This window comes from Eublepharis macularius, chromosome 2 (assembly GCF_028583425.1).
Source record: "Eublepharis macularius isolate TG4126 chromosome 2, MPM_Emac_v1.0, whole genome shotgun sequence".
In the NCBI taxonomy this organism is placed as follows: Eukaryota; Metazoa; Chordata; class Lepidosauria; order Squamata; family Eublepharidae; genus Eublepharis; species Eublepharis macularius.
In genome coordinates, this window is record NC_072791.1 from 52,668,862 (window position 1) to 52,813,040 (window position 144,179).

The 144,179-nt window shown below is 41.7% G+C and overlaps 2 protein-coding genes across 2 annotated transcripts; one reads left to right on the top strand and one right to left on the bottom strand.

Moving 5' to 3' along the window:
- Positions 1–8,520: 8,520 nt before the first annotated feature.
- NUBPL (NUBP iron-sulfur cluster assembly factor, mitochondrial) lies at positions 8,521–109,551 on the bottom strand. The gene is made up of 11 exons (XM_054971717.1): positions 109,389–109,551; positions 107,792–107,939; positions 104,583–104,617; positions 86,634–86,724; positions 69,963–70,002; positions 69,779–69,869; positions 42,767–42,860; positions 34,908–34,993; positions 19,974–20,094; positions 15,195–15,277; positions 8,521–8,699 (listed from the first exon to the last, which is right to left on the bottom strand). The coding sequence occupies exons 1-11, from the start codon at positions 109,524–109,526 to the stop codon at positions 8,637–8,639; spliced, it is 990 nt and encodes a 329-aa protein (XP_054827692.1). The 5' UTR covers positions 109,527–109,551; the 3' UTR covers positions 8,521–8,636.
- Positions 109,552–127,116: 17,565 nt separating this feature from the next.
- Positions 127,117–133,621, top strand: DTD2 (D-aminoacyl-tRNA deacylase 2). Its single transcript, XM_054971989.1, has 3 exons — positions 127,117–127,277; positions 130,340–130,409; positions 132,522–133,621. The coding sequence occupies exons 1-3, from the start codon at positions 127,191–127,193 to the stop codon at positions 132,845–132,847; spliced, it is 483 nt and encodes a 160-aa protein (XP_054827964.1). The 5' UTR covers positions 127,117–127,190; the 3' UTR covers positions 132,848–133,621.
- The last annotated feature ends 10,558 nt before the right edge of the window (positions 133,622–144,179 follow it).

Genomic DNA, 144,179 nt, shown 5'->3' on the forward strand with positions numbered 1-144,179 from the left:
CCCACCGCCCCCTCCAGCAAGAATGGGATGGGTTATTTCCAATTAATTCTCAAAAAGGCTATGCTCTAAAATGAAATTGTATTAGTATGCTTCGATACATCATGTTCCAAAAACGAAATATGGTCTCCAAATGAATTGCTGGAGGATGCTGTTTTCTAAACAGTTCTGCTAATAAAATATTGTCCATAAAGGAATACCTAAAGTCTTAAAAACAGTATTTGAAACAAAAGCAGGAAAAATAACTTCTAAATAAGCTATTATATACACCAAGCCACTCAGATTTCAGACCTACATTCTTATCTATGGTTCAGAGTAGGGTTCCCCAACTTTGTTGAGCTTATAGACCCTTTTGGAATTCAGAGAAAAAGCAGTGGTGGGTGCCCCCACAAGATGTTCTGCTGTAGGGGCAGGGCCAGTTACAAAATGGCTGGTGTAGGGGCAGGACTGGCTCTCAGCTTTGGGGAAGAAACATGTTTAGATTTTAGTTTCCAAAGAAAGGAGATGGTTTTATCCTTGCAGAGCAACAGGAAGAGATTACCAAGTCCAGAGACATAAGAAAGTCTGGGTCTATGGTCAAGCTAAGAGAGCACAGCTGTAATGCACCTGCCTGTGTTTTGCTATGCTGGTAGATAAGGTTGCCAATATGAGCATGGTACATTCATAAAGATTTAGGGGTGCCTGAGAAAGGCAGAGTTTAGGGATGGAGCTCAGCAGGGATATGATGTCATAGAGTCTGCCCTCAAAACCTGCCATTTCCTCCAATGGAATGGATATCTGTGGTCTGCATGTCAGTTGAAATCCTGAAAGAACTCCAAGCCCAACCTGAAGGTTGGCTCCTCAACTGGTAGGGTGCCACCTGAAGTTCCCTGTTCCCCCACACCCCCATTCCATTTATATTCTTTGGGTTTTATCCCCAAAGACCCAAGAAGCACATGGATAGCTGAAAACACAGAAGCAGGCGGCATGGCATCTGCAGGCACCATGTTGGGGACAGATGGCTTAGAGGGGCGGTGGTTTTCCCCTGAAATTCAGCAGTATATATTTGCAGTTTCATATGTCAAATGTTGCATACCATGACACAATTTAGGGGGAAAGTGGAACGAAAAGAAGTCTTTTTCTTATGAATTTTAATACAACTTACTAATAGTATTGTTTTCTTCCTATTCCAGTTCCTTGATTTTGACAAGCAACAGTGACTGATGCTACCAGCAGACTGCCTCCACCAGCAGATTGCCCGCTGGAAAAGAGGGGGCAAAGGGCTTTTTTGAAAGAAAAAAATGAACTGCACAGAAGCATGTTATTGTAATTAGTGAGCATAGAGTAAATGGCTACAATGCAATCGTCTATTTGCCACATGTGTATGCATATGCTTTGCAGCTCAGAGTCACGTTCCACGACATCTAGAAGCCAACATAATCTGAGAAAATCCTCGGAACTGGGAATCTGACAATCTTAATCCAGAAGGGTGCTATGTTAAAGTCCTGCACAGGAAATATAAGGAATGCCAACAAAATTTCATTTCGAGTGATTTTTTAAAAAAGCAAACGAGAGGACTAAGAAAAAGACACAAATATTTCACGTAGCTTTGCTCCATAAAATCCATTAACAATGGTATACTGGATATTTTCTGGCCTCACTTTTACCATACCATTTACAACTTACAATGACTTGTCACTAAAAGGATACCAATGTTCTAGGACAATCTTTGAAATATTGGTGAACATTCTGTGAGCATAGAGTACCAGCAGAGTCAGTGGGGATGGTCTTTGACAGGGTGAGGAAAAAATGGGTCAGCTTAATCAGGATCTGGGGTTCTAGAGCAGCCTAGAATAATCACCTTTCCTTTCAAATTATCATCAGCCACTTTTTATAGTAGTTAACACACTACTCTTACATAAACTGCAAAAAAAATTCCTTTTGAACACCCACCCTGGAACTAACTGTATGTTTTGTATCTGAGTGTATACAAAATAAAGCCCTGAGTGGGCAAAAAAGGGAAGGCCATGCCTTCTCAGGTCCTAGAGACTATAGCTTGGAGTATAAGATGCTCCTGGTGGTAGCAAAAATCAAACTTACAATGGATGGGCATGGCTTCCCATGCAGACTGAATGTTTAATATAGAGATATAGCATTTCCCCATTGTAATGGACATTTTTAACATTGAGTGTAATATAGGAGTCAGTGTGTCAAACCCAAGTTCAGATCCACACGCTGACATGAAGCTTACTGGATGGCTTTGGGTGATCAACCTAAGCTACTTAAAAGGAATACAGTGAGGATAAAATGAAAGGAAGGACCACCCTGAAGTCCTTGAGAGAACAATGAGATAAAAATGCCATTTTTAAGTTCAGCATGACCAAACAATGGAATCCTTTCCACTTTGATATGTCTGTCACACAACTTCTTTAGGTTGCAGAAGATCCCAAGAACATGTCTTGTGTTGTGCCCTCAGTTGCGATGGGACACCTTTTGGGTCTTCTCATTGCCTCATATTAACATAATATGAAACTTAGAACACACCCACCGGTTTCATCTGGCTGTATATTCTAATTAAAATTGGGTAGTCGGTGTACAAGCTGCTCTTTTGGGGAAACTTACTGGACAGTAATGATGTGATAAGAGGAACTGCAGGGATTTCCAGGATTTCCAGGACATTGCTTGAAAAATTGTGCTCTGTGCTATTCTTCAGCAGGCAAATCCTCTCCTATCATTGCAAGTCTGTAGGGCTGGATGGACTGCACAAGAGTGGCTTGGCAAGGCGCCTTAGTAAGATTTATGGCTTAAGCGGCAGTTTGAAGTTGGTCCTACCTTCTCCCCAACCCACAGATCTATACGGTCTCTTTTCTTGCTTGTTTGTGTGTTTGAGAGGTTTGGGTGTTGATTGTGGCATGTCATCATGACCAACCTCTGAAGCCATGTAATGCCAACAATCCAGCTCCCTTATGTGCTCTGCTAGAGTAGCAAAGCACTGTGGCCATTGTAAACCAAACACCTCCTGAGTCACATCAGGCCATTTACTCTCACCGCTTTCCATTTACCTCAGAACACTTGCTTGAGGTAGGCAAAGGCTTAATACCAAAGGCCAGCGTGAATTAGAAGTGAACACTTCCGGAGTACAAGTCAGTCTGTAGCTGGCCGTTAACACTGAGTTAGCACTAGCATGCTTTGGTCAGTTCTTGCAGTCATCTGCCACCTTCTACCACTGAGCCATTTATCCAGCATCTGATCACAGAGTTTCTGGAAAACTTGTCTATAAAGATGTGTTTCTTGGCTCCAGGCCAGAAAATATCTGAGACCATTATTGACTTACTACTTGAATTAATTTATACTAGCCTTTAGTATGTCTATGCTATAAAGCCAAAGCAATTGGAGCAGCTATAGCTAAGCAGGGCTCAACAAGTCCAACATGTTAACTGTCCAATATTTTCCATTTAAAAAACTGTTTAGCTTGCCTCAACCTGCTACTAACTAGGAAAGATTGACAGTAATCTGAGTTCACCTCTGCTTAAAATGTATGTTAATATCCAACACGTTTTGAGAGGATATATACTACACATGGAAAATATTTTTACCACATCAAGCAGCATGTCAACAATGTGTTTCTATTATTTCATTTATACCCCACTTTTCCCCCCAGTGGGCACCCAACATGATTTACAACATTCTCGCCTTTTCCATTTTATCCTCACAGCAGGTGCAGTATGCTAGAGTGTGCGACTTGCCCCAGTTTACCCAGCAAGCACGGAAGAGTAGGAATTCGAACCTGGTCTCCCACATCTAGTCAGAGCACATTTTAAATGCTTGTGCTAGGCTATCAACCGAAACTCTTCTGGAAACCTTAAACACTTCAATGATTTATAGGACAAAAATAGATTTTAGGCTTGGCAAGATGTTTACCAATTTTTTGTTACTTAATATAGTTTAGCAATACAAATTGGCACAGGCATCATTTTATCAAGCACTCATTACTATTCATTAAAATATAGTTTATGTTGCTAACTTTAAAAAAACATCACCATTGATCCATCAAGATATCAAGAAAAGTACTTTTTAAAAAGAGTGCAATAATTGTAATTCCTGTATCTTAAAAGTTATCTTGAGTGTTTAAAAAAAGAGATTCAACTTTAATTTACTCCCCAATCAGTAGCTTTATATAGAATTCCATCTAAAAATAAAATCTTTGCAGAAGCTACTCTAATACTCATCTAATTGCATTAATAGCACAATTATATGACATACAATTATACTCTGACTAACCATTTAAGAGAAGTCTCTTCCTGCTTTGTAGAAAAAGTTTAATTGAACCACGATTGGTACTTTCATAGAACCATCATTGCAACTTAAGACGTAGCCGTATTGACGCTATTGCCATCTTTCTGTCACTTAACAGGATCCAGTCCTTGGCTCCTCCATACTAGAAGATACCTTCAAGTCAAGAACAAAAGAGTAGCTACACAGGAAAAGGTTTGATGGCTTAATCCCACCCATCTCTTAATCACAGGAGATGGCAAAGTTCGAACCTAACGCTAGTGGGACAATGGCTGCTCAATGCTTTCCCCCTCCAGCTGTTTTCCTCCTCAAAATCAGGCACTTCCAATGCTCTTGTTCTCTTCTGGGAGTAGACTCCAAGAGGGAGCCTGAAGATGGACTGGCCTCAATGTTACAACAGTAAAAACAAAAACGCTAAGATTGGTTTGACTGGTGTGAAGCATTTGAGAATATTGTACAAATAATTCAGAAGCTCTTTTCTGCTATGATGATTAGTGTTTCAAAATATTACAATGAAAGTGGAGAGGCGAAATAAAAAGGCATATTATAATTCTGGCAGGGCAAAACTGTAAGCTATAAACAATATGTGCAAGAGCCTACCTAGCACACCAGTGCCATTTTTACGCTACTTCTCAAAATTATGCACCACTTCTAGAGCTGGAAGGAGATCTGATGTTCTGCTCTGGGAAATAAATTGCACTTTTAAGTGTAAATTCAGATTTTGTGCAATAAATGGTAATTTTCATCATTGCTTACAATGAAGCATAGAAGTCTGTATCAGTGATGAAATTGCTACAAGCAAATTTTAGAATGTACGAATACACCCTTTTGTGCTGCTAGGCGAGGGATAATGATGAAAGATATGTGAAATGGTGGCAGCTCTGCCACACTTTCTACAGCCCAGCAATGATTTATGGGAGGCCTATGAAGAGGATCAGGCAACAAATGACAGTGCCAAGAACTCAAGGTCGGAGAAATAATCAATCTGGATCTTGCAGTAGATTAGGGATGTAGATACTATGAGCATGACTTTCTCCCCCGACCTGTTGCAGCTCAAAATATCCCCCTGAAAAGAACAGGACTTCGGGGTACATGTTGAGGTGTAGTGAGCAGAGAAGGCAAGGAAGTCATGTTCCACAGGGGGAAATCCTTCTTGCCACAGAAACTCTGATAGATCCAAGCCATGGCATCTGCATCCCAGTCCACTGCTTTATAAAACAGTTTATCAGTGCTACAAAGCACAATGTAGGGCGGGGGGGGGGGGGTGTCAGCATTTGCTCACTAAGATTGATTTGAATGCTGAAAGTCTTTCCCTGTTTTGTGCTCATCTGAAAGAATTCATTCGTAAGGGAATTCCTTCTATTTCATGAGGGCATTTTAATAAAGGGATTAGAACTGTAGTAGAGTTGAACAGTCCAGGAGGGTGCCTTTATAACTGAATAGGATTGTAGTCCACTGCAATTATTACTCTATGTATCATTTTGCTTTTATTGCATTGTCTTCTTCCTTTTTAATTCCTCTGTACCTTGTCTAGGTAGTTGTGGTTTACATTGTGCACTAATTCAGTAATACTAATTCAATCGCATTGTTCATTGGATGATTTATGCTGTACAACTACACTGTGTTTTTGTTTTAAGTTCTGTAAACCTGGAGACACAGTAAGAGAGGTGGGGAATCAATCAATCAATCAATCAATCAATCAATCAATCAATCAATCAATCAATCAATCAATCAATCAATCAATCAATCAATCAATCAATCAATCAATCTGTTGAACTCCAGGAACTGAAACTGAACTCTGACCATTTTAGCAACACAACTTTGTTCAGTAAAAAGTGTTGTCTTGCTTACTTCGTATATTTGAATCATTATATCATGCCATTACATGTGTAACGTATTTTATATAAACACCACCACCAACTAAAAATACTTTGAACTTGATGGAGATATACTAATATATTCAGATTATAGAAGCTTAAATCCTGGATGCGTTCTTGTTCACCCCCTGAGACCAACTCTATCAGCACAAAAACAATGATGTAAAACTTGAAGCAGCGGAAACACCGACAAAATCTTCTTGGTACGTGCTGGATAAAAATGGGCAATTAAATCTTTTGTTTATAGATTCAGGGCTATTACAGCCTAGGGGGAATATATTCATATATGTAATCATCAGTAATTAATTTTATCACTTATTTTTTCCCTTGGCAACCTGATCTCAGATATGTCTAATTTTTAATGAAGAGCTTGTTGCTTCATTTTGGGTTTATTCAGGCTCAACAGGATACAAGCAAATGGAGTAATTTGCTTAGACAATTACAATAAGGAATTATCTCATGATCAAGCATCAGCTGATAAGAAAAGAATGCATCAAGCAAGAAAGCCAAGAATGTAGCTTGATGGCCGAGAAGCGTATTGTGTCTGGCAATTTGATAACAGCTCATCATGCTGGAACAAAATAGATTTTAGTGTTATTCTTAATACAGATTAATGCTAGTGGCAAACAACTGTCACCAGGCGGTAGGCATTTTGGTTTAAGGCAATCTACTTCCATAAAGATGGCAAGCCCTGTGACGAATCTAAGGCAGTGATGCTCTTTCAGTGGCTGAGGAGCTACATGAGGTTCTTCGACATGGTTAGTGGTGTGCATATTTACATTCCTGAGCCAAAGATATACACAAAGATCTCTGTTTGGGGTCATTACTGTGATTTTTGTGAATGGCAACACAAATTCAAGATGCTTGGGAACAAAAAAAAATCCTCCCCTGAACAATTTGTATTTTTTCCGAGTTCAGGTGCTTACTAGTTATGCAGCATGAACTCATGTTTTTTTTTTATTATTCTACTGGTTTCTTGGACAATGAGATTTCTTTCTTCCGATCAGATCCTTGCAAGGAAGGATTTTTATTGGCCAATCACCTTTGGCTGACAGCTGCCATTTCCCTTCAGTCCCTCTTTTGTGGGGGTGAACCCTTTTTTTCTCTGTGCAAGTAGCATCTGAGCGGGTAACTTGTTCAGTGGCTCACAATATTGGACTTATTTTTCCAAGTTGCTTGAAACTTGGTGGTTCCTTGGTGGATAGACAGTGCTGCAGTTTTGGTGTCATTTGGTTGAAAACAGCCAGTCCAGTTCAGTCCAGCCCACCCACCCCACTCCCTGCCAAGGGATCTCATAGGAAATAATGGTAGACTGATGGGACTGGAGGGGTCTGCATTTGGAACTCTTATTCACTTTGTGAAAGGAATCAAACAGCAGAGCACAACAAGGAAGGATGGCAAATGCAGAGTTTTCAGGAGAAAGGTAAAAAAGAATTGATTGTCGGTCACTGACTGTAGGAAAATAAAATGAATGCAGACAGATTTTTTAAAAATATGTGCCTAGCTGGAGCTCTCCTGCTAGGCTGCTGCTTGATCACCATTTTAGGAACCAGTAGAGAGATGTGCAACTATGCAGAGTGGGATCTACTTGGGGGGGGGGGGTCAGTAAAATTTACCCCTTTTTTCAATTTGCTTGAAATTTAGGAGGTCTTCAAATTAGACAGAGAACTGTGTTCTGTGGAAATTTGGTGCCATTATCTTTACAAACGGCTACCCCAGGTCCTTGTATACAATCCCCATTGAAAATAATGGTCCTGAACTCCAGAACCCAAAAAAACCACACAGATTTGAATCTTGATCTGGTAATGATCTACCCACAAATAAGCAATCATGGTCCCACCTGCCACCAATGCAGTCTGGATCCAAAATTATAATGACATTTTTCTTGGCACATACCCTACCTGTTGTTCTTCTGAGCACTGTTCCCCAGTGGGGCTCCTTCCCAATGTTTCAGGAAATTAAACAAGTGTCTTGTCCTGTGGGGCTTGTGGTTGTTAGGTAGTTCCCACAGGCACAACTAGAGCCTCCTTGAGGTACAGTCCTCATGCCAGGGATTGAAATAAATCTGGCCATTTGGGCAGATGGCAATTGCAAATGCAGTTTTTCTCAACCCATGGAGTGAATACCACTGCTCTAAGGATTCCACAGTTTAATATATCGTGGCTACTGTACTGAAGGTATCCAGGCACTGACCGGTTGGATACATTAGCTCATCTTACTGTTAAAGGATGCTGGAAGTCCACTGCAAATCCTGAACATAAGAACTGCAGCAATACTTGGGAATCTTACACTAGATGTAGCTAGGTATGGATATTAAAAGGTATGCATATTAAAATAATTCACTGCAATGCTTTCCATTATATGAAATGGGGGTTTTATTCATAAATACAAAATACAGTCACTTTTGCGATACAACATTGCTTTCTTCCATTTATTCTATGTCATGCTTCACTGGTAAGATTCCAACCACAGATCCACAAAATGACGACATCACGTTGGAGAAACTGGTAATCTTCTCACTATTTCAGCAGCAAGTTTCAAATAGGCTCGTGCCTGTGAAGATTTTTTAAAATCACAACACTTTTATTAAATAATAATACAAAATGACATAAGGCTAAATCTCTCTCTCTCTCTCTCTCTCTCTCTCTCTCTCTCAAACACACACACACACACACACAACAACAAATGGGGGGTCCAATATGGGCCCCCCCCCATTGGTATGAGCCCCATATGGCTTTGGTTTATCCCCTGATTACTGCATGCATTTTTTTTATTTTATTTTTTGCTTTTTTGTTTTCCTCATCCCTTTTTTCTGGTTGACACCACTTTTACCCCAATCTGTTTCTGGAAGCCAATTTTCAGTCTATTTTTAACTCATACATAATGTTTCTTTCAGTTTTGTTTGTCCCACCCGCCTCCAACTCACTTTTCAATGATTGGATGTTCATCATTGTCAAACCACTCCTCCCTCTGCCTCCTCCCCGGTTTTGTTTGCTATCGTTTTAAAAAAATGTTAATTTCATATTGATATATTATCTTATTGTTATAATAATAGGTGTAGCAGGTTCTTTAAATTCCTAGCTTTTTTTTTTTAAATAAGTCTCTAGCCCCTTCCCTTTAAGAGACATGCCTTTCCCCTTGTATCTCTGAAAGGGAAGAGGCTGGAGATTTACTTTTTTAAAAATATGAAAGCTGGTAATTCAGAGAACTTGCTGCATCTTTTAATATAATGGTAGGTCAATCTAGCAATATGAAATTGGTGTTTTTGCAAAAGCTCTGATGGGCGAGGGGAGGGAGTGGCCATTTCCAGAGCCACATAAAACAGTGCAGCTTGATAAATACATAGCCACCTCTGCTCTGGGCTCTGTTCCAAGAAAGCTTGGTTTGCCCTGCTGGTGCCAGCCTCCACCACTCTGGGTTAGCCTTGGCAGGGCTCTCTAGTTTGGATTGGGGGGGGTTAGTTATGGATGGTGGAGTTGCCTTTTAGGCTTCCCCATACAAAGATTGGCAGTGTGTTCATTTTCTCTTTCAAAAAAATTCAACCCTTCTATCTTGATATAAAGAGGTAAAGGTGGTCAAGCACCGAGTCATTAATGACGCATGGTGGGGACTTCACATCATGACGTTTTCTTGGCGGACTTTTTGTTACGAGGTAGTTTGCCATTGCCTTCCCAAGTCATCTACACTTTACCCCCAGGAAACTGGGTACTCATTTTACCAACCTTGGAGGGATGGAAGGCTGAATCAACCTTGAGCCGGCTACTTGAACCCGGCGTCTGCCAGGATTGAACTCAGGTTGTGAACAGAGCTTGGGCTGCAGTACTGCAGCTTACCACTCTGCACCACGGGGCTCTTTTTTATATTGATATAAGAACATGTAAAAATAAGAAAGGGGGGAGTGCTGTGATGTCATCAATGATGCCACAAATGATGCTTGAAAATTGTGATTATGTAAGGAAGAAAATAAACCATCTCCACAACTTCAAAAATGCAAGAGAGGGCAGATATTCGGAAGAACCATACCCAAACCGCTTTTGCTTGTGGATTACCTGCTAAGAAGGTCAGGAATAAGCTGAGTGTGCGGAAAAGCCCTGGGTATCTGCTGACAATAACAAAAAACTATCTTCCTCCTACCACTGGGACACTTTCAGGGTATGGAAAAATGCATAAGCAACAGACTGTGGGAATATACTGCAGTTTCTGTGAAGTGAAACATCAGTTCAGTGTGATGGGGGCACTGTGCGTAAGAGCTCTTGCATTAACAGGACAGGGAACCAAGGGTAGGAATGCTGGGTGACAACAGTCCCAAGTGAGAAAAAAATGCAAGTAACAGGGGAAACAAAGAGGGAGCCAACGAAAGATCACTCAAAAGAAACCGATTAATAATGGCTAGGGACAGCGGATAAAGGAGGGAGACCCCTAAGTAAAAAAACAGTAGCTAACAAAAAAGGGAGCTGAGGAAAAGCCTCACACAGAGCCTGTGATGAGGCTAGTTATTGTTTGCAAGGCAGGCAAGTTAGCCTTTGAGGCCAGGGGATCTGTGGGCCATGGAATCGAGAGGAAAGGGAACTCAAAAGAGATGCTGGGAGCGTCTAGCTTAGTTTTGTACGCAGGTTAGAACTAACAAACCCAAACAGTTGGCTGCAGCTCTGCAATGTAAACTCATTAATATGTTTAAGATATACATTTGAAAAATAAATACCCTGAAATATCAAATATCACCCTTATTTACATTATACAAACCTATTAAAAATACTGAAATATTACAGTGAAATATTAGGACAATATTTATTGTTTTAGTGCACATAAACTCAGCTATGCAGCCAGTTCTAGCCAAGATACAATACTGGTATCTTTCCAGGAAAAAGTTGGTGTGCTGTAGCTATCCTAACAGAAATATTTATTCAACACCCTTTCCTCACTAAGGGTGTCTGAAGTTCTGAACAAATAACTAAACAAGACCCAAGGAAGGTCTCATTAGACCCACATCATCTCAATACCTTGGGAGACCAACTGGGTTGATGCCACTGATTTAAACTGTTTACAAGGTTAGTTTTCAACATGATTAGATCAAGATCATGAAGCCATGCTTTCCAACGTAACATTGCAGTGAGTAAAGACCATCTGGCTTAATGATATCTATGCTTCTGTGGCTCTTCAAAACCTTACAGATTTTCTCAGTCCTGCTACCTGAGACCTTTTAATTAGAGGAGAATCATTCTGGACCCTTGTGGAAGGAAAGCATGTGTTCTCTCACTGGGTTATGGCAGTTAGCCAGAGACATGGGGTTCTATCATTTGCTATCATGGCTAATAGCTAGATCTATCCTCTTTTAATCAGCCCCCTTTTTTCAAAGAAGAACTATCGAGGCACAGAGACAGCTCCCTCACTGCAACCAGATGATTCCTGATAGTCTGGTTTAATGCTTGAAAGTGTGGTAGTTCCAGATACTAATTTGGACCTGCTGTAGCATAATGGTTAAGCGGTTGGGTTGTGCACCAGCATTCTCCCGGTTCAAATCCTACTACTCCCAAGAGCTTAGTAGGTGGCCTTGGGTAAGCCACTCCTCTCAGTCCCAGCTCCCTAGCTGTATTATGGAGAAAATAATAAAAATGGCTTTGTTCGCCACGGAGAGTGGGAAACTAATCTGTCTAGAAGAGCAGTATATAAGTGCAGTTATTATTAACCAAACTAACATATTGACAAAGCCCCACTGCATCTCTTTTTGCTATTGCTACCTCATCATTGGTCTATCAAGGGAGCTCGCAGTGATAGACAGAGGGTCAGAGCGCAGCTGCAGAAAGACTCAAAGCAAATGTGACCAAACATTAGAACAAATTATCTTGCCTAGTTTGTAGTGATGGTGGCAAATACCTAGAGAAGGTAAAGGGATGGCTGAGGGCCAGTAAACTGAAGCTCAGCCTAGACAAGATTCAGGGGTTGTACATTCATGACAAAGTCATGTGAGGACAAAGGAGTCAGCCTGCCCTGCAGGAGACTGCACTCCCTCTGAAGGAATGAGTTTGTAGCATGGGGATGCTACTGGATCTTGGCCTATGCTTAGAAGTTCAGGTCTGTCTTCTTTATCTGATACGGCTCTTCCTCAAGCTACGGCTCTTCCTCAAGAAGTGTAATCTGCCCACAGTAATCCATGTTCTGATCATATGCAGAATAGACTGTGATTTATAAGCTTTTGAAAACTGTCCGGAAAACTTCAAATGCTTCAAAAAGCAGCAACCGGGCTGGCATCAGTGGCAGGATACAGGGACCGTGTCATCCTTTTGTTGAAAGAGCTGCCTTCCTGTTTCTAGGTTTGATACCTGAAGCTGTCTAGCCCACCAGTTAAGATACTCTTATCCAAAGCCCTTCTTGTGTGCCCTGCCTGCAGAGATGAAGCTGGAGAGAAGCAGAGACAAGGCTTTCCCACCTTGCCTGGCATCTATTTTACTGACTCTTAAGGAACCCCAGCAAAAATATTTCTCTTTACTGGGTTTTAACTGAAGGGTCTCATCTTTTCAGAAGTTATTTTTATGCCCTGCTTCTAGACCAAGGTATTAATACTATTTTTCAGCTGCTGAATATTTTTATGTGCTGACACTCTTGCTTATTTAATGGCTGGTTTTAATATTGATAATTTGTATGGTCTTGTTTTAGGACTTTATTGTTGTAGTGTTTTTATTTCACAAGTTGCCTCAAGCAGGTCTCCAGAAGAGGCTGCAAAATAAATGCGTTAATCAACAATTTTTACAGGCACTGCTCTCATATAATCTGAAAGGAGAGAAGAAACACACCAGCTGTTGGCAGGCAGCCACCTTACAGGCTTTCTTCTCCCATCAGTTCTCCCCAATATAGGTCTGCCATCCAGATTAAGACTTCAGCCAATTCTCATTGTATTGTTAGGCATGGACAGATGAGTATGAAGAAAAAAGTTTCTGTTGGCTTCAAGGCTGCTAACTGGAGGCTACCACTATATATGGTTATTTATTCTGAAAAAATAAAATCCTTATGATATACAGAGCTGTAGAAATGACCTTTGATTCTTTCACAAAATATACTTTTTCCCTAGCTAGCACCCATCAATAGGCAAGACTAGATCAAAAAGCAACTAGTGTACAGATTCCCTTTTTATATAAAATCTACACATATGGCCTCGTATTCTCACTTGCTTTCCTTTTAATGGATCGTTTATCTGATAATACAGCTGGATTCAACTGTTGGTCCCCTCATTACCAAGAGACACAAGATGGAATGAATTGAAACAAAGAGAAAATTTAATGGTGGATATGGAAAAGAGAAATTTACTGTTCTCATTTATCTTCCAGAACTGTTTTCAAATTAATATGCTAGATTTAGAGATTTTCCTATTTTTTTGGTCTGGAGTTTCTGAAGGGAATAGCTATAGATCATCTTTCTGGAAAGCAAAAACGTATTTTCCCTCGCGTAGGGGAACAGTTGACAGTTTAACATTAATAACTTGCTGACCAATCACTTGGAAACCAAAGGCCTGCAACAAAACAGAGCCAATAAAAGGACAGAAATCCACCCAAAGGACAACATACACCCAACCACATCAAGCTCTTTTCGGTGCTTCAGTTTACTTAGATTCTTAAACATTTTCAGATTTATAAGGTCCCCAGGTTCTATCTTTTCAGTCACTTTTTATATATAGTTTCCATTCATGAGAACATTCAAGCGCTGGGAAATCGCATAGATAGAGTTTTCTTTGCATTTCCTACAGTTAATGAGGCAAGGCACTTTAAAACCAAAAAGCAGTTTTACTTTGCCAGCTGTGGGAGCGGAAGCAGTAAAAACGGAAAGGAAGGCCAATACACTTGTATGATTCCCATATGTATACATAAATAGCTCTTTCACAAGTAAAGTAACTTGGTCTACCATATGCCGTAAGTTAGCAAACACACAAGTTCAGGGTATATTCTACCTAATTGACTTTATATTTGTCCAAAAGCTCCAGATAGCATTTTTTCATGACTACCCAACACATGATCCCAGAATGCAGCTGAAAAGTACATGACACAGCAACTGTGCTGAAGATAAACTGGAGACTTTCTTGGAATAGCCCTCTTCTCCCACATAGGATGCCTTGGGTTCAATGACAAGACAAAATGCAGGATATAGGTACAATAATAACTAAATGTCTTCAGACAAGAATCTACACTACTCTTTGTAATCAAACACCCACAACAGCAACTGTGAGAACTGCTAGAAAATGCTTCTCCTCCCCTGCCTACCATATGCCAGGTGAAATACTATAAGCAAAGAAAAAAAACTGGTGCCAACATTTTTGGAATGAGTAGAAGTATATGGTGAGTCAGAACTGCTGTGACTACAAGGATTTGTAACACACTTTTCTGTCTTGCTCTAGTGGAATAATATTTTAGAAGAATGTTCTTTTGAAAATTTTTGCTTTTTTAACTGAAATTTTGGCCACTTGAAACATTTTTATTAGATTTTAGAATAGGATGATGGTGGACAATTTTGATTTCATCTTAGTTAGCTGATACATTCAACTATCTCTGAAGAAATACTCCACTTTTGCCTCACTTGGAATCCTTTTTGGCCATAATTTCTTACTTGGGTTACAAAGAGTTGATTACTCAAGGAGGCATTCCTCTATTTCCTAGTGAAAACAATGTCCAGGCTTATGTAAGCTATCCCACTTCATTGTTCCAGTCTACCATCTATTTTCAGCTACACATCTGCCATAGAATTATACTGACTCTTTTCTTAAGATTTCACTGTTGTATGGCCTGATCCAATTTTTCCTTTGCTTTGTAAGCATATTGATTAAATTGCTTCTTATTCAAATAATGGCTAACAGTGATAAACAGACATACAGAGAAAGGTTTTACAAGTGTTGCACTATTACAGAAATTATTATTATTATTATTATTATTATTATTATTCATTGAAAATGAATGAACTCTGTTGAAATTCTGATAATTGGCACAAAAATGAGGGTTTCAAATTGTCAAATATCACAGAGTAACTTCTTTTTAGTTTTAAAATACAAGATCACATTAAACTCACCATGTTGCTTTCAGGCTGTGACACTACAACTGGCTTCCCACTATCAGAGGTCTCTCTTATGTTCACATGTAGTGGAATGTCTCCTGAATTAAAAGCGTAAAGTTATATAAAGCGTCAGTATTAAATGCCCCTAATTTAACCAGTGCTGCAGATTCTTCCAGTGCAAAAATTAGTATATATTAATAAAAATCAGCTGGAATACAAAACAATTACAACTATTTTAGAATCTCAGGTTGGTAGCCATAATAGTCTGCAGTAGAAGAGTAAGATGCAAGTTCAGTAGCACCTTAAAGACCAACAAAATTTCCCAAGGGAATTTTGACTCTTGAAAGCTTATACCCTAAAAATCTTATTGGTCTTCAAGGGGCTATAGGACACAGATCTTGCTCAACTATTTTAAATTTACTGATATATTTTTGATGGATGGGATACTGCTTTGCAGTCATCCACAAACAACAGGCATTTCTTCACTTTCTTATTTGCTGAATTTATGAGATAAAAAAGGAAACATAGTAATATGTAATACATTTTTCAGTATTCAAAGTGCTTTTTGAGCTGTAATCCTTATAAAAGAGTTATAAGGAAGGCAAGTACTTTTATCCTCGTATTACAATTGAGGAAGAGACCTTAAAACAGCTTTTCTAAGTCCACCTAGTGAGTTTGCACAGGCAAGATCTTAACTCAGTATCTCTAAACCCAAAATCACTTCAACTACACCATTCCAGTTACCCACATAAACAAAAATTCATATATAGCCTATTTTAATATGACAGGAGAAAACACACCAAAACCACATGCACTATTGAGGATTGCCGGTTTGTTTGTTTTGTTGTTTTCAGTTCAGCAGCCTCCTCTCTCTATGCTGGAATCAGAAACTGGCTACAGAGCAGCTAGTGCACTGCTATGCCAAAAACAAAGCCAAAAGCCCAGCTGCACATATGCAAAGCCTTGCAGGGCAGATAAAGAGTGCCACGGAGTTATAGCCTGGCTATACAACAACAACAATCCCCCACCCCCACCCCCAAGGCTTCAAGATAAACTTTCCCATTTCAGAATGTGAATACCAAACCATAAGAGCAGCTGTGCTGGATCAGACCGATGGTCCAAATGCCTCTGGAACCCACAAAAAGAGCACGCAGGCCAAAGGCTCCCCTTGTTATTGTGTCTCCCTCCCCAGTAACGGTATTCAAAGAAGTGTGCTCTTCCCACCACATATTTCCTTCAGAACTGCATTCATTCCTTATGGATTTCCAGTGCTGGATCACTCTAATCAATTTTCAAAATGCATGCTTAAATATTTAATTGCCAAAATGAATGGAAGTGTTATTGTTATTAGATGACTACTGATTTAATTAAATGCTTGTTACATATTCAATTAATTTTCTCTCTAACGGTTAACAACTGTATATTGTGCTTTTATAATCAGCAGGGGACTGCCATAGAAATAAAGAAAAATTACACATTAACATACTGAATAGTCTCAATTTTTGAAAAAAAAATCTCTATGTAAAATATATCTTTGAGATTCAACCATTACAACATTATACACTTATTGAAATCATACATCAAATACAGACACACACACACACACACACACACATAATGAGCTACAGAAATAAGAACTGCTCTTCTCTTCATAATTCAATTCTACTGACAACAACTTTAATTACATACTGTAGCTGCATGAGTAACACATGCCCCGATTCACAATATTTTTGCACTGATGTACACATCTGAAAACTAGGGATATTTTAGTGCCAAAGTTAACATGCCAGGAAAGAAAGAGCACAAACAGGCTGTAAAAATAAAATGAAAAACATCTATGTAGCTTTTCAACTTGAATTTTAAGAGTGAAGTCTGTCTCCAGTCTATGCAAATGTCCTCCATAGCTATATTTAATTGCTGCACTAAACCAAACTATGCTCATCATTAGGGGAATTCATGAGTACTCATGGGGACAGGAAACCCCATACCCCCACTAGCTCCTTCTTCCTTCTCTCATAGTCATCCCCCAACCTCCTGTAACCGCTTTTCCTTTCCACTCCAACTTCTCCCAGTGCTAACCCAGAGCTCTCCACTGAAACCATCCTGTCTCATCTTTCTCTCCCCTATCCACTCACTACTTTAAAAAAATCTTATGAGATTGGTCAGTATTTTTAAAAGCTGCAATGCGAACGGCTGTACACATATTTTCATTTGATGAATGAGTTGAAACCCCAGGTTTATAGAAATATCTCTGCTTTTTTTGTATCTTGCTCCACTGTGCAGATTTACATTAATCAGAAATCCATCGTCCACATTTGTTGTGGTGGTGCAGAGTTGTTGGCACTGCCACAGCAAGAGCAGCAACTTAACCCACAGAGTCGGTATTGCTAGAAAGAAATCTTACATAGCCTATTGCTAGGGGGGAAACCACAGGGAAACATCAGTTCCATCCAGCAACCAAAAGATATCTATGGTTCTATGATACTTCAGCAACTGCACCTCCTCCATACATCTGCAGAAATCTATGGTTCAGGTATTAGTGGAACAAATGCAAGACAACTTTAGCCTCAAAAAATAGGGGGAAAGCCCATCTGTGAAATATTTACTGTGTGTAATTATTAACACTGACAATCAGTATATCATAATGGGTAGTTTGTTAGTTTAGAATGAGGAAGAGTCGGGTTCAAATCCCTGCTTTCCATAACATTTATTGAATGACCTTGGACCAGTTATCCTCTCTCAGCCTCACAGGGTTGTTTTGAGGAAAAAATGGAAGAGAGGCAAACCAAGTACTGCATCATGAGCTCCTTGGAGGAATGGTGGGATAAAATAAAAAAGAATAATCTAGAAGCTGGTCCAAACGCTCCACTGTAGAAAACAAATACCTGCTCACTTTTGCTTCCTTTATACTTTAGCTTAAAGTATACCAAATTTCCTGTACACCCAGTGCAGGTGTATTTTTTTTCTTATGCTGCTGACTAGCTGTTTGCTTCCATCAATACCGGTGCCCATCAGAAGAGAAATGAATCTAGTCTTACTTGTTGGACCCCTAGCCACTAGAGGCTTCTTAATGACTAGGATATCTCAAGGCTGAAGCAAAGTCCTAGGCTATAGTTGTCATTATGGCTTCCAGCAGACAGCTAAGTTAACTCAACTGTGTATTTTTAATTATGAATTTTCTTGGTCTGCTACGTCTGTGCCAGATTTTTGTGAAGTCAACTTCCTGGTTATTAATGAATAAGCTGTATGATCTGATGCCACTATCCCAGTGCATGAAAATTACAAGTATTATCATCTCATCTACCAGTTTAATTAAGGTGTGTTATATTTTATATTTCATTATCAAACATGAAAGTCTTCAACACTGTTCTCCATTCTATCTGTATCGATGACTGAAATGACTTCCACTGTAAGAAGTGAAGCATATTCTCCTGGCCAAGCTGACCAGGTGCTGTCCATCTCAGATATTAGGCATCTTTCCCCAAAGAAGTAACCTGTGTCTACCCTCAGGTGAATTAGTTCAGATGCTGCTTTGAACTCTGAAGAACAGGTCGTGCCCCTACAGGTTCTTTTTGCATGTCCAAATGAGAGTGGTGTGATTTCTGGCAACTCAATGAGAAGCAGGTTATCCACATGTAGTTGTTTCTCTGACAGAATGGGGGGTGGGGGTGGGGGTGGGGGAGAACGTTTCAGTGATTCCATTTTACCACTGCAGACTCCTATTTGGTCCTTATGCTATTTGCTATTCCTGAGAGTGCACTCTTCTTGTAGACAAAACTTCAGGGGGCTCAGGGGGCTACAGCCATGGGGGAACTGGAAAGTTCCTGCTTTGTGAAATCCATGGACAGTTGTATACACACCATTGTGTACTCAGTAATTAATACATAGAAAGAACATTTCCTAGAGCAGTACTTATATTCCACTATTATTCACCAGTTTTGTAACAGTCCACCTTTCTGAACACAATTCCATTAGAAAACATTACAGTAAAGCGGTACATGCAGCCCCACAAAAATCAGTTGAGAAAAGAGCCTGAAATTTCAGCTCCTATATCTGACCAGAAGTACCAATGGAATCTGTGTGCATTAAGGATTTTATTTATTTAATGTCATTGATAGTCTTTCTCACTGAGACTCAAGGTGGATTACACAGTATGAGATTAGTACAATCAGTATCAAGTACATTTCAATACCATATCAAGGACATGTCAGAAACAATACCATAGGGTAAATTGATACAAGTTTAAAAGACATAGTATTAGCAAGAATCCAATACAGAGCAGAAAAAAATACTGAAGCAGAACATAATCAATTCTAGGACTAACATTAAACAACATGTGTATGTTGTATTAGATGAATTTACCATACTAGACAACAATCCACACAGCAAATTTACTATAGTTAAGCATTTGAAGACTATCGGTTGGATCCAGTATAAAATTTCCAGTATAAAATTTCTATTTGTTTTAGAGCTCTTTTGCAAGCAGAAACAAAAGAAAAAGGATGCGGCAGTTACTTGCGTTAAATCAACTTATTGTATCCCCCACTAGTGTTTCTGCTTGAGCAAGATCTTGTGCAACCAATTTCTGTGCACTATAATGTACAGGGAGGGAAGCACAAAGTGTTGCATAAATTGTTGTGCAAGCACTGTGCTAAGTCTGTTTATGTTTCCACTTGTGCATTGCTGGACCCAAGCCCATATATTTCAATTTACAGCAAACAAATAACTCTGAATTGTATTTCACAACATTTCTTCTAACTTCTGTTCATGTGAAGAATTGTTTTAAATCATTACCTAAAACATCCAGACCAAGATCTTCTGCTAGGCTTTTCACACCATCAGTTCCAAAAATATGAGTTTCATGCTTACAATGTGGGCACTGGAAAACACTCATGTTCTGGATAAGACCCAAAACCTGTGGAATTAAAAAAATAGTTTGAAAGATAGTGGTATAAAATTTAAAGCAAAATGATGAAATTCCATCCCATCCTGCAGAACAGTTAAATGGAGTTCCTGTTTTACTTGTAATGAAATTCTTCCTATGTCTACTTTCCCTCTTTGGGATAAGAAACATCCTATGTAAAAATTTGTTTGTTTCATTTTCATCTTTTCTTAACCAGGAAGAAGATTTCAGGCAGGAACAAAGGGTTCCAGTGGTTTATCATGAAAAATAACCCGCTTGCTTTTTAAACAAAATATACCAGTAAGAAGCAAACTGTTTTTATACCAAATTATATACTATACTATTGCTCTGTTTTTCTAATTGTTCAAAAGAGTCTTTCATGAAGGTCATAGACAATGCCTGTGAAATTTTAGTTGGCTTCTATTGCTTGGTACATTGTATGTATCATATAGTTGCAGTGTTTCTCTAATTTCATAATCCAGTTTTGTTTCACCGTTGTTTACATGATACAGTTTTACAGTATGCATTACACTGTTCTTAGCAAGCTGCTCTCTAATTTTGTAGTCCTCTGTTATTGCACCGTTGATTGTTTATATTATACTGATCTCACTGCATTATACTGAGACCTTGAGTCTCAGTGAGAAAAGCAGAATATAAATGAAACAAATACAAAAAATAGGCAGGCAACCCTAATCCCAAATCTGCAGTCGTCTCCCAAAAAAACAGAAACCACCCAAAGCCTCAAGCTAGATCCACTTTGGCCTCCTGCGTCAGGTTCAAAGCTGACAGCTTTCTGAGTCTCTAGTCTCACACATCAAACTCATACCAGACAGATAACTTTCTCAGCCTCTTCCCATTCGTCAGTAAATGTGAGCTGACCATCTAAACAGATGTGGTGATCCGTGCCTTCTCTGCTTAGTCATTAGAATTCATTGTTAATGGCTAAGCCATGCCAAAGCTAAAAGGAAGACTCTGAACAACATGACCCATAATAATAATGTATTTATTATTATTTATTTTATTTATTTATTTTTATTTATTTCAAATTTCTATTCCGCCCTCCCTGCAAGCGGGCTCAGGGCAGACAACAACATATTAAAATACAAAAAAAAAATCATCTACATTAAAACATTGAAACAACAATGTATTAATACACATTTAAAACAGGATGGTGGACAGCCTTCACAGGGAGGGTTAAGATTTTATACACCCCTTTTTTCAGGCTGGCGGAGGCCCAGCCTCAGCCATATGCCTGGTGGAACATCTCTGTCTTGCAGGCCCAGCACAAGGATAGTAGGTCCTGCCAGGCCCTGACTTCAACAGACAGAGCATTCTAGCAGGTGGGAGCCAGGACCAAAAAGGCCCTGGCTCTAGTCAAAGCTAGGAGGGCCTCCTTGGGGCCAGGGACCACCAACAGCTGTTTGTCCTCTCATTGGAGTGTCCTCTGGGGAATATAAGGGGAGAGACGGTCCCGTAGATACGCTGGTCCCAGTCCGCACAGGGCCTTATAGGGCAATACCAAAACCTTGAACCTGATCCGATACTCCACTGGCAACCAATGCAGCTCGCGTAAGAATGGTGTTATATGCGCCTTATTTGGTGCTCTCATAATAACATGCACTGCTGCATTTTGTACTAGCTGTAATCTCCGGGTCAGGCTCAAGGGCAGCCCCGCATAGAGCGAGTTACAGTAATCTAGTCTAGAGATGACCGTTGCTTGGATCACTGTAGTTAAGTCATGGGTTGACATGTAAGGGACAAGTTGCCTGGTCTGCCACAGATGGAAAAAAGAGGACGTGACAAACGCTGTGACCTGTGCCTCCATTTTCAGGGAGGCATCCAAGATCACCCCCAGGCTCTTAACCCTTGGAACTGGCACTAATGGTGCCCCATCGAGGGCTGGGAGCCGGAGTCCTGAACCTAATCCCCTGTGGCTCAAGTACAGGACCTCCGTCTTCGTTGGGTTCAGTTTCAGCCAACTCTGCTTCAACCAACCAGTCACGGCTGCAAAAGCATGTTCCAGGACATCTGGGGCTCAGTCCATCATCCATCATCAGATACAATGGGGTATCATCTGCATATTGATGACATCCAAGTCCAAAACTTCACACCAACTGCGCAAGGGGGCGCATATAGATGTTAAACAATAATGGAGAGCGTATTGCTCCCTGTGGGACCCTGCACACCAAAGGGATGACAATTTCTCCCCAAGCGCCACCCTCTGTCCCCGACCGCGGAGAAAAGAGACAAACCACTGTAAGGCAGTTCACTGGCTTTTATAAAGAAAAGATCTTCAAAAGAACTATGATTTGCTATTCTCTCTGAAACAAGAAGACACATTTATAGATCAAATAACAGAAATAATTATATAAGGCACAGTGACAAAGTATTAAAAGAAATCCTAATGCACTTGTATTAGCTATATCCTTTTAAATGATAAATGGGCTGAATTAACTTACAGAACATGTCAGGAAAGTTGGCTTGACAATGCAGAACACTGATTCTTCCTTCCTTAATGAGGTCAAAGGGGAAAAAATCTAATTATATTTTAATAACCTCTCCAAAAAGTTCTGCAGACTAGGGCTTCACAACAGAAATAACACTTTCTACTTTCCTATTCAAACTATTTGTAATTAAAATGTTCAGTTTACAAAATTTGATGTATAATTATTTAGTTTCATTTATGGGATTGTGGAAGATGACATGGCTCAGTGGTAGAGCATTTGCTTTGCATGCAGATCCCTGGAATCCCCAGTAAAAGGGATCATGTAGTAGGTGATGTGAAAGACCTACTGAGATCCTGAGACTCTGGAGAGCTGCTGCCAGTTAGAGTAGACAATACTGACTTTGATAGACCAACGGTCTGCTTCAGTATGAGGATGCTTCATGTGTTTTTGCCATATATCAAAGGAATCACTGATCAGATGGGAAAGCTTATGAAAAAGCACAGCTTACAAATGGTATTCAGACCCACCCAAAAAATACAACAGATGCTACGATCAGCAAAAGACAGTAGAGACCCCCTCACCTCTGCAGGAGTATACCGTATACCCTGCAGCTGTGGATAAGTTTACATCGGGACCACAAAGCGTAGCATCCAGACAAGAATAAAAGAACATGAAAGACACTGCAGACTTGGCCATCCTGAAAAATCAGCAGTGGCTGAACATAGCCTAACTCAAACAGGACACAGAATCCTATTCCAGGACACTAAAATACTTGACAACACTTCCAACTACTTTGTCAGACTGCACAGGGAAGCCATTGAAATTCACAAGCATAAGCAAAACTTCAACAGGAAAGAAGAAACCTTAAGAATGAACAGAGCATGGTTTCCAGTTCTGAAAAACACCAGGCTAACAAAACACTCTATACCCGACAATAGCCCTGCAGAGAAGATTAGCACATCAAGCACCAATCCATATGCAAAAGAACCTCCTCAGGATACAGTGAAGCCTCCCACCATTAGCATTCCACACCCTGGGAAACTCTTACAGGATGACTCGGCTCAACCCCACCCCTCCTGAGTAGATACAAATGACCTGCCAACATCTTTTCCACACTGTGACACTGAGAGATTTCTGTCTTTTGGTGCTACACCTCTGAAGATGCCAGCCACAGCTGCTGGCGAAACGTCAGGAACTACAATGCCAAGACCACGGCAATACAGCCCGGAAAACCCACAACAACCATCGTTCTCCGGCCGTGAAAGCCTTCGACAATACATGAAGTAATAATGATAATAAGAATAAGAATGACATTTGATTGATATACCGCCCTTCAGGTCAACTTAATGCCCACTCAGAACGGTTTACAAAGTATGTTATCCCCACAACAAACACCCTGTGATGTGGGTGGGGCTGAGAGAGCTCCTAGAAGTTGTGACTAACCCAAGGTCACCCAGCTGGCTTCAAGTGAAGGAGTGAGGAATCAAACCCGGTTCTCCAGATTAAAGTCCCACGCTCTTAACCACTACACCAAACTGGTAGACAGAAATTCTTAACACAGAAACACTTTTTAAATATTAAATGCAATGATATAAACCACACTGGTCTACATTTAGGAGTAGTATTGTGGGTCTAAAATGGTCTGAAGGAAACTGATGTTGCTCACTAGCAGGATGGATGCTTTGTACATATGAGGTGCAAGGACCATATTCAGCACTGCCAGCACTGAAAGGAGCAGGACCTGGAAAGCCTTTCACTGACAACCATGAGAAGCTGCTGTGATGCCCTGTAATGATTTTAAGGGTGTGTGTGTCTTTAAATACTTGGTGTGGTACAGATGAAGAATGAGGGTGAAAGAGAGGGATGAGTGAGTGAGATGATTGGTTGATGACTGAGAGTGTGGGCAGAGTGAACTGCTGTTTTTAGTCACTGAGTAGAGAGAAAAGAGGCTTTTTGATTTAGATAGGCAAGCTGTGTGCAGCCTGAGGGTGTCACTGTCCATGCATTTTCTGAGAGAAATATTGATTCTGGTTTAGACAGGCAAACTGTGTGTGTGTGCCTGAGAGAAAGTCTATGTACATTTGAGTGAGTGAGTGATCTATCTGAAGCAGGCAAACTGTGTGCACCTGAGAAAGTTTATGAACATTTGAGTGACTCAGCCTATATAAAGAAACGTTAAGAATTAAGAATTATCTCTGAAACCATCAAGCTTAAGTAATAGTGTAAAACTGAATAAAATAAAAGTTTATTTTGTTTTTTCCCATCCCAGAGTATATGTTATTCCTATATCCCATTCCTTTCCTCAGGGCCACATAGTCCCATGAAGGAGCCTGACGCTTGGGCACATTATTAAAGGGGAAATTTAAATTAACTATTTTGGAATATAATTCCTGGTGGCAGCAATCTATCCAGAGGGTGTAAGAAGAGGGTTAAAGGCAAAATCTAACTGAAAATAAAGAGGGTTTAACATGCCCCGTAAAATTTATAGACACTCCTTTTTAAGGTGGCATATCTGACTCTCGCCGCCCTTTCACCCTCACAAGGTAGATTACACTAAACAGGAGTGACTGGCCCAAGATTACACAGGAGCTTCATGGAGGAGTGAACCTTGAGTTCTAGTCCAATACTCTATGACATCACACTCATTGTCCAGTGACAGCACCCAGTTAGAGGGGCATTTGGATACCAAAAAAGAGATAACAATTTCCCCAACCTCTGCAGAAAGTGTATTATGTTTTTTTATGAATTGCTGTACATTCCCTTGAGGTTTTTTTTTTAAACAAAACAAAACAGGTAAGCAAATTAAAAGATCCTTAATAAAACTGTGGAAAGTAGTGAAATTAACAAGAGGTTAGGCACTGCTTAGGCAGCCATTGAATACAAATCTGAGCTCCCAAGTTGGCTGCAAAGTACATCAGTAAAACTGATATATTCAAACCAGGAGAAACCCCTTACTAGAGGTGAGGATGATTACTGTTGTCAAATCCCTGGCCAGTTTCAGTCTTACAGTGAATGGATTTCAACTCAGTGTAGGGAGAAATCTTGGCAGTTTCACTTTTACCGCTGTTTTTTTTATAGTCTTTTTGCAGCTGAACCGTTGCAAGAACTCTTGCAAAGTGGCTTCTGGATGCAACAAGTAAGCAGAGTGGAGAATAAACTGCTTTTGTAAGTATGTGCCAAAGTTGTCAGGAAATCCACAGATACATAAGAAACACTGTAAAGTTTCTGTAATGCCAAGCTGTACAATATCATTAATCAAAGGCAACAAAAGGACAGATACTGCACATTTGTACAGGCATTATTTTGCAATTTCCCCCACCTTTTGAAGGCAGCAAAGTAGTACTCTATTATCCTACAATATACCTCATTTGTTAATATTATTAAAATGACATTATCAGCTTTATAATAATCAGCTGATCTTATAAAAAATCTTTTAACATTAATACTAGCTTCCAAATTCCTATATCATTACTTTCCTATCATCTGCTCCTGTTAACAGTTCTATTTATATTTTACAATTTATGAATTCCGTAGCTTTGGGTAGTGGGACATTCAGGTTTGGTGTGCGTGTATATACACATCATGGAATCCATTATGTCCATCTCCAAGTGATTTGTTCCCAATAGCACCGCATACTAAATGTACATTCATTAATAGCGGCAAAACCAGTTTTCATTTAGGATGCAATGCTGGGCCAGGACTTCTCAACAAATGATGCATGTTCTAAGTAGTCCTGGTCTAATTAAAACCTCCAAAAGCAAAAATCAGCAATCAAGTAATAGGAGGGAGGAATTTGGGGCCTTAGCTCACAAACTGATGTATGCACAACAAGATGTCACATACCAACAAGTTGTGATGTCTAGAAAGAGTAAGGATAAACAATGGAGACATTTCCCTAGAGTGTAACAACATGATCAAGGTTACCAACTGCCTGGAGAAAAAATTTATTACTCATCCTTTTATTAGATGCTTAACAGGATGCTATTTATCTCCATGGCACAAAAAGCTTCAGCTGCCCATTCCCACACATTAATCCTCTGTTCCTCAAGGCCTGTTGGCAACCCTAAACATGAGACTGCTTACACAGCCTGTGCTGCTCTGGTTCTGAATATCAGCAGTCAAGCTGTATAGCATATCACTGACAGCAGAGGTTTGGAGCAAGAAATATTTCTACCTCTGCCTCCCATTTTGTATGAAAGCAGAGCCATTGGGGGTGTGACTGAGGGTGAAAGGAGTTAAGAACCGGAGTGCTTTTCCCCAGTTTTAACCAATGCTCTACCACATCGATTTCCGTTTCAAAATAATCAGAGCATGTAAAATCTTGTAACTCTCTCCTGACTAGCTAAGGTCAGGAGGGAATCAGGTATAGACACATACTTCATAATGCACTTCATAATGCAGATCCTTCAAACCCCAATCTCTCCTCTAAAAGATATTGGTCAAGCCAGCCAGTTTTCCCATCCTCTTCCATTTTCCTTGTGGATTTCCTCCTCCCCCGCCCCTTAATGCCGAATAGCCAACTTTTTGTGCCTCTGAGAGCGACAAGCATATTGCATGCTCACTGGACATTTTTTAAAAGGGGGTGGGGGGTTATTATAAACTAATAAGCCTAAATGGAAAATCACTCATGTATACAGCAGCTTTCAATAAGAGGCCCATTTTGCAGTGCTGTTGACTGGCACTGAACTACTACGTTCCCAATTAGGAGAGTTTATCCTTAAAAGGGATATACAAGTGCCCTAGTTCCAGACATTTTATGCACATTACCTTCTTGTAGTCCTTACACTAGTCATGTAAGGTAGGCCAGCGATAACAGCAGCTCCTAACTTCTTGGAAGCACTCTACTGTAAGAGCATTTTACTTATCCTTATGTTGTTGAAATTAATTCACAAGCAATCTAGAAAGACTAAAACTCTAGTTCACTCAGTTGCTAAAGGTATTCATTTTAAAGGGTATGACCACAACAAAAAGCTTCAGGCGGTTTCAAAACTTATAGGACACATTTCAAACAGTTTTTTTTCATACCTGTATTTTGGAAGGGAAAAGCAAATATCAAGGTCAAGCACATATAGAAATTTCACCTTGAGAATGTTGATTTTGAGGACATGATTGAAACATTTTAAATAAATATGGGAATTAAGAAAATGTTTAAAGGACTAGTGAAAGTCGCCAGGGAAAGAGGTTCAAATGTCTAGGTTCCTACTGAATACTGCCTATCGTGTAGATACTGAATTTGGAGAATCCTGGCTGAAGGGAAACATCAAGGGGCATTTTAGGGGACCTACACAGAATTTCAGTAAGTATGTTTCTCCAAGAAGGAGAGATGAAACACTTGTAAGATAAGATGGCTTCTTATCTCAACACAGCCAACCTGGCCACCTGGATCCATGCTATGGTAACATCACGGCTTAACTGCTGTAATGCACTATACACAGGTCTCCCATCCAAGTTAACTAGGAGGCTCCAATTAGTGCAAAGTGCTGCAGCTCGACTGTTATTAGGAGCAAGCAGGAGCATGAACATCACACCCATCCTACAGTCACTCCACTGGCTACCCATCAGTTACCGTGCTCAGTTCAAGGTATTGGTTATTACATACAAAGTTCTTTACAGCTTTTGTCTGGCATACCTATGGGACCGCCTCCCTCCCTATGTTCCTCCATGGCAGCTTCACTCATCTGAACAGGGTCTCCTGCAGGTGCCAGGCTGCACATGGGTGAAATCAACAGCAGCCCGTACACGGGCTTTCTCTGTGGTGGCTCCTATCCTGTGGAATGATGTGCCTGAGGAGGTTGCCCCCACTCTCCTGGCTTTCCACAAACAATGCAAAACCGAACTATTCAAAAAAGCTTTTTACTCAAATGGGAGGGCTGTATTGTAAGGATGGGGTCTCAGATGCTTCGCTAATGAGTTAGGGACTGTACACTTCATTACTATATTGTCTTACATATTATCTGTTGCTTTAAATATGTACTCCTACGTACCACCTGCGCTCCATGTTGTCTAATGTCAGTCCTAGAATTTATTATGTTCTGTTTCAGTATTTTATCTACTCTGTATTGGATTCTTGCTAATGCTATGTCTTTTAAACTTGTATCTATTTACCCTATGGCATTGTTTATGAAAATGTCCTTGTTACTGTATTGAAATGTATTTGATACTGATTGTACTAATCTCGTACTGTGTAATCCGCCTTGAGTCTCAGTGAGAAAGGCGGACTATAAATGACATAAATAAATAAATAATAAAATTGTACCTTTAAGTAGAACTCTACAAATCACAACCCCCTGTGAGCTGTTTCCAAATCAATACCCATAGCAATGGAAAAACCTACAAACCACATATAAATTGGTAGTGCATCTTATAATGCATCTTATCATAACATCTTAAAGACATTCTGAAAGGCTAGAAGAGGGACAAGAGAAAGTATCAGAACTTACTTGAGAACATAAGAGGAGACTAAGTTTTCAGTTCTTGACAGCCACATACTTGGTCTGGGAAGAAGCGGGCAGAGTCAGAGGTGCTTTGACAGTTTTTATTGCAGTCATTCACCTGGCATCACATACATTCCATTTAAAACTGGCTTGTGCATTCAGTGTGAAGGATCATAGTAAAAGCTGCAAAAACACCTCTGGCTGCATGCACCACCTTCTTCCCCATCTGTACATTTTGTTGCCCATGACTAGAATAAAATTGCAATCTTGTGGGGCTGCTTAGATACCAATGATATCAGTAAAATATAATGTCATGAATTAGGCCTACATTTACTATGATTCTTAAGACAGCACCCATTTTTGTTAAAGGGCCATATTGTTAATTAGTACTTTGTATGTTTTCTGTTCCTCACTTTGGCAGCAAAACTTCTATCTTACCATCTCTTGGAATGCTAAAAGGAAGATGGGAAGAGGGCAGAGAAGCTCAACGAATTCTTTGCATCTGTGTTCACTGCAGAAAGCATGGGACATGTACCCACACCACAGCCAAGATTTTCTGGGAGGCTGAAAAACTGAGTCAAATCGAGGTGATAAGAGATGACGTTTTAGACTGATTGGGGAAACTAAAAACCAGTTAAGTCTCAGGGTCCTGATAGTATATACTTGAGAATTCTTATTTAATTCAAATGTGAAACTGCTGGTATATTAATCCATATATGTAACTTATCTCTAAATCAGCTACTGTACCAGAAGACTGGAGAGCAGCAAACATTACACTGATTTTTTAAAAAGGTCCAGAAGGGAACCAGGAAATTAAAGGCTAGTTTGCCTAATGTCTATCTCAGGCAATTTAGTAGAAACTGTAATCAAAGATAGAGTTTTAGGCACATAGAAGAACAAAGCCTGCTACAGGAAAATCAGCATGGCTTCTGCAAAGGCAAGTCCTGCCTCACTAATCTTCTGGAGTTCTCTGAGAAAGCGAACAAGCATGTAGATTACATTGACCTGGTAGACATTACATACTTGGAATTTCTAAAGGCTTTTGACAAGGTTCTTCACCAAAGACTCCTGGGTAAACTTAGCGGTCATGAGATAAGAGGTCAAGTCCTCTTGTAGATTAAAAATTGGTTAAATGACAGGAAGCAGAGAGAAGGAATAAATGGACAGTTCTTCCAATGAAGGGAAATAAGGACTGAAGTCCCACAAGGACTGATATTGGGGCCAGTGCTATTTAATTTATTCATAAATGATCTGGAACTGCGGATGAACAGTATAGTGGCCAAAACTGTAGATGACATGGAACTATTAAGGATGATGAAAACCAAGGCCAAGTGTAAGCGCTCCAGGAGGATCTTCACAAATTGGGTGAGAATGTACTAATGTGGCAAATGATGTTCAGTGTTGGCGTGCAAGGTCATGCACGTCGGAACAAAAAATTCCAACTTCAAATACCCACACTAATGGGGTCTGAACTTGCTGAGACTGAGAGGGAAAGAGACCTTGGGGCAACAGAGGATAGCTCAATGAAAGGGTCAGCTCAGTGAGCCACAGCTGTAAAAAAGGCAAACTCTGTGTTGGGAATGATTGGGAAAGGGATTGAAAATAAAACAGCCAATATTATAATGCCCTTATATAGATTTATGGTGCAGCCTCATTTGGAATACTGCATGAAGTTCTGGTTACCTTATCAAAAAAGAACATTTCAGAGCAGGAAAAAGTATACAAGAGAGCAACCAAGATGTTAGGGGATTATAAGGAAAGGCTGAAGAGTCTGGAACTTTTCAGTTCAGAAAAGAAACAACTAATGGGGGAAATGATAAATGTATAAACTTATGCAAGGGGTAAAGAAAGTAGACACAGATAACTTTTTCTCTCTGCATTTTTGCATTTATTTATATCCCACTTTTCTTCCAAGTTGGGAACTCAAGGTGGCTTAGAACACTGTTCCCGCCTCCTCCATTTTTTCACAACAATGATCCTGTGAGGTAGGCCAGGCTGAGAGTTTGTGACTGGCCCAAGATCACGCAGCGAGCTTCCACAGTAGAAGTGGGAAATTGGAACTGAGTGTCCCAGGATCCCAGTCTGCCACTCTATCCACTACACAATGCTGGATCTCAAAATACTACAACTCAAGGCCATACAATGAAGCTGATGGGCAGCATGAAATACTTCTTTACATGAGTGATTAAGATGTGAAATTCACTGCCAGAGGATGCAGTGATGGCTACATGCACAGACAGCCTTAAAAGGGGATTAGACAGATTCACGAAGGATTGGTCTATCAATGGCTACTAGGCACATGACTAAAGGGAACCTCCAAATTCAGAGGCAGTGAACCTCTGAATACCAGCGCCAGGAGGCAACTTCAGGGGGAAGCCTCAGCCTCTATGTCCTGTTGTTGGTCTTCCAGAGTAACTGGTTGGCCACTGTGTGAGACAGGTTGCTGGACTAGAATGGACCACTGGTCTGATCCAGCAGGGCTCTTCCTATGTTCTTAATGAGTACATTTCTTAGTTCCTGTCAAATTACCAAAAGAAGCTGTTGTATCTCTTTTGATTTATTTAATCACTCATCATTTAAGAGTCCTTAAGTGACTTCTAGAATCCTGTAAACAAAGTATGTGCCTTGCCCTTCCCAGACATAGTCTGAAATATCTGTTTTTCTTGTATGTTCACATTCAGTGTGATTATTTCCTAAAAGTAAACCTGCTTTATTACATTAATGCACCTACTGATATTCCATATACTGAAGCTCACTTGACTACTTTGTTATGCTTTCATTACAGGAAATAAGTTACCTTTACATTTTTATATAAAGAACTGAGGTACACTGAAATGCTGGAAGGACAGGAAATAACTTAATTGTGGCCTATTTGGAATAGTGTAGTTAATAACTAGCATTTTTGTGAGTTTTTGAATATTTAAGACAACTGGTTGCAGCAGATAAAAATCTTGCTTGTCTCTCTCTCACATGCTGTCCAGTAGCAAATCAAAATATTGAAGGTCAAGTATCAAATATTACTGCTTACTGTCAGATCTCAGGTATCAAATGTTATAGCTTGTTAGAGTTCCAACAATAGTAAATACCATTTTATATTTAGTATCAAATGCTGTCAAATCTTTGGTTGCAGCCCCTACGCATAATCCCATTATATCCCTTCGTGACTTGGCAACTACAGATCTGAGAGGTTGCTTCTTTCCATATGTTCTACGTGCCAATTAAAAATTACTTCAAGTGCCTCCTTTGGATCAAGCTGCATGTCATGATGATAATACATATTCATCAGTCTTCTAAAGGGAAGTTATAGAGGCATGGGGCCCCTATTCAAAATAGGGCCACATATGGAAGACGTAGCTTAACCTTTCTACCCCCCGCCTCCCCTCCCCCCACGGCTTTGCTAATCAATATCAGGCTCTCCGTCCGTGCTGCGTTTCATCTTTCAAAGGAAGGAAAAAAGATGGGCAAACAGATTCTGCTGGTTTTTAAGGCCAGAGAACTTGTGCAAGGCTGAAAAAGTTAAACCTGCTCTCCCAGTCCAGCACAATCCCAACCTGAATCAGGGCCCTGCTCAACGATAACTAATCTCAAAAAGATGCTGGGAAGATCCAATTAAAAAGTTGTATTTTCAGAAAGTTTTGATTGATTGACTAATACAATGGTCATTGCCACCATATTTTTATATCTGTTTTTTATGGGTTTACAAGTTTTTGTAAGTTTCCTTGAGCATAAAAGAAGCAGGATAGAAACATTTTAAAATAAATAAATAAGCAACCTTTGCAAAAACATTTCAAAGCACTGCAAAATTACTTGCTCAGGCAGGCTTTTCAACTGCTAGCAAGCTGCTGAGTTCTGAATATACACTATGCTTCAATGAATGTTTGAGTGTATGTGAGTGTTTTAACATCTGGATTTAAGATATGCTTTTGCCACCTGGAGCTTTCTTGCTTGCTTTTTTTTTTTTAAAGATTGGGCAGACCATATACATTTTCAATACTCAAAATACTAGAATGAAAATTTTAGTCATCTTATGCAAAATATTGACTATAAATATTAAATGCTTGCTATTACTTTGCAGATTTTGCAGATTTTGAAAAGAATTTTGGAGATGGTGCTTTAACTTAATCACCACTGCTGATTACATTGTCAAACTGGGCTCCTGCTGTCTGGAGGAGACAAGACAAAACAATAGAGTTCCTCAGGCAGGATTTCTTCCACACGACTGTCTAAAGAGATGATTGATATTATTCTTAATGAAGTTCAATGATACATATGATGAAGAGTAATTGCTCCTTACAGGTAAGCTGAGGCAAAGAATACTAGTTGGTTATACTTCATCATTAGGGCCACCATATTTTTCCATTTTCAGATCAAAAGGAGTCCTTTCTAACTGCCCCTTCAACTGAACTGAGTGCATACACCTGCCACCCCACCTTTATCCTGTTCGCCATCATAGTTTCCCTGACTTACTGCTGCTTTGGTCTTGTTTTTGCCTTATAATTAACTATCAGGCTTTGTTCTTCAAAACAGTCACATCAGCCAGCTGAGTCAATAGAGAATAACATGGTGAATGTGATGAACATTACAGTATTAATTAACGAATCAGGTTCAGCTATAATACATCACTGAGGTCCAACAAAGCTAATTCAGAGTGAGGAAATGCTTCCTGATTTGGCATTGGCAAAGACTTCTGACCATTCTCAAAGAAATCAAAGGGTGGACATTTTGGTTTTTGTGATTTCAGAAAAGGGGACCTTTTGCTCTTTAGAATCTGTCCCATTCAACATTTAGATAAGTACCACAAGACATACATAAATAGAACAGAGAAAGAAACTAAACAAGCAGAGTCAGTACAAATCTCTCTGACTTGTTACAGTTTGAACAATACAGAGGCTACATTGTTTGTATTTTCCATTTTATGATGAGAGATTTCTTTCTCAGGAACATTCTGCTCCAGATATCAATTTCTATGCGTAAATTCTGTACTTTGACTAAGCAGTTTCTGATTAAACAAGTATGATGCACGGCAAAATACAAATACTTACACATCTTCTTTATCTTTGATCTATTTAATTTCATTGCATTTGAAGAATCATATCAAGCTTAACCATTTAGTAGTTCTGCCAAAAGCAGTGATCATCCTGTAGCTTGTTTCTATCAAACCTCTTCAGAATTTTTTTTAAAGATGGATTGTATTCTGCTTCTCTGCTTAGCTAAGTATGGAACACTGTTCCAGTGGAAGAAACTCTTTCACCAAAGGAAGGCTCTTTGAGCTGGGAAAAGGCTCTGTGTTCAGCTCTACAGTGGTAGAGTACAAATCTATCCTATTTGTTAAAGCATGAGCTAAGTCTGAGTCAAGTCAACATTAATGCGTATTTAACTCTCCCCAGCCCTTCCTTGACTCTCCCTCCCTACCATCTATTTTATCTATTGCATATTTGTTACATACACAAGCCTTCTTACTTCCATGATGAGACAAGGCAGTGTATGTGCAGTTCCATAAGATACTGACCAGATCCAGATCTACTGAGCTTCAGCAAACAGTTGCAGCTTATGACTAGAGATGGGCACGGAACAACAACAACAACAAAAACTAACCAGGAGGTTCATAGTTCATGGGTTTCACGAACCACAGAACTGGACCAGTTACGAACCAGTTCGTGGTTCGTGAGGTTTAAATGGCCCTTTCCAGCCCTAACAGCGGCAAAGAAAGGGGCATTTAACAGTTTAAAGGGCCCTTTCCTGCCTTGCAAGCGGCAGGTCCCTTAAACTATCCGCTGGCAGGTGGCAGGGGGGAATTCCACCTCACTGCCTGGCAGCTGATAGTTTAAAGGGACCTGCTGGTGGCAGGGCCCATTACTTTAGGGGGCAGAACTGGTCAACTGGCCACTAGCTGGTCATTCCTGACTCAACATACACCCATGATTTAGGAGTTTCAAATGCTTACAGGCACATTCACTTTTCTGAACATCTCCGCTCCTTTACGGGCATCCAGTAAAGCTATATCCTGAGGAGTAGACACAATCACAGCCCCTAAAAATAGAAAATATGTACATTATCATTACAAACAATGATGTGGTTCTAGTGGAAGAGATAACTAGAATGGAGGAAGGCTTTAAATTGTATCAGTGGAGTGATAGAACCGGGGTAGGAGCCACCCCAGTATTACTATCATTTTAATTACTAGGATATTTTGTTCTCTAAAAGAAAGAGATCCATATATAATAACCTGCATTACAAAAAGCTAATTTCACATATAAACCTAATACATACCTTTTATTCTAGTGCTACATAGTAAAAAACATATCAGATGCAGAACATTAGGTTTTCTGAAACAGCATACTCGGCTTTCAGGAAGGACATAAGAAATTTGGCAGAATAATGTGAGGTGTGTATTTTTTTTTACCAACAACACAGTATGACTAAACTTCAGACAGGAGAAGCAGTCATATGTGGACAACGGGGATGTCTACCATTCCTACAAGACAATGGGTGTGGGAGGCACAGGTGACATTGTATCAGAGCCAGTTTGGTGTAGAGGTTAAGAGCAGCAGGACTCTTTTATTTAGTATAGCTTTTTATATTTTAAACTGTGTTTTTAACCTCTGTTTTTAGCTGTCTAGTTTGTTTATATTTTAATCGCTATTTGTTTTATATTGTAAAAACGGTTATTTTGTTTGTTTACATTTTATACCATAAGTTGCCTTGAGCTCCTTTTTGGTTGACAGGTGGCTAATAAACATCTCTTTATATAAAGACAAGTGTCCTGACTGACTCATTAATGCCCAGCCCAAACCTCTGGACCTAGAAACGTGAAATTAGGGGAGAAAGTTTTGTGATATAGAGGCTCACTAAGAAGGGATTTTAAGAAATTCGCCCCCTAAGGGGGTAAAAAGGGGTAAAATGTGTTTTCCCATAGGGATACAGCTTCCCTGTATGGCTGGCAGGGTGCTCCTCCCCTGCCAACTGCCAACTCAGCCACTCTTCCCTGATTGGGCTAGCTTTCAAGGTTATTTGCATATGTGGCCTGATTGGAGATCAGCCCAACATTCTAAACAGTTGCTAAGGGAGTCACTGAATGTTTCCTGAGGTAAAATGCACCTCCCAGTCTTCCCCTAAAAGTTAACTAGGGTTGCCAATCTTCCTATGGTGTAGGGTTGCCAGCCTCCAGGTGGTGGCTAGAGATCTCCTAGAATTACAACTGATCTCCAGGTGACAGATCAGTTCCCCTGGAGAAAATGGCTGCTTTGGAGAGTGGACTCTATGGTATTATACCATTCTGAGGCCCCTCATCTCCCGAAATCCCACTCTATCCAGGATCCACCCCCATAATCTCTAAAAAATTCCCAACCTGGACCTGTGAGGCCTGCCTGCTTGCATCCTCCTCTCTCTCTGATGGGTCAGCTGTGGAACTCTGTGTTCTGAGGTAAAAATCAGGTAGGGGGGGCTCCAGTAATGCTGCTCCAGAACCTCAGCCCACCCAAACTCTGCAATGGCACCAGACTACAAGTGAAAGACCTCCATAGGAACATCATCGAGTCCACATTGTTCACTACAAGTGTCCTGACTGATTCATCAACGCCCAGCCCAAATCCCTGGACCTAGAAATGTGAAATTTGAGGAAAATATTCCTTTCATGATGTAAGCACCCACTAAGAAGGGATTTTAAGAAATTCACCCCCTAAGGGGATAAAAAGGGGTCAAATGTGCTTTCCCCAAAGGGATACAGCTTCCCTGTGTGGCTGGCAGGCTGATGCCTGCTTGCACCCCCGCCCATTGCCAGCTCGGCCACTCTTCCCTGATTGGGCCTCACAACATCCCACACCTCATCTCCTGCCTTGTCCCCCGCCCCCCGTCCCGAGACAGGTGGAACACAAAGGTCATTTGCATATGCGGCCTGATTGGTCCTTACCCTCCACATTCTAAACAGTATGCAGTTGCTATAGGGAGTCATTGAATGTGTCCTGACGTCAAATGCATCTCCCAGTCTTCCCCTGAAAGTTCACCAGGGTTGCCAACTCAAAAACAACAACAACATACAACCTCCAAAATATTACATACCGATAAGTATTATAATTGGATTTAAAGTGGTTAAATACTGTAGCGAAGCACAGGTATCAAGCTAGTTTTAAATAAATAAATACAGTGGCCTGGAAGTATCCATATAGGAAGCTGGTGCACAAGAATGGCCTGCTTCATGAGGTAGTAGTTAGGGAGTGAATTGGAAAGGTATTTTTAAACTGATGACAATCTAGTCTATGTCAAATATAACCAGCATGATTCTCATTATATTTGATACAAACCACACTTTTGCATAATTCTTTAAACTGTAGGCCCAAGCTACTTACTAACTTTGAAATTATTCTTCCAGTACTATTCCATCATCCTCAGTGAAATTCTGAAACCAAAGCTTCCTTATTTTCTTCAATTATATTTCTTTAGAGCAATGCCTCCTCCAAAACCCACACAGAGAAACCCCATTATATACAGGATCAACATTCTCTCTGCTATGACTAAATTACCCTCTCCCATCTCTAACACACATTTATGCACTCCTAGTAAAAAGATTTCTTTTTCAAATTTTCAGCCATCTCACTGAGAAACAAAAATCAAACTGTTCTCCCCCAAGCACTGTTGCCTTTGCAGGATTAATAGGATTGATAAGTATGAAATTATTTTGATCTTTAAAATCAGCAAATGTGACTGAAATTCACTGGAGAAGCAGCGCTACTTAAGAAGAATGTATAATTTTTCCCCCTAATCACTTCTCAGAGATGAACTATATTAAGGATGATTGAATGAACAAGACACTGCATGGATCATGCCTCTTTTGACATGTACCAATGTTGGCTCGCACTTCTGTATGCAGCAATTCATGCCTCTGCCTTCAACAGATAAAAGCCACTGTTAGTTTTATTTATACAGAACTCTCCCCAAAAACCATTAGACTGAAAACAGTTATTACTGTACATCTGCATCACTTAAGGCACAGAATTCTCCACTGTCTTCACTGTAAGATTCTCAGTAATATTTAATCTGGATCTTTGCAAAAGGAGAGCAGGAGGCTTCTGGCATGAATGTAAATACTCTATTAGAGTTCAAACAGCCGTGAACTGAGCCTGTCAAATGATTTCTTATATATATATGTGTGTGTGTGTGTACGAGTGTAAAGAACCATAAATAGAAAATGTGCTACAAATTAGAAGTCATCGCCTTATCGCAATTACTAGTTGATAGCAATGACCAGGTAACTTCTTTATTTATTTACTGTATTTATACCCTGCCCTCCCCAGTGGAGATCCAAAGTGGCTCACATCATTCTCCTCTCCCCCACTTTATCCTCACAACAACCCTATGAGGTAGATTAGGGTGAGGGGGTGTGACTGGCCCAGGTCACCCAGCAAACTTCCATGGCAGAGCAGGGATTCGAACTTGAGCCTCCCAGATCCTAGTCCAACATGGATCCTAGTCCATGGTGTCCAACTGCTACACCATGTGGCATGTTAATAACAATACCTATTCCACAGCTTTTGTACCACTGTTGTGGTAACCTGGGGTCAAATATTTGCAATACTAGCACAGAGGCTCTTTAAACACAAGTGGTGCCCTTTGCAAGGGAAGTTCTCATGCAGCTAGGATAACGATGAAGGACTGAATCACATAGGCAGAGGCCAAGTTGTATTTATGACTATCTAACAACATTAATTTAAATTGAGGCATGTAGAAGAATGGATTGTACACACTGATTCTCTCTACGAAGAGCCAGTTTGTAGTGCTTAAGAGTGGCAGGATGCTAATATGAAGAACCGAGTTTGATTCCCCACTCCTCCGCTTGAAGCCAGCTGGGTGACCTTGAGGGAGTCACAGTTTCTTGGAGGTCTCTCAGCCCCGCCCACCTCACAGGATAATTGTCATGAAGATAATAATAACATACTTTGTAAACCGCTCTGAGTGGGTGTTAAGATGTCCCAAAGGGCAGTATATAAATCGAATGCTGTTGTTGTTATTCCTAGAAGGCCTATCCATAATACCTTACAGGAGGCATTACTGTGTATGCTGGCAACCTTCTTCTGAGCACCTAGTTATATGTAATTTAGGCTACAGGAAAAAAGCTGGATCCCACATGTACCCTTTCCCCATCATGTTTAATCGCATGTTCACTGGCCTATATAATTAGGTGCTTGGAAGGATACCAGTATTCACAGCATCACGTCTCTTATAAAGTATGGTATGTATAGTGAGTGGCCCATTCATGGGAAGTGTTAGCAAACTAATGATCTGTGGGTATGTAGCACTGGCATGCTAAGGTTACACACAGGTATATGGTGAGGAATACGCTTATCATTGTTTTCCCCCAACCCTCATGGCCTGTACAACATATAATTTAGGTTTGAGTAGTAGCCAACTCAACTTCTATTGAAACAGCAAGGGTGGCTGGTGTGTATTATAGGATTGACGTATTTCTTAATACCAAAGCAGATTCTAGCTAACAATAAAAGTTTCTGTTTCTACAAATAATCTACCTGGGTTCAGAAGTATTATCTAGATTAATTCCTCAGACTGACAAATCTAGTTCTACCAATATCAGGACGAGGAATAGTTTTGTGCAACACAATTAAAAACTTAACTGTTGTATCATAAACACCGCTCTTGGTAAGAAAATTATTATTTTAAACGACTGTGAATTTTCTTTTCATGATATTAGCATTATTGAACAGATGGGTAGCTCTTTCTAGCAGGAATGTGTGCGATACTAGACATCAATGAGAAATTCTCTTCTCCAGTCTTGTTCCACTATCCCAGGTACAGATATGCCAGGTTAATCATGTAATTAAACCATCTACTTGTATCTCTTTAAAGACTCTTCTTCAAATTATGACTCCTAGCTTTTCCAGGCCACATTCTTTGTCCCCTAAGTAATGTGGTTGAAATCCTAAGGACACTTTCAAGGGAGTAAGCTAGAAACACCGTTTTCATGAAAAGGAAAATTTACTTATAGCCAGGGCTTTTTTTTTTTGAGGGGGAATGCCCCGGAATGGTGTTCCGGCAGCTCTAGAATATGCCCACGTGATTCCTTCCTCCTTCAGCCCCATGGGCTCTGCAGAGGAGGCTAGGCTGCTTTGAGTTCATTCTGCTTTCTTTTCATTCCTCTCTCTCTCTCTCTGAGTGTGTGAGAGTGAATGAGTGAGAGAGAGAGAGAGCGCAAGCAGACGCTGCTCAGGCCTGGCGCGGGCTCTGCAGAGGAAACTAAGCTGCTTTGGGTTCATTCTGCTTTCTTTTCATTCCTCTGTGAGCGTGAGAGAGAGAGCTGGGGCCCGGCACGGGCTTTGCAGAGGAGACTAAGCTGCTTTGAGTTCATTGTGATTTCTTTTCATTCCTCTGAGTGAGTGAGTGAGTGAGTGAGTGAGTGAGTGAGTGAGTGAGTGAGTGAGTGAGTGAGTGAGTGAGTGAGTGAGTGAGAGCGAGAGCGAGAGAAGAAAGACAGCGCAAGGAGAGCTGCTAGGGCTGGCTCTCCAGATGAGGCTAAACTGCTTTGAGTTCATTCTGCTTTCATTTTATTCAGGGGGTTCTGTGTATATGTACGCTGCTTTGAGTTCATTCTGTCTTGTTTTCATTGGGGGAGTGGTGGGTGGGTGGGGCTGTGTATGTATGTGTTGCTTTGAGTTCATTCTGCTTTCTTTTCAGGGGGAGGGGGCTGTGTGTGTGCATGCGCGCGTGTGCTGCTTTGAGTTCATTCTGCTTTCTTTTCATGGGGGTGGGTGGGGCTGTGCGTATGTGTGTGTTGCTTTCATTCTTTTGTTGACTGAAGTTGACATTGTTATGGTTCCCACAGCTTTTGACTGCAGATTAGTTCTGTGTTAGTTAAATATATCAGTTATGGTTATTTGTATTAGTTAAAATATGAGTTATGGTTATTGCAGTTTTATGCTAGGAACAGATAGCTGTGTCCACGCCACAGAAGGCTTTCATCAATATATTCATCAGCATATAGGTGTTCTTATGTCTTAATAGTTGTAACTCAAATGGTTCTCCCCACCCTCAGCTGATTAACATCACTGAAATTGCAGTGGACATATGGATGTTAAGGAAGTTTTTATAAATATTGTTTGTCTGGGACACTGGAATATTTATGAGCATTTCACAATGTCACAACAGCTTAGCCATTGGTAAGGTAGAGTTGGCAGGCAACAAAAAAAGCCATTTTAAACTAAGTATAAACCTAATGCAGCTAACGAAAGTTGAGTATCTTCTTTCGAATTGCTCCAGTAAAGCAAAATCCTCCCTGAAATTTTGAAAATTCAATATTCATTAGATTAGGAATTTCAGACTCTGTGGAATTTTGAGAAGAATTTTGGAATTTTTTTTCTATGCTGGCAGAGGCAATCTGTTAGAATTTAGATATGTGAGATGGGTTTTGGATTTTTAGACGCCCTCTCCTTCTTGCATATTTTAAAATATGATTCCAAAGAAATGAAATGTTTTGGAAAGGGAACGGAAGATTTCACTTTTTGTAAAGGATACAGAAAGGGGAAAAAAAACCTTGCTCATATTAGTGTAATTTTCCAAGCTTACTAACATTTATCTCATCATAATGCATTTTGCTGTGTTCTGGGAGTTCTACCACCTCTTTTCCCAGAAAAAGCCCTGCTTATAGCTAAAGACACTGACTGCAAGAAGGAAAAACATATAGTTGAACAAGAATAGCTAACGATTCTCAAGCATGACATAAAATAAAAAGGAATATAAAGAGCTGATTTCACATGTTAAAGATTCCATGTGGCAAACACCGGGCTGCCACAGAGACTTTGAATCAGACATGCACCTGCAACTGGACATGCTAGGAATGGAAATCCCAGGCACAAGAGGGCCTAGCTCGGATCAGATCCCTAATGTACAAAAAGAATGGATTTCAGCCCTCCCCCCATTTCTGACTTGGAAGAGCCATGAGGAGACTATATTTGCCCCACTAGGGCAACTTAATCTAAGCCATCAGTACTTGTAATGCAATGGGCAAATAGCAGCTCTGTTGGGTCATCTCAGGTCAGGCGAACAATGGGGGGGAGTGGAAGTTCCTTCTCCTCACACACGTTGGTTCTAATTTAAATTGGGTCTATGTGTGCCTGGGACTTGAGATCATGCAAAACACATTTAAAGGAAGTCCACGCAGAGACATATGAACTTTGTAGCATGTGAATCAGCCCTAAGTCAAAAACAACAGTCTCTATTCAATGATATTTAAGAGATATACAAAATAACCTAAATGCTGTCAGTTTTTCTTACCTCTTTCTATGCTTGTTCAATCAAGGCCCCTTGTAGCCATGTTTCCCTCCTGACTAGCCCAGTGAAGAGCCAGAATATCCTTTTCCTCAGAATCTCCGAGGAAGCTCTCTGGAAATTACCCTCCTTCCGTTAATAAAAGATTTCCCCTGTCCTTTAAACACCACCAAATCCCTCCCATATTATTTGGTGGAAAATTCCAGCATGTTGGATTCAGAAGGTTCCAGAAAATTAAATGATTTGGGGCCAGTATTAAAAGAACCCTATTGTCTTGTTGATTAGGTATTACATATTAATTGCCATTCTCCAAGCCAGGCAGATGGGAAGGTCTCAAGAAGTCTCTTTGGCAAACTATGAAAAGCGCATTGGGGGAGTTGGAGGGTTGTGTAAGGAGGGGTGACATCCACAACACCACCCCACCTCCTTCCATTAGCAGAAATTTACTCCCATTAGGTTTCCATTTTGTCCAATATAATATTTTCATTTTCAGTTGCTTCAGATATCAGTAAGATCTAAACTTGCAGTTACCTGCAATTGGGATATTTTGTGAGACTGACAACTGCACATCTCCTGTCCCCGGAGGCATGTCAATTACCAGATAATCCAGTTGCTGCCAGTCAACCTAGAAAAATGTACAAATAAAATTATAAAGACATGCATCTTAATGAAGAGAGACATACAGTCCAAACCTACTGTGTTCTTCAACATCAATGCAAATGATTTTGATAAATCAAACAACTACAAAGTGAGTACTGTTATCAGTTTCCAGCCTCCAAAAAATGTTCCATTAGCTCAGGCAGAAAATACAGGGTTAGTGTTCCAGTAGTAATCCAGCCCTTTAGGGCCAGATTAGCACAGAAGACCGTACAGACAGATAAGGTAAAGTATATAATCAGTATATAACATAAAGTACATAATCAGAGAAGTGAGTCATGGAGATCCATAAGATAAGAACATAAGAACATAAGCAAAGCCATGTTGGATCAGGCCAGTGGCCCATCCAGTCCAACATTCTGTCACACACAGTGGCTAGAAATCCAGTGCCATCTAAAGGACTGTCAGTGAGGCCAGGACACCAGAAGCCCTCCCACTGCCTTCCTTCCAGCACCAAGACAACAGAGCACCACCTCCCCACAAAGAGAATACCATCTATCTCCTGTGGCTAATAGCCACTGATGGACCTCTGCTCCATATATTTGTCCAGTCCCCTCTTGAAGCTGGCAATGCTTGTAGCTGCCACCACCTCCTGTGGCAACGAATTCCATGTGTTTATCACCCTTTGTGATCAATCACAGGAACAATCACAGATCAATCACAGGAACAAAGTTAGTTATAGCTATAATTATTACCGGTGAAAGTAAACAACTCACACCTTTATTCACTACCTGGAGCTCTGGCTGGAATTTACCATCTTTACAAAGAGCAAGCTTTTGAAGTCAAAGACATTTTCTGACCATTGTTGTAAAACAATGGTTATCCAGTCCTTTGGGAAAGAAGTCATTACTTATATGAATTTTGCATTAGAACACCCATTAATTTTTGAGGATGTCAAGGTACTTTTAAATTATTTGCCTGTCTCTTGGAACCTAACTGATGGCCAACGCAAATGGACCCTCCGTGCCCTTACACGGAGGCTAAAAGACTTATACTGCAACACTGGAAAGAAAAAAACCCACTTCTCATAACTCATTGGATTGAGGACCTTATAAACTTATCATCATCTGAACATATCGCATATAGATAGCAATTGCATATTGACTTATTTTGAGATATTTGGAAACCTTTTATAGAAGCATATGCATAGATTTGCCAACACTGCTTTTGCTGCCAGCATTGTTTTTTGGGTTTTTTTTTGTTTTATGCTAATAAATAAAAAAAATTAAACTGAGCCCCCTTTTCCTGTTTCTTGGGTTTTCTACACCTTGCTTCAGGTATCCAGGCTTAGGTAAGCACAGAAGTGTCTGAAAAGTGTAGTAAGCATGACTTTCCAGTGTTCAGACACAGATGGAAACATGCAGGTGCAAAATGTTATCAGAGCTTCAAGGTCAGAGGCTAGAGACAGTTTTGCACCTACGCTGCATTATCAAGAGCAAGAAGCCTTGGGTGGGAGAACATGCAATGCTCTTGATTGGGTACTTGGGATCAGACCAATGGCAAGCAGCCTATAATAAAGCTAGGGTCTTCTTCTCTATTCTATTGATTTGTGGGTGAATACCTGTGCTACATGCTTTCCAGATCTGATTTTGGACTTTGGTACTTTATCTGTGCTTTTAACCTGACAAGGTAACATTTGTGTTAGGGGACTTAAATCTGTCTAGTGCCTGAGGACAGTTATTTAGCTTTGTTATTTCCCCTTCCTATTTGCAAACTTCTATGTTTGTAATCTTTGCACTCTCGTTAATAAACTCTATTGAGTATATTTCTATGGTGTTATTTGGGTTTGGGGGCTTCAATCTGAGTTCAGTACCTTGGCCTATTTGCCATAGCTACCTAAGTAACTGTTTTGTGGAACTTAGTCTGCAAAGTGGTCTTCCTTGCAGGGCTGACTTCTTTTTGCTTTAGACCTGGGTCAAATCCACATTACTCATTCTAAGTCGCATGTTCCCCGCATTCCCCACGCAATCCCGAGTGCCGGTCACATTACCTCATTAAACAGATGCATTTCATTTGCATTTCTCCCGAATATGTGGTCACAGGTTTTCAACGGGAGTTTCACGGTGGCCGTGAATGGGCCAATGCGCAATTTACGTGGTTTTTTTTAAAAACCACCCCCCTTCCTGTCTCTCCAGCCGTTCCGAGAGTTCCTATTGGCCGATTCAACTTGCAAGTGCTCCGTAGTCTGCAAAAGACTGTTTTTGACTTCATAGCATTGGATTTATTGATTATGCTGTTTCTGAATCAAATCTGGTAGTTTGAAAAATCATTTTGGGGTGATTCCATCCTCAGAACGGACTCGCGAAATTTTCTTTTTAACTGTTTTTAATTTTTTTTATTTTATATTACTGTAATATCGAAATTACGAAATATTGAAATAATGACACTCCAAGGAAGAGAGACTTCAGTAAAATTCAGGCACTGAACTGTCCTGCATAGGAAATGCCCACGAAAGCTTCCCATATGCTTCCAAATTTCCAAAAAAGAAACGGGAGAGAGCCATCAGTGCTGTCAGTGGGGTAAAGAGAGGCATAATTATCTTCAATGATGTTTCTTTATAAGGCAAGATCGAAATAACGGAAAAGTGCGCTCAAAATTTTTTTAAAAAAAATGGGCGGGGAAAAAAGGTCCCGCCCAAAAAAGCGGTTTTCGAGCGGCCGTGTGACTGGAGGGACGCGCGAGAAAGACAGATTGGAAGCAGGAATGTGAACGAAGAGGAAAAAATCACGGATTGGAGGCAAACGGAAGATATCCGATAAACATGCGGGTAATGGGTGAATGTGGATTTGACCCCGGTAGGACAAGATTTGTCTCTTGGTCTCAAGTTGAGGGTTAACCAGAGAGACTGGTGGCAGTTTGCTACGGTGTGAAGTAAAGTTCCACACTCTGGTTTTGAGGGTTTATTTTTGCCTTTCCATTCAGGGCAGCTTGAGGAAATAGGTACTGTTCACGAGCCACAATGAAGAAATATTACTTTTAGATCATAGTAGATCTTTGAGACTATGAGTACTCATCTTTAGTGTACCAATTACCTGTTTTCTATGCACTGCTCAGTTTTGGGTGCTCTGAAATTCTTTCCTCCAGAACCTCCCAGAAACAACACTGTTGAGTCACCAAGGACTCAATGCTGCATAAGAAGCCCCCACAGGAAACAGGATATACTGGAATTAAATATGATGTTGGCAGGTGAGTTTTTGCACAGGCTTGCTATCTTGTTTAAAATGTACTATAGCCCTACTTCACATGTTTAGACAACATGGCGAAAGTCCATAACCTTTGCAACTATTGGGCTAATGCGCTAACCAGTGAAGCTATTTGCAGGGGTGCAACAGCACATTTAAATGACACCCTGAACTTGTGCAAAGTTGCACAGTAAAGTTCTTTGTCTTGCTAACAACACATTTAAAACCATAGGCTTCCTCTTGGACAAACACTGCATAATCTCTCATTAAAGTGACACGTCACACAAAGTGACACATTAGACTCTTAAAAAGTGTAGTCAGAGAAGGTAAAGGAGGCTTGACACATACTGGAATTAAATATGATGTTGGCAGGTGAGTTTTTGCACAGGCTTGCTATCTTGTTTAAAATGTACTATAGCCCTACTTCACATGTTTAGACAACATGGCGAAAGTCCATAACCTTTGCAACTATTGGGCTAATGCGCTAACCAGTGAAGCTATTTGCAGGGGTGCAACAGCACATTTAAATGACACCCTGAACTTGTGCAAAGTTGCACAGTAAAGTTCTTTGTCTTGCTAACAACACATTTAAAACCATAGGCTTCCTCTTGGACAAACACTGCATAATCTCTCATTAAAGTGACACGTCACACAAAGTGACACATTAGACTCTTAAAAAGTGTAGTCAGAGAAGGTAAAGGAGGCTTGACACATTACATATAAACAGATCTTTCAACACTAGATTCATCTGTATTAATATACAGAGGGATACTTTGCAATGTCTTTGGGAGTAGTATACCAACTAAAGAACGTTTTATACCAATTCTCCTTTAACATTTGACATTAAGTAAATTTAATTTCTTTAGTCCATAGATTTTCCCACTGGCTCATGCATATATTTTCTCCATAGTTTTCCATCCATTTTATCATAATTTTTTTACTTGCTCTGACTCTGTATCATAATTGCAGTAATATTTTATATATTTTTCCTAATAGATGTCTTGAATCTCCAATGATTAATTGTTCAAAATATGTTTTCTCTCTTAACTGGCCCCCTTCTTTGACTATTTGTTTTTTGATTATAGACATCATTTGATAATACTACAACCATGGAATGTTTTTTTCCCTTCAGCTTGAATTTCTTGCCATGTTTTTATTTTCCCTAGTTTATCCATCATATATTCATCATGTATAACTTATATAATCAACTTTATTTCTTATACTGTCACAATAGGCATCAATTGGAGATATCAATGGCGAAGTTGGCAGACTTATTCTGTTTCTGCACGTGCTTTGTCATTCTGTTGTAAGAAAGGGTGTTAGACAATTTAGTTCTAGATTTTTCTTTGAATCAACACAACTATCTCAAACTTCTATAAGATCTGCCTGACATACAGCTGTCTACAGCTAGCTGTCTATAAGAAGGAAACACAAATGTAAAGTTACTTTAAAATGATCACAGTATGACCTTGATGTAAGCAAGAATCAAATTACTATAACCACCACTAATCTTCCCATATTCTTATTTTTCTTCTTGTTGTGGAGATATATTCAAGTCCATGGTACGCTATGAGCTAAAAAAAGTCTGCCACAACTCCACCCTTCCCAAAAATGGGGATGAGATTTGTCTGAAGATGAAAAGTGTCTCAGAGAGCTGATCCAGCAGGTAAATATCAAAAGCGTGTAATTCTTACATATTAAGAATGCTTGTAATGCGTGCGAAAAATTCTCCTGTTAACTCTCAAGAGATAAGCAATTAATTCTTTTTGCGAGAGCAGACACAGGAGCTTTGGAATTTCACAAAAGTATTCTAAGACTTTATATAATTAGATAGGGATAACAAAGATATATTAGGGCATAAAAAGACAGTATTAGTAAGAGAGCAAAGTTTATTTAGATAATTTTTTCACTAACTACTGTTTTATTGGATACTTGGGTATATGTTCACCGATCTTTATTAACATATAATAATGTCCATAAAGGCTGAGGGGGATAAAACCACAGAAAAGATGTTCAAAAATTCTGTTTTGCCTTATTTATTTTATGCAGACATTTATACCCTCCTTTGCTCCCCAGTGGGCCCAAAAGTAGTTTACATCTCTTCTCTTCAGCCCCTACTGTTCTTACGGAAATTTAACATGATGGCATTGTCTCCTTCAACAGCTGTGCTGCCTTCTCCTTTTTCCTTTTCCCTTCACAGGGCAGCAACTGGCCAACAGACTCTTTTAAGCAAAGTCAGTAATGGAAATAAAGTAATACAGCCATATTGAGATGGATCCAACCATCCTCCAAACAGCATTCTAAACTTCCTCCAATCTAATTTCAAATCTGAGTAAAAAAGGAATGGGGTATAAATATTTTAATTTTTTTGTTTAAAAAAAATGAAGTTTGCTCAGTAGGATAGGAGTAGGATCCAACCCACTGTGTATAATTTTAGTTATAGGCTTGGATTCAGGTAGCAACATAAACAGTCTTAGAGCAATTGTGTTTGCACAAGATCTTGAGCAATCTCCACAGTTTTCCTCTCTATGTATTATGAATATAGACCTTGCACAAGCGGAAATGCAACGGGGTATACAGTAAGTCTGACTTAGCACAAGTAGCTACCATGGTCTTTTTCTTGCAAATACGCTTGTAGCAAGAAGTCTAGCATAAGCAGAAATAGTGCACTGGATCCAACCCACCATTTGTGCAAAATCTTTTACTCAAGTGTATTTTGCTTCCTTTCCTCTAATGGTGCCTCTGTGAGCATACATTCCACACATCTGCAAAAAGGGAACAGGTCCCTCAAAAGACTCATTTTACAAATGAATATCAAAATTGAGTAAATATTCCTTGTAATAAAGGAAAAACTGTTACTTTAAAGATACTGTCCATGGTTTCTCAGAAAGAAAAAAACTGAAATGCATTAATATATAAATGAACATTCAAGAGACCCCTCTTATATTTATGTTTTTCAAAGTACAAGAAACAACACAATACTGCATGATATGAAAACCATGGAGAAAAAAAGGTGTCAGTTCCATAACTGAAGACACTGGTCATTAAACTCTACAAATCGGAGAAATATCTTTCCACTCGGCATCACTAACTATGGATCATTAATAGTGACAACCACTCAACCAACCAAGTGGCAAATTCTCACTCTGAGTTTTACCATACATGGAGAATGCACGGCAGAAATTTTTTTACGGCACATTCATAACAACACAGATGACCAAGCAAGAAAACTTAAACTGGTCATCTGTACTGGTTTTCTGTCTGTAGAAAATGTGGGTATATAATTTTACATCACAGATCACTTCAGAGGGGAAATTCAACTGACATGCAAGTCCTGTAAATAAGCAGCATTTTGCTAAATCATAAGGGGCCTATCAATCCTTAAATTCTGGATCAGTTCTAAGAAATGTGTCTATATGCAGATATTTAGCTCATATTAACAGAGCATTACACTTTCGCAAACAAACCAGTGAATTTTGGTTACAGGCTTATAGCTGCAACATCCACCATGCCTCAGCTACTATGCATGTGCAGAAATGCTAAAATGTTCACTTCTTTAGAATACACAGTGTTGTGAAATGCTTCACATGTTGAAAATGTAATTGTACTTTGTGCTTAAGCGCAGCATATATAGGGGACCTGTCACCTCAGCTCCTAGTTCCCGGTGCTGATCACAGCCTGCCAGCAACGAGGCAGGCAGGATACATTACCTTTGTTTGTGAGACTGAAAGCTCAAGAAGCGTCTCCAAAAGCATGAAGCACTCTTACTCAGGCAACAAGCAAAATAAGAAATCCTTACTGTTGCTACATAATAAAATTGCCTATCTAAAACTTGAGAGCTAGCTACCTAAGTATCTCTAAGTGGTTTCCGTTGTTGCATTTCTCACTCATTTGTTAGAAAGCAAGCCTAGTTGATTTGGCATAAGGACATCTTGAGGTGACAGAATAGCATGCAGCTTTCAGCTTCTCCCTGGCACACTTCAGGTCTCAGTGAATCACCCGGCAACTCAAGAACCAATCAGGGTTAAACTGTTAATTGGCGTTAGAGCTGTGTGAAAAACTAGGGAGTGAACACAGAGCTCTCTGAGAACAGTCTCTCCAAGGTCAAATCTCCGGGGAACTCAGACTGCTCCACAGGTGCTTCCAATCAGCTCTGCAAACACATTTCTGAGCCAGACTACAAACCTTGTAATACTTATAGTCCTCAACCTAAGTTCAGCCATTTTCTCTTAAAGTCCTATTCTCAGGTTATCAACTTCCATGCACCATACATCTTTTAAAAAAAATCTTGCCGTTTATTATTACAGCAATGTAATTAACTGCCATGTGGTTCTATGAACTTGCCCCACCAATTCAGAAGCATCATTAGAATTCCTTTATGAAGTGCTTTAATCAATCACTATGCGTATGTGACAAATTAAAAATCAGAATTTTAAGTATTCATAATACGCATTCCAAGTATTGTGCAGGAAGCTGTATTTAAGAATGCTCTGTGAAAACACAGTCTGCAATACATATGACTTGAAGAGTAAGAACTAGTTGTATTTTTGAAGCACAGTTTTATGAACAGAATGTAATATTTATGAACAGAATACAGTTTTTGGAGCACTTGCAGTGCTCCGAAAGAGCATCACAGCAGACTTGGCAATGGCCAAAGAACTAACAATCTCAGAGCAATATTAAATCACCAAAGCCAGGGCAGATAACAACACTTTAAAACTGATAGAACTCTTCAACCCTGTGAGTCAAATTTCCCCTTCCCCTGTGGGCCATGCATCTCTAGGACTACCTCCATTTGGCTTTAGCTTGCTTTTTTCTTACCCTAGGTTCCTCTCCAACAATCACATAAACAGGTGGATTCTAGAGCCTTGCAGAGGCAATTTTTTCATGAAATTGTTACATATTTATGATCTTTGGTTTGAAGGTGATACAAATAATTTCTCTCCAAGCCTGGCAAATCTTCAGTCAGGAATGTTGGAGCAATCAAGTGGACAGAAATTGGCCTTTAGTTCCTTCTCCACTTTATGACCAAAGAGATAAGCAAATAGCTTTCACAAAGTAATTCCCCCAATCCTATGGACAAGATAGCAGTAAGAAGTGAAAACAAAGAATCTAATATTTCTTATTCTCAAAAGCCATAGCAAACCACACCAAAGTGTTCCATTTGGCTGAGAACACCTCAACTTTTAAGGACCTATCAAAAATTGAGACTGCAATCATTAAACAATGGACTGGAATGTTAACTAATCTTCGGAATGCTAATAAAACTAACCAAGCACGTATAAATGAAAATGAACACCAATAACGTACCATCAAAAGTACCATCAATTGCACTCAATGTTAAAAAATGTTATATTTGTTATTAAGAAAATGGTAAAATAATTTTTTTTAAAACACACAAAAACTAAACCTTTGATTTAATTGTGCTGGGAAACTACATAGTATGGACAAACCCAAACAGTCTGTATATATGAAGTTACTGGATTTTCCAGTGTGGATTACATCCTGCCATGCCAGTCTTCTAAGTGAGACATTCCAGTCTTCCATTGGAAGAAGACTCCATACTGAGACAAACAGTATTATAGAATGTGCTTTAATTATTGTAGTCCAGCTGTTTCTTAAGGAACCGCTCTACTTCATGTCCAAATACGCTCTGCATAGTAATGCATTAGATGGGGCCTAATTGTTACTCTGGGGCCACATTACTCATGTCAAAGGGACTGCTCTCTACTTAGCTCTGTACTGTCAGGTGCCCTGCCACACAGCCATTCTATTTCCTGCAAGAGAATATACTTAGTGGTAGATTTAGAAGTGTGAACAAGGAGAAATGAGCAGGAAAGGGCAGAAGTGGTTGGCTGGGCATGCTCTTAAATGAGATAATTTGTACCTCTCCACAGTTTGCCAGGAAGCTGGAGAGCAAAGCAAGTGGGATCAACTGAAAGCAGTTCAGAGAGACCAGATACCTAAGTTGGTGAACACTCCAACTGCAGGGTAGCCCCAGGAGAAGTGAATGGAGACAGATTAATTCTGAAAGGCAAAAAAGTGCAGAAGAAGCAAGCTTCCTGGATCCAGAGTGATTGGGTTAGAACAGGGAAGCAAACTCCTATCCAAAGTACCAAGATTAAATATTCCCCTTCCCAGATTCCTATTTGTAATTTCGCTGCTTGATTCTGAGCTGGGATCATAAGTTAATGAAATCAGGCGCCCAAACTATTTCTGTGTGCCTGCAAACACTTACTGAGCTATATCATTTTATTTATCTAATTCACTTACAGCCCATCTTTCTTGCAGAAACTTAATCACCCATCTTTGAAGACACAGAAGGGTCTGCAACGTAACTACCAGCGCAATTCTGAGCAGAGTTAACCCCTTCTACGCCCACTAAATTCAGTGGGTTTAGAAGGGTATAAATTTGCTCAGGATTGCAGTGTAAGTGGCTGGTTTGGGCTAAAAACAGCATTTTCCCAGGAGAATCACATTTATGTATGTATGTGCCCTTTTTTGATGCAAAAGTGGCAGTGCTCCACACGTAAAACAATGATGATCTATTAATCTTAATTTCACAGAAATATAAATGACTTTGGTATTACCAGACTAACGGACCATGCATAATTTCTAGGTTATAGTCAGGGCTCATTTCGAGGGGGAATGCACTGGAATGCCATTCCGGTAGTTCCCCCAAGTCAGGTGGCCCCACCCAACTGACTTTCAAACATTTTGAGCCGTTTAGGCCTCAATTGGGGCCAAAACAACCACAATTGGGGTGAAAACAGCCCGGATTGGGTCGGTGCTGGGTGGAAGAAGCATCCCCCACCCAGCACCAACCTGATGCCAGCTGTTTTGGCCCCAATCCGGGCCAAAACGGGTGAAAAATTGCTATTTGGGGCCCGTTTTGGGGCCAAAATGGCCAGGATCGGGGCTGAAATGGCTGGGATCGGATCGGTGCTGGGCAGGGGGAGCCTCCCCTGCCCGGCACTGACCTGGTTCCGGTCGTTACGGCCCCAATCCTGGCTGAAACGGGTGGAAAATGGCCATTTTCTGCCATTTGGGGCCCATTTCGGGGTCGAAACAGACTGTATCGGGGCCGAAACAGCCAGGATCAGGTCAGTGCCAGGCAGGGAGAGCCTCCCCCACCCGGCACCCACCCGGTCCCTGAAACGGGCCAAAATGAGTCAAAATGGCCATTTCCAGCCATTTTGGGCCCGTTTCGCGACCAAAATGGCACCGACACAGTACTGGCTGTTTCGGCCCCGATCTGGGGTGAAATGGGCCCAAAATGGCCCTTGTTGGCTATTTTGGGTCGTTTTGGCCTGGATTGGGCCTGTTTTGGCCCAGATTGGGGCCGAAGCAGCCCGGATTGGGTCGGTGCCAGGCAGGGGAACCCTCCCCCTCCCAGCACAGACATGGTCACGGATGTTTCGGCCCCCATCCTGGCCAAAATAGGGCCAAAATGTCCATTTTAGGCCATTTTGGGCCCATTTTGGCCTGGATGGGGCCAAAAGGGCCTGGATCGGGTCAGTGCTGGGCAGGGGAAGTGTCTCCCGCCCAGCACCATCCCAGTCTCGGCCTTTTAGGCCCTGATTTGGGCTCAAATGGGCTAAAAATTGCCATTTTCAGCACTATCTCATGCAAGATAACCCTCCCACCTTATTGGGATGGATTCAGTTAACGTGTGAAGTAGAAAACCGCATGCAAGAAGTGCGTTTAGTTGAACAACAGCAATATGCTGGACAAAGGCGCTCCTCAGTACTCGTTAGAGGAGGCAGAGGTGCTGGATATGCTACCAGAGGAGCGAGAGATGCTAGATGGCAACAAGGATTGTGCCTGCCGTGTGGCCAAGGCAGTCACTTTGTGGCGCAATGTCCGTATCGGCCTGTGCAGAGAACTCCGCTCCAATTAAGGCGTCTAGCCCCCGCCGCTTTCTCGGCGCCACCTCGCCCAACACCAGCTCCTAGAACAACAAGAGGCAGAGGCACTTCTCGTAGAAATCCTCCCGAAAGAGGGTTAGAGCTAGAAGAAATTATGGACTATGATTCAACGGCTCTAACCAGAGAGGAGAATCCAGAGAGTCCTGCCTCGGGAAACGAAATGGATCTGTCATAAAAGGACCCAAACAGCAGATCAAACCTCAGTCAGTTCCTACTTTGAACAGACCTCATGGGTCCATTCTCTTCATACCAGTGACATTGGTGAATCCAGATAGAAAAATGCATATCCGCGTCCAAGCTCTTATAGACTCGGGCTGCTCTAGAGACATTATTGCCCCAGCCTTAGTGAATGGTTTAGCACTTCCCATTAAAGAATTGGAAACTCCCGTCATTTTCGAACAAATGGATGGCACTAACATGAATCCTGTCACTACTGAAACCGCGCCAGAGATCACAGACATGGGGCAACATTGGGAGGTAAGATCATTTGTAATTAGTGCCACTGCCAAATATCCATTGATTTTGGGAAGCAGATGGTTGTGGGATCACAATCCCTACATAGACTGGGCGACTGGGAGTATCACGTTTACCCATGATACCTGTAAAACTCACCGTTGGAATCAAAATTGGGGTAACAACCCTACCCTCAATGAGCAAGCCCTGCTAACTCAAGAAGAAATCAGCCAAATACCCTAACAGTACAGGGCTTACACCCAAGCTTTCACTGAAGAAGAAGCCAACTCTTTACCTCCCCACAGGAGGACGGACTGTGCTGTGGAGATATTACCGGGTGCATCTTTGCCCCAAGGCAGGCTGTATCCCATGAGCCCTAACGAAAGGGAAGAACTCCGTAAATTCATTGACACCGATCTTCAAAGAGGATTTATCTGACCCGCTAACAGCCCGCATGCTGCTCCAGTACTGTTCGTGAAGAAGAAGGATGGGGGACTTAGACTCTGCACAGATTTTAGAGGACTAAACACAGTATCCTCCAGCAATGCCTACCCCATCCCACTCATCCGAGATTTACTCAACGTCGTGGCACAAGGTAAGATCTTTACAAAATTAGATTTAAAAGATACTTACTTCCACGTTCGTATCAGAGCAGGCGATGAATGGAAAACCGCTTTTAATACACCCCTCGGACAGTATGAATATTTAGTTATGCCGTTCGGCCTGGCTGGAGCCCCTTCAGTTTTCATGTCCATGATTAATGAAGTGTTGCATGAATTCTTATACAAAGGAGTAGTGGTGTACCTAGATGATGTCTTAATTTATTCAGAATCAGAAGAAGAACATGTAGAGCTTGTGAAGAGAGTTCTGACTACTCTAATGTGTAACAAATTACCCATTAAACTGTCTAAATGTGAGTTTCACAAAACAGAACTCACTTATCTGGGATACTATATCTCTAAAGATGGTCAGAAAATGGACCTGGGCAAAGTACAGGCCGTACATAATTGGCAAACACCCACTACCCGCAAGGAATTGCTATCCTTCTTGGGCTTTGCCAACTTCTACAGAGAATTTATAGCGAACTTTGCTCAAATAACACTCCCCCTAACCGAACTGTTAAAAACCAAAGACAAGGGGGACCAAGCCAAAAAACCAAGCGCCAAATTGTCTTGGACGCCAGAGTGCCAAGCGGCGTTCAATCACCTTAAAATTCAATTCGTTTCAGGACCCGTCCTACAACACCCCGATGAAAATCGCCCCTTCGTAGTACAGGTTGATGCCAGCGACACTGCGATTGGAGGCGTCCTCTTACAGAAGGGGGAGGATGGCAAACTTAAGCCCTGTGCCTTTCTATCTCGGAAATTTTCTGAAGCTGAAAGAAATTGGAATGTTTGGGAGGAGGCTTTCGCTGTAAAAGCAGCACTTGCCACCTGGAGGCACTGGCTAGAAGGAGCCCGTCATCCTTTTGAAGTGTGGACAGACCACAAAAATTTAGAAGCCTTACGCAGTCCCAGAAGACTAAATGCTAAACAACTGCGTTGGGCGGAATATTTCTCTAAATTCAATTTCACTTTGAATTTCTTGCCGGGCAAAACTAACTTTCTTGCCGATGCCCTATCACGCATGCCCCAACACAAAAGCAAAAGGGAGGAGACGATAGACACCGTCTTTTCGCCTACACAATTAGGGGGAGTGGTGACAATGCGCAGCCGCACCACCCAACCTTGCCAACCCGATCAAGGGTGGAGACTAAAACTGAAAGCTGAAGTGGAAAAGGAGGGGGAAAATGTACCCAAAGAAAAATTGCAACAATCTGAACAAGGAGAATGGCTTTGGGGAGACCGTTTCTATGTACCCAGTAGTTTACGGAAAGAAGTATTACAATGCTGTCACGACGCCCCTACGGCTGGACACTATGGGTACTTAAAGACACTTCATTTAGTACAACGGCAATTTTGGTGGCCGGGCATGCGCAAAGACATTTCTCAGTATGTAGCGTCATGCCCCATTTGTCTTAGTGCCAAATCCCGCAAGGGCAAGCCGCCGGGACTGTTGCAACCTTTAGAAACGCCAAGCAGACCATGGGAAACAATATCCATGGATTTTATTACCGACCTACCCCCCTCCAAGGGTCACAATTGTATTTTGGTTGTGGTGGACTTATTCTCTAAGCAAGCTCATTTTATACCTTGCACATCTATACCTTCAGCTCGAAAGCTGGCAGATATCTTTCTAAAACACATTGTAAAACTACATTCTTTTCCATCAAAGGTGATTTCGGATCGTGGCGGGCAATTCGTTGCCAACTTCTGGCGGGAGCTTCTACAATTTATGGGGATTGAGCAAGGTTTAAGTTCAAGCCATCATCCGCAAACCGACGGACAGTCTGAAAAAACTAATCAAATATTGGAACAATTCCTCCGCTGTTACATTAATTTCCAACAGGACAACTGGGTTGATTTGCTTCCCCTAGCAGAATTCTCGTATAACAACAGTGTACATGCCTCCACTGGAGAAACTCCCTTTAAGGTCGTTTATGGCTTCCACTTCAAACCCTTCCCGTTTGAAGCGCTCCCCCCTCCTACTTCAGTAACCAAGGACGTTTCAGACTGGTGGGGGGAAGCTGCTCAACAATGGACTCTAATTAAAAAACACCTCAACAAAGCCAAACAGGATTACAAAAAATACGCAGATCGCCACCGTGTGGCGGGATGGGAATTACAACCAGGAGACCTTGTTTATCTCTCAACAAAAAACTTGAAAGTGACTCAAACCAGCTGCAAATTAGCTTTAAAATTTCTGGGACCCTTTCCTGTTTGTAAGGTAATCAACAAAGTGACTGTTGCCTTACATTTGCCAAAGAACTTGCACCATGTTCATGATACCTTCCATGTCAGCCTGTTAAAGAGGGCTCCACCAGCAGACCAATGGCACACCCGAGCCCCTCCTATTCCCACCTTGATCGATGATCAAACCCATTATGAAGTACAACAAATTTTGGACTCTAAGCTTAAAAGGAATCAACTGTTTTATCTTATCAGATGGAAAGACTTTGACTCTGGGTTTGATGAATGGGTGCACTCTGTACATGCTTTTCATAATCGGTATCTGCATAAACCTGGGGGAGGGGCATCTTAAAGGAGGCAGAATGTCAGGGTTACAGTGTATGTATGTAACCGAAGAGACTCCATATTAATTCTTTCAGTATTCTAAGTGCTTTGTTCACAGGTGCCAAGACGTTCCCAACAGCTATCTCACAGAAGAGGATTGTTTTGGCTATCGCTTTTCCAGCCTTGGGAAACTTTCGCTTTCTCAGCTTCAAAGGGATTGTTTTGAGAACTATGGGGGGAGGTTGGGTCTGCTTGGGTCTGATACTTTGTACTCCATGCTTTGCCTGTCATTCGTAACAATACACGTGTACCAGCCTGGATATTGTATCTGGGCCAGTGGACTCTTTCTTCAGTAAACTTTTTAAAACAACGGACTTTTGTCTGATTGCAGAAGGTAGTCTGGTGTAAGGACATTATCTAGCCACAGTTCTGACACAAGCTGTGTGCAGCCTTAGCATGTTTAAACAGTTCTGAGAAAAATATTTAATCCGGTATTAGCAGGCAAGCTGTGTGCAGTCTGAGTATTTTTAAGCAGTTCTGAGAGAAATATAACCTGTGTGGTAGCCTGAACTGTGTGTTTGTGAAAAAACATTCAGTCAGGGAAAAGCAGGCAAACTGTGTGTGCGTCTGAGAAAAGGTCTTACTTGTAACTGAGAGAGAAATTAATATCAAAAGCAGGCAAACTGTGTGTAAAGCCTGAGAGAAGATCTGTGACTGGGTTTAAGTAAAGTAACTTTAAGAATTGAACCACTCTTTTGAACCACTAAGTTTTAGAAATAATATGAAACCGATATGCTTCTTATAAAAATAAAGGCTTACTTTGTTGTTGTTTTTTAAATCCCAGAGTATCTGTCATTCCTATATCCCATTCCTTTCCTCAGGACCACACAGTACCATGAAAAATCCTGACCCTTGGGCACGTTACTAAAAGGAGAAATTTAAGTTATTCTGGAATTTAATTCCTGGTGGCAGCAATCTGCCAAGAGGGGCAAGAATAAAAGGCTTAAAGACCAAATCTACCCAAGAGAAAGAAAGGGTCGTAACACCTTGACTCAACAAAATATGTGAAGTAGAAGTATAAATGGCTGAAGCAGTGGTAAAACATTTTCAAACCACTCAAATTTCATAGAAGGATATATGCCAGCAACTTCTTTCAACATTATTTTATATGAAACTAGCTTGATACCCGTGCACTATTTAACTACTTTAAATCCAGTTATAATGCGTATAGGTATGTAACATTTTTTGGTTTATGAGTTTTGTTTTGTTTTTTGAGTTGGTTGCATATTTCTTTGCCGCATCTCTAAGTTGCTTCCTCCTTTTAGTGTCAGTGTATCTTGCATGATGTCTGCCAGGAGGCTTCTTGGGGGCAGTAAGAGGTGATGGTTGCGAGAGGTGTGAGGTGGAGTTGGGCTGAGGGAGGCATGGTGCGATGGACACTTCGGCCAGTTCATGTGAGAGGTTCGCATTGACATGGCCCCTAGAAAGGTTGTATATCATCTCCCCATAAACATTTAAAAACTTAGTTACCATACTGACTTTTATATAAAATCCCTATTCAGGAATCTTGTACCATCTTTCTTCAACTGTCTGCAGTTTCCTTGTCCTGATTTTTACCTCAGAACTCAAGAGTTCCACAGCTGATCAATCAGAGGGAGTGGGGTGTAAGCAGGCAGGAGCCTGCCAGCCACACAGGAAAGCCAGGCCCCCATAGGGAGATTGGCAGCCCTAGTGAACTTTGACGGGAAGACTGGGAGGTGTATTTTACCTCAGGACACATTCAATGACTCCCCATAGCAACTGTAGATGGTTTAGAATGTAGGGGGTGAGGACCAATCAGGCCACATACACAAATGACTTCTGTGAGGGGAGGAGAATGAGGTGTGGAATGTTGTGAGCCCCAATCAGCCTGCATATGCAAATAACTCTGAAACCCTTGTCAAATCAGGGAAGAGGGGCTGAGCTGGCAGTGGGTGGCGGCGCAAGCAGGCAGTAGCCTGCCAGCCACACAGGGAAGCTGTATCCCTTTGGGAAAACACATTTGACCCCTTTTGACCCCCTTAGGGGGTGAATGTCTTAAAATCCCTTCTTAGTGGGTATTTACATCATGAAAGGAATGTTCTCCCCAAATTTCATGTTTCTAGGTCCAGGAGTTTGGGGTGGGTGATGATGAGTCAGTCAGGATACTTGTCTTTATATATAGATGATATACTGGAAAGTGCAACACATCCTGAACAAAAGCAAAGAAGTTCAGAAATCACTCGCACCCCAATATGGAAGATTAAATTTCCTCATGCATCTCAAAAAGCCTTTGAGCTTGAAAAGTAATGAGAAGATAAATCTACTCTATAAATGTTGTCTGACACATTAATGCCTTTTGCTTTCTTGCTTATTGCAACAATTCTCACTGGTTAAGCACATTTAAGAGGGATAATGCTTAATTTTTTGCCTGAAAGATCCTGGTAACAAGCTAAACACTGTGGAAAATCCAAACAGAAATTTGTCATTGAATTGTAATTCCATGCACTTTACCTATTATCAAATTTCCATGTAATCAAACTTGGAGTGAAAACTTGGCACTTCTGGTTTTGATGAGTCAAAGTTCTCATTAAAACCTGTGTTGCTGTCAGTCACAAAATATTGTTAACCAGTAGATGCTTAATGTCTTGGCACCATACATCAGATGGGAACGAAGAAGGCTTGAGCGCGTGTGGCAGCAATCTTGGGACAAGGAGGCAAGAACATGCTATAGGTTGTTTATGAAATCCTATGAGGTGGCAGTGAAAGCTGTGAAAAAGGAATTTTACACAGTTTCCATTACGTCAGCTAGCTCATGCCCAGCAAAATTGTTTAATGTGGTCTCTCTGTCGGGGGGAGACTATCAAAATTTGAATTCGGACATTAGCTGTGAGGCTTTTGCTAGCTTTTTTGCTGACAAAATCTTGTCTGTCTGCCACAACTTGCCTGCACAGGTGATACAGTACATGAACTAGAGGCCCCTTGGCTGTCTTCTGGGCCAATATTCGATCATTTCAGCCCACTCTTGGGGGAGGAGGTGGACAGGATTCTGAAGGTAGTGAAGCCCACCACATGCCTCCTAGACCCGTGTCCGTCATGGCTTGTGAAAGCCAGTAGCGATGGACTACGGGATTCCTTGGAGGCTATTATCAACTTGTCCGTGGGCTCTGGGGTTTTTCCTGGGGCATTAAAGGAGGCAGTGGTGAGGCATCTCCTAAAGAAACCATCATTGGATCCCGCCAATCCGGTCAGTTACTGCCCCGTTTCAAATCTCCCGTTTCTGGGTAAGGTGATTGAGCAGGTGGTGGAGAGCCAGCTGCAGAGTTTCCTGAAGGATACCTCGGCCCTGGATCCCTTCCAGTCCGGGTTTCACCCAGGACACGGGACGGAGTCACTGATGGTCGCCCTCACAGATGATCTTCACAGGCACCTGGATCGAGGTGGATCAGCACTGCTGATACTATTAGATCTTTCAGCAGCATTCGATATAGTCAACTATGAGCTTTTGACCCACTGCCTCACTGATGTGGGGATACAAGGGACGGCACTACAGTGGCTTGTCTCTTTTCTCCACGGTCGGGAACAGAGGGTGGCACTGGGGGAGAAATTGTCCTCTCACCACCCACTGGTATGTGGTGTGCTGCAGGGGAAAATATTCTCTCCATTGTTATTTAACATCTATATGTGCCCCCTCACCCAGCTGGTGTGAAGTTTCGGTCTTGGGTATCACCAGTACGATGATGACAGCCAGTTATATCTGTTGATCGGCGGCCAGCCTGGCTCGGCCCCAGATACCCTGGAGCATGTTTTTGAAGCCGTAGCTGGATGGCTGAGACAGAGTCGACTGAAATTAAATCCCACGAAGACGGAGATCCTGTACTTGAGTCACGGGTGCGTGGATTTGGGACCCTGGCTTCCTGCTGTCGATGGGGCGGTACTTGTACCAGCCCCAAGAGTCAGGAGCCTGGGAGTTATCCTGGATGCCTCCTTGAATATGGAAGCTCAGGTAACTGCAGTTGTCCAGTCTTCTTTTTTCCATCTTTGCAGACCAGGCAGCTTGCTCCTTATCTCTCAACCCGCGACTTAAGTACAGTGATTCAGGCAACAATCACCTCTAGGTTAGACTATTGTAACGCACTCTACACAGGGCTTCCCTTTAATCTGATCCAGGGGTTGCAGCTGATCCAAAATGCAGCAGAGAGTGTCATCACCGGAGTGCCAAGAAGTGCACACATTACACCGGTATTGCGCCAGCTGCATTGGTTACCAGTAGAGTACCGAATCAGATTCAAGGCTCCGGTAATAAATCTATTAAGTCCTATGCAGACTGGGATCTACATATCTTCAGGACCGCCTCTCCCCATATGTGCCCCAGAGGACACTTTGATCTAGTGATAAACAGCTATTAATGGTCTCTGGCCTCAGGGAGGCCTGCCTAGTGTCAACCAGAGCCAGGGCCTTTTCAGTCCTGGCTCCAACCTGGTGGAAAGCTCTGTCTAAGGAGACCAGGGCCTGGCAGGATTAGTTATCGTACTGCCGGGTCTGTAAGACAGAGCTGTTCCGCCAGGCTTTCGGCTGATGCTAGGTAGGGCCCCCGCTGGCCAAACAGAGTAGAACGGGGCCCTGCCTATCAGAACATCCACCTCCAAAAAGAAGTTTTTTCTTCCTTTTTAAACTATTCTTCAGTGACAGTTGGAAATGGATCAAATGAACTGTTTTGTGCAGCTTGTATATGTTTTTAAATATTCATACTGTATTTATTGTGTTTTAAACTGTGGATCAGATCCAGAGGAGTTAGCTGTGTTAGTCTGCAGTAGCAAAATAGAAAAGAGTCCAGTAGCACCTTTAAGACTAACCAACTTTATTGTAGCATAAGCTTTTGAGAACCACAGTTCTCTTCGTCAGATGCATGTGGATTGTAATTTTAATGTATATTAATGTGATCCGCCCTGAGCCTGCCGGTGCGGGGAGGGTGGTATACACCTGTTGTTTCAAATATATTGGGGGTGGGGCAAGATTCTACTCCTGTGGTATACCCTAAGGCATAACATAATGACACATCTCTGTTCCATGTAGAATATATTACATGTATTTGTTTCACAGCATGACAGACACTGATACATCAAAGTATATACTGGAATTCTATGTGGAAAACAAAGTTTATACAAGTGTCAAGTTTAAGCATCCAAGGAAATATGGCATTCACACAGTACAGAAACTGAATCCTACTCAACGGTGGAGCCACATCTGGTCCTACCATTCAAGTATTGCAGTTATGGACAAAGTTGTAAATGTCATGCTTTATGAGTGAATGACACAAATGGGAATGATATGCATTACTGAATGATATGCATTACTTGAAAATCTCAACGCTAACAATGTCAGACTTTTTAGATTCTTCCCACTAGTATCTTTAAAATGTTGTCATAGGCAATAAATAGGCATTTATTGAATTTATAATATTTACTACATGTACCTTGAACTCAGTAAAATCATCACTATTGCCTACTGTACTAAACTGCTAGTTACAGTAAAATGTGTCAAATATAGAGGGGTGTATTTATTTATTAAAATGCACCACAAAAAAGAAGCTCAACAGAGCTATGGCCTATAATTGATAATCCTGGTTAGTGTTAACCACTGTTATGTTGATGTTAACATTTACATGCTGATCACTTCAGGAAAAGAAAGTACATATGGTGTCAATCTGCTCCCAGTCACGTACATGGAAGTAGCAAATCCCCAGTGTACTAGTCCTAAATGGAAAATGTCTTACTAATTTCAGTGGAGAATGAAATAGTTTAATGGGGATATCTCATTAATGCCTACTTTGTAGTGAAGTATTCCTTCTAAAACATAGTCTACATTTAGTTAAGACTTGATTTTCCAAGTAGAATCTTCAACTATGCTCTCAAAAAATCCAGAAAGAACAAATTGTTCATGAGCTTTTGAGAGTCAGGGCTCCTGAGCTCTGATTCTCAAAAGCTGATATCCTGGAAATTTGCAGCACCTAATCTTGTTAATTCTGTATCCCCCTCTTTGATACACACAATGAGAGGGGTTTGATTGTGTCAGTAAAGCTAACAGCAATACTGTCAAGAATTTAGACTCGATCAAGAGTCTAAATGCCTTGTAGTGTCACTCAAAGTGGAACGGCCAACACTGAGACACTAGACTAAGATACATCCACTCCCCTTCAGGAATCAAGGGCCACATCAGCAGAGAAGTGAGTCTTCCAATAATGATAGGAGTGGAGGAATCCTTGAAGGACAGCAACGGAGCATCAGTAGTAGTGGAAGGTGACACTGGCAGAGGATCGTTCACAGGCCACAACAGTGACACTGGTCAGTAAAGCAATGGTAAACCACTTCAGATCATCTCTTACCTCAAAAACCCTATGATGAGAAAACCCAAAATGAAAGAAGAGCTGGAAGGTAGGACACGCATGCCAAAAGGCACTCAACTGGCTACTAGGGAAGAATAGAGAACAAGTACTAATAATGGTGTTCTTAATGAAGGGGCTGAATTAAAGCCAAAAGGACATCCAGCTGCTGATGTGAAGAGATGCAAATGGAAAGTCCAAATCTGTGCAACACATATCATAGGAACACGAAATGTAAAACATATGAATCCAAGTAAGCCTGAAATCATAAACAAGAAATGGAATATTTAAAACAGTGTAATCCTGAGTGAGAGTAAACTAAAGTGGACTGAGTAGGACATTTTCAGTCATGAAATCACAAAGTGATTTACTCTGGAAATGACAACGTTGGAAGAAATGGTGTTGTTATTATGAGGCAAGATGTAGCACAAGCAATTAGGAGCTATAATATAAAGTCTGATCAAACATTAATTAGACTTCATGGAAGGCATATTAACATAACCATTATTCAAGTTTATGTCCCAACTATGGATGCTGAAGAGAAGGAAACAGAAAGTTTTTATGCAAGTGTCCAGGAAGAAACTGACCATACACCTCAATAAGATTCACTGATAATCAGCGGTGACTGCAATACAAAAGTAGGAGACAAAGCAGAATTAAACATTGTTGGAAAATTTGGACTAGGATAACTAAATGAAGCAGGAGAGTGACTCATAAAAAATTTTGTGAAGCCAACAACTTGTTCATTGGAAACACATGTGTCAGGCAATCGAAGAGAGGATTTTATGTGTGAAAATCACCAAAAGCCCAACAGAGAAATCAAACAGATTACATAATCGGAAGCAGAAGCTGGAGAAGCTCTATTCTCATTGCTAAAACAAGACCAGGAGATGACAATGGTAGACATTACAAATGGTTAAGAATAAAGCTGAAGAAAAATAGTGTCAAAATATAATCAAAATAACATTCTTGAAAAATATAACAGCTATGTAAAGAACAGATCTGCACTACTAATCTTAACAGATTGGGAACCAGAAGAGATTTGGGCTGAAACCAAGGACAGACTGTGTAAAGACTATTCCTGTAGCCAAAAGAAAGGAGAAGCCAAGATGGATAAATGATGAAACTCTTAAAATTGCTAGAGACAGGTAAGAAGCAAAAGGTGGCAGAAACAGGGTCAGAATTCTAAATGCAGTCTTTCAGTGACTTACATACCAAGACAAACAGAAACATTCTAAGAACCAGTGCAGTGAAACAGAAGAAAAATAGAGAGAAAATTGGTGGAAGGAACATTAACAATTTAAGATATGCAGATAACACTATATTACTGGCAAAACCCAGTGAGGACTACTTGAAATGAATACTGATGAAAGAAGAAAGCAGCAAAGCAGGATTACAACTGAACATCAAGAAGATAAAAGTAATGTCTACCATTACACAATTTTAAGGGTGGCAATGAAGAAACTGAAATTATTAAAGATTTCCCATACCTTGCTTCAATCATCAGCCAAAGGGTAAACTACAACCAAGGCATCAGAACAGGATTGAGACTTGGAAGGGTAGCCATGAAGGAATTAGAGAAGATCCCTATGGATAAGGATGTGACTCAGAGGACCAATATAATTCATACTATGAGATCTATTATTATGCATGTGAACATTGCAGAAAGCTAACAGGAAGAAAGTTAATTCATTTAAAATACAGAGAGTTTGATGGATACTATGGATGACCAACAAGACAAGTAAGTGGGTTCTAGATCAAATCAAACCTGAATTCTCCCCAAAGGCTAAAATGACTAAGGTTATTGTACTTTGGTCTCATCATTAGAAGACAATACTCACTGGAAAAGAAATAATGCTAGGAAAAGTGGAAGGCAGTAGAAGAAGAGAAGACTCAACATGAGATGGCTTGACAATAAAGGAAGCCACAGCCTCTAGTTTCCATAATCGGGGCAAGGCTATTAATTACAGCTTGTTTGGGAGGTTGTTCATTCATAGAGTTGTCATAAGTTGGAAGCAACTTCATGGCATGTAACATGCACAATTTTGTTGAATTTTATACAAAGAAAAAGGAAGATACAGCTAATGGTGAGCCACAGCAAACCATGATGGAGTAGATTTTATATCCTAAAACTGATGATAAAGGACGTTTTATAATATTGCCTATGTTTCTATGAACCAATCCTCCTGGATGCAATAAAATGCATTCTGAATATTAGATCTGACCAACTTAATTATCTTGAGATCTTTATTTAATATTTTATATCCTTGCTTCAATGTCTAGGAGCCCCTTCAATTCAATATATTATATTATAAACCAAAATTAAAATGACAAAACAGGCTTGTTATATGTAGCCATTTTATCAGTTATCTATAAACCAAAAACTGCAAAGAGGCTAAACTACAAATAATCTCTCTCTCTCTCTCTCTCTCTCTCTCTCTCTCTCTCTCTCTCTCACACACACACACACACACACACACACACACACACACACACACACACACACACACACACACACACACAGAATTATAGAGTTGGAAGGGGCCATACAGACCATCTAGTCCAACCCCCTGCCCAGTGCAGGATCAGCCTGCACAAGCACATACCGTATACAGTATAAATGTGCAGTGTAATGGTTACAGTGTCAGACTGGGATCTGGGAGACCCTAGTTTGAATCCCCACTTTGCCATGAAAACTTGCTAGATGACTTTCAGCCAGTCACGTACTCTCAGCCTAAGCCATTCTGGATCCTCTTTGGGGGGAAAGGTGGGGTATAAATGAAGTAAATCAATCAATAAAAATTCATTAAAAATTAAAAGTCTAACAGAACGATTCTTACCAGAGTTACCTTTTTAAATGAAGTTAATGGGCTTAGAAGTATGGAACTGTGCTTAAGGCTGAATTTGTAAACTTCTGAACAGTAGCTTAACCTATGTTTACCTATTCAAAGTCTGAGCATAGATTCAGAAACAAATCAATAAAATCTCCAACACTGGAGATGGGATACAATACCCCATACTGTAGGGATTCAGGCATGCCATTCAAGAAAACTGAAGCCTGCTCATAATATTAATAGCCCTACAGTTTGTCAGCGCTGGGTAACACTAGTAGTAAGATCTGTAATGTCTCAAACACACTTATATACATGAAGTCACACACTTTGTTAATCATAGATTTTCCCTTGTCTTTACTGGGATTTACCTATTTTTTTCCAAAAAGAAAATTCAATTTGTCTTCATGTAGGATTAAGGGGTACCTATTTCACACACAAAAGTAAGATGCCTGATTGGGGACAGGTCCTTGTTAAAGCTTTCTGCAGTCACAAGTGAAATTCCATTGTCAGGGAAAATCATTAACGGCCTGTGTCAAGGGACTACGTTTTTTTCTCAGCTGCTGGAGTACAACTGCATCTTTAGTTGCTAGGTAACAACCAACTCGGTATATACTATCAGCAACATGCACAATAGAGAAACTGCCATCTGTTTCCCATTTTGGAGTTCCATTGACTAAAGTAATATTGCAGCAGCAACTACTACTACAAAAAAAAGGAGTCATCCTTGGTCTCCCTGGGCCTGTTTGCTAGTCAAGCAGGTGCTAACATCAGCAACATGCCATTTTACATGTTAGAGGTCTAGTGATCTTATAAGAATACAGCACACAGAGGCCATCAGAGGCATAGCACACTAAAAGAAAAAGAAGAACACATTCTGCCCTAAATATGATCAGAAACCAAAGATTATGCTCAGTATTACGTTTACAAACAATTCTGGCATGCTTCACACATAATGGCAAACCGTGGACTTAGGTTCATCACTCAGAAGTTTCCACTGACAGACAGGAAGCACAACTTTCTTACCTCCTCCTCCTGCAGCAGCCCAAACTGCTACTTACGGGGGACTGGGGATTTCTAAGAACAGCATGAATGGCAGGTCTGCTGCGGGAGAGAGAACTGGCAAAAATTACTGTTCCCTTCCACCTCTAGAAAACCTCTGTTGGACCCAAACTAAGATTTGCCATTATGGTAACTAGCCTGGGAAATCACTGGCCAGCCATACTCCCACCTCAGCCTTCCTCCCCTTGTCTGTGGCTGGGAAATTAAGCATTTTTTTCAGAAAATGGAAGTTTGCTGTTCTTTCCAAATCATGAAACATGTTTTTCTATCTGCCCTCCAAACAAGATTTCAAACTAGAGATTTTTAAGCCATGGGGAGAGGGGGGACTTTTTTTCTTTCTGCTGAGGAAAGCTGAAGCATTTCAGTACTTTGTTATCAAACCTAAATTTATTTTACTGCTTTAACATAAAATACACAATGCATATTTTATAGCTTAGCATATACAATTCTGTTTGGCTTATGGAATTTTGGCTATCTTAGCTTTATACAAGCAAAATTGTGCATATACTAAATACTTGTGTGTGTGTGAGAGAGAGAGAGAGAGAGAGAGAGAGAGAGAACTGCAAACTGCTGCATCTGTATGTTAGTTTTTTTCATCTAAGAGGTAGGACATAAAATTCAAAAATGCAAAACAACTTTTGTAGTAAACAAGAGATTTCGACAGTTTTATGCAGACAAAATAATGACTAGCAGCGTATCTGGATCTCAAGTTTATAACACTGAACTCTTTCAAAGTGTATTATGATCATACATTACAGAATATTAACTGTGGCAAAATTAGTTACATTGAATCAGTGAACATATCTTTGAAAGTAAGATATTCATGTCTGCAGTATATACAAGAATGATCATTATCCAACGCTGCAGATTGTCTTCCATAAAAATCTTGATAGTACACTTTTTGATTAAATATTTCACTAATTCTAAAAAAGTATTTCATAGGAGCTTTTTCCTAGCACTTTCCTGAATTTCCAATTTTCTACTGGAAGAATTGAAAAAAGTCTTTACCATAACCTTGTCTTCCACCCCTCCCCCCACTCCCATTTTTTCCAAGATGCTTCCAAGCCGTAGTTTAATACTGGTTTGAAAGGGAGAGCAAGCCACACTTTGGGACTGAAATGATACAAATAACTACAGTTTGCAAGAGAAGTGTTTCAATTTTTTGCTGCATGTGATGGGAAGAACCACATAAATCACAGTATTTCCAAGGCTCATTCCAAAAATTATATATTGTGTGAATCTAAAAACTGATACTACACTAAAAAAAAAAGCAAAAACTTATCTTAAGGCATTTGGATGGAATTAAGGCTTACAGAAGACGTAAGTACAACAACTTCACATCACTTTTTTCGCAACATCTAGTAAAACAAAATGTGTGTCATCACAGTTTTCCTACTTTTCACTTCTTTGCTTACTATTCATAGTGGGGGAAACTTGCTATGTAATGAAGTTAAATCATGTGTTTTCAGAGGTGAGGAGACAGCGGAGGGTCTAACATAACATTCAGCTCTAGCAGCTTAAGGGTGAAATATTAATTTATGCAACAATTGTTTACAAATGAAAATGTAATTGTTGCTATCAATCATTCATGTTATGCTTTTAGTATTGCTGTCTTTCTTTTAAATGTTTTTATAAGCTGGTGTTGTGCAGTGGCTAGTGTGAGACTAGAACTGGTGAGACTCAGGTTCTATGTGTGAAACAGGGCAGAAATTCCAGTTCTGGCCCATCACACTCTCTCAACTAACTTGCCTCACTTGCCTAACTTGATGTGAGGATAAAATTCGGAAGGTAGTACTGTGTACAGTGCACCGAGGTCCTTGCAGGAAAAGTGAGATAAAAACCTGTGATAGATACTAACTACTTTTTTCTCTACAGCCTATTTTTTTGTAAAAGCCATATATTTCCAGAATCCCTTACCTGCCTCAGCAGTTTCTCTAAGGCTGACATCACCATGAGCCCTCTCCAGACAATTGGTGCAGTTTCTTCCACCAAGAATCCCATAGACATACTAGAGGAGTAACGCAAATATAAAAATTCCAAATTTCCAACATGACACAAGCAGTAAACAAAGTAAATGTGTAAAACAGATCAGTTTGCTTACCATGCAATTCCGTAGTTCACAAGAGGTCTCATCAGGTTTTCTAGGATAGAAATATTAAAAATAAGCCGTTACGTTCAGTCACCTGCACTGTTTGGGTCTATGTTTAGAAACTCAAGTCAACTATAAGAAGAGCATGCATTTTTTTTCAAAATGCTCCCAAGATTCCACTGCAAAGCCTAAGCCCAATCCATATATAAAGTTTAATTATGGTTAACTAACCAGAGTGAATAAGCCAAGCAGAGAACTCAAATGTATAGTGAAACCATTGTTTATCTTGTGGGAATGAACCCTAGGCACAAAGGGAGGCACCTGCAAGACCTATTTGTCATCTCCAAGCAGAGCAGCTAGATAGGAAACGGAAATTGCCTTGATCATAATTGGCTGGATGTCAATTCAACATGTCGATTCAGTAGGGTTGCCAACCCACCAGTGGCAGCAGGGGCTCTCCTGACCTCCGCTGGCACTTTCTGCTGCTGAAAATTGCCCTCAGGCCACAGCATGACATAACTTCCTGGAAGCCCTGAATGTGATGTCAGTCTTTTCTAGGACTCACCAGAAATGTTGTGGTTTTACCACTGAATTTTGACTAATTCCTAGAGAGGTGTGACATCATTTCCAGGTTTGCCCAGAAGTGGTGTTATGCTGTTAGCCAATAGCTACTCCAATGTCCCTGCTTCCCTCACCCTCTCTTTCAGGTTGCCAGTCTGGGCCTGGCAAACCCTACAATTCAATAATGTTAAGTTGCATAGTTTAAGTTAACTTCTTCATTGTGGATCCCCTTTGTAGATCTCTTGCTCTGAACTTCAGTATAGTTTGGACCTTTAATTTTATAAGGTCATTAACCCCTTAACAGATCCCCCTTGACAAGTCTTGTGCTTCTAGCAAACCATACCTTGCACTTGGGGGCTGAGACCACACAACATGTTTACAAGAAAAGCCAGAAGAAGAATCATGGTACAAAACAACCTTCTCCTGCCCCTGGGTCACACAATACTACCAGTTCTTGGTTTGGTGTTTTTGTTTCAAATGAGATATGAATGAAGAAAATAGAACCTTATCTCACACTATAGTACCCCTTTTCTCATGTGCTTCAATATTTTCAGCAATATCAGGTAATTATATCATTTCTCTGAGAGCTGCTGTAGCATAGTGGTTAAGTGGCTAGGCTCCGAATCAGCACTCTGCTAGTCGGACTCACAGTACTGCCATGAACTCTGCAGGGGGTCTTCGGTAAGCCACTCCTCTTAGCCCCAGCTGGGGATAATATTAACACTGACTTTATTCACCACTCTCAGTGGGGCACTAATCTGTCCAGAAGGGCGGTTATAAGCAAACTTCTTCTTGTTGTTGTTATTGGGTTGAACACAAGTTTCCCTTTATCAAGACAACATCTACAAGGTTCTACTAAAGGGATGCACGTAAAGTTAATGCTCATCTAACCCCTTGCATTCATCTAACCCCTTTAAATTTAGTTTTTAAGAGTATTTTGCATGTTCCCAGCCTATTCACACTGTAGGCAGAGTCAACGGCAAGATCACTGCTAACTGTGCTACACATAACAGGAGTCAGGCTTTTCATTCAAAGCAACCCGATACATTCAGGCAGAGGAGCAGTGACATGCTGCTTAAAGTATAGTTAGCTATTCTAAAGAGATGCCATGGCTGACATGAGGTTGACACTTGGAAGTTTGTGCTGTAGTAGTCCCCATGGCTGAAGAGACAAGCCACTGTATTTTTAAAAGTAGCTGGTCTTTTCTGGAGCAATTCTTTTTTAAAAGTTTTGGTACAGTCAGTACTTTCTTACAGATGCACATAACTTTTTGCATTGTTTACACCACTAAACAGACTGGTTTCATGCTACTGCTTAATTGGCACAGCTGCTGGTCCTTGGATGGAATGGTTTTCCATTTGTGAAAGAAGGGAGGAAGTGTCCCAAATTGCTTTCCATACTATTCTTTCAGGTCTACTGACCTACACCACAACGGAAAGGGTCACACAACTACAGTGAGAAGGAAGGGGCAACAAAGCTGTCTCTATCTGCCACGAATCCACTTGTACTGTTTAAGATCCAAGTCATTTTAACAAATGTAGGTTTAAAAAGTAGGCTGGAAAAGGCTGGTGCAGTTCTCAATAGTTCATGATTACAACTATTAATTTCTTGATTCCAAAATTATATTTCAGCACTCAGGTGCTGAGCAGCTACTCCCCCACACACACTTAAAAATAAGACTGCAGTAGATAGGTAGCTGTTCCAAGCTTACATAGAAGCTTTGGAATCCATGGCATCATGAACACAAGCTTTTTGTGGAGATGAAATGTTAGTTCAGATTTATCACCACTCAAATTGTTATTATACACCTCCTCACTTCTTCATGATGTCTCATCAGGCAAGGCACAAAAGACTCTTGCTGCCAAGGCAAATGGTATCATTTGCCACAATACCATCTCTGGGGGGGGGGAGTATTGTAGCATATACTCAGTACCCATATTACATGATGCAGAGACTGTAAGGGATGTGAATTGAGGAAACATAATGCAGAAGGAGAAATCTACACCATGCAATTTCTTGAAAAAATAAATGTGGTAATCAGGTATGATTGTCTACCACAAACAATTAGGGTTTATATAAGAGCATATAATTAAATTACAGCAGATTTTCTTACAGTAGTTCATGAAGCAATGTGAAATACATAATGCCTGCTGATTTCCTTAGTCATGAAGAATTGTTACTAATTTGCGAAGGCAAACAGAATCATACATATTTATTTATTTACTGTATTTATATCTATAAAATACTTGGCGTCATACAAATTTTAAAAGATTTTTTTAAAAACTCACATGGTATAGGTTTCTACATGATGATTTCAGCTCTGTGTAGCAACCTACGGTCTCTGGTGAATCCATTAGATTAGAGAAGTCAATCAATTCTAGGGAGCTGGTGGATTAACTCACAATAACTAGGAACTGAACCAACGTACTTTATTGTTCAAGCATAATTTCCCCTACTTTTATCCTCTGCCATTTTTAAAATGGCTGTATTGTAACAAAGAAATAAAAGCAGCCCTGAATTCCAGGGTATAGTCTTCTTTGTCCATATAACCACGAGAAATATCAATCTGCGTGTATAGCATCTTGTGCAGGAACACCTTTAGTTGATTGATACCTTGTTGCAACCCCATCTGAAGATCTCTTCAGGTACTCAGAACATGACCAAAATGCCCCAGGTTGCTTCAGTGTTTTTGACAAGCTGGCCTGCTCTTTGTAACGTATGAAAATCTGGAGCAAATAACGGATGGAACTTGTAATACGTAGATTTTAACTATCCAACAGCTCAAATATATTACATTACTAGAATTCTTAATTAAACTTGCAAATTAATAGTGATCCTGTGAAGCTTGTAGAAAAGCAGAGCTGTCTTCAATCTAGCAAGTTCAGCACTTAGAAAGATATCTTGATTGCAAATAGTAGCGAACACTAAAGCCACTGAATCAGCAATAAAGGCTGGGATTTATAAAAATATGCCTAAAGCAAAGCGCTGACAAATGTAGGGGATGCTAGTCTAGTATAAGCAGCTGAAAGGGATTCACTTGGATCCCACAGCAAATCTCTACTGAAGGAAGAGATTTCCATTCACAGAGTGGGACTGCCTCACCTCCACTGCAGCCTTAAATGCTGCCCCAAAACTCTGTTGCTGGGGTATATCCCCAGTCAGAGGTTTACAAGGGGGGAAATCAGTGAAGAACCCCTTTCTGTTTGTGGAAATGTTGTTATTTTTAAACAAATATTCAGCTTTAGCTATTGCTTTAAAGTAATCCTAAATATTATAGATCCAGAGGAGTTAGCCGTGTTAGTGTGTAATAGCAAAATAGAAAAGAGTCCAGTAGCACCTTTAAGACTAACCAACTTTACTGTAGCATAAGCTTTTGAGAACCACAGTTCTCTTCGTCAGATGCATCCTAAATATTATCATTTCTAATTTAACTATACAAAATGTTTCTCCTTCTCAATGGGATTAACTGAGTTTTGATGCTTATTCATATAAGCCTCTCACACAGCCTCATCATGTTCAAATGCCATTGCCGTGCATGTCAGTCCATACATAGCATTGGGAGTGCATCAGCATAGCTGTTTTTCCTAGGCCAGTTATTACAGGACTAAGCAGAAATACGTTTGACCCAATTTTCTGCACTAGAAACAGTTTGTTCAAAGATACAGATTATTGCATTACTTTGAATTTCATGGCCAATTATAATTCTCTTTCTAAAAATCACTCATGTGTGAACCTATATACTCTAGATACTTATTCCAGCCGTGCTTTATATTCCACATTAATATCTGCCCATCTCATAAAACTCTAAACTGCTGTGAGCCTGCTGTCTGCTTACTATAAATGAGACCAAAGATATAATTAGGCAAATAAAAATGCGTGTCAGGAAGTTGGACATTACTAGTACGTCTGTTAGAGCACCGAGGGTATGTTCGACTCTTTACTTAGGTACAGCCCTCCCAATGCAACTACTGAGGTGTTTTTATCATCTGACAGTACCAAAGCTCAGAAGAGCTTTTACACTGGCAAGAATGAATGCCCTTCTCTTGGCAGTTTTGGAGGAGAGATACAAGAATGTACCATACGCCAACAGAACATGCAGATGCCAAGATGATAAAACTAAAACCATTGAACATACGATTATGGAGTGTTCGATATTTGATGAGCTGAGAGCTAGCTTGATCTTCCCTCTGCTTGAAAATGTGGAGCTACCTAGTGTGAGAGCCCAGGTGACGTGGTTGTTATCAGATGCAGATGATTCTGTTACCCTTTCTGCGGCAAAATATATAGGGGCAATAATTAAACATCAGAGACATGATACCAAGTAAGGTTCTTCCCATTTTAAATTCTGCTTAAGGCAATAACCGTAGGAGCAGTACTAGACAGACAAACAGACAGAGTCTATCATTGTAGTTTGGTCTAACACAGTACCTGATAGGCCTCTGTCAAAAGAATATTAATCCCTTAATGGCTTCAGATACTTCCTCAACATCTGTTAGGAAATGGTGTCCTGATAACCTGGCTAACATACTCTAACAGAGCTGAGAGGTGATCACCCACTGGCATGCTCACCAGGTTTGAGACAAGTCCTGGCAACAACAGGTCCCACAGCAAGGGTTCTCGGGTTACAATCCAAAATCCAGGGCAGGTAACATAATCCAGAAGCACAGTCCAAGATCACTATCCAGGATCAAGTAACATATTCCAAAATCAAGATCTGGGGCAGTCCAAACCTCAGGCAATGAGGGTCCAAGAACTTAGCAATAGGCTGGTCAAGTAACAGGTGGGCCTATCAGTAGAGTTGCAAACAAGTTGATCCCAGACTGGCTCCAGCCTCAGCCTAGCCTTAGGTGAGGCTCGGTTAAGCTCCTTTCTACAAGCTGTCATCTTCCCAGCTGAGCCATCTCCTAGCTGAGCCATCTCCTCTATTCCTGAGGAGTATGGGGGACCAGATCTTATAATGACTTAGGTCTCTCCTGGTACTTCTTCAACAGATAGAAGGCCTCAGGCCCCCAAGCATACACTTCTGCACTTGGTCCAGGCCTCTGCCCTAGCCCTTTGCCTTTTCTACTCCTTGGGTCTGTGAAGGGCAGGTCCACATTGGGGCCTCTTGGCTTGAGGGCCCTGCTGGCTCAGGGGGCAGTTCTGGTGCTGGCTCAGGATCCCTTTGGGAGGAACTTGCCTCATGGAAGGCGTCTGCCAAGACAGAGCTTGGGGGCAGGTTGTTGTCCTCCTCTGATGAGGACTCATCTTCTGAGTCAATACTACAACAATCCGCCCACCCAGCTGAAGGTAACGGATATGGAAGTATGAATGTAAGTGGAGAAACAACAGTTGGAACTTGGCAACATTTCTTTGTTTACTTTACCTAGGAGACAGAATATGGGGCGCTGGCCAACAATTAAAGCATCTGGGGAGGGGGGGCTCTCTCACTTTAGGAATCTGATGTAGGGCAGCCCCATGGGATTGTCTGTAGGCCTTTACTTCTGCCTCCACCTATTTATAAATAAAGCAAATCCAATAACACCATAATGTTTACATAGGACGGCTCCTAGAATTTCTCACTTCTTAGGAAAGTGGGGAGTATATAACAAAATTGTTATATTATGGCCCCACTTCTCCAAGTGGTAAGTGTCACAGTCCTTTCAGGTCTTTCTCCTTTTCCTCCTACTCTGTCACTCCACTGTGATAGTTAATTATCAAAAGAAAGAGAGATGCCTGAAAGAAGTTGTCATGTTTTTTCCCCTTAGGATTCACTCTGCCTTGGTGCAATTCCTTTTGTTCTTCTCCAGGACTCCACCTGACTCCAGAACCCTCCCCCCAGATAATCTCTGATAACATCAGTCTGGTATCAGGAGAGAACCAAATTTGTGCAGTAGTATAAATGAACTTTGTGCAGACTGTAGGTAAGAATACATGTCACCACAGCCCTGCAAACACGTGGACTTGCATATTCAGACTGGTATGGGGAATTAGCTTCACTGTTTGTGCAGGGAGCGGGAACAGAGATCTTTACCTAATTAGGTGGCTGTGAGAAGCATGATTCAGCAGGAAAAGGAGAACAGATACAAATTTTAAAGGTTTAAAAAGGCATTTATTGGGGGATTAGGTACAATATTACCCTGACCTGGATAGCTCAGGTGAACCTGATCTTGTTAGATCTCAGAAGCGAAGCAGGGTCAGCCTTGGTTAGTAATTGGATGGGAAACCTCCAACGAAGAGCAAGGTTGCAGAGGCAGGCAATGGCAAACCACCTCTATTAGTCTCTTGCCACAGAAACCCCACCAGGTGTCACCATAAGTCAGCTATGACTTGAGGGCTGTCTCCACCTCTAGGTACAATAATAGGGTGGGGGGGGGACTTATCCTACTAACAAATATTAAACAAAGCACAAGCAACTAGCACATTTCCAAACAATGTCCAGAAAACATCAACCAAAACTATTCCAAACCCAACTGGAGTCACAGTTACCTCTAAGCTTAAAGTGTAAATGTGGGCGGAAATGGGGAACAGATCAGAAGAGAAGTGAGAGTCTAGTGAGAAGCAGAATGCCAGCTCTCTGTGTGGTGCAGTGTGAACTGGACAATAAGAGAAAATTGATTAAAGATGGGGAGCAAAGATATACCATTCCTAGTTTGAGTAGAAATCAAGAGAAAGAAGGATTCGGTGTGCTATAAGTCTGTTTCACCTTGGGAAGCCCAGAGAAGACTAAGCGATTTCAGCAAGGGTAAGCCAACTGTGGGGCTGGGGTAGCAGGTAGGATCCAGAAACCAGCTACAAAGCAGCTTTTGTGTACCTCTACTTGCACTGAGAGGAGAACAGTGTCTCTGCTGTGATGAGATTGGGTCCAGGCTAGAAACTTTGAATCTGATTGGAAGCTTTGAGTTTTAGGGGAGTAGAAGGTAGATAGAGCTCCAAATATGGACATGACTAGTTTACCTGACAAGTGGCCAACTCAGGCCAGTTGAACAAAGACTGGGTAGTGGCTTGATTGACTTAACAAAGGCCAGGAGATGGCTAATGTTCTAGTCTTCCTTACAATTAATTAGCTCAGGGAACTCTGTATTGTAAGCAAGTTCCTTGATGGTCCTGAAATTATTGCCCAGTAAACTCTCATCTTTAAACATTGTCTGAATTGTGAGGACCGTCAGGAAGCCAAAGAATAGAACTTCCTGTCAAGAGAATGTCTAGGCTCCCTTCTTCAGATACAGCTAGAATGTGGGACAGATGGACTCACATTCTAGCTGTATCTGAATAAGTGAGCTGTGACTCATGGAAGCTCATACCCTAATATAAACAGAGAATAAGTAATCTGAAGTGGATACAATACTTGACATGCCCCCTTCTGAGGGACTGGTGTGGAACTGACAGGAAACTTATGTAAAGATGCTCTTGGCACATATCTCTTCCCTCAGCTGCAACTGTACTCACTCCTGCACTCACATATCCATACAAGATGTATTTAATTCTCTCCGTCCCAGTTATGTGAAATACAGAATAGCCAATTCACATTCTGTGGGATGGGCTTCCTGTACCCCACCATGCCCTGTTAGCCAACTCTGTGAGGTTATGCACCAGTGGGTTAGTGCTCTAAACTGAGGGTACAGAATCCCACCAATCTTGGCTTCTGGCAACACCCCAGTTCTCTGGTTTCAAGCTCTGACTGCTCTCAACCATCAATGAATGTGTTAGGTGCTGTCAAGTCACTTCCGACTTATGGCTACCCTATGAACCTCCAAAATGTCCTATCATTAATAGCCTTGCTCAGATCTTGCAAAATGGAGGCTGTGGGTTCCTTTATTGAGACAACAGCTCATGTCAGGTCATTCTCTCTTCCTACTGCCTTCCGCCTTCCCTAGCATTATTGTCTTTTCCAGTGAGTCTTGTACTGGCCTGCAGGTTCCCAGTACTGGTGTGGACTGGGCTCCAATGCACAGTCCAAGGCTGGGACTCCAGCATCCTGCTGGTCAGCTTCTGTTATCTCCCTTTCTCCTGAGGAGTCCTCACTATCGCTAAGCCCTGGCTGACTCATGACAAGTCTTCTCTTCTTGTGATAATAGCCTCATCAGTTTTGTCATTTTAGCTTCTATGGAGAATTCAGGCTTGATTTGATCTAGAACCCACTTATTTGTCTTTTTTTGGGCCGCTCATGGTATCCATAAACACTCCAGCACCACATTTCAAATGAATCAACTTTCTTCCTGTCAGCTTTCTTCACTGACCAACTATTACACCACACATAATAATTAAGAACACTATGGTATGAATTACCTTGATCTTGGTCCCCCGAGACACATCCTTATCCTTAAGGATCTTCTCTAGCTTTGTCATGGTTGCCCTTCCAAATTCAACCTCTTTCTGATGTCTTGGTTGTAATCTCCCTTGGTTGATGACTGAGCCAAGGAATAGAAAATCTTTTAACAATTTCAATTTCTTCACTTTCTACCTTTAAATTGTGTGATACCTCAGTTGTCATTACTTTTGTGTTCTTGATGTTCAGCTGTAATCCTGCTTTGGTACTTTCTCCCTTAACCTTCATCAGTAGTCATTTCAAGTAGTCTTCAGTTTTCTGCCAGTAATGTGGTGTCATATGCATATCTTAAATTGTTAATATTTCTTCCACCAATCTTCACTCCTCCTTCATCTAAATCTAATCCAGCCTTCCTTATGATATCTGCATATATATTAAACAAATAAAGTGATAATATACATTCTTGTCTCACACTTTTGCCAACTGGAAACCATTCTGTTTCCCCATATTCTGTCTTAACAGTAGCCTCTTCGCCAGAGTACCAGTTGTGCATCAACATTAGATGTGTTTTTCTCCTTCCTGGATGAATGTATGGCATTTCATGGCAGGGGTTTAAATAGATATGTATGTTTTCCTAAATGGTTCTCATTTACAACAGAAAGAAGTTACAGGGCAGTTCTTATCCAGGCTGGTATCCTTTGGAGGATAGGACACTAGAAATTCCAAGGATTTTTGTAGCATTTATTTACAAACATAAATGTGGAAGTACAGAGGCATACCTACAAGGCAGCAGATCCACTAACTCAAAAAGAAACATACTCTGCACACCTAAGGTGCTGCAATCAACTCACAGCAGAGTCTGCCTGCTTCTTTTCCTGTCTCTCCAGCATGTCAGTTTCCATCTCTTTTCATACATCCATCCCCTTCATCTAAGTAGGTGAGGGGCCATACTTCTGCCACGCCCTGTTGGGCACTTTGTTAGGGCCATTCCTTGACAAAGACTGAGGATATGTCTACAATTGTTAAGACACATTACTATTCCTTTGTCACAGAGGATAGACTCCATAGTAATCAGAATCCAAACCAGAATTAGGCAAGGTTCAATTTCAGATTGCTCTTTTCACTTCAGAATGCCCATTTATGGTGGGAACCATTAAATGTCATAAAACTTTATTTTCATGGAGTATACTGTAAAATCTGGCTCAAAGCTGAAAGAGTAAGTGCTGGGGTGAGGGGAATACTAATCTGTTGAGCATGCCAAAGCTTATCTAAGAAGAATGCCAGAAATCCAAAGAAGGCTGACACTTAACCTTCTATCTACCTTGCTACAGCTGCTATCAAAATGAAAGCTTTAAAACTGAACAGTGAATTAACCTGTTCTTAAAAAATTAAAACCTCCTGCCACCACTACCATATCATCCAAGTATTCCTAATTACATGGGAAAGTCACAGTTTTCTTTACTCTGTCACTGGTACTGCATTGTCACGAGAGAGTAGAAGGAATCACTAAAAAGTGATTTTATGCTTGCGCCAATACAAAAAATGGGAATGGTGGGTGACTGTATAGATGCTATGTGTTAACTGAGAGTTACAATTAGGGCTGAGTCTTGGGTGAAAGTCCCCCCAAAAGATTATGTGTCTGGAATACAGGTGGAGGTATAGGGTTCTCCATTTGTCAACCTATGTTTGATGATCCTATGATTAGAGGTGTCGGGAGCTCTCATTTATCATTACTGCATGTATGTCTCAGTTGATCCCAGAACCAATAAAGGTTCTGAGAATAAACCTAATGATTATGACGGAAATCAATCATGGTCTTAATGTACTCTTCCACAATATGTAATTCCATATAGTGAGAACTGGATGGAGTTACTCCAGTAAACTAAATGGTATAGTATCAGTGCACGCCAAAATGATTAATTGCATTTCTTGCCTTCAGTTTTCTTATTTGTAAAATGAGGTTAATTATAGAGGAGGAGGAAGATGAATTGATATGCATAAACAATCCTTGAACTTGGACATATTGCTTATTACTGAAACTCAGTGTTCCTCATTTGTAACATGGGACTAATAAGCTGTGGGTAAATTTATGAGATGGAGAAGGAATCTGAACAAAGCAGTTTCATGTTGCAAAGTCTTTCAGCCAGATGCGTGCTTGTAGTTCCATGCACAGAACTTAATTTCCAGGCACTTGAGAGCCTAATTCAGATAGAGCGGGCTGGGCCTTAACACTGTCCTGTGTTCTGTGTTGAAAATGACACATGGAAGAGGGTGCTAAAGCACCTACTCCTTGTGGACCTCAGATTTGATGAAACTGGGCCTATGTGACCCGGAAATTAAGTTCCAAGAAAGGAATTTCCTGTGAATGTGTGATCCAAGTCCTCAAGTCAGCCACGTACAGGACATGTGGACATTTTAAATGTGTAAATCAGCCATGTTTAAGAATTGTTACACAGATGTACTGTGTGTCTTGGGCAAGCAAGTGTAAAACAGAAAAGGTACTGATGAATGTACAACACACCTTAAATTTTCTTTGCCATGTACAACACACCTTAAGATTTCTTTGCCATAAATTAACCATGTCGTTTTAGCAATTCACCTATTGCTGTACCTTTTCCAGCTGTGAAATGGAAAAAATATCTTGTACTTGAAATAAAAGCTTGATTTTTTGATGACATGTATGCATTAAGCTGCCTTGCTGCCTGTGGTTTGGCTTGCCTGCTTTGATCATCTGTATTTAGTGTCCTATGTGAAATTTTTTTTTGTAGCCAGAAATGTGTTGTCTCCAGTCTGATTTACTGTGGTCTACCAAGTCACACCCCTGGACCTACCCCATTCACTACTAGATATTATCCCAGCCAATCCTGGGTGTAGCAAGATTCCACTTAACTAAGGCCAAGGAACTTTGGAGAAAATCAAATAAAAGGCTGTCACAATGAGGTAATTAGGAAACTGTGCAACCCCTCTGCCTAAACGCTTGTCTTGTGACTCTATGAGAATACTGAATACCTGCACTAACAAGATGATCTGTGATTGTGACACTTTAACAGACATTCCAGCATTCTTCACAAATTCCAAAAACAACTTACTATCTGACAGGACAACCAAGCAGCCCTCCTGAATAAATGACAAAGGTGGGATCATTTCTTGTTACAATTAGCATAACTCCCAGAGTAACTCTCAGTAAGACAAGTTCTATCCTTCTACTATAATCACACGATCAGGATTAGAGATGGGCACGAAATGGGGGAAGAACAAAATGAGAGTGTCGCATTTCGTCGTGTTCCACACATCACGAAACATGAACTTCCACGAAATTGTCCTGTTTCGCGATACGATTCGTTAGTTTCGTGATTTGTCAGAACCCAGGGCAACTGCCCACTTCATACCCAAAGATGCCAAACTCGCAGGGAGACTTCAGCAGGCTTTGTTCCACCCACCATCCGAGATTGGCCAAGATTGCAAAATGTTGACCGGAACTCACAAAGCTGGGCCTCAGAGCCAGGCAGTGGCCCTGAGACTGGGCTTGGGGGGAGGCCCCCAAAACCACCACACAGACACCTGCCCAGGTGGGAGAGGTGCACAAAATAAAACCAAACAAAACAACAAGAGTGTGAGCCCTCAAAAGAGCAGAGAAAGAATTAAGAAGAAACAAAGACAAGCAAAGAAAAAATAAGGGAGGCCTCAGTCAAGCTAGGCCCCAGAGCCAGGCAAAGGCCTGAGACTAGGGTGGGGTGGGGTGGAGGAAAAAAGGCACCCTCACCCAAAGACCTTTCCAGCAAGGACAAGTGAGGAAAATAAGAAAGAGGATTTTCAGTCTCTTTTGAAGCAGCAGCAAATCCAGCCAAAAGCTCCCAACTCCACTCTCTTTCACTCCAAATCCCAGCAACAGATCCTCCCTCTCTCTGTCTACTGGAACTAAAAGCATGAGGCAGCGAATGGTGCCTTATATAACAAACACTCACACAGAGCAGAACAGGAAGTCTGTGGTTGGGAGACAGACCTGCCTAACAGGGTTTGGAAGGATGAGATTGGTTACAGAAGGCCCATGTAATGATTTTAAGTAAATGTGTGTGTCTTTAAAAGCTGAGTGTGGTATAGATGAAGAGTGGGGGTGAAAGAGAGGGATGAGTGAGTGATATGATTGGTTGATGACTGACAGTGTGGGCGGAGTGAATGCAGTTTTAGACTAAGAGTGGGGGGAAAAAGGTTCAGTCAGGGCAAGAGAGGCAAGCTGTGTGCAGCCTGAGCTTGTTTATGTTGTCTGAGAGAAATATGACCTATGTGGAAACCTGAACTGTGTGTTTGTGAAAGAACATTCAGTCAGGGAAAAGCAGGAAAACTGTGCGCATGCCTGACAAAAAGGTCTTACTTGTAATTGAGAGAAAAATTAATATGGAAAGCATTCCCATTCCTTTCCTCACAGCCACATAGTACCATGAAAAAACCTGACCCTTGGGCACATTACTAAAAAGAGAAATTTAAGTTATTTTTGAATCTAATTCCTGGTGACAACAATCTACCAAGAGGGGGCAAGAATAAAAGGCATAAAGACCAAATCTACTCAAGAGAAAGGAAGAGGTCATAACATGTGGAGGCTTAGTGGTGGGATATCGAACGTCCTGAGGAAGGGAAAATATTTTAGGTGGGATATCAAACATCCTGAGGAAAGAAATGGGATATAGGGATATAACCAAAATAAACTTTTATTTTTATAAGAAGAGTATCGGTTTCATATTATTTCTAAAACTTGATAATTTCCAAAGAGTAGTTCTTAATTCTTAAAGTTACTTTACTTAAACACAGTCACACAGATTTTCTATCAAGCTTCACACACAGTTTGCCTGCTTTTCATATTAATTCTCTCAATGTTCTCAAAAGCTTATGCAGGGGTCATTTCGTCGAAAAAGAGCTGCAGGAACTCATTAGCATATGCCACGTCCCTTTCCATCACCGGAAGTATGTCATTAGCATGATTGATTTGATCAGGCCTGAAATGGCCAGGATTCAGCTGTTGCCAGACAGGGGAGTGTTTCCCCACCTGGCAGTGGCCCAATCAGGGCTGTTTTGGCCCCAATCCAGGCTGAAAAGGGCCCAAAATGGCCATTTGGGGCATGTTTTGGCCTGGATTGGGCCCAAAACAGCCCAGATTCGGTTGATGCCAGGCAAGGGAGGAGTCCCCCGCCAGGCACTGACCCAATCCTGGCAGTTTTGGCCCTGATCCCAGTGACAATGGGCTTAAAATGGCCAAAATGGCCCATTTGGGCCTGGATCGCGCCGAAAACGGTGGGGACCAGGTCGATGCTGGGCAGGGGGCATGGCTATTGTGGGCCTGTTTCGGCTGGGATCAGGGCCAAAACCGCCAGGACTGGGTCGGTGCCTGGCAGGGGAACCCTCCCCTGCCCAGCACCGACCCGGTCCCAGCTGTTTCAGCCCCAACCCGGGCCATTTCAGCCCCAATCCAGGCCAAAACGGGCCCAAAATGTCCCCCTTATGAAAGACTGCTTTTCTTAGTAAATAAAAGACTTTTGGTGAAATAACACACATATTCATAGTTCAGGGATTTATTCTATGGAAGATAGGTACTTGTCAAGCATCACACTGATCCATCTAGTTGACCTTTTACACCTCTTTTATGTCTTGGAGCCACCTGATCTGTGCAATATGATCAGTATACTCACTGTAAATCTACAAGTGGGAAACCTGCAAGGACTTGCAGGAGGCACTACGTCTTTCTCTACATCCCCTTATCCACACTATTTTCTCTTTTCCTCCTCCTAGAAGTCACCATATTTTCTCGGCTTTCCTTGATTCCTTCTCTCCTTCCATCCACCAACCAACTTACTTTTTATCTGCACCCTCACCGAACTTCAGCTTTATTTATTTATTTCATTGATATCCCTGCCTTTCTCACTCATGTGGACCCAAAGCACATCATTCTCTTTTCCTTCATTTTATCCTAACAAACTTGTAAGTTAGATTAGGCTGACACTAACTAGCCCAAGGTCACCTAGTGAGCTTCGATGGCAAAGTGGGGTCTCCCAGATCCTAGTCTGATGCTCTAATTACTAAATTATACTAGCCCAATGAAACCTTCCTGAAGCACAGAAGAGAGAGGATCAGGGATAGACTGGGAGGCCAAAACAGACCTGGAAATAACAACAACAACAACATTCAATTTATATACCGCCCTTCAGGACAACTTAATGCCCACTCAGAGCGGTTTACATAGTGTTATTATTATTATCCCCACAACAAAACATCCTGTGAGGTGGGTGGGGAGCCCCTGCCCTCTCTTACGTTTTACTGACAGAAACTAAGTCTTGAAGGATAACAATATTGTTGTTGTTTTCTAGCAACCACAAAAATGGCCACGAAGATCTCAGAGGACATTAATTTCTTAAAGCTACTTGTGCTTCTTCCGTTATTCTGGGAGGTGTGGTTAACCCCCCTTATTGTTGTTGTTAGCTTGAAACCTGGGCTTTTCTCAGGTTTGCAGAAATATCTGTCTTGTCTGTTTATGTCCCCAATCTGTGGATTTAAGAATCTACACTGTATGGCTTGTTCAGAATTAGATATGACACTATTTAACTTCCATTTCATGGTGAACAATGATCTGACCAGTCACTACCATCCACCCTTGCCATTTGTTGATACTATAGTTTGGTATAGTGATTAAGAGTGGCAGGACTCTAATCTGGAAAACCGGGTTTGATTCCCCATTCCTCCACTTGAAGCCAGCTGGGTGACCTTGGGTCAGTCACAGCTCTCTCAGCCCCACCCACCACACAGGGTGATTGTCGTGAGGATAATAATAACACACTTTGTAAACCACTCTGAGCAGGCATTAAGTTGTCCTGAAGGGCAGCATATAAACTGAATGTTATTATTATACTATTATTATTTTCTGTGCGATATGGTTGACCATGGCAGTAAAAAGCTAGAGGAGATGGAACACATTAAAAAAATAAATGATGGGAAAAAAGAAGATTCAGAGTTGATTTGGCTTGTCTGCAATGATCTGCCATGGTTATTGGTTCTCAAAGAAACCTTACTTGGAGCACTAAGCATAAAAATTATCTAAAAATATTCAATTTGTTGCATATCATTTTCTATAAATGTGAAAATAAACTCACATTGTAACCCTTCTGAGGTTATATAAAGGCTCTATCTAGTTTTAAGTCAATATGATTTAAAGTAACAGCAACCAGTTAGTGTACACTTTTATTTATGATGTATCTAAATTATTTGAAAAAAAAATTAAATCAATTGTTTAAACCAGCTTTTCCTTCTTGGCAACTTAAACCACCTTGATTTAAATTGGCGTACCACATCCATTACTTTTATTATCATAGGCTTTCTGTACAGGGGAGAGGACAGGTTGTTCCTCTTTCACACTACTGTAAGCACTATTCTACAATGTCTGAACTGAGATGGCACTAGAAATACTTGGTTCCATCCTTCCCTACTTATATACTTATTTTTATACTTATTTTTAAGCCCTGTCTTTCCATTTGACAGAATGCCTGGAGTGGCTCACAAGAGAATCAATCGAAGAAAAAAATCTGAAAAGGAAAACATTATAAAAACTAGAAGCACAAGGTTATACATTCAAACTGTGTGTTCCATTCTTGTTTTTTCTGTACTTTTTGCTATAGTGATGCAATATCCCATCCCTTATGATTGCCCTTCCTATCCTTTCGTGAGCTATGTTACTCTATTAATCCTGCTCAAAACAACCACTGTAACCTTTTAACGAAAATGATAAAAGAGTGATAACCAAACCAGATTTATAAGTGATGTTAAGACTGGTTTCTAATTTAAGAGCCACAGATGATGCACACTTTGAAATAAGAGTGAAAAGTCAAACTTACTTGATGATACTTCTGGACTCCCTTTTAAATTCATCATCTTTGGAATAGAAGGCCCATATACATCTGCATCTAGCAAACCAATGGCTTTTGTCTGTGGAAGGAAAAACATCAAATAACAGTAAAACTATGCATGCCAACCAACATTAACTTTATTTATTATTTATTGAAAACATTTTTAGTCACCTTTCCTCCAAAAGGCAGCTTACAAAGTAAAATATAAAGAACATAAATATAACTTTAGCTACAGTTTAACTACAATTATTAATCATGAAGTAAGGAGCTTTACACCCAGCACGCATTGCAACACAATGAGAGAGGTGAGCGCACAGGATTGTCCACCACAAATCTCAATGCAGGCCTCAACGATACAGAAGAAGGAATCATCTGTTCAGTTATCTACAGCAAAATACAAATAGAGTTGGATTGTTCCCAGTATGGCACACATAAGTTTCTGGTCATATTTAAGAGTCAAAGAAAAAGTAAAAAACAACGAAGAGGCTTCCTGCTGCTAAACCAAAGAATAGTAACAGAAAATACTGAAAAAAATTAGCAGGGCAAATAGTAAATAAAGAATTGTTAGTACCTGAAATTTATTGCTGCGTAATTAGACTTCATTTTCACAAATAATAATAATAATAATAACATTCGATTTATATACCGCCCTTCAGGATGACTTAACACCCACTCAGAGCGGTTTACAAACTATGCCATTATTATCCCCACAACAAAACACCCTGTGAGGAGGTTGGGGCTGAGAGAACTCCAGAGAGCTGTGACTAGCCCAAGGTCACCCAGCTGGCTTCAAGTGGAGGAGTGAGAAATCAAACCCGGCTCTCCAGATTAGAATCCCGCGCTCTTAACCACTACACCAAACTGCATAAAATAGCACTATAAACTGGACAAGGACAGATGGACATAAATATCAACACACACAAAATAATAATAACAACATAATAACAGTCGATTTATATACTGCCCTTCAGGACAACTTAACATCCACTCAGAGCAGTTTATAAAGTAGGTTATTATTATCTCCACAACAAACACCCTGTGAGGTGCATGGGGCTGAGAGAGTTCCTAGAAGCTGTGACTGACCCAAGATCACCCAGCCAGCTTCAAGTGGAGGAGTGGGGAATCAAACCCGGTTCTCCAGATCAGAGTCCCACGCTCTTTTTTTTTTTTAAATTATTCTTTATTTAATTTTAAAGTTACATAAAGGATCCAAAAAAAAGTTCCAGTAACAAATTCATGTACAAGACATATCATCAATGCATGAATATAGAAAACCACTACATAGACATTTAATACCTCTTGTTCTTTCAATCTTCCGTTTTAAGCTCACCAATCAGTTATTTTATTTCAGTGCTTTTTTATCCACTTATTCTATTTCTTATTTCATTTCTCATAATTCTTTCTTTTACATATATTAAGTATAAATCACATTTCCAATCCCTTAGATTTTCGCCAGAATAGTTACTCCCTTAATCAGTCCAGGAGTAGAGGATAAGATAGAAAAACAAAATAAAAAAGAGACAAAAGATACAAACGGAAAGATTAATGCACCTTACTATATATCAATATAACAATACATTTTATACCAATCTACCCTCATTCTTTCATCAGTTTATACAAGCCATCTAACCTTATATACTGGAATGAGGCTAGAAAAAGAAAACCAAATAAATATATTAAAAACTTTGGCTTAAACAGTAATTTATATTCTAGAGAAGATAGCTGAAATCTAGGAATAGTTGAAGCACTCCAAAGATCCAGTTATCACATTATCTCAAGTCTTTTAAAAGTAAATATGCAGTATCTAACATGTTATAAAACATCTAGGCTTAAAATAAGTATGTATTACATATCATTAAGCATAGGGAGGAGATTTAAATCATAATCTATGTTCCTCCTTCTTTCGCTCTTTCAAAAGACAATAATAAAACCAGAAGGCTCTAAGAATCTATCCATCCCCCTCCCTGTTATCCCTTCAAAGCACACTAACAGTATAACGTTAGAAAAGAAGACAGACATGAAAGATTAAGCCTATACAGTTGGACCGTAATTTCAGTTTCATTCCGATTTCTTCTTTCTCCCAGTAGAACGGTGGATCATTTTCTCTTTCACACTAGATAGCCAGCAAGAGCTTTTCTTATTTTCTAGCCAGTTCTGGAGGGGGTCAGTAAAAATATTGCTGTTTCTCTGTTCACTTCTCTTCCTGAAGATACGTTGCAGTCTTCCCATCGTCCAGAAGCAGCAAGCTAAGTTTTCTCATCATAGCTCTGGTTGGTTGGCCCTCCCCTCTCTTCTCTATGACTTGCATTTTCAGAAAGGGGTATTGGAATGTTCCTCCATCTTGCAAAGTAACTTTTTTTTTCATTCCACTCTAATTTCCTTTCAACTAGCTCTGTCCCTTTAGAATTTTTTTCTGTATCATTATTTTTCACAATGCCTTTATTCACCTCCACTCCAAGGATCTGATCTGCTTTACTTAACAAATTAGCCATCCAATTGACAATTACTTGTAAGCTGGAAAATATTTCCTCCAAAGAAGCCATTTCAGAGTTGCTTTTAGATATTTTGGTAAAACTCTCGTCAAAGTGGTGAAAAGCTTTGCTTAAAGTATTTATGGTTTTGAGAATGTATTGCTTTCCAGCCTCTGCTGGGAAAGTTTTCTTTACAATCACTCCTTCATCTGTTTCCCTCCTCCCAGAACTCGTAGGGGTGGCCGCTTTGCCGGAGGTTAATAAATCACCTCCTAATGAAGCTGGTTAGCTCTCATAAAGTCATAAAATAATCTCCTTACTTGGTGGGAAGATTCAGGTCGCTTTGTTCGGTCTTTCAAACGTCTTTGATATGTCTTGCCAAGAATCTGCTTGTTTATTCGCTAATTGGACTTCGGCTTCTTCCCCGGACCTTGCCTTTCAAGCCAGCTTTGGGGCTTCCAGGGATTGCCGGTCCCCTTGAGCTCCCTCGCCTTGCTCCAGCCTGCCTCCCCTCTGCACGGGGGGGGGGGTCTTGGGGGCCCGAATTCTCAGGTCCCAAGGTATCAGGAAGATCACGACAGAGAGTCATAACTCAACTGTCATGCCTCACTGCTTCATTTTCCAGAAGTCCAGAGTCCCACGCTCTTAACCACTACACCAAACTACATGTGTGTTGACCACAAACATACTCATATAATACAAAGAAGAGCAAAAGCTTGAAGACAACTAGGCCAACAAATACGAAATTCTAGAAGTTTCTCTGCAGACCCCAAATGTACCCAAAATCAAAGATTTCCACTCCTGACAGTGGCCACTGGTAAAATTTAGCATAGCAAGAAAAGACAACAATAACACAGAAAGAGGGGCATGTACTTTTTGTAACAGGAAAGGCTGCAGAATCACAAGTCAAAATTCAAGCGTTGCTGAGAAATTGTAGCACAGCTTTTTCATGTTTGTATCTCTTTTTAAAGTACTTTAGTTGGGGGTCATGGTCAATGTCAAAGTTGCCTTTACAGATGACCAAAACCCAGGCTTTTCTCACATTGCTCCACCCAGCGCCGGATCTAGGGTCGCCCACACCCGGGACAACCCTAGACTGACCACTTCATGTGTGCACTGCACGCGCGCTCCCCGCACTGCATTATGACGTCACTTCGGTGACATCATCACACAGGGCGGAATGGCAGGGGCAGCGTGCGTGGCTGGGAAGCCAACCGCGCCATTCGCCTCCCCACAGGCGAATGGTGTGGGCGGCCTCGCAGCCCCCCACACTGCTTTCGCCTGCCCTGCAGGACAGGGGGTGGCCGGCTTGCTGCGCACCCCCTGCCCTACAGGGCAGGCAAAAGGCAGCGCAGCCACTCGTGCCATTCGCCTGTCCCGCAGGGCGGCCCCGCAGCCCCCCACGCTGCCTTTTGCCTGCCCTGCAGGGCAGGGTGTACATGGCAAGCCGGCCACCCCCTGTCCTGCAGGGCAGGCGAAAGGCAGCACGGGGGGGCTGCGAGGCTGCCCGCGCTGCTGCCTGCACCCTCTGGCAGCTGCTCCCGGCGCCCCCTCCCTGGGGGCGCCGGGGGCAGACTCCCCCCCCGCCCCCCCTCAATCCGGCTCTGGCTCCGCCTGAACCCATATGGCAAACCCCACCATTGCTTTCTTGCTGGGGTTGAGTGGGATGGAAAGACTTTCTGTTGAAGTTGAAGGTAATTCGTTGTTTCATGTTTAGCAGTACTAATTTTGTATTTGTGTGTTGACTGCAAAAAAATGCTGTCTTTTCTGAGTGTTAGGTTGTGGTGAAGTTTATCTGAAGAAGTCTTTATGAAATTGTTTGATTAATTATGTTGTTAACTCCTTGAGCCCTTCAGGGATAGGCAGGATACAAATGTTTTAAAATAAAATAAACAGGGATGCTGTGAAATGGTTTACCCAATTGAGCCCTTCAGGGATAGGCAGGATACAAATGTTTTAAAATAAAATAAACAGGGATGCTGTGAAATGGTTTACCCAATTGTTTAATTAGGACACAAAGAAATTTGCTTACTAAGCCAAACTGGTGCAGTCTTCCTTACAGTATACAGCAGTTTACTCACTTTAGGTTTGCTTTTGAAAGTTACAGGCACTTCCAAGGAAGTACATATTAGGAGTTCCTGATCCCTATTTGCAGCATGCTGTTAATCCAAAGGATATGGGCTATTCTGTTAAGGGTTGTTGGGCACGATTACCTTCAGTCCCCTCCAACTGTAATATATTTAGAAAGCTATTCACCAGGATGACTGAGTGCAACTACTCTCTACTATTAAAGCCTTGTTGGACAACAGGCAGTAAATAGCAGGAAAGAAGGCTAAACAGAACCTTAGAATGGTTTCTAACTATAAGCATGGTTGGACATGAAGCAAGTGACTTGGGAACCATGTGAACTATTTCTCTTGGATGTTTAAGAGGCGGCTAGATACTTTACTGTTAAGCACAGCTCTCCTATCCTAGGTGACTAGCTGAAACTTAAGACTGTAATAGTTCATCATTTTGGTAGCATTGTTAATTTGTTTTAATTAGAACTGCTTATATTCTGCTCCAGACAGAGAGGAAAACCTTAAGCTAAATGTCAAGTGAATTCAAAGCTCAGAAAAGGTGGATTTTGCAATAGGCATACTCTTGGCAGAGTGCCTTGCAGCAGTCAGGACATCAAACATTTCAAATTAGCAAAAGTTTTATTATTAGAACTGATAAACTGGATAGGAAAGTAGAGAAAACAGCTGCATAGCTAGTTTGAGAGAGGTAGAGGAGAGTTCTAGAGAAACAGCCCAAGATTGGCATTCTACCAACAGCAAGGGGGAAGTCCTTAAGAAAGTACTCTCCTTACAGTCTTGTCTGTCTAGAGCTTGCTGCTCCTGGCAGAATCTTCTTTTCTTCTTTGTATACTAGACATTGTTATATTTCAACGTATATCACACAAATTGGTTTGAAATTTATCTATCTTACTTCATTGATGTGTCAAGACTATGTAAGATACTATATTCCAATCTCTTAACCACTGGAAATCCTGCTCAATTCCCCCCACCTTCCCTGAGATTTGATACACAATGAACAGGATTTGCAACTCTGTTTTATGGCTTCTGCTGCCGAAACTGGTTGCTTCATTGCTGCCAAATTCACCTTTGTTCACTGCTGTGCAGATCACTTTCTATTTACGCTTACAGTCAAAAGCCCACAAGTTTGAGTGGGTTTGCTAAGCTACCCTGTTGATATCCAGGGATCTGAGGCAAGTAGAAGCAAGACAAGGCCTATCAAAACTGTTGATCCTGCAACAGCCAGAGCTGAACGGAGGGTATTTATAGAAGTAACTGCAGCTGTGGCCTAGAGTCTGCAGGCACTCGTAGCTTGGCCTTGCCCAGCATCCCGCAAAGCCTTATGGTGGTTCTAGGTCTCCAGAAGCCTCATGGTCAGCAGAGAGGCCTCAGGCACTCTGCCATCTGAGCCGTGCTTCTGCCAAAGCTTTCCATCTTCTCTGCTCTCAGGGTCCTTCTGGGGCAATCATGGGGTCCTTGGCAATTGCAAGTTCTGGTCCTGTGTCTCCTGGGCTTCTGGTCCAGGCATTCACAGCTGGCTGCAAGTTCCCCGACAGCCCCTGGGGGGGGTGGTCCAAGGACTTTGGGACCCTCAAGATCTGTCATGGTTTTGTCCTCCATGGCGTCTTCATTCTCTGATGAGGAAATTATCAGGCCCAATCCCAACACTCAATCAAGGATAAATTCAAGTATTACCAGTATATCCAAATTTAAGAAGTCAAAATAGCTCATAGAAGTGCATAAAGTGGCATTGTGCATACATAAATAATTATATTCAATCCTGTAAAATTCATACAAAATCTGATATTCCAGCAATAAATACACAAAATCTGATATTCCAGCAATAAATACACTCAATTCTATCAGAAATACAAATGCTCTAGATACACAATTCACAAACAAAAGCAGCCATGCAATAATACAGTCAAGTCCATTCCTTAGAGGTAAAGATTCTCCTTTTCTTTCAGGTGTCCCCAGAAAACACCGCTGGGAGAAAGAAATCTTCAATGCAGGTAAGTCGCAAATCAACAATCTCTAAGGTGACTATGAATAAGTAAATAACATGTTGTTTTTCTCTTTTTCCTCAGACGGACCCAATGCAGGGAAGCACAGAAAAAAACATGGTTCCTTAGCCCAACAAGGAGTTGGCTATTTAAACCGCTTGTTTCAAAGCTGCTTCTTCAGCGGCTCCGAGGTCCAAAGAATTAATCAGTCCTCAAAGAACACACATACACAAGTGCAAGCGTTGAGGCACCTCAGTTTACTGAGCTAAGGAACCGTGGTTTTTCCCGTGCTTCCCTGCATTGGTTCATTGTCACCTTAGAGATTGTTGATTTGTGACTTACCTGAATTGAAGATTTCTTTCTCCCAGCATATTTTAACCTATTTCTTACCTCTTTTAACCCCATAATTTTTCCTCCTGATCCTTCTCACTCTGCTGACAATGTCTGAGTTCCTGGCTCCTGGCCCAGTGGTCACTGGCATTCCCACCATGGCAAGAACACTGCCAACTAGTAGGGCAAACAGCCTTTTCCCTGGTAGCTCAACTCCACCACAACTGGGATCCCTCACACCTATAAGATATAATGGCTCCATTCAGATATAACACCAAATGAGCTTTAGCTCAAGTGCTTTCCTTATCTCTCAGACGTGTTCAGGGAAGCAATACTTTGATGCTAATGAAGAAGGAAAAGTGGGAATAGGAACATGCAAGAGTGAAAAGAGGAAGTGCCTGTGGCTCGTTTATCTACCTGCAATTTTTGTAAACCGCTGATTGGCATGACGGTTGAATAGGCCAAAATAAGACCTTAAACAGCTACAGTTCATTACACCACAGCTTGCACTGTAGGACTTCTCCTGGGGTGGGCCTCCGTTTATTAATGCACAAGGGGATGTTGTTTAATTTTCTGCTGCAGGTACCAAAATGACTCAGAGTGCCCCAAAGTTCCATCTCTCTTTTTGTACCAATATTTCTAATAAGTACAAAAGAGATTTAGAAGAGTGACTTTCACAAAATGCAGGAACAGCAGAACCTTCAATGTCTATGGATGTATGTATTTGTGGGGGGTTTCTGTCCTACTATTGTCTTTGATGAAACAGTGATTTTAAACCACTGCAAAACTTCTCAAGCCTATTTGAACAGATAAAAAAGAGAAGAAGGGAGAAAAAATTGTGGATAGTGATACCTTTTCCACACCATTTTTCAGCCTTTAAAAAATTGCATACAGTCACAATTTCACATCATGATTTCACAATCCACCACTTCCTTTCCCTAAATCTCTTGATGGATTTTCAATTGGGCAACAGTACCATTTAAGTAACCATGCAGATCAAAGCAAGTATCTCATTTAGCAGTTTTTAAGAAATCATGTTTCTTTATAATGTACAAAGCTATTTAAAACCCACTGGAGCTACTCTGACAGATTATGCTGTTTCATGTCTACTGTATGAAAGCTGCAATTTAAGAGCTCGGGAAGCCATATTTTCATACTAGATTTCAAAGACTTCAGCACCATTTCTGAACTCCTTTGTTCTCAGACAAAACACATAATTTACCTGATTATGAAGATTCATGACTCATTTCTTTTATCTGCATCCACAGCTAATCAAACCCCTTCAAATAGTTATCCTAATGCTTTATCCCCTAATTACTGTTTGAGAGATAAATATTTGGAGAACTGCCTACTTTGTGCTCAAACTTCAGTAGTACTGGTTTACAGACTAATTTTTAACAATGAAAAATAGTCTGAAACGGACACTGGGACATATTTTTGTCTCTGTCTTTATACAGTTTTAAGCTTTTCGGTAAGAATGACAAGGTCTTTTTTTTATATACTGTGCATATTTCAGAAAAGGGCATATTCCTAGTGGGCCCTTGGCAAGATCCCACCTGGTGGCCTCTGAGCACATTTTGGGGTCAATGCCCCATCTGTTCAAGCACCTTCTTTCCAGAGGGGGTCACAAAGTAAAAAATAATACAATAAGATTTAAAAAACCAAGGTAAAGTTACAATATATACAAGTGTAAACTCTTTAAAATCTAATTGTCATTCATTTACTCTGTTCCCATTTTACGTTATTAAGATAGATTCTAACATTAATAAGAGGGCATGGTGTTCTCGTTTTTTCTTTATCCTTTTTATTTCATGATATCATTACCAGGTCCACAGTGAGAGAAAAGTAGAATTTGGATTGTTAACCTGAACTGTCTCTGCAGGCTGCCTCTCTATTCATCACAGCATTTGTCATTCATTTCACTTACTACCTGATCCTTTTAATTGGAGAGGCCAGGAACTGAACCTGGGACACTCAACATTCAAAGCAGATGTTCTACCACTGACTTGCAAGTTATATGATTTACTTCCACTTACATTTGCTCCACACAACCACCCTGTGAGGAAGGTTAAGTTGTGAAACAGAAACTGGACCAAGGTGATCTATTGAGTTTCATGGCCAAATAAGGTTTTGAATCCAGGTCCTAATTTGACACTAACTACTGGCTCTCACTGTAATTAAATTTAGCTTAATGAGGTAGGGGAAGGGAGCTTTTGGACTAAGCTCTGGAATGGTGATAGGGAATGTTCTCAATTTCTGTTGTTTTAAATTCTCAGTTTTTCCAAAAGCCAACTCTGGATTTCTTCATTCAAGATAAAAGCTGTATGCCCACGAAACGTAAATCGATATCTGCCAGCTCTGTGTGAATTAACTACAGATTACACTAACAGCACACAAATATGCAAATTAGCTTTGTATGTAGGTCTGTGGTAAATAGATTACCATCCTTTGCCTTACATATAACTCATATATAACCAGTAGCTAGTCCTACCCACATGCGTATGTGTGTTATGTGCCATCAAGCGGTCTCCAACTTATGGCAACCCTATGAATGAATGACCTCCAAAACATCCTATTATTAACAAACTTGCTCAGATCTTGCAAACTGGAGAATGTGGCTTCTTTTATTGAGTCAAGCCATCTTGTTCTGGGTCTTCGTCTTTTCTTACTGCCTCTTCAACTTTTCCTGGCATTATTTTTTTTTATAAATTTTTTTATTTTTCATAACTACAAAACACTACACAGCACTACACAAGACTATCACAAGGAAAGGGGAGAGGGAAGGGACAAAGGGGGGTGGAAAAAGAAAAAAAGAAAAAGGGGGGGGAATGAACTACAAACACTAAACACTACACTTCAATGTTTCCCTTCATACTGTCATAATACAAAAATAGCTCCATAGGATAATGATGGAGTGGTTAATCATACAGAGAATAAACATTTCAAATTCTGATTAAACTTTCCTCCCCCTTCTAGGTCCCGGACGCAGTTCTCTCTGTGCAACCGCTGTTGCGGTGCTCTCCTCCTCCCCCCCCCTCCGGCTCCTCCTTTTCTTCGTTCTCGGTGCAGCAGAGTTCTAGGTTTTTATTCTCAAAATCCTTTAGTTGATCTTCTGATAATATCTTATAGGCCTGATCTTTATATCTGAACCATATTCCTTCCGGGAATAACCATTTGTACTTTATTCCATGGTCCCTCAGAAGAGCTGCAAACTTTTTATATTTAAAACGCCGTTTCCGGACTAGAAATGGAACGTCCTTCAAAATCTTGACTTTCAAACCCATAAAGTCCAAATCCGCATTGTATGAGTTATATAGGATGGTGTCCCGAATCTTTTTAAATGAAAAGTCAATAATGATCTCACGAGGCAACTGTCGCTTTGTTGCATATTTTGAAGAAGCCCGACGGACCTCCAAAATGGCGCTTTTAACCTCTTCTTTAGTCGTCCTCGCGGGTATCGCCAATAGTTCCGAGACCACATCCCACAGATCCTCTTTTTCCTCCTCTTTCACGTTTTGGAGACGCAAAATTGTCTGCGTTCGTTCCATCTGTAGCCCGATCAGCTGGTTCTCAACCAGCTTCAGCTCCTTTTTTGTAGCCTTCACAAGTGACGCACTTTCCAGAGCAGACTTCTCTGCCCCCCCCGCTGCTGCCTTAATGGTTTTCACTTCGCTTTCAATTAAGCCCACCCTTTGATCAGTTTCGTTCAGCTTGTCAACAAAGGGTTTTATGGCTTCCACCACCGCCCTGCGCACCAACTCTTCGAGCGACTCCCCCTTCAAGGTAGCCGAGATTGACTTACCGAGAGCGGGACTTTGCTTCTTTGCTGCCATTTGGGGGGGGGGGGCGCCAACAAAATTCTGGAACTCAACGAAGGGGTAGAACGAGTCTTCTTCAGATCAACCTCTCCTTCACAAACGCTTGTAGAACAGAAGGGATTCGCTTGTTTACGGGCTTCCGCCTGTTTCTTTTATTTGCCGTTTCTCGTTGCCTGGCGGCACTCGAGGCGCCGCGCACGTCTGCCGGCCTCCATAGGGACAAACGGGCAATTCCCCCCCCCCGCATTGATTTCGGGGAGTTCTTCCCGCCGCGTCCCGGACCCTGGCTCCCTCCCTGGGAGTCCTGGGGGCTAATCCTTGCGGCTCAGCCGCCCGGTCAGGGTGCCCAGTCGTTTCCTCCCGGACCAGCCGAGAGGAGCGTCCGGCATGGCTGAGAAAACGAAACCGAATCCCAACTTTTCCTGGCATTATTGACTTTTCCAGAGAGTCTTAGCTTCTCACGATGTGACCAAAGTATGATAGCCTCACTTTTGTCATTTTAGCTTCCAGGGAGAATTCAGGCATACCCACAGTAATTTCTTCATCCGCTGACACAAAGCTATGCTCCTACATTATTGTCTTTTGCTCCTTGATGTTCCCATCATCTCCCAAAATGGTGTGCTTCCATGCACACAGGAGGTTCTTCATCCCAGTTATCCAACTGGAAATTCAAGCAGACATAAAGCATCCTGTCAAAAACTACAAGGGTGCGGCTCTCTTGCCCACGTGGGACTGTATCAAAACCTTTGATAAGAAGGAAGTTCTAAAGCAAGTTGAATACAGAGATTTCCCCCACACAGTGAAAGCAGAAGCACAATCTCTCAACTGGATCTGTGCCATCCTTAGTCACGCACAGCTGGTGTTTGCTCACGAAAATACTGTGTTCATAAACAAGCAATCTCAATCCTATTATGGCTGGTTTCTATTAATTTGCGTTGTTTCTACTACAATAAATTGTCTGTGGCCATGCAGCTTTCATAAACAGTCACCCTAGCATGAATGAGTCTGGCAGAAGAATCAAAAGTTCCTCATAGGGCTCCTGTGGGAGTGGAATTGGCTACAGTCATCTCAATGGAATTAAGGACACTCTTCTGCCAAAACTAAACAGGCAATTAAGAAAAAGGACACCAGGGAAAGGCCTGTCACCTTCAAGGAAAAAGCAGCAAAGATTTAGAATCTCCACACTGTGTCAAAAGAGTGTACATTCTTGCCACTAATTAACTAAGCCAGCCATTACTACTTGAGAGCTCGAAGTTGCTACAGACCTGGTGACCCAAGACTGGTCCAAATGCTCCATTTGTTTAAAGCAATACTTGACACGGCTTGACCTTTTCATTTGCGACTTATGCAGAATCTTCCATTGGCTAAAATATTAACTCCACAGTAAGAGGCAGCCACATTTAGCGAGGTGCATCATCCTGCAATCCACACACACCAGCACCTGCAGAGCTGTACCCATAGTCCATCAACCATGGGACTAGCATAGGCTAGTGTGAGGGTATGCAGGCCTGGGCTTGACTCCCACGGGAGCCTACAAGGCCTCAGAGAGGAGAAGGGAAGGAGCTCTCCTTTACCTTGCTCCTCCTCCTATCTCCTGGTCATCTCCAGCACCACGCAGAGAGAGACGTAAGGCACCTCTTTATCAGCCATCTTCCTGGGCCCCTCTGAAGGCAACGCCCTACAGCATGCTCTGTGTCAGCTACCAGCATCTTGCAAGGGGAAATCCCATTGAGAGAGACGGAGAACCATCCTGGACTCTACTTCCACTGGAGCTGTGGCATGCTGCTGCTAAAAAGCTGTTGGGAAAGCAGTGGGCAGCTCTTTAAAAGGAGACTGATAAATCCATGGATTTCTCTGTTAGCTGGGAAACTCACCTGGCCAACATAGCACCATGGAGGCTGGGAAAGATCTGAGTTGCATTCCACTTTCACACTCTGCTCAAGAGTGTCTTGCATTGGAAGAAATCTCCTTGCTCCAGAGGAAGAGGCCATCATTTGCTGAGCAAAGGATACAGCCCTCCTTTTGCAAGTCTCTAATGTTTCTGGCTCAGCACACAATTTCTCAACAAGAGCACAAAAAGTTACAATCTGGATTTTCCTTAAGGGCACAGTGGACATATAAACGAAAGATAAAAAATAAGTTGTTATAAGATCATTACAGCCTTTTTTGTGTCTTTACATACACACCCAATTCAGACAAACTCCATTTTCTAGGTACAGACTACACTTATAACCCAAAAAACTTGTAAAGTACGAGTAACATATACAATTTCCCAATCAATGACAGAATAGGTGCTTCCCCAATGCTAACTAGCAGCATGCTGTCTCACACTATAACAGCCCTGCAATGCTCGTTTACAACAGTATTTTGTGAAACTGTGCAAATACAGCAGTCGGCCCACATCTGCTACTAAGAAAGAGCTACAAGGTCTTTCCATTAACTAGGAACAATCTGGCGTCTTTGCCAGAATCCCGATAATCTCTTTCAAAAAACCCTGAGCAAACAAATGCTATCAGGGTACACCAAGCCTGTTTAGTGGACAGCAGGGATGTTGTGGCAGGCCATGCTCACAGCCTCCAGGCACAGACCACATGCCTTGTGCACAGAAGTATTCTGTACGCAAGCTTGAATCCATGACATGAGACCTGGCAAAATACAACATGTTCACACGTAGTGCCTGCATGTAAGGAGAGCCAGTTTGGTGTAGTGGTTAAGAGCAGCGGGACTCTAATCTGGAGAACAGGGTTTGATTCCCCACTCCTCTGCTTGAAGCCAGCTGGGTGACCTTGGTCAGTCACAGCTCCTTCAGAGCTCTCTCAGCCCCACCCTCCACACAGGGTGATTGTTGTGGGAATAATAACATACTTTGTAAACCACTCTGAGTGGGTGTTAATTTGTCCTGAATGGCGGTATATAAATTGAATGTTATTGTTGTTGTTATTGTCAAGGACATAGGGTGACACTTGGAACTACAACCCAGCTATCTATTCCACACATTTTGGGTATCCTGACTGCAGCCACTTGCACAGGGCTCAAGCCACACCATGTGTAACAGGATAAGTTACTGACAAGTGCTATTCAGAACTTGCTTAGTTTGGAATAGATCTCCCAGTGCTAAGAAACCAAGTATTTTAGATTCTGGACTCTTCCTCAGATTCACAGCTACCAACACTCTTTTCTTCTTTAATTAGAGCTAGTACCACAAGTCTTTTGAAGCCAAATTGAAACTCACCTCCTCACTCCGATACATTCAGAAATGGCTTCCCCTGTCTAATGAAGAAAATCCATTACAAATACTGAACAAATCCAGAATCCCTAACTTTGTGACTGGGACACAAAGGGGCAAGCAAAAGCAGCCTGCCCAGGTTCACCAACACAGGCGGAGGTCAGCAGCACCAAGCTTATAGCGACATGGCTGGGAGTTCCCCCAGCTGCGCAAGCAATGAGGCCCCAACTGCCTGTATCAGGCTGAGGACACTCTAACCGGAGGGCCAGCTAGGAGGCACTGGAGCAACAATGAGACAGGGTGTGGTGGAAACGCAGAGCCCAATGGCCAGCAGCTGGGGAAAGCAGGAGGAGGGCAGGAGCAAGCCCATTGGCTGACCCTCAGTGACCCAGTCCAGGGAAAGAGGAACGAACAACAGTGTATTGATTGGCTGTGCAAGGGAGGTGGGCAGAGTATAGTGCTACAAAAGGGAGGCTCCCCTAACAGGCCAGGGAGGAAGAGACAGGGCATGGCTACAGTGAGAGCTGACAGCCACAACCCCGGGGCAAGAGGAAGAACCAGGAGCAGTAAACACCTCTCTCACCCATTCTGAAACCTAGGTAAACCATCCCTGTGCGTCTAGCAGGGCAGCAGAAGGGCGAACAGAGGGCACAGAGGTCGTGGCAGTCCACACTTTTCTAAATAGGAATCATACCATTTTTCAAGGCTACTTCAGAACCACAATTTACTTTATATATGATCTTAAAATACAATTAAGACACCTGCTGAAGTCCAACTGTAATACCAAATCGTTTGTTTTCGAAGTCATTAAATTCTTATACATTATAACTAAAACACTGCAATATTTATCATTTGCACACTACAAGTGTTTAAAGCACGTCACATATAAGACCACAATAATCCTTACAATGTACCCAGCAACGCAGGCTAGTGTTATTCCCATATTGCTGGGGGGTGACGGCTGAGAAAAAACGGAATCTTTACCATCATCTGGCAGTTAGTGGCAGAAATAAGCTTTGACCTAAGAATTGTTCTCCGTACCCTTAGCCAAAATGCTCTCATAATGTTTCCCCCCCAAATATATCTACAAGATAAATAACTGAGTCAATATGTTTTAGTGGTTTGTCAAACTATGACCAGGGGAACCGTACTCTCCCACTAAGCCCACCAAATTTTGTTCCTGAGTATCAGCTGACCCTCAGAAACAGCAGAAGAAGCAAAAAAGTGGTCTGCGGGGTGGGTGGGTTACTGCCCTGTCTTCTGTGAGGGGGAGGGAGAAATTACTGCCCTATCTTATGCAAAATGGAAATGCTGTTTCAACAGAAAAACTCTGTGTTCGGGAATGTGTCAGCGCCTCACAGGATTTTATTTTGTTTATTTTATTTTATTTATACTCCACCTTTCTACACAATGAGGCCCAAAGTGGCTTACATCATTCTTCCCTCCTCCATTTTATCCTCACAACAACAATCCTGTGAGGTAGGTTTAGTCTGAGAGTGTGTGACTAGCCCGAGGTCACCCAGTTGAGCCTCCATGGCAGAGTGGGGAATCTAACCCTGGTCTCCCAAGATCCTAGTCTTGGAGAAAGAGTGGAATAAAAATTCAGTTGCTAAAAAGTAGTACTTAGAAAACATTACGTGGCTACATGTTTTCAAAATACTGTTTTAATGAAGTAAAAAATAAACTGAGGAACAACAGACTCTGGAAGTTGCATTCATCTTAAGGGCACAAAAGCAGAAGTATTACCATTAACCAAGAAGATTCTTTGCCACAGTGCTGGATCTTCTTTTTATGCTTATTGTGAACCCTCTGCAATATTATCAGACATTAATTATGAAATGTTTTATCTCTGAATTTTTTTGAGGATTTGCCAGGTGACTCCCATTAGTGTCAATCATGCAATTAATTCAAATACACAGATTTTAAAAATGTATTTCTCTATAAAACATTAATGCCACATCTGCTACTCCAAAACTATTTCTCCACATTTTATTTCCTGCAAACTGGATGGATTATCAGCAAATCAGAACTTTTTACTGGAGTTCTCAACCAATCTGTTAAATCCATGAGGTACACTTGAACCTGGTATCAGCTTCAGCCTATTTGCTGAAAGTACTGGAACAATTTTATTAAAATCTAAACACACTCACACAGGTTTTGTTATAGTTACCAAATGTTAGCAAAAGGAAGTATGACAACTTGGATCACTATAATGCACTTATTCTGTATTCATTATATAGCCTTAGCTAACATAGCTTACAGGAGTAAGACTGGGAAGTTAAATTGGCCTGAAAAGAAGCTATGCTGAGTGGCCTGTGCAGTGCTACAAGCCATCACTGCAGTGGCTACTCAGCTCAGATCTGGTCAGAAGAGCCAAAAATGGATATTGATTCACCAGTTGCCTCCTTCTGCACTGCCTCCAACTGGTGGCGGCAGTGAAAGAGGTATCAAGAGACCTGACACACATCGTTGGCACCACCTGCTGGGTTCAAGCCGAGTGGTAGGGGTATGCACCCCCCCCCAAAAAAAACCCCAGAAAATCCAGATTTAGGTTTCGGGGATCTCAAAAAAATCCAGGATTTTTTAAAGACTCACCAGAGAATCTCAGATTTATTTGGCCTTTATTCCCTATGGGGAAAACTATCTGTGGGCTACCTGGGGGAGGGGGCTGGGGCATTTTTCAAGAAAAATCCACCAAACTTGCAGGGAACTTACTCTTGACTGTCCTCTAAAGACCAATTAAGTTTCAGGAAGATTGGACCACTAGGTCCAATTCTATGGGCCCCTGAACAAGATGCCCTCAGCCACTCTCCATTGCTTCTTATGGAAGAAACATTTCCAGGCAGGCTATCAGATAGAAACACACGAGGGCAAGACTGCCAGTGGCCAAAGGCACACTCTGAAATGGAAGTGAAGTCCAACAGAACCAAACTGAATCAAGGGAATGGCTGACACCCCCCCCCCATGTAAACCAAAGGGACTAATCCAGAGAATCATGTCAAAACAGCTAATTCCACCCAAACCAAACTTATGCAAGGGACATTTGCAACAGAACCAGTGTCACACAAGCTCGAGAGACAGGGAGAGCTCTTGCACAGATAGGACACTCATTACTCCCTCCCTTCCTCCACCTCCTCCCCTTTTTGAAAAAAAACAGAAGCCCAGGAAGGAGCCAGGAGAGGCTGAAGCCACAAGTTCCCAGATCAGATCCCAATTATCGGATTTGATTAGGGAAAGCTGGCTTTCTTCCCAAATACCGAATTGCACTTGCACCAAGTGGTCCCCACAACACTGGCAAAACTACTGGGGCTCAGCTCTAATTGCTCCTGGCTGCTAGTAGCTGTCAGAGGAGAGGCCCGCTAGAAATGTTCCAATCCATTCCCACAGTCTACTGGCTATGAGACTGATCTATGAGCCATGAAGCTCATTGTTCAAATATCATATCTGTCACAAACTTTCTAGGTGGTCTTGGACAAGCCAATATTTCTCAGTCTCAGAACTCCATGGAATAATATACAATTTCAACAATGCCTTGCAGGGTTGTCGTTGTCAGGATTATTTGTGAAACCCTTCAAATGCATAAAATGCACTATGTAAATACTAAGGATTATCATATATTATAGTGCAGCCATCTTTCTCAACTATATTTGGAGAAATTATACATACAGAAAAGGGCTAGTAAGCATTTCTACAGGGGCCTGAAAGCTCTGCCCTAAAATGGCAACAAATACATTTGTTACATGGATAATCACAATGCAGTTGTGAGCCTTTTTTATATATCACAAAACTTGTGATACATATTACATCACTGAAACCATTTACACATATACTTTGGATAGAATACTTTCCCCATCACCACAGAATTTAGTAACACTGTTATTTGGCAAGAATCCTGGAAGAATTGGTTAGCTATTCTCATCTTTATCACCAGAATTTATCCAATTAAAGTTAACCTATCACAGTACATTCTGCCATTACAAGCCAATCATTGAAATGTTTATAAATATTAAAATAATAATTATATCTACTTACTGAATCATTAGCTGCCAATGCAAGAGCTATATTTACTGTAAAAGAAAACGAGGGTTTAGAATTAACTGAACAGAATCCTACAGTTATTTATATCATACAAGTGTATGAAAAAAACAATGGCTGAACTACAATCAGGGCCAGATTGACAGGGGGTGGGGTAGTCTGCCCCCCAAAGGGGGCACCAGGCGCAGCTGCCAGCCCCCAGGAGCACGCAGGTGGCTGAGCAGAGGGCAGTGGGAGCCCACCCGCACCATTCGCCTACTGCAAGAGCAGGGGGAGCGTGGCAAGGCTGCCGCCCCATCAGTGTGCCACCCATGTGGCAAGCCGGCTGCCCCGGCGCACTGTGGAGCTGGCGGCAGCAGTGCGGATGGCTGGGAGGCTGCCCGCGCCATTCACCTGCCCCGCAGGATAGGGGGCCCGTGGCAAGCCGGCCGCCCCCTCAGCAGGGCAGGCGAATGGCACGGGCGGCCTCCCAGCCACCTGCGCTGCCACCGCCAGCTCTGCGGTGTGCCGGGGCAGCTGGCTTGCTGCGCGGGGCGGTGTGCTCCGCAGTGGGTGATGACATCACAGAAGTGATGTCATCACACAGTGCCAGGAGCGCACACGCTCTGCGCGCACACAAGTCCGGACTTGCAACGCTGGGCGCTGGCAACCCTAGATCTGGCCCTGACTAGAATTTAAAAGTTACTCAAGTTTAACCGAACATGATAAATAACATCTTAGAAGGTATGCTTTGCTTTGCAATGCTTTAAGCACTCTAACCAATTATGTAATAATAGGATCCTATCATACCTGAAAACCAACTCAGATAATTATAAAAAATGAGGTAAGTTCTTTCATTTTGAAATTTCAGATCAAGGATGGCATACAATATTTACATCTGGACTGATAGCTACTGATAAATCTCTCTGCCATGAATTCATCTAGTGCCTTTTAAAGCTGCAGAAGCTAATGGCCATAACTTCATCTTGGGGCAGTGAATTCCTTAATTATGCATTTGTGTGAATTAGTACTTCGTCTTTCCTGTCCTGTATTTACTGCCCATCAATGTCATTATGTGACTTTGAGATGTGGTTTTATGAGAAGGGAGGGAACATTCTCACAATCTACTTTCTGTATCCTGTATGGTATTTTGTATGAAACTTTGACATGAACCCTTAATTGGCTTTTTAAGTTTAGGGGGAGGAAATTTCCAAGCCCTTTATTTTTCTGAAGATGCTTTACTTCCATGATAATTCTGATTATTCTTGTCTGCATCTTTTCAAACTCTAAGCTTTTTGAGATGGGGTAACCAGAACAGCATACTGTACTCTAAATGCAGCCATAGCATAGATCTATCTAGGACATTACAATACCGACTGTTGGATTTCTTTTTGTAGAAACCATGCTGATTCATTCTCAGAAGGGACTGTCTTTCTATATACCTGAGTAATGCTTCTATCTGTAATACTCTTCCCACTACTTTTTCTGGAACAGATGTTAGCTAACTGGTCTCTAATTCCTTGGCTTTCTTCTTGATCCCTTTTTAAAAAAACTGGTGTTCCTTTGCTGCACAGCTGTGCTGCTTGCAAAGTATCCTTAAATAAATCCCTAAACCTCTGGTCGGTTCTCTAGTTTCCTGCTGTAGCCAATTAGAGTAATTGGTCTTAGCTATTACCAAGTGTGTGTGACTCAGCTACTATAGTGATTCAACAATTGTGGTGATAAAAGGAAGGATTAAATTTAGCCATAATTTGTCTGTCTTTTCCTAGATATTTACTTAAAGTCTCACAATCTGTTTGATTTTGTTCTGGTTTAATTTTATTCTGGTATGTAACTTCTGTAACAACTACTTCTGTTGTATGTATGTATGTATTTATTGTTAAGATCCAAGCTCAGAAATCAGAATCAACATCATACATATGTCAGTATCATATATCATGACATTCGGGCAGATTTGCTTGGATAAGGGGTGAGGTATGGACAACAGCAGGAAAGTAGGAGAGTGTAGACTGCAAGGGGATATTTGGCGCAGCAGGGCAGACATTCACAGCACAGCAGAAAGCAAAGTCCTGCTCCGTATCCTTCAGGATTAGAATACCTCATACATATTCGTAATCTAAGTGGCAAAGTAACCCAAAAGAGATGGGTGAGGCTGCAGTAACAAAAGAAAGGGGGAAAAAATCAAAAGAATATCATGTGAGTTTTTTGTTTCAAGATCACAAAAACCCCACTATTTATGAAAAAGCCCATGTTTGTATTTAATAACAAAAGAAATGTACAAGTCTAATGTATCATGTGTGTTTGTATATGTTTATACACCCACAGTATTTTATGACTACTATCCCAGTGTACCAGTTCATGAAAGAGAACCTATATTTAAACTGCATCTTTATTATGTTATCTGAGTACACAATTGGTACAGCCTTTTTGTTCACTGAGAAACAACCCTAGCAAATGAGCAGGAGCATGGATATTGATAAACAGTAATTACTGTACCTAGCTTATCCATTGCAGTGAAATGAATAGATGGTGATCTTTTATTCAAAAGATGGTGTTACAAAGATGTCAACACAAAAATATAAGTTTGTATGGAAATATGTACGCCAAATAATTTTCACTTTAAGTGACCACAGAAAAGTGACAGTTTTCTAAATCCACTGAAATTAATGGATTTTGTCATTCTGTTTTGGGTTACACTCTAATTTTCAGTTTTATCCTATCCTTCTAATTTTATGTTGTCTAAACAGGAAAAAACAACTTTTGATTCAAACATTTTGTTTGTATAATAAAGCAAATATTGACAGTTTTGAACATTTGTGGACCCATTTAAATCAACAGAATAAGATCTTTTCTCAGAATATCTCTGGGATCAAGCCTAAACACTTCTGCTTTGAAGTAAGCCATTTTATTCAAAAGGATTCACTCAAGAAAAGTATTAGGAATGCAGCCTCTTTAACTCAATTCAGCCTCAGATTTGTATATATGATCCAAAAGCCATACCGAACTATGCCAGGTTCAAGCTGATATTGCTAAAACAGCATATTTACTAATAAGCAGATGAGATGTAGGAAAAAAACACTGTATTTTTAAAGAGTTGTGCTCATTTTAATTCACCCTACAGACATAGTCACTGTCATGCAACTGTACAAAACAGAATTAAGTGTATGCTAGCTAATAGTCTACAGGCAAAACAGGAACAACATACCGAATCACTTCAGAAGACTTACCTGCAGTTGTTGACTTTCCAACACCCCCTTTTCCAGAAGCTACCACCAATACTTGCTTAACTCCTTCAATTGGCTTTTGTTTTGGTAATCCTTTAGACATGATTTTGTCACGTTTTTCTTTTAGGAGAACATCATTCACATTGGATGACTTTAAAAAAAGATCATTTAAGCTGTTATTAATGCACTGTTTTGTGGTTATTTATAAAAACTGATCAAAGAACCTAAGTTACAGCAATATAAGACATTACACAATTGAGTTTTGCTAAGGTTACAGAAAACTATCTTGACCTTGCATGTAGTATCACTTTTTGTAAATCAAGCATGTCAGCAATGTAATCTAAGAAGCATCCACTAGATAAAACCAGAAAGTATATCAATCTTTTTATGTTCACCATTACTAAATTTGGCCACCCAGGAAACCTGCCAGTTTAAATCCTCTGTTTTCAATATTTATACCAGAAGACAAAGCTTAGTTCACAATACAACCATATATTTAGATACTGATTCATAAGGATAAGGACACACCCCACTGGAGAGACTGACATGGCTATTTCCCCAAAACAATAACTTTTACTGGTGCTCTCACCTACCATAGTGTGTGCTGGCTTTGTCTCTCATCTGTGCATTTCAGTATAGAGTACAATTAGTGACTGTTTATCAGTATGTAGGTGAGGGCTATATAGATTTAATTTAAAAAATTAAAAGAGAATTGAAAGAATACCATATCCACAAGACAAACAAGACGTAACAAACCAAAACATAAGTGCGGGATTCTATAAACAGTGCATTGGGGGGAAAGTTCCCCCTTCCCCACAAAAAAGATTAAGTGCATGCGAATGCAAGTAGATTAAAATATTATGTCAAATAGCTAAGATCTAAATACTGCTCAAGCAGGGTTGCCAACCTCCAGGTGAAGCCTAAAGATCTCCCCACTTTTTAATTTACTTCCGAACTAGCTCCCCTGGAGAAAAAAGCTGCTTTGAAGGTCAAACTCTACAGTATTATCTGCTGAAGTCCTTCCTTTCCTCAAATCTGACTTCCCCAGGCTCCACTCCCAAATCTCCAGGAATTTCCAAACGAGACTTGCCACTCTATCTAGAAGCTTTTTTTGGTAATTGTTACAGTAAGGAAACATTTCAACATAACTTCCAAAAGTGTTCTGAAGCACGGCCAAGATGGTGATTGTCTCAAGGAGACAAAGGAATTTCAGAGAGCTGATTACAGCATGAGTCGGCGGCTATGAAAATCTGGGTTCAATTCACAGTCAGCCAGGAGAGTCGGCACAGACTGCCTCACAGGGTTGGTTGTCATGAGGATAAATGATGATCCCTGTGTATAGCATTGCTAATGGTGACTTATTAACTGGGGGCGTGTCCCGTTTCTTGCTCGGGCACTGACCAAGCACAATCCCAACGAAGCCCGGCTACAAAAAGAATGCACGGACCATAGAAACTGCTACCCTCGGCCACAAGGACACCGAGCGTAAACAGCCAATAGGCGCCGCTTCTTCCTGCCCCTCTAAAAGTGTTTCCTCCTCCTCTGTCCCTTCCATCCACAAAGGTTCCAGACGAAACAGGGCTCTCCGCTCGTCACTTACCCGAAAGCGTCCGGACAAACGCGAGTTCGCTGCTCCTCCCCAGGCTGGAGAGAGCCACAGCAGGGCTGGCCTCGTCCCTACCCCGCCTCCGAAGAAGCGTGCGGTTCGCAGCGCCCAGGCTCTCGCTTGGGCCACCATCGCGCTCCCCCTCCGAGCGCCTGGCGCTGAGAGATGGCGCCGCTTAGCCCCGCCTCAGCCCAGCCCCTCTGCCTCAGGCGTGGGCCGAATGGGGCGGGAGGAACGGGGTTCGCCATGCGTGTCGGGCCTTGGGAAGGTTTTTCTGCGCTGATGTTATTCGTTCTCTTCAGCGCTTATGAATGCCCTCCGACGACGAACGGTTCCGCGCACGTACAAAGAAACGGGAAAGGATCTTGTTTGGAAGTGGTGCTCTCTGACTAGGCAGCTCCATTCTTCTTTTCCCCCTCACCCTGCGCATTACTCTGTGTATGTTACGTGCCGTCAAGTCGCTTCCATACTCCCTTGCATATTACTACCATGACGCTGTCGGATTTTGAAGGTCAGGAGCCTTCCCCGCTATTAGGGCCTGGACTCGCCGTGTCCAAGAAAAGCAATTCTAGCTACCTCCAGGCAAACCCTGGGGTCTGGGCTGCTCCTGTCTCTCATTTTTATCCCGCACGTGGGTTCCCTTTCTCCATTTATCCTCGCAACAAACCCTTGAGGTAGGTCAGGTAGAGAGCATGTGGCTCTCTGTCTTTTAGTTTGTGCTTTTCTGTTTGTGAGACTCTTCTCAGGTACTCTGCAATGTTTGCAGCTTTAGTATCTTTGTGTATCCAGCTGGGCTGCCTTGGCAAAACACTTCCATGGCAACAGATTTTTCAAGAACCCTGCCTGCTGTTTTCCATTTTTTCTCCTTCAGATACAGAATTTTCATGTAGGAAAATGCGTGGTTTGCCAAATCTGTGGAATCACTTGCATTTTTATGCACCGAGATTATCTTGGTGTAGGGAAAAAAACCTAATGTACAAATCGACCATCACAGAGTGTGACACTATGTCCTCACAACAGGCTTCTCCTGGACCCACAACAACCATCGTTCTCCGGCCGTGAAAGCCTTCGACAATACATCTTCTCCTGGACACTTTTGACATGTTTTCATTCCTGTGACCTATAGTTCTATCAACCTTGTCTCCCATCTCTAATCCATATTTCCCTCTCCAAAAAAGTTTATGGTGTTCAGTGGAAGTGCACTTAAAGTTGTCTGCACAGTTACCCACATTTGCAGTGCTTCCTAGCCATTTTAAGTTGCTATTGATACCCCAATACAGGTATCTAGCTACTTGGCCCTGTTCCCATAATAATGGCATTGGTACTCAGTCATGGCAGGCTTTTGGAGTGCATGTTAGTTCTTTCTAGAAAAAAATCGCATACAGAACATGTGCTTTAGGAATGTACTCTCTTCCCCACAGGGATCTGTGTTCTAAATCCCAATATACTCACAATAGTGTCTAATGTTCCACATCATAAAAGTACTCACAGGCTACAGTCCTAAGGACACTTCTCTGGGAATAAGCCCCATTGAATAACATGCGGCTTACTTCTGAGTAGACTTGTTTAGGATTGCTCTAACAATCTTACAGCAATGTCTGTCATCGCTTTGAATGCTTGAAATATGCTACCTAAATGCTAAGTATTATAGATATATTAATTTTCTTTAGTTCCCACAAAGTAATATCCAGCTGTGGATTTTATACTGTCACAGTTTTAATATATTTTTCTCCACATGCTCATTATATTTCCAGAATTCACACCCTTTTAATGGTCAGCAATCTCTAAAATTCTTCATATGTCTTAATTATTTCTGTTTTGGGCACTTAATTGCATACAAATACAGATGATGTGTGGAATATGAAGGACTGTGAATTTGGCTTCTTAGGCCACATCTTCAGAAAAGATGCTACCCAAAGTAAGGACAATATTAAAAAGAGCCTATACTACAATGCAGGAAATTACAGTAAGAAATAGAAATCAAGAATTAAGGCCCATTTGCACCATTCTAATGCTTGGCCACAGCACATTTATTTTTCAGATATGCGTGTTTATGTAAAGTTCTGTCAAGTCACAGATAACCTATGGTGACTCCAAAGGGTTTTCAAGGCATCCTGTGTGCATATACACACAAATTCACATGTGTACACAAATTAATATATTTACATGTGCATGCAAGCACTTAAATTCACATATACACATGCTTACGAAGTATAATACAACATTTAAGTGGGTACTGCAGAGGTAAACAGAACTGAAACGAAATGGTTTTCAAAGATGATTTGGTAAACGGATAGGGACTGTGGAGTATACTACAGTATACTGTCTGTTGCTGTAAATATGCTCCTAATAGGTAATTTCTGCATCGTTTTAACATGTCATGTTTAAATTGCTTATGCTTTGCTCCAGTGTTGTTTAGTTCAATATCAGATTTCTGCTTGCTTGTGCTTTGTATTGTTTTAGCTCTATATCAGATTTCTGCTTGCTTTCAAATTTTCCGCTATCCAGTACCCTATGCATTTCTTAATGTCCCAGCCATAGATCTTACTGACTTACACTACATTAATCCATATTCAGTCTCAATAAGAAAGGCAGACTATAAGTAATGTAAATAAATAAACATTAGGCATCTACTACCAGCCTGACAGTTTCCCATTCTCTTTCTCAACCAGTTTTCTCTTCCCTGCTGCTGCTACACACATGTATGCAACTAATGTATACAGCTATGTGTATAGCACTACTTTCACAGGCTAGGAGAGTTGTGAATTAGGCTGGGGTGCCTAATTCAAAGCAGTAGACCTTTGAGGGTAGATTTGAAAAGGATGAGAAGGTGTCTGTTGATCTTTCCATTCTTTTTAGGAAGCATTAAGGATGTCTAGCTTCAGAAGTTTGCTTTGGAGACCATCCTCTTTGTAATATTATCCACAACATAATTTCGGAAGGATAGGGAGATGGATATGTGAATCCAAAATCCTACAGTGCCAAAGAACCTGTGGAATTTTTTGCTTCTCGAAACCACTTTTCATATTACACATTCTCTTTCTTTCTTATTTTCATTGTCATATAAGGTCCTATTTTGAAATAACATTTTCTATGAAATTGTAATATGCAATGCAGTGCTAAATGATTGTTTTATTTCCTTCATTAAAATCGTGTTTCTCTGGTTTTTTTCTTTTGTAATTGAATGGCTTTCATCATGCTCCCTCTAATGGGAAATAGTAGAATAGCACTCAGTAAGCGACAACCACTAATTTCAAATAATTTGATGAAGTCATGAGATATATCTGGCAGGGATATGAATAAATGTAAATTAAGGAAAGCAAATATTGCTTTTAAAAGATAATATGATTTGATACTGCCTAGTCTGTATTAATTTCTTTAACATATAACAGCTTTAGATAATGTAGTTTAATACAATGTTCATTGTATCTATTGTGTTTTTACTGCATTGTTTTCTAATTCTTGCTTCTGGTTTTTGTATTCTAGTTTTGCACTGTGTATGATATATAATACACGGTTTCATTGATTTCCCCTCTAGTTTTGTAATCTGCTTTGAGTCTCAGTTAGAAAGGTGGACTAAAAAGTAAATAGATTTAAATAAAATGTAGAACTGAAGAAACAGCTCCAGTTTAATGAAGAAAATTGAGGACTGTTTACAGCTAGACTAAAGGAATGCTTGATATAGTGTGCTAAGCATTTTCTCTATTTCCTCTGTGGGCTCCTGTTGGCCATCACAATTCAGATTTTAAACTCCTTATGCATGTTTTCTTTGTTATTTATAAAGTACCATATACCATTGTGCCATATAAGTAATGATCAGTAACAAGCAATTACTTATTAAACAACCTGTTATTATAAAGGTTGCCAACTTTTAACACTGCAGACTTTTATAAGGCTCCGGTGCCATTTCATTGCAAGCAGAACATTCCTAATCACTATATCTCCATTCTGAGAAATGCTTCATCTGTTGAATTTCTTCTGGCTATGCAGCTGTAGGAGCCCTGCTTGGGGGGAGGGAGGAATTGCATCCTGATTTGAATGAATTAGAAATTGTACTATACTACAATTTGAATGAATCAGAAATTGTACTATAGTAGCTTATATACTAATAGCCAAGTGGCCCTTATCTGAGAGATGAGATTGGAGCCATAAATGGACAAGACAGATTTTCTTACACTCTTGAAAAATTCCCCATTTGCAGAAAAATCTGAAATCTAAAACAAATACATTGGGGGAGAGGTTTAAAAAAAATGGTAAAAGGAACACCTGTATCTTTAACCAGATGCTCTCAGTGGCTGTTGCTAGGCAACCATAACAGTTTTGCCAGTATTCGAGGCTTTGTTTCTGTTAGTAAAAGGTAAGGGGCAGGGGCAGGGCCCTTTCCAGGGCTGTTTTGGCCATTGAGGGAGGAGTCATTGGGGCCAGGCCCAGAAGCAACCACCAGACAACTTGAGACCACAAGACTTGCATGACTCACCCAGGCCAGGCTGTTTGTCACTTTTCAACAGCAGCCCCCTTCCACAAAAGCTAGTATAGTGTGGTTAGAGTTTCAGACCAGGATCTGGAAGACCCAGGTTCAAATTAATACTCTGCTGTGGAAGCTCACTGTGTAATTTTGATCCAGTCACACACACTCATCCTAACTCTCAGGGTTGTTTGGAGGCAAAGAGAATGATGTGAGCTGCTTTGGGTACCCATTGTGGAGAAAGGCAGTATATAAATGAAGTAAATTAAGAAATTAAGATAGGCAGATAAAAGGTAAGCTGTTTAAGTGGGTTTGGAAAGAGGACATAGGGGGAAATGTACATTATGGAGGCTGCCAGGGGAAGAGGAAATAGTGTGGGGAGGGCAATACAAGGGAAAATTAAATATTCCGTGCAAGTCCATGCAGGTTCCCCAACATGCAGCTGGGCCATAGGGAAGAGGCTGCATGGGGGGGAGGTGAAGAAAGGGGTGGGTGGAAAGTAGGGTTGCCAGGTCCCTATACCTTCCTGACAGGAGGAGGAAGATGTGGCACTTATCGGGAGGCTTAATCCTGCATGCATGCAAAGCCGACACCAACACGATGACATCACTTGCAGGAAGTGATATCACGCTGGCATACTTCACATGGGACCAGTTCAGCCCATTTGGGACCAAACCTGTACCATGCAAAGCCTGGGAGCATGCCCACCGCCAGGCACAAGGACATCACTTGAAGTGATAATGTGCCTGCTGGGAGTATGCCCACTGTGCACTTGCCCTGGAGATTCCTTGCCTCCCAGGTCCATTCCCCACACCTTCCACACCCCTGGCCAGATGAGAGGTGGAGTGGGCAGAGGCCGGGAGTGGGAGATCCCCCATCCCCACTTATCATATCTAATTCTTAACTTGACTAGAGCTTAAATCTGATGAGCGACAGATAAAATATATATTGGTTGATAGATGGAAGGAGAGAAGGAAGCAAGGAAAGTGGAGAGGCTATGGGGGCTGCCAAGAGCAGGGAAAGAGGAAATAGTATGGAGAGTGGGATACAGAGGGAAATGAGCTCCCTCCACAAGTCATTGGGAGTTTGGCTGCTGGGCCAAACTGGTGGCCAGTGCCAGATAAAGGTAAGTTTTCTGGTGAGTGGGAAGGAAAGAAGGAAGCAGGAAAAGGGGAGAGGCTCTGGTGGTTTTCAAGGAAGGGAAAGAGGAAATAGAGGAGAGGAAAATAAGATGCCCTCCCACACATCTGTGCAAATCCCGTTTGTGTTTTTACTGTTCATGACTGCAATTCCAACCTTCATTGTAGGATCACAAAGCTCTAGAGAGGTTCCTAATATCATTTGATGGATAGATATCTAAACAGTATCTTCTTTTCCATTTGTACTAGAACATCCATTATTTGATATTTAATATATCCTTCTACTATGTTCTTTCAATTTTGCATTCATATGCAAATACTTTTATGGGATAAAGTGTAAATAATTTGTAAACTACTTGTTTTGATGTGTTTGTCAAAGCAGGAGTTGTACATCTTGGGAAAACTCAAAGTCCTCTGTTACCATAGAAGTTCACGGACGTCTCAGAATGTAGCTGCCCATTTATTGGCAGGGGATTACTGTTGTGATCATATTTCCCCAGTTCCATTGCAACTTCATGGGCTCTCAGTTGATTTCTGTACTCAATTCAAATTGCTGGTTTGATGTTTAGAATTCTAAATGGTTTAGGATTATGATGGTAACTCAAAAGTTTAGAAAAGCAAAAACAAAGTATTCTTTTTATATGCTGATACAACCCTTAAGTGCTTAAAACTGCATTATGTGTCTAATCATGAACCAACGCTATTTGTTGGCACATAGCCTATGTTTTATTAGGCTAAATGAATATTCATTAAGAATTTGTAAATTCTAGATTGTTGTTTAGTTCTTTCATTTAGGCATTTTTATCTTCCTGGAGCCAAAAGAAAACAACAGCACCTGGGTGGCTGTTAAGTTTGATTAAAACTTTATGAAATGGGTGAGCCTACTGAAGCAAGCAAAGCATTGCATTAAGTGAGTCAAATTACTTCAAAATGAAGGCTGACTTCACACAAAGTAAAATTCCATGGTTGTTTAAACTACCATCTGTTCTGAATTTTAAAAGACATTGTGTACTGCTCTGCTACTGAAATAACCCCTGAATGTGGCTCCACTAAGGCAGGGTTCATGCTTCTGTGTAATATCAGATTGTTACTGCTAGAAAATCCAGTATTCCATAAGAAGCTATTATAAAAGAAATAGATTCTTGATGTTTCAGACAGAATAGTTGACTAGTCGTACAATGCAGAGAGTTGCTCCATATTGTTGAAGAGCACATGGAATACCCAGATTGATGCAAGCGAGGTACATTGAGCCGTATCCCAATGTACCTCACACAGGAGGTGCTTGTAGCAGAGGAAGCTTCCTTGGGCCAGAGTAAGATGCCATCTTTAGCAAAGTAGTAGGATAAAATCCAATGTGTGGACAAATTATTGTGAAGTCAGTGGGCTTAGAAGTGTGTCGCTCTGCTTAAAATTGCACTGTTCTCAGAAACTGGGAAGGACCATGGATAGAAAGAATGCACAAAATAATTGAGGATTGTTTTTAACTAGAAAAACCCCCAGCACAATGCAGGTCACTGATGATGCTCCTAAATAACATGGAAGCAGAGGAGCAGTTAAGTATGGGATACTGGCCTTAGGGGAAATTGCCGAGTCACCTGAACACAGTCCGTATGCATCTTGAGGTGTCATCATGACAAATGACTGCTATAGAAGAAGCCTTCTTTAGCCTTTTGAATTAGGTTTTCTGGATTCAACACCAAATCCATGAAAGGAGTAACTCGGTGGAGATATCTCATATGAACAATTCCTTAACAGTGCTAAAGTAGTTGAGTCCCATGAAAAAGTCTATATTTTTCTTTCTTTGTTCAAGGTGGTGTACAAGCAGCTCCCAAACTCAGTAAGGCTGCAGCATCACATTCTCTACAGCTCAAACCCTGCAAATGGTTGGAGAATGCTCACTGATGTCACCAGTTTTGTTCTGGGCGTATCTAAATAGGTATGGTGTACTTTTGTACTTCTGACCTCCATGATCCAGATGTACAGAGTACTTCAGATTCACAACAGTGGAGTATCTTTAACGCCTCCAGTTTTCTACGGTGAGCAGGCAGATGTACTCTAGTGGAAAGTTATATTCCTTTCCCCAAGACACTTCATATGCACCCTTTTTTGTACCATAGCACTTACCCATGAGAACAAGCAGCTCCTATTTTAGGGGATCCACCAACATAGATTTATTTCTATTTTGGTCTGAGCTTTCTAACGGTTACCAGACCAAAGCCTCTTGACTAATGACCCTTCAGCCATAGTTTCCTGCGACCCTTTTCTCCACATTCATCCCAGATCAATCTTCCACTGTCCTCTCCAATATTGTGAGAGCTCTGTTTGCTCTAGATAATGGGAAGGAAAGAATGGGCAATGGGATGAAGAGAGAAGTGGAGTGCAAAAAGTGACAGCTGTATTTCTCGCCATCCACCCCTTGTTTTTTTTCTATTGTGCGGTTGTCAAAGAGGCTTTCACTGATCTAGATGCTCTAGTTCAATCCCTTGACCCAAGTCTGCTCCTCTTAGTTCAGTGTGTTTACATAGTCGTCAATGCCAAAAGCTTAGTACCCACCAGGAGTGTGCCAACACCAGTAGCTTGGCTCACACAATCCCTATAATTTGCTGTTTCAAATGCACTGAAGTGAATCTTGAAGTGGTAAATATCACAGCAGGTTTGCCTCTGTGCTACATTAAAATAGGGGACACCTGCAGAGGGAAGAGAATATGATTAACTATGTTTCTATTTCTTGTCTTGCGCAGTAGAGAAAAATATGAAAATGCACATATCTTTATACAGCAAGTCTTGCTTATCTAAGCTGGCACTAGATGCCTGTCTCTAAAGAGCATTATAAATGTAACTGACAGAGACATCAAATCTGGTATTATTTTTCTCTGAAATGTAATTAAGTTTTGATTGCCCCAATTCAACACGTACATGTATCTTTTCTGTAATGGTCTGAAAGACTAAACAACAGTAATCTATTTTTAATATAGTAATGTGTTTTTTTCCCTATGTGGTGTAAACATGCATAAAATTAGCTACTCATGCACTGGCACTGCTCCCACACAGCAGGAAAAATGGCATGGTGTGTAAACAGTAGATTCCGTGCTTTGTGGGAAAAGCAGCTTTTGAAAGTTTTAAGGATAAAATACCAGGAAACCTGTGTGACTAGGAAATTGCCAGTTCAGGCTACAAAAACAAGTAAATGAAATAAAGGGACTGTTACCATGGTACCAGTTTGAACTAGGGAGATCCCTAGGGCTGCTATGACCCAATTAAAAAAAAAAACTTGGGAGAACCGTTCTTGGATACCCCAACATCTTGTTTAGTTTGAACCCGCTGTGAAAGCTCCACTGAACTCAGTGGGGTTTACTCTCAAATAAGCATGCTTAAGGTTACATCCTTTGGTTTTCACTGTGATAGCCAGTGTAGTATTAGTGAATAGAGCAGCAAGTTTTCATTGGGGAAACTACTTCAAATGCTTGCTCAGTGGGTGGTCTTGAGTAAATCTCTCTCTCTCTCTCCCTCTCTCTCTCTCTCTCCCTCTCTCTCTCCCTCTCTCTCTCTCTCTCTCTCTCTCTCTCTCTCTCTCTGCTATCCCCTGGAGGAAGATTATATGTAAAACAATAAATTAGCACAACCAAAACCTAATTGTAAAAAGTAGGGATTTGCTGAATCCTTTTGGCACAGGGTCTTAGGTAGAGTAAAAGAGCAAGATTAGAGTCCAGTAGCTCCAGAGTATAAGCTTTCAAAGGTATAAGATTTCAAGAGCCAAAGTTCTCTTCTTCAGATACAAGTAGGAATGGAGATCCCTGAGCCCTTATATCCCAGTCAGAAGGTGAGGGGGGTGTTGCAAAGAATGGGGCCAAGAGGTAGATTTTGTTCTGGCATCTCTGTCTGTGAATGAATACCTCTTATTTCCCTGTTCATAAAGGTATAATTATCTTACATGCTTTTGTGTATGCATTTTTGGCAAGGAACAGTAGAGTGGATGTGCTTTTATCTTTTGTGTATACTGTGAAGGGAAGCCCAAGATGGCTGCTACAGAACTTGCCTGGGGCTTGGCAACTCCACTGTGACATCAGCATAGAAGGGAAAAAAATGATACCATGATGCCTGACCTGGGATTATGGGGCACAATACTGGCTCACACTCCTGAGGCCAGTGGTGTTAGCATATGGGAGCCACCTGAACCAGAACTGGCAGCAGGATGACCCATGTCATGCAATGAGGCATACTCCCAGGCAAGTGTACCCAGAAGAGCTGCCTACGATGGTGGAGGAGGGATGCTGGCAGCCCCGTATTGGGCTGGGCAGTTAGCACACTCCCTTTGCCAGGGTACACCCACCTTCAAGGCAGGGACAGGGCACAGCTGTGGTTTGGAGTGCCTATGTATCAGCTGGCCAAGCAAATGTAGAAGCCTTGCAGGTAGAAGGCTTATGCAGCAGCCGCAGATGGAGCAGTTGCAAAGCATTTCCTCATGGGATCAGTAAGTGCCATTTGTTTGGATACCACATGCACCTCAGGGGGGTCCCCCGGCAACTGGAGTCTCCCCATGAGGGGATCAACCTGCCTTAGCCCCACAGCAGGCATGGCATCTGTGCCGTTTGCCATCACTGCACAAGTTTCTGTTTGGCATTTCTGCAGGTTGTGATTCAACAGGAAGACCTTGGATTGGCGCAGTTCCTGCCACTCTGCTCCGTCACTGGTTCCAGCTCCACTCCTGGAGCATCCTGCCTCAGACAGCCTTCCATCTGGGAAGTCCACTCCACTAGGGACAGCTTAGCCTGTCTCCCCATGCTCCCTGCGAGAGTATCACAAAGGCACAGGAGCCATTCCAAACAGAGGGAATTGGCAACCCCATTCAAAAGAACTCATTATGATTTGCTGTTCAGTAAAGTCTAGACTCTAGTCTAGTAAAGACTCTGTCCCAGTCTGTTTATGAGGAGAAGAGACTTGTTCTATGCTTCTCTCTATCCCACCTCTTCTTCTCCCTTAGGGCTACTTGGGGTGATCTCTCTTTCACAGTTCAGAGGAGGTGGGCTCTGACTCAGGTATGCTTATGCTGGGATTGTTTTTATGGTCCCACTCGTCTTCCATGTTGTTCAGCTACATGATATAACAGTGGCCCAGTGGCACCTGGAAGACTGACTACACATATTGGTCCCTATCCCTTTCCCAGATACACTGCGAGGTGCTGGGTACAGCTTGTAGAGAGAATGGGTGGTGGGTGGTCTGATGGGGTGTATGGCTACTCTAGCATGGGAGTCACAAGCTCTTTGTCTCACACTTCCTCGCTCTACTGCTGGCATCTGACAAGCCATGCAACATAGTGCTGCTGGCACACAAGGGGCCCAGGGTGGACATGGTGCAAAGGGAACTGCTGGCATGGTGCAGCTTGGTGGGGTTGTGAAGGGGTATCGCTGTCTAAATGATGGATCTGCAGAACATCCCATCACTGAGTCATCCCTTCCCCCTTTTGCAGTTTGCAAGGGCAAAATATCCCTTCCAAGGCTTTTGTTTGCCACTGCCTCTTCCCATGTGAGAACTGAACCAAGAGCCCTGGCTATGTTATTTCAGTGCCTTTCCACTGAGCCATGCCGGCTTTTGCAATGTTCTCTGCCTGGCCCCATGTGCCTGGTGGTGACATCAGGGCTGCCGTGGATTGCCTACTACCTGATGGCATACCTCCTTTGCATCTGTCTTCCTGCCCCACTGATTAGGTGGCGAGTCTTGGGTGTGGGGCTGTGTTTTTGAGCCTGCCCCTCCTCTTTTTGATTGTACCTTTTTAAGGGATAAGAGGTAGGAGGCTTGGAGCAGGGATAGTTGCATGTGGGTTTGCTGCCAGTCAGACTCTTCCCTGGGAAAGACAGGCATCCTGTCGGCCATACAAGTACCCTTTCCCTATGGGCTGGGGGACTGCTCAGGCCTGATGCCTCTTTTGGGGTTGCACTGTTACTGGGTCTCTTCTCCCTGCCTGCCAGCTCTCTGGGGAGTGGAGAGCGGCCGTGTTGGCAGGTGATGGTTGGCTGTGCTTGTATGCCACTCAGGGATGTCGTTGGTGAGTGCTGGGAGGTAGCTATGGACTCCAGTGTGCTTGCTATGCTGTCAATGCCTCACAGAGGGGCGCGTGTTGTTTTTTACCCTTACAAAATAGCTGTAGTGAGACCAGCAGTACCTTAGATGTGCCGGTGGATGGCCATCTCCACAAATGGCAGCCCTCAGGACTGGTCTGTTAAACTTAAAGCATTTATATCCCTTTTCTCCAAGCCTGAGCTGATTTTTTTTCTTTTTTTCCCCTTTTGTCCTGTATCTTATAAAGCCGTACTACACATGTAGTACATTTGCTGTGGATATGAAAACTACTTTTTTGCTCTTTTCCCAAGCCAAGAAGACTCACATTTGCAATGTAATGTCACCTGCACAACAAAACCAGCAAAAAAGGGAGGGGGTGGTTCTGCAAAAACATAATGAACATAGAAGCATATAAGCATGATATATCAGTTCCTTCAGCATGACTAATGTGACCCTTGGCCTTTGGGTGTGACATAGTAGTAAAACAGTAAACTAGGATAGCAGCCAGCACATCTGGAGAAAGTTACTTTATAGCTTTGAATTTTTCCCAGGCACATCACACTACATTGTTTAAGTCTGTTTTATTTTTATCTTGATACGTTCACATATTCTGTGCTTTCTAGCATCTTTTTACACTTACTTCTAATCATTGCATCCTCATAATTTTTAGCAGATGTGAAGTTAAAGCAGAATAATCCAATATGGTTGGGTAAACCTTGTAAGGCATACACTAACAATATTTTAAGGCAACACAACACACAAATTAAAACCGCATTTTAAGGCCAAAAATGATGTAAGATGCTGCAAGTATGTGCTTCTGTACTGTATGGGTGGGACCAAGTGGCAAATTTCTGTTAACAGAAGGGGATTGACCTTTACTGTGAATTCCCCTGCCCCCAATTTCCCCATCCTTCTGTACAACTATCTGTTACTGTCCCCTGCTAGTAGCAGCATTTCAGGAAGCATTCTGGTCAAACAGAAAACAATAATGAGAAAGTCCAATTCCACTTATGAGAGACAGTGTTGTATAGTTGTTAAAGATTTGGACTGGATCTGGGACACCTGGTTTCCAATCCCAACTCTGCACTGCATGATCTCAGGTCACTATAGGGGAGAAAAGCAGAGTATAAAGAAATAGTGAAATAGTTTAATATAAATCATTTCTGTTAGTGTAAAATACTGCTGGATTCAACCCTCTCTTCTAATAAATGTTTTGCTTGATGTCATGTTATTGCAGTGGGTGTTTCCCCATCCCACTAGCCAATGATGACATGTAAAAGTGGACATCATACCTTATATGATGTCACAGTATGATGTCACAGTAATTGTTTATATTAGACATCATAGGAAGGGAGTGCAAAGGGGATGTGCTTGACAACAACATGGTGTATCTAGTAAAGTTTAGTTTGCCTCTCAATATTGTCAATGCTTATGTTTTATATCACTGCAGAAGCTAACATCCATATTTTTCTTACCAGCAGGCATTTGTTCTTATTAAAGGGCAGCATTTAATGAGCTTATTTTGCCATTCCTTATCATCAAAAGGCAGCTGTTTGGTTTCAATTGCAAGGGAAACATTTCCCATATTTGTTTTATTAGGATTACAGCATACAAATTAAGGAAATAAGCAGCTAAGGACAAGAATATAGCTACATGTATTTCAGTGGCAACATATGGTTAGCAATTTTGGGTATTTTTGAAGAGAAAGATGGATAGAGGCAATGCAGTATTTGAAAAGCAGCAACAGTGTGAGTCTGGATTGCAATGTATATAGCAGACATTAATAAATTGAATGCTGGTTCATCCATCAATCTTGTCCTTTTCCAAGGATTCAAATAGTCTATCCATTTTTAGTTTCTATAAAGCAGGTCATGTCATTTATGTGTTTATATATTCACCTCTCACCTTATTATAAAACATTCATACACTTTTTTAAAAAGTGTAAAACTGCTGTAAAGATTAGGGGGATTGATGAGTTTGTGTCATTATAATTGCTAGCCAGTTGGTACCCTTCACAGCTAGCTTTTCTTTAATTCAAACTGAACACTGTTTTCCAAATCTGCATGCCCCAATCAGCCGCAGAACCACAGGGTCCAAGAGGCAACCACACTACTCTTGTGATGTAAAAACTAAAGTGGGATTCTGATCACTTAACAAGGATGCCTCTCAATTTTGAGTCATTTTTAGTAATTCTTGAGTCATTCTTAGATGGAACTGAAAGTATAAATGATTAAAATTGTTTGTACCTTGTGGCTTAAAGGGAGTTACGGTGATCTGGATGGCAAGTAATAGCACGAAGTAATACTACTAAGAAACCCAGGATTTTCTCTTGAAACCCAGGGAAATGGGCGCTGGATTTCACCATAGTCTCTGGACTCTGGCTGGCACTGCAAAAACTGGCTGCTGAGGGTTAAAAAACACAGGCAAAGATTATTCTTTGCTTTGCCTTGGTGAGTAGCTCTGCTGAACAGATCTAGAACATATGCAGAAGGCAGTAAAAAAAATAGTAAGGAAGTTTATTAATGTGTTGAAAAGGGACAAGGTAATTCTTATGCAAATCTTTTCCCAAGGTCAACACAAAAGAAAGATTAGAACATGCCTAACTTGTAACAGTTTCAGGTGGGTAGCTTTGTTGGTCTATAGTAGAAGAGCAAGATTCGGGTTCAGTAGCACCTTAAAGACCAACTAGATTTCCAGGGTATGAAATTTTGGGAGCTCTGACCCTTGAAAGCTCATATCCTGGAAATCTAGTTGGTCTTTAAGGTGCTACTGGACCTGAATCTTGCTCTTCCTTAACAGTGCAATCTTAAACAGAGTTATATCCTTCTTCCCACTGAAATCAACACTGTTTAACTCTGGTTGGACAGCACTGTAAATTGCTAAATATCTGTCCTCTCCAGGGTCTCAGCTTCAGCTTAGATCAGGCACAGCTCATGACTGAATTTAGGAAGGAAAAAAGGGGGGCAGAACCCTACAGGATACAAAAATTGATTCTTTATATAATATTTTCAAAATTTCAAAAGTGCAATGTGCTCATAACGCTTCATACAGTGTCTTCAAAGTTTCAAAAATGCAACGTGCTCATAACACTCCATACAAGATTCAGTACATATTACATAAGCAATCTTACAAGGTAGGATGAATAAGAGATGATACCATTTGAAAAACCAATTCATGAAATATTTTCCGGGAGATAATAGCCCGCATAGGCTTAAGTCTTTGTTTGAAGTCAGTTTATCCTTTTATGTTATTATGACTTAAGGTGGAAATATCTTAGTTGTTATTTCATTCCAGCACGGTGCAGAGGTAATTGCCAGTGAGGAAACAAACGCTGGGGAGTGCTTCCTCCTGGGATAACACACCATAGAACGCTCTCCCCTGGAATGCTCTCAATCACTCAATCTGAGGCCGGCTGCGAACAGATTTCACGCCTGCTTCTTCAGGAGCTTCTGTTTCTAAACCAAACATAGGGCTTATCAGCTATGCAGCGAGCAACATTCTTCAAGTTTGTTAAACAGAGGAAGTTATACTCACTTAACCACCAAGTAAAAGTAAGCATCAGCCATACATTCATTCATCCCGGTGTGGGCGGCAGTGTCCTTTACACGCACGTCCTTTCCTTCAAACCATCCTCTTAAAAAACCAGCAGTCCCCTCCTTTTCTTTGTGTCTTAAAGTTACAGCACAGTCCAAAAATCCATTACATATATCTCATAGATAACAATTCATCAACAATTCATTGTTAAGGCCATAAGGTTTGATGGAATTGAGCCTGAATATCCAAAACGCTTCTCTTTGTAACAGCCGAGTTTGTGTTAAATCCTGGTTACGTTCCCTACAGACTTCCAAGATAGAGACCTTAATGTCATTTTCTGAATGTCCCATTTCATTGAAATGGGAAGTAAGAGGAGCCTCCACTACATTGTTCCGAACACGTGAGACGTGTTCCAGAATGCGTACCTTAGTAGGTCTCAATGTACACCCTATGTACAATAATCCACAGGGGCATTCTATGGCATAGATTGTCCCTTTAGTGTTACAATTAGCAAAATGTCGAATGGTATGTTTTATGTCTTTGTAGGTGAAGACCTTCTCTTCTTGAAAAAACTTACAGATTTGGCAATGACCACACTTAAAATTACCCATCGGTAGTTGTTGTGTCATTTTTTCCTGGTGGATATCTGCCCTGATCAGGCTGTTTCCTAAGTTGTTTGTCCTCCGGAAAGCAATTCTAGGTCTCATCTCACAACCCTTAATATTTTCTACAAGTCCCCAGTGACGGTAAATGATCTTTTTAATCTGATTTGCTTTCGGAGTATAATCCAGAGCTAAGGTGATCCTATTTTCCTGTGTAGTTGTATATTTCGCAAATAATGATTTCCGATCTATTTTAGTTGCTCTATTCCATGCCCTTTCAATTACTCCTACTGGATAATTCCTTTGTCTAAATTGTTCACAAAGCTTTTTACCGTCCCTCACAAAATCTTCAAGTAGTGTGGAATTCCTTCTAATCCTTAACAGCTGGCTGAAAGGTATATTAGACTTCAAGGGCTGGGGGTGGAAAGACCGATAGTTCAAGTATGAGTTACGGTCAGTTTCCTTATGGTAGGTCTTAATCCCGACCTTACTCTCAACATTTTTATAGGTGATAACATCTAAAAAATTGATTTCCTGTTTGTTGATTTTCCATGTAAATTTCACGTTCGGGTCCCTACTGTTAGCCCATGTACAGAAATTTTCCACTCCTTCCATATCTTTATATAGGAAGTATAAGTCGTCAATAAATCTATAGTATCGTACAATATGCATCCTAAAGGGGTTGGACCGATCCAGAATGAACTGGTTCTCCCATCTGCTCATAAACAAGTTGGCGATGCAAGGGGCAGCAGAGCTGCCCATTGCTACGCCCCTAAGTTGAAAAAAGTATTCAGTCCCCATTCGGAAATAATTTTTTTCCAGTATGAGATCTAAAAACTGGAGTAAAAGTTTATTACAGGTTTATTACAGGTACAGTTTATTACAGGTACAGCCACCTATTTTGTAACATGACTGAATTTAAGCTGCTGTGCAAAACAAAGATAGGCAAGAGAAAAAGGATGCTTTTGCATTTTTAAATCTTTTCATATCCTAAAACCACATTATGTCATTGGCTTATTATTCCAGCTGTGATGGTTCCTATTGGTAAATTTCCTGCCTTGAACCCCTTAACTGTAAGGTGTGTTTGGGGGTGGGGTGGGGATGGCCTTCAACCTACAGTGATTTAAAAATACTGTGAGGGCCCCTGCAACATAGCTGCTGCTGAGGCTCTCCCCTCACCCTCCTTTTAAAGCGCTGAAACAGTTGTGTGGGGTACTTGGAAAGGTATGGAGGGGTAGAGAGCATCTCAGCCCTCCGATCAGGATTGGGCCCTTGCAGCATTTTTAAATCTCTTTGAAATGTCAATGGCAAGCACAGGTTGGACCTATGAATGTCACATTTAGTTTGAGTCACAGAAGGCCAGGGTCTAGGTCCACGTGTGACTAGGAGGAAATAACCACCTGAAACCAGTGGAGTTTGTGCAAAAGCAATATGCATATATAAAGAAAATGAAATATCCTGTCGTTATTGTTAACCTTTTCCACAAATTAGTGCTTATTTTACGGTTTACCCAGAATTTTATTATTAAAATGTAAGTGTATGGAGGGGAGGAATTCTTACCCTCAAAAAGTAAACAACTGCATGTTGAAAAGAGGGAAACAGTAAAGTCACAATTGTTAACCCTATTAATTGACCTGTATCACTAAAATATATTATTTTTTAAGATAGGAAAGACTTTGAACTTAAACTACTATTGCAGAGGTCCCCAACCTATCTGAGCAACTCTACTAGCGGTGCAAGCTATAAACAAAATATTCTGAACGAATTAAGCGTCAGTAGGGCAACTGAAAAAAATCTGTACAACGATCGGACAAATGCTTCCTGGGGTGGTACGCAATCCTTCCGGAGCATTTGGCCTGATACTTTTCGCTCGACCTCGCTTCTCTCTGGTTCCGACTTCGACTCCTTCCCGTCTTTTTGGAAAGTGACGTAAGAAAACAAGCGGGCGGGATTTGCCTTTTGGAAGCGGTGGAGAAGAGCCGCCGTTGCGTCTCGGGTCATGGCGCGGGCTGTGCTGCAGCAATGTCTGTATGCGAGGCTGCAGGTGAAGCCCCCGGAGTCGGATTGCGAAGCCGAATGGGTGGAGGTAACGTCTGCACGGGCGACTCTGCTTTCGGTACTCGATGCCCGCGGGCAGCGGAGTCGCTCGGCTCCTTTCCTGCCTGTCCGGGCAGAGCCGCCCGGCACCTCATCCGGCGTTCTGAAATCGCCCAGAGCTCTGGTGGGAGAGTAACCTCTTGTTGAGTAGCAGGATTTCTCCCGGGGTTCTGGAGGTGTTTGCGGTATGCTGTTAGAATGATCAGAGGTGAAGCGTTTTGACCCACCTCGCTTCAGTCGGGTTTGAAATGCAAACGGGGAAGCCGGTGGGTTCGCAGCGCGCATTTGCGTTACAAATCGAAGAGATGGAGAGGCGCTTTAAACCTCGAATGCCTTAAGAGAGAACTGTGAACCCTATTCCCAGCCTCACCTCCACTACGCGTAAAAGCCACTGGCTCGCAACTTCATTAAAAGCGTAACTAACGCCTGCCTGTAAGTTTGGCGCCCCCATAATGTAAATGAAGTGCTTTGAGCGCTCTAAAGTGAACGTTCAGTTTTAAGTATTCCCCCTTGAGTCTCAGTGAGAAAGGCAGACTATAACGTCAAAAAAAATACAGGGACCAACCCATAGCTCAGTGGTAGAGCATTGTTTTGTATGTGAAGGGGCCCTGATTTTGGCATTTAAAAAACGAGGGGGGTGCAAAGTGACACAGAAAATAGGACAGAAATAAGGATTTAAATGAGTTAACAGAGGTCCAAGAGTTTACAGAGCTGAGAATGCTGAAGATCACATATTGCTTTGAAATAACTAGCTAGTTCATTGTTCTCTGTTACAAAAGTGTTGGGTAAAGCGTTTTTATTTTTCTTTAAAGTTTAGAGCCCCATCATTGTCCCACAGAAAAAAAGGGTGGGGGGAGGCCCCTTTTTCTCTGAACAACTTAAGTTAAAGCAGTGAATGGTCAGGAAAATCCTGTTGCCCCATCACAGATTATTTATAGCCCTTTTAAAGCTTTGGACCATGCATATGGAGAGACTGCATTATAAATGATCCTCCCAATCACCATTTAATCTGAAAGGGATGATATGCGTATGTGAAACCCACATACGACATGTAAGCACACATAACACCTGACAGGGCAAATGTTTACAGGACATTGTAGAGTAGCATTAATTCATTATTCAAATAATCAAAATGTATTTATTTAAAATATTTACAGGCCTACCTCTTTCTCAGACCGCTGGAACCCAAGGCAGGTAACAAATAAGAGCAATTTAAAAATACAAGATAAAACAATAACATCATTAAAATTATTGGACTAATGAAAAGACGATTGCAAACGCATAGCCAGCAACATAGGCCAGTAACCATCAATCGGTTCATATTCTAACTATAATTAGTAAAACTCACAGTTTAATTTAAAATGAGGAGAAATAATTTTTTTCCCTTGGTTAACTTTTTTAGAGAGCGATCCTAAACAGGTCTACTTAGAATCCTACTCAGGTTTATTCGATGGGGCTTATTCCCAGGGAAGTGTTCTTAGGGATTGCATTGTTGGTTTTTAAAAGACTTTTCCAAAGTGGACTAAATATGATGTATCTGTAAAAGATTAAGGATTATTGTCTTGAACAGTTTACTATCTACAGAGCCAGTGTGGAGTAGTGGTTGAAGTGTCAGACTAGGATTTGGAAGACCCAAATTTGAATTCCTACTCTGCCATGGAAGCTGTCAGCTTACTGTCAGCCTAACCCACCTCACAGGGTTGTTGTGAGGATAAAAATGGAGAGAATAAGATAAACTGCTTTGAAACCCCTTTGGGGAGAAAGGTGGGGTATAAATGAAGTAAAATTTGAAAAATGCTTTTGGTCTGAGAATTTCAGATATTAATCTCTGAGTCTGTCTCAGATCTGAAGTTTGTTTACAGATTCAGGGGATGTTCTGAGACTTCAAACAGAGCTTTACAATTTGAATATAATTTTGGGTATATTTTGAGTGTATATTTCTGTATATGCCAAAATATAAACTAACTAATTATTTTGTGTCTTGTTTGTTTAAAAATACAGAACATGAAAATACTACTAATTTCTTTGTCAGTAAGAGAGTTATTTTTAGATGACATTTAGGATTCAGTCAAATATGTTTCCCAAGAAATTTTTCATTCTATTTCAGAATGCTCAAAAGAGATTTCCCACACCCTTAAATCTAGCATGTGACCTTTTAATGACATTTTTCTTCAGCATGCCACCAAATGAGAATAAATTGCTTTTATTATAAGACTCTGTACATTTCTTTTGTACATTTATTAGTCACTTTTCTCTTTTTACAGCTTCAGGTATAGAACTGACAGTTAAAACAGCCTGTATTCAGATATCACAAACAAATGGAATTTGTTCATGAACAAAGAATGCATTTGGTTTATTATCAGGGTCACGTGCTCACAGTCCTTTCTTTACATGCTTGATGCCACAATTTGCTTTGAAATTCTTTGATCTAATCACATTTTTGGAGGGTGACATCTGAGTTTGGGCACATCAGCAAATTATAGTTGGTTCCTTGCCTACAAACCAGAATTTTGAATCATTTGCTGAAGTGCCCAAATGTGAATGTGACAACAGAGCCAGTGTCATGTGGTGGTTACACTACTGGATTAGGCCTGGGAAGACCCAGGTTCAAATCCCTTTCTGAATGAAATAGGATGAGCTTGGACCTAACCCCTCTCAGCCTCTTTTACTTCTTGTGAGATAAATGAAGCGGGAGGGCTGTACTGAGTAAGCTGTATATGAATGAACACATACTGATTAGATCAAAGACTTCAAACCTAAATGAGAAAATATTTGGAATTGGATGAGAGGAAGGGAGGACATGTGTCTGAAAATAAATCACACTTGTTCTTGCTGCTAATATACTTTGTGATGTCTGAATACAGCTGCAAGTAGGCCTTTTACTCTGGTCTCTACAGTAGATAGTAGCATTCCTGGAGCTGCCTATACTCTAGGTCTACTAAAATTGATAAGCTTTGCTAATATAGAAAGATTTTGTATCTGCATCGAAAAAGACCAATTCAATTGCAGGCATGTAGATGTATAAATGTATTTCTTCATTACTTTGCATAGATCCAGCGAGGACTTATAATCTATGTATGTTTCTTCAAAGGGGCCAATGAAGAAATCATTCCCAAAATGGGTAGGTGTTTAGGTAAAAAATTCTTGAAACACGCAATTAAAAATAATGGTGCTAAAACTGTAAATAGCTATAAGTGTGATGGAGCGACATCATTGAATCTAACATAGATATTTCACAAGACAATAATAAGAACCTGTTTGATGAGATTTTGTATTTAAAAGCTTTGAAATTGAAAACTGCTGTCTGGAGGAAATTAGTCTGAGTAAGTATTTCATTCTGAATCCTACATGTAAGTCCAATGTGCTTTTTAATTAACTGGCTTTTGTTAAGCTGGCTCTTAATAAGCTTGTTGCGGCAAACTGTGTTCTTACTATTATCCTGTATTGAGCTATAGACTTGAGGCAGTACTGAAATATGTGGAATTGGTATGTGTGGAACCATTAAACAGGGGTTTGGAATCCAGGTTAGTAGGCATGATGGCAAATGACAAACTAGTAAAATGAACTAACAAACTGGAGTTACTGGAAATATGGAAAACTTCAGCTCTTAAGTGACACATGAGGAGATGAGTATAGGGAGTACAGCAGCCTCAGGAGTTTCAAGGCTGGCTCCATAACAAAAACGATGATAATTACATGGAGGCATTGTAATCCCCAGAATAAGAGGGCAAAAAATATTAAGGTAAATTGACATTTGTATAAATACCCAAAATGAATGGGTGGATTTACAATCAGGGCCACTGTGGGTTGTATCTGAAGAATTGAACAATCCTTCCCATCTTTTGTAGCCCTCTCAACAGTTTTGAAGTTTGGGGGACCCTCAGAAACACTGAAGGCTGTGCTATGGACGGCAGCAGCTTGAGTATGCAATCCATCAGAATCACAGACCTTCTATTGCAAAAAAGATATACCTGTATGTACACTCTGTGCTTCTTGCTTGGAAGTTGCTTTTGAGTTAACGCTTAGAATAGTGATACTTACATATGTGGCTCTTTGATCTGCCACTTGAGGCTCTTCTGAACACCATTCCCCAACGTGGCAGCCACCACGTTTCAGGAAGTGGGCAAGGACATTGCCCAGCAGGGCTTACAGATGGCAGGTGATTCACACTTTGAAACAGCTGCCACTGAAGGCCAAGTAAGCTATGAGCAGCAGGCTTCATGCCGGAGATGGAAGTAAAGGGCCCGTCCTCTCCAACACTCTCGCTCTTCTCTGCAGTTTTTGTGCTGTCATCTCAGCACATATGTAGCTTTTAAAGTAGAGAAGCATTTCTTTTTTTTAACATTCTTCCTAACTAAGAGTTCTGGATAACTTGAAAGCTTGAGTACTGTGTGTCGTGAGTCTGATTTGCAAGGCCTTCTGCTCTGTCCAGATAGAAAAGGGCTGGCCAAGGTTCAACAGTGGTAGGGAGGGACAACTCTACATGCTCAGAAGTAATCTGGTAATTGAAAAGGTTATATCTTGTATTTCTGTATCTGTTTGGTGGTGTGATGCACAAGATGTACATTAAACATGGCTCTTTTGCTAGATGTAATTCTGAATGTGGTTCTCTCTGTTCGGTAGTGAGTATCACTGACTTAGAGCTAAGCTACAAGAGACGAATTACATGAGGAGGAGCATGTGAAAGGAGTCGCAATGTTAGCTGGGAAGCTGAGTTTTAAAAGAGACCAGAAGGTTTTGAAAATTTCACCTCTACAGAGCCAGGGAGGTCCTGCTCAGGTTCATTTCCTCTTCCTCTTGAAGGGGAGGTGAAACTGACAGAACTTTAGGGAGGCAAAGAGGAAATTAACAAACCTTCTGAGCAGCCATCTCCCTGGCTGATACAAATGTGTTTAGTAGACAGAAAAGATCATTCAAATCATTACAGCTCTCTCTAGTCTCTAATTAGACTGCAAGTTTCTCTACACTTGTATATGAACTTAGAAAAAGAACCATATACTAGATACCCAGTAGAGGGCAGTCATGTATAGTTAAATTATTAGTCGAATAGTTTATGAGAAATACAATGGAAATTGAAACTTGGGTACAATTTCCAAGTGAATCTAGAACTCTGAATTTCATTGTGTAAATGTTTTGTCTTCTGTCATCATGGACAGGAGATAAAAAGACTAACTAATATGCAGCAGTTCTTTTTAAAGACCCTCTAATTTTAATCTCTCTACATATTTTGCAGTCAATACACTCCTGAATGTGAAATTAAGTGAAACTGAAGATGGCAAATACGTTTCTGTTGTGGATTTGCCAGGCAGCATTTTAATAATACCTCAAGCCACACTGGGTGGTAAACTGAAGGGAAGAAATATGCAGTACCATTCCAACATTGAAAAGGAAATTGGGATGGAACTGTATTCTCAGTTTGTAACTCTGTGTGAAAAAGAACTGGCTGCTAATGCCAGATGTGCGGAGGCTGGTGTTGTTCTGAGGCATGGGACTTATGGAAACCGGCAGGTATTGAAAGTGGATACAAATGGACCATTCACTCATATGATTGAGTTTTGAAAAGTGTGAGTTTGTGAATGACCAATAAAAGTTGTACTGTTGTTTCAATAGGTAGCTATGTATATATTTCTTTGCATAAATTGAAACCTAGTTAAATATATTTAATTATTTAAATGTAATGTTGTGTGCCAGCCTACATAAAAAGAACTTCCTTGCCTGGGGAGGGAGGTTGTGGGGGGAGGATTTCTTGAAAAGGGTGACCCTACCCCACCCCGCATATTCGAGACCATTTGGGTCACTGACCTGGGATAGTTGAAGTGGTAGCCAAGAGAGTGAATAAATTACACACTTGATACCTTATATTAAGACAAACAAGATTAATACATGTTGCAGAGGGCTTTGAGTTGAAGAAGAGTTCTGGAAAATTCAAAAGCTTGCACAGTGTGTTGTGTTATTTACGTTGCTCTTAATTAAAAGGTATTGCATGTATCTGCGACCCAGTTTGACACACACACTCCCTGGTTTTATTTTTCTATTTTTTCTTTGGCTCTGTTCAGCTATGCCCCTATCCTGGAAGCCCCATCCCCAGACATTCCCTAATCTCTTAAACTATTATGACTATAGCATACACTGCTGGAAATCAATATCTTTTTAATAACAGCCACCACCTTAAATGCCAAATGCTAACCTCCTGATGTTAAGCATTAACACTTTTACATAGCATAGTGCCAGTTAATATTATATTTTCCGTGCAATAACAATGTCTCCCTATTTTATTTACAGTAGTTGCATAATTTAACAGAAAACTATACCACATGTAACCAGTCCACATGCAATAACAACGTCTCCCTATTTTATTTACAGTAGTTGCATAATTTAACAGAAAACTATACCACATGTAACCAGTCCTATAACCACATGTAACAGAAAACTATACTACATGTAACCATGCAGGCGTCATATATGCTCCAAAGTCAATACATAAAGTGTCCAGTGCTTCAAGTGCTCTATTAATATTGCAACAGGTATTAAAGTGCAAATGCTTCCTAGCACCATGTACACACTAATTCTTTCATTCAAGCTCGCCTTATGTTCCAACTGGAATTGGATATAGTCCAAGATTTAGTTCCAATAAACTGTGTAGTTCACAGATTACAAGTAGACCTTTGCGTGTATTCTTTAGGTGTACATTGATAATTCTGTGACATCAGTATTCTAACGGAAGGTCCAGATCACCATTGTATCCGTTTCCAAGCTCTTTCTCAAAGAACACAGTTGTCAAAGGTTCATGCAGCTGCCACTCCATACTAGTCATCAATTTTCCAATTTTCACCATTTTCACCAGGCAAATGGTGAAAATTGGAAAATTGATGACTAGTATGGAGTGGCAGCTGCATGAACCTTTGACAACTGTGTTCTTTGAGAAAGAGCTTGGAAACGGATACAATGGTGATCTGGACCTTCCGTTAGAATACTGATGTCACAGAATTATCAATGTACACCTAAAGAATACACGCAAAGGTCTACTTGTAATCTGTGAACTACACAGTTTATTGGAACTAAATCTTGGACTATACCCAATTCCAGTTGGAACATAAGGCGAGCTTGAATGAATTAGTGTGTACATGGTGCTAGGAAGCATTTGCACTTTAATACCTGTTGCAATATTAATAGAGCACTTGAAGCACTGGACATTTTATGTATTGACTTTGGAGCATATATGACGCCCGCAAAATAATTTTTCCTAGGACTGGTTACATGTGGTATAGTTTTCTGTTAAATTATGCAACTACTGTAAATAAAATAGGGAGACATTGTTATTGCATGGGAAATTGTGTTTTGTTGCTGCTATACTTACCGTGTTGCTCTGTATTTTGTGCTAATTAGTTAATATTATATGGCAATAAAATAAATGCTTGACTTGCTGAACTACTGTTTGTGGCACATGAGACTGAAAGTCAAAACTAAACAAGGAATCATTCCTAATATTTTTGTGATTTGTAAATTCTTAACCTCAACAAACCATTGCATGAAATAGTATTGATCCAAACGCCACTTGACTTCGTGCTGCTGTTCTGTTAGCAAGCTATGAAGAGTTCCTTTAACTATTTTAGGGTGATTTTTAGGAAAACCCTGTGAACTTCACCAAGTGCCCCTCCAAGTGAAAACAGGGAATACTGTCCATACTCTGGATTTGACCTGTAGATGTCTGGGGAAGGCAATGGCAAACCACCGTGTAACAAAAAATCTGCCAAGAAAATGTTGTGATGCATGTCCCCCCATGACTTGATGCTTGCACAGGGGACTACCTTTACCTTTTTACCTCCCAGATCCTAGTCTTTTTTAAATTGAATTTTATATAACAACAATACTTGTATAACATCACAGAATAACAACCAATTGTCACAACCGAAATAACCTGATATATATGAATACTTTTGTCTCTACAGAATCATAGATCAAAAGACACATAGTTATAATAGAAATATCTCCAATAAAGAGTCTTACTAAAGTAATTGAAGTAATTAAATTACCATAGTCCCCATATTTCCATTTCAACAGCTTCTTGATACCTTAGTTTCATTAACATAAGATTGTTTTTAGATAAAAATTCTTTAAAAGGTTCCCATTTAGCATAGAAGTTTTAAGTACCACAGATCCTAGTCTAACTACTGTTGTTTTTATCGATTTTAACTGTTCACCACCCAGAGCCCCTGGGGATGGGCGGTATATAAATTGAATAAATAAATAAATAAATAAAATTACACTATTTTGTCTCTGTCAGACTTGATGTAAGAAATTATATCCAACAAAACAAAGATGGAAAAAAAGAATCACACGGGTCCAAGGTCACCTTAAAGACTAACAACATTTATTCCAGTGTAAGCTTTTCTGAGTCAGGACTCACTTCATCAATCTACATTAATGAGGGATTTTATTTCCACAACAGAAAGGCATGAGGTGGGAGTGAAGATGTTACAGAAAGGCCAGTTTACAACAAGAATTCTTTAAGTTCAGGGCTGGCCGTGTGGAACAGTCTTCACAGATATGTAATGTTTCCCTCAGCATTGCTGCCGGTGTTCTCAGCATTTTTTACATATCAGCAGCATAACATGACTACCTCCATGCAACAGTTTGCAAGAAGCTGGCTTGGGGTTAAAAGTTTTGTGAACAGTGAAGACGGAGGTCCTGCAGCTGGGACGGGGGCTGCCAGATGTTGGGATCCAGCTCCCTGCCCTGGATGGGACACCACTGGCAACTTTGCCAGTGGTAAAGAGTCTGGGTGTGTTCCTGGATGCCTCCCTATCGATGGAGGCCCAGGTCACGGCGGTTGCCAAGTCTGCATTTTTCCATCTTCGTCAGATCAGGCAACTTGCCCCCTACCTGACGCCCCAGGACCTGGCTACAGTGATCCATGCAACGGTCACCTCTAGGCTAGATTACTGTAACTCACTCTACGCTGGGCTACCCCTGGGCCTGATCTGGAAACTACAACTGGTCCAGAATGCGGCGGCACGGGTCCTGACTGGTATACCTTACCAGTCACACATCACACCTGTCCTGCGCCAGCTGCACTGGCTTCCAGTTGAATTCCGAATCAGGTTCAAAGTGTTGGTTCTTACCTTTAAAGCCCTGAGTGGGTTTGGACCGGCATATCTTCGGGACCGCCTCTCCCTGTACGTTCCCCGGAGATCGCTCCGATCAGCGAATAAATATTTACTTGTGGTCCCCGGCCCTAAGGAAGCCCGCCTCGCTTCAACCAGGGCCAGGGCTTTTTCAGTCCTGGCCCCAGCCTGGTGGAACGCTCTGTCAATGGAAACCCGGGCCCAGCGGGACATATTATCATTCCGCCGGGCCTGTAAGACAGAGCTGTTCCGCCAGGCGTTTGGTGATTGAAGGGGGCGGTGCCATGTCGGCCTCCCACCTTTGGGGTGGGGAAGGTTCTCCCCACCACTGCACCTTGTTAATTTGTTTTATTATTTGTATATTGATTTTAGTTTTTGTTTTTATCAATTTTAACTGTTCACCGCCCAGAGCCCCTGGGATGGGCGGTATATAAATTGAATAAATAATAATAATAATAATAATAATAATAACTTTATTGGGAAGATTTCACCAGGAGGCAAAATAAAATCTCAACATGCCTATGTTTGGTTTATTTGATGGCAACTTATTTTAAAATAACTTTCACATTGAGAATGTGTGTCAGAGGGACGGTTGGGGCCCTTGTTCCAATACAAAGAGAACATCATCAGGAGATAGTTGCGTTCTCTTGCGTCAGGTCATCAGCCTCTATCCACCTCTCCTCTGTCAGCTTTTGAGGCATGATTCAACAAACTGGAGAGATGAACACTGCAGCATCCAGAGGAGAGAACAGGAGTGGCTTATTGTTCTGAATGTTTCTAATGTTTTGTGAGGTCTTCGTGGAAGGCTAGAGATTGGGGTTGAGGGTGAGATATCAGCTATACAAAGGTCTTTCTCAGAGGGAGGAGAGAATTTTGCTGTCGTTCTCTAGTGCCCTTTTTTTCTTACTATTTCAGAGATCCATAAATTGTTTGATGATAAGCTCACAGCTGTTTTTTAAAATGTATCAAGAGAATTCAGTGGCCTTGAATGACAACTCCCTTTAAAACAGTTTTAATCTGTACAGCATTTGCAGTTTGATTGCTCTGTATTTAACACTGGTATCTCTCACTTATTTTAATAGTATTTGGATATAGAGTCACAATATACAATGCTCTTACAGCAGCACATACTAAAAATATGACTGTAAGCAGCTTATAGGTCAATCCTACGCAGAGTTACTCCAGTCTAAACCCATTTAAATCTATGGGTTTAGACGGGGGCAATGCAGCATAGGGTTGCACTGTTACTTCATTGGGACAGAAACATATTTCAGATTACTGATAAAGTAGGAATGGTAGTACAGAGATCTTAATAATAGGACAGCAGTCCTCATCTGCACCATACTTAATGATTATTTTTGTGGAATAATTTATAAAGGTGCCAGAAATTATCAGATTGTGTTTCAATAGATGAATTGTTTATAACCAACCGTAACTACTGTTATTAGCTTGCTCACTGCAATTCATTTGGTTAATTAAAAATGTCAAATAAGGATTATTTCATACTTTGATTTCTGATTCAAATTTCTGCACTCCATACCCTTATTGTATTGTTTATTGAATATCCCAGCCATTAGTTGTATTGACTTACACTGTGTAATCTGTCTTGAGTCTCGCTGAAGAAGGCAGACTATATAAAATATAAATAAATAAAATTATGCTTGTAATGATTTTAAGTGTATGTCTTTAAATACTTGGTGTGGTACAGATGAAGCGTGGGGGTGAAAGAGGGATGAGTGAGAGAGATGATTGGTTGATGACTGAGAGTGTGGGTGGAGTGAATGCAGCTTTTAGATCGTCTTCGTCCTTCTGTGCAGCCCCACATTGGGGACTGCGCAGGCGCAGGCCAGCCGCGGAAAAGATTTTTCTAGCTTTTAGAGATGTGAAGGGGACGTTCGGATCCACCGCGCATGCGCGCCGGTGTTCCCGCCAATTTTGAATGCATATATATCCGAACGTCCCCGGCATTCCCTCAGTTCCTTTTTCGCCGCCGTCGAAAAGGTTCTTATTGTCTAGCGTTCGTTCTCAGCGTCTCTTCGGAGTTTTGGATCGTTTCTTCTGCTGGTCGGTATTTTCCCCTTGTCATCTGTCGGGAGATACCGTTCATTATGTCGCAGACATCTTTGTTTAAAAAGTGTCATAAATGCGGCACTAAGATGACCCACTCGGACGGCCATGAGCTCTGCCTCATCTGCCTGGGCGAGGGGCATGTTGTCGAGCGCTGCTCCATTTGTATGTCCTTCACTCCGAAGGCAAGGAGTGATCGGAAGGCCAGGCTCCGTGCCTTCTTGTGGGATGCCAACCTTCTCCCCCCCAAGCCATCGGGCTCTTCGGGAGATAGGCCACGCTCCGCCGCTCCGTCACCGGCGCCGTCTCGTAAGTCGCCAGAGCCGCTCCCCTCGGAACCGACGGGGCAACCCGTTCCGGAGGCCCGACCTGATTCCGGTTCCGGGGATCGTCCTTCGAGCCGGAAGGCCAAGAAGCGTTCCGCGCCCAAGCCGAAGTCCTCCTCCAAGCCTTCGGTTCCAGAGGCTGTTTCGGAGCCCCCATCCAAGAAGGCCAAGGCGAAGTCGAGGGCCAAGGGCCGCGCGTTGTCCCCAGCTCCGACTGCGCTGCCTGGTTCTCCGGCCGAACCAGTCCTGATACCCGACGATGTGGTGAGTCTCCACACCCCGTCGCCTCCTTGCACGCCTCCTCCGTCGGTTCCCGAGGAATTCATGCCGTTTCCGCCTTTCCCGGAACCGTTTCAATCTTTTGAGCGCTCCCTGCCGTCCGCCCCGGCACCTTCAGAGGCCTCCGTTCCACTGCCGTCTACCTCGTCGGTTCCGATGCCTCTTCGCTGGCCTGCCCCGGTGCCTGCTCCACTGCCCCCTTGCCAGCCGGTCGCGGGGGTTGGGAACATGACCTCCTGGCAGGATTTTGTGGCGTGGTTCCAGCAGTCGCTGCCCTTCCTGCAACATCCGTCGGTTCCGATGGTCTCCGTTCCGGCTCAGCCAGTCGGGCTCCCAGCAACCGCTCCTCCACCTCCGGGCTTGCCTCTGCGACTGTCGGTTCCTGCAACTTATCCGTCGGCCCCGGCCGCTCACCGATCTTCGGTTCCGACGCAAACCTCGCCGGAGTTTTCGGATTCCGAGGATGAGGAAGGTCTGGCGTCCCCGTCGGAGTGCTCTTCAGACGCGGCCTCGGATCCTTCCCCGGATGACACCGTGGGTGGGCCCCGCTCGTCGTCCCCGAATGACGATTACAGGCTGTTCTCCGAACAAATGGTGCGGATGGCCGCCGCGCTGGAAATAGACGTCTCCTCCACGACCTCCAAGCCCAAGAGTAAGCTGCTGGAGGCACTGTATTCCGGGTCCCCCGCGTCGGTGGCGTTTCCCCCTGTGGAGGATTTTGTTGATAACGCTCTCGCGCTCTGGCAGACGCCGGCGTCCGTGTCCGCGACGGCAAAGAAGGTAGAAAGGTACTACCGTTTGAAGCAAGATGATTGCCCGTACCTCTTCAATCACCCGAAACCCTCGTCCATCGTGGCTGAGGAGGGTCAGGCTCGGTTCCGTTCCGGTTCCTCGTCGGCCCCGGCGGACCGAGAAGGCAGAAAGCTGGATGGCGTGGGCAGGAAACTCTACTCATCCGCGTCTTTGGGATTCCGTATTGCCAACTTCCAGGCCATAATGGGATCCTATAATCTATTCCTGTGGAAGAGGCTGTCCTCTTACCTCTCCGACCTCCCGGAGGATCGCCGCCACCTGGTTAAGGCCCTCCAAGCCGAGGCCGTGAAGCTGTCAAAACAGCAGATGACAGCTGGCAAGGACGCCGCCGACTCTGCAGCGCGAGCGATGGCAACTTCGGTGGTCCTGCGTCGGCACGCCTGGCTCCGGTCCACGGTCCTGCCTCCAGAGAAGAAGGCGAAGGTGGAGGATTTCCCGTTCGAGGGGCCCCAGCTCTTCTCGGAGAAGACGGATGAGTCCCTCTCCCTGATGAAGAAGAATCAGCAGACGGCCAAGTCCCTCGGAGTCGCCCCCTCAGCCCAGTCGTGGGGTCCGAGGTATCGCTATGGTCGGTTCCGATCCTACCAGACCCCTTACCAGCCTTACCAGCAGCGTCAAGGGCGCTTCTTCTCGGGCCAGTCCTACGGTCACCGATCCTACTCTGCCCAGCAGCGTCACTCTTCCAGGCGCTCCGGCCGGTCCAAGGGCAGGCAACAGCCCTCTTCACCCAAGCCTTCGACCTCGGCGCAGAAGCCCTCGGTCTTCTGACTACGCCTGAACGCTCCCCTGTTGGCCTCCGAGGGTGCTTCCTCTGCTGCCCAGTTTCTGGACAGGCTTCGACCTTTCTTGCCCTGTTGGCAACGTGTTACTTCTGACACTTGGGTCCTGTCCATTGTGGCCCATGGTTACAAGTTAATGTTTACGAATGCACCCCCTCTCTCTCTCCCTCCCCGTTGTTCTCCATGTTGTGATGTTGTGTTACACAATAATGTTATGGAGTTGGTTACCAAAGGTGCTGTCCGGGTGGTCAATGTCTCTACTTCCCCATGGGGATTTTACTCCAGATACTTCCTTGTGGATAAGAAGGGTGGAGGTTCCCGGCCTATCTTAGACCTTCGAGGCCTCAACGGTTATTTGAAGGCTGAGAAGTTTCGCATGCTGACCCTGGCGCGGGTCATGGAGCTCCTGGAAGTGGGCGTCTGGCTAGCCATTCTAGACCTGAAGGATGCCTACTTCCACATTTCTATATTTGAGGGCCACAGGAAATACCTGCGGTTTGTGTATGGGAATTCTGTGTATGAATATACAGTGTTGCCCTTTGGGCTAGCCTCTGCACCCAGAGTATTCACAAAGTGCATGGCCACCGTAGTGGCATACCTGCGGTCCCAGGGTTGCTTTATCTACCCGTACCTGGATGACTGGCTCCTGGTGGGACCCTCGCCTGACTCTCTCCAGGCCCATATTGCCCTCACTTTGTCCGTGCTGGCTAGATTGGGCTTGGTGGTTAATGGGGATAAGTCTATCCTGACCCCAGGCATGGCCATTAGGTTTATTGGGGTCCATTTCAATTCCCTGTTGGGTAGAGCCTACCTGCCCCCAGACCGGTTGGCCAGGCTTTCTGCTTTAGCCCGGCATTTTATGCATTGCCGGTACCAGACGGCCCTTTTGATTCAGACTCTGTTGGGCCTTATGGCCTCCTCCACAGGGGTGGTTTTCTTTGCGCGCCTGCGTATGAGGCCTCTGCAAAACTGGTTTGTCCGGAGGTACAACCCCCTCACCATGGGTCAGCACCAGAGGTTTTCCATCCCCAGGGTGGTGCTGCGCTCTCTGGCCTGGTGGACTGTCCTTGGAAACCTGTCTGAAGGTTGTCCTTTCGGCCCCTTCCTAGCTGAGATCACAGTTTATACCGATGCCTCCAACTTGGGATGGGGAGGGCGCTGTGGACAGCTTTCGGCTCAGGGCATCTGGTCCCCATCTGAGGCATCCATGCATATCAACTTTCTTGAGCTTAGGGCGATCCGTTACTCCCTCGCTTCTTTTGCAGATGCCATTCGGAACAGGAGGGTTCAGGTCCTGTCGGACAATACCACGGCCTGCTACTACCTCAACAAGCAGGGAGGAACGGTCTCGCTCAAGCTCTGCAAGGAGGCAACGACTCTATGGAATTGGGCCATGGTCAACAACGTCCTTCCCAGAGCCGTGCACATTGCCGGGGATCTCAACACCTCGGCGGATGCGCTGAGCAGGGTGTTTCTGCCTCAGCACGAGTGGTCCCTAAACAGGGTTTACCTCGACCAGGTTTTCCGCACATGGGGCACGCCTTTGGTCGACCTCTTCGCCACTGCCCGCAACAAACAGGCCCCGCTGTTCTGCTCCCGGGCCGGCATTGGCCGCCACTCCCTAGGGGATGCCTTCCAAATACCTTGGTCCCCAGGGCTCTTTTATGCCTTCCCGCCCTTCCCGCTCCTGTACAAGGTTCTTTCCAGGGTCAGGGCCTTCCGAACCCACTGTATCCTCGTTGCCCCTCGGTGGCCTCGCCAGGATTGGTTCCCCCTTTTACTTTCCCTGTCCCAGGGGCGATGCCTCCCCCTGCCTCACGCCCCGGACCTCTTAACCAGGGACGGGGTGTGGCATCACGATGTGGCTGTACTGAATCTGACTGCCTGGCTTCTGGGCACCCGGGAGTGAGCCTCTCTTCTGGTGTGCTTGGGGTGATCTTGAATGCCCGGAAACCGTCTACCAGGTTGTCCTATCAGAGGAAGTGGTCACGTTTTTCCCGGTGGTTGGCCCTGAGGGGGGTTTCTCCCTTTAGTTGCCCGCTCCCTGTCATCCTGGACTACCTCCTGGAACTCTGCTCCCAGGGCCTTGCGTTTTCCAGTGTTAAGGTCCACATGGCTGCAATCTCTGCCTTCCATGAGCAGATTGATGGGAAGACAGTTTTTACTCACTGGCTTTCCAAGCAGTTCCTGAAGGGCCTGTTCAAGACCTTCCCTCCTAGGGCCCATCCCATTCCGCAATGGAGTCTCTCCCTGGTTCTCTCCCGGCTGATGCTCCAGCCCTTTGAGCCTCTATCTTCTTGTCCCCTACCTTTGCTCACTCAGAAGGTGGCTTTCCTGGTGGCAATCACGTCCTCTAGGCGTGTTGAGGAGCTGTCTGCCCTGCGGTGTGACCCTCCCTTCCTGCAGTTTTTCCCTGGTACTGTCATGCTCCACACTAGCATGGAGTTTCTGCCCCAGGTAGTTTCAAGGTTTCACCTACAGCAAAAGGTGTTCCTCCCTTCCTTTTTTCCAACACCCTCATCCCCAGGGGAGCAAACACTACACACATTGGATGTGAAGCGTGCTTTGTTGTTTTATTTGCACCGCACCAAATGTTTCAGGAAGTCTCCTGCCCTGTTTGTGTGTTACTCTGGCCCGCGCAAGGGCTCACCTGCTTCTGCCCAGTCCATCTCTCGCTGGATTGTGTCTACGATTAAACTTTGCTATCAGCATGCTGGAGTCCAGTGTCCCTTGTTGGTTACCGCTCATTCCACTCGAGCGCAAGCTGCTTCTGCTGCCTTCCTGCGAGGAGTGCCGCTCCGGGACGTCTGCCAAGCTGCGACATGGTCCACTGCAGACACTTTCATCAAGCACTATTCTGTGGATGTGCATGCACGACGTGACTCGGCTGTGGGCACAGCTGTCCTGCAGTCCTTGTTCAAGTAGACACTCACACCCGCCCCCATTGGTGAGATGCTAGTTACTCTCCCAATGTGGGGCTGCACAGAAGGACGAAGACGATAAACAGGGTTTCTCACCTGTAACTGTTGATCGTCGAGTCTCTTCTGTGCAGACACACATTCCCTCCCGCCTGCCCCGCTGTGAGTGCTTGGTTTCTTCCATTGTTTCTCCGGCGGCTCAGGTGAACTGAGGGAATGCCGGGGACGTTCGGATATATATGCATTCAAAATTGGCGGGAACACCGGCGCGCATGCGCGGTGGATCCGAACGTCCCCTTCACATCTCTAAAAGCTAGAAAAATCTTTTCCGCGGCTGGCCTGCGCCTGCGCAGTCCCCAATGTGTGTCTGCACAGAAGAGACTCGACGATCAACAGTTACAGGTGAGAAACCCTGTTTTTACTGAGGAAGAAAAAAAGATTCAGTCAGGGCAAGAGAGGTGAGCTGTGTGCAGCTTGAGAGTGTCCATGTATTTTTGAGAGAAAAGCAACCTGTGTGGAAGCCTGAACTGTGTGTGTCTGTGTGACTATATATTCATTCTGTTTGAAGCAGGCAAACTGTGCGC

Coding starts and splice junctions, on each gene's coding strand:
- NUBPL (XM_054971717.1), bottom strand. CDS start 109,526: ATGGTGGCCCAAGCGAGAGCCTGGGCGCTGCGAACCGCACGCTTCTTC. Junction 104,618..107,791: donor TGGAAAGTCAACAACTGCAG/GTAAGTCTTCTG, acceptor TTTCTTTTACAG/TAAATATAGCTCTTGCATTG. Junction 8,700..15,194: donor CACAGCCTGAAAGCAACATG/GTGAGTTTAATG, acceptor AAATCTTCACAG/GCACGAGCCTATTTGAAACT.
- DTD2 (XM_054971989.1), top strand. CDS start 127,191: ATGGCGCGGGCTGTGCTGCAGCAATGTCTGTATGCGAGGCTGCAGGTG. Junction 127,278..130,339: donor GCGAAGCCGAATGGGTGGAG/GTAACGTCTGCA, acceptor TACTTTGCATAG/ATCCAGCGAGGACTTATAAT. Junction 130,410..132,521: donor AGAAATCATTCCCAAAATGG/GTAGGTGTTTAG, acceptor CATATTTTGCAG/TCAATACACTCCTGAATGTG.